The following is a 144,179-nucleotide window of genomic DNA, read 5'->3' on the forward strand; positions in this document are numbered from 1 at the left end:
ACTCCTGATGGGAGGGAGCCCAAAGAGAGGGTTTACATGTCTACGTGATGCTCAACAGTGGCTCAGGGTCTTTATAGCCCCGGGGTTTTTCTTATTTATGGCTTTTTTATGTCAGCTTCAGTTTCACAGGCATTATGAAAATTAATGAAATGAAGCCTCATTTAGAATGGAGTCAGGTAACCAGCAGGGGGAGCTCTCATGCTCCTAGTAGATTGCAGATCCAGCAGGAAGAGACATACCTTGCAAGTCAATACTACTTTATTACCCCAGAAGGAGGGAAAAAGGTTTTTCTCCTCTCTGGGGAAGAGCCCAGCCAATAAAAGATTGTCCACAACTCAGCCAATGAAATTCCACTTTACTTCAAACTCCCAATTTACTCCACTGAGCTTTTTTTTTTTTTACTCCCAGTTTTACTCCACAACCCTCCCAGAACTGCCCCTTTCTTCTACAAAACAGCATTCCTCCCCTTTGTTTATTGTAGTTGCCTATGGGCTTGCTGTAGTTTGCTTGTCCTGAATCACAATTCTGTTATTCCTGCATAAACTCAATTTTGCTGGTAAAATAACTGGCAGTTTTATTTTTAAGGTTAACATTACACAAAGCAGGCAGGTTGTAAATGGCTAAAAATCTGCTTATTTGAACAATCTTTAAAAGAATTCAGTGTGGGGTGTCTGGGTGGCTCAGTCGGTTAAGCGTCTGCCTTTGCTCGGGTTATGATCCCGGAGTCCTGTCGAGTCCTGCATCAGTCTCCCTGCTCAGTGGGGAGTCTGCTTCTCCCTCTATCCCTGCCCCCCGCTCATGATCTCTCTCTCTCTCAGACAAATAAATAAAATCTCTTAAAAAAAAGTTAAAAACAAATAAAGCTTTTCAATGTGTAAAATTGTTGCCAGTGGGCTTTTGGGCTAGTAGGTCCTAGTCTGTCTGAAGGAGTAAACAACATAGGGCTAGTATACAGAAACCATCTTTGGATAAGGGCCCAGCACTGGCACTGCAGATGTGTGTTCCCATTTCTTCTGTGTTGGTCAATCCGGGTTTGTTCTTCCAGGTACATGTGTGTCTCTTCAACCTGTAGTTTGAAGCCTTTTTATATTAAATAAAATAAGATTTTATTTATTTGTCAGAGAGAGAGTACAAGCAAGGGGAGCAGAAGGCAAAGGGAGAAGCAGGCTCCCTACTGAGCAGGGAGCCTGATGAGGGACTTGATCTCAGGACCCTGAGATCATGACCTGAGCCGAAGGCAGACGCTTAACTGACTGAGCCTCCCAGGCGTCCCGAGAAAAATATTATTAAAGTATAGTTTTAGTACATATTCTGTTCCATTGCTTTGGTTTTCCTCTTCAGGAAATCCTATCATACATATGTTAGATCTTCTTTGACTATCTTCTTTTTCTATCACTTTCTCTCAAATCCATTTTTATCTCTTCTGTATTTTAAAAAAGTCCTTCATTGATCTGAAAATATTAGGCATTGTCATTTTCTCTTGGTTCCTTCTCATTTAGTTTTCATTTCAGAAATAACTTTTAGTTTATTCTCTTTCCTGAGTTCTGTAAACTGACTTCTAAAAAATCTTAATTTTTTCCTGTTATCACATTTCTGAAATTTTCTAATTCTTATACTGATTTTTAATAATTTTTTTCATTTTCTTAATGGTTTTCTTCTTTTTTTCTTTCTGGGTAAATCCTTCCTCCATGCTTTCATTGTCAATGGGGACATTATTATATTCTTTTCTTTTTTTATGATGACTATGGGATTCAGCTGAGATCGGTTTCAATTGCTCATGTTTGAGTGCAATGAGCTTTTCTGACTACAAGGGACAATGGGAAGAATAGGTATTTTAGCTTCAAAGCTATAGAGTTTTCTTTATTTTTCCTTAAAGAAATAATGAAAATATGGCCTCTGACTTCTGAGATCTGCATCTTCCCCTGTCCCACCCACTTTTATCAGGGCCTTCTCTGTCTTTTGCCCTTATAGTCCCTGCCCAGCTCTATTTGGATTCTACTCCCATCAGTTTCTTCTCAGTTTGGCTTTGTCCTGGAAGGAAGTTTTGATTTGTTAGTATCAAGATATTATAAGCAGTCAGACCACTTCAACATCTCCAGAAATTACTGCAGATCCTTTGCATTCGCCTGCAAATTGAGTCTGCATGACTTCCTCCTAGTTTTGGAGTGATTCTCAGATTGTACTTACCTTTACTTCCTGTCAGTGATTTGTGGGCTTTCCTATTCTCAAGAATATTATACCTCTCATTGCCTTCCCTTGCTTTTTCCTGCATAGATACTGAATACATGTTGGTTGTATAGGCATGGATTCATCCCCAAATGGTAGTATTTGGGGGGGGTTATAGGGTGATAGCGTGTTTTAAAATAGCTTTATTGGGGTGCCTGGGTGGCTCAATCGGTTAAGCGGCTGCCTTCGGCTCAGGTCATGATCCCAGGGTCCTGGGATCGAGTCCCGCATGGGGCTCCCTGCTTGGCGGGGAGCCTGCTTCTCCCTCTCCCTCCGCCTGCCTCTCTGCCTACTTGTGCTCTCTATCTCTCTGTCAAATAAATAAATAAAATCTTTAAAAAAAATAAAATAAAATAGCTTTATTGAGGTATGATTGAATACAATAAAATGCACATATTTAGAATATATAATTTTTAAAAGATTTTATTTAAGTAATCTCTACACCTAATGTGGAGCTCAAACTTACAACCCTAAGATCAAAAGTCACATGCTCTACTAACTGAGCCAGCCAGGCACCCCTAGAATATATTATTTGATAAATGTTAACATATGAACCTGTGAAATCACCACAAATAAGATAGCAAGCAGATCCATTACATTCAAAGGTTTAGTTGTGCTCCTGTTGTTTCTTCCTTCTGCTCCTTCCTGCCTATCCTATCCTCAAGCAATCACTGATACATTTTTTTGCCAGTATAGATTAATTTGTACTTTCTATAGTTTTATATAAATGGAAACATACAGTATGTACTCCTTTTTTTTTTTTCTGGCTTCTTTACTTAGCAAATTATTTTTAGAATCAACCATGTTGTTGTGAGCATGGATAGTTTACTCCTTTTTATTGCTGAGTACTATTTCATTGTATGTATATACCACTATTTGTTTATCCATTCACCTTTAATGGACATTTGAGTTATTTCCAGTTTTTGGCTATTACAAGCTAAGCTGCTATGAATACTCATGTACAAGTCTCCTTATAGGCATATATTTATTTTTCTCTTAGGTCAATACCAAGGAGTAGAATGGCTGGATCACGTCACAGGTGTATGGTTAACTTTTTAAGAAAATGTCAAACTGTTTTCCAAAGTGGTTGTTACATTTTACATTCTCACAGTGTTATGAGAATTCAAGTTCTTTCACATTCTTGTCAACAGTTTTTATAGTCGGTCTTTTAAATTTTAATCATTCTAATAGGCATGTAGTGATATTTCATTATAGTTTTAATTTCCATTTCCCTAATGATTAATGATGTTGAGAATATTTTCATGCATTTATTTACAATCTACCACAATCTATTACCCAGTAAGAAAAATTGCATTGTTTTCTTCTTGTTACGCTTTGGGAGTTCTTTAGATATTCTTTAATTAGTTCCAATCCTTTGTCAAATTTATGCTTTGCAAAGATTTTTTTCTGCCAGGCTGTGGCTTATATTTTCATTCTCTTAACAGTAACTTTTGAAGAGCAGTTTTCAGCTTTAATTTCTATGATGAACAATTTATCAATTTGTAATTTAATGGATAATGCTTTTGGTGGCACATTTAAGAAATCTTTGCCTAAGCCAAGGACACAAAGATTTTCCATGTTTTCTCCTAGAAGTTTTATAGCATTCAGTCTTACATTTAGTTCTATGCATCATTTTTAGTTAATTTTTGTGTATGGTGTGAGATATGGATTGAGCTAATTAAAAGATATATATATTTTTTTGCATATGGATATCCATTTGTGTTAGCACCATTTGTTGAGAAAGGCTATCCTTTCTCCACTGAATTGCCTTTGTCAAAAATCAATTGTATGAATATGTGTTTGTTTATTTCTGGACGATTTGGCTCCATTGATCTATTTCTTTATCTTTATGCCAATACCACACTGCCTTGACTACTGTAGCTTTACTGTAATCTTTGAAATCAGTGTGAGACCTCCAACCTTGCTCTTTTTCAGAGTTGTTTTGGCTATCCTAGGACCTTTGCATTTCCATATAAATTTTAGAATCAGCTTGCCAATTTCTGCAAAAAAGCCTGCTGAGATTTTGCCTGGAATTGCATTGAATCTACACATCATTATGGGGAAGAATCGACATCTTAACAAAACTGAGACTTCTGCTCGTTGAAGAAAGTATGTCTTTCCATTTGTTTAGGCTTTTCTCTCAAAAGAATATTTTGTAGTTTTCAGTGTATAAGGTTTTTTATATATTTCGCTGAATTTCAATTTTTAAAAAATTTTATTTATCCGTCAGAGAGAGAGCACAAGCGGGGGGAGCGGCAGGCAGAGGGAGAAGCAGGCTCCCTGCTGAGCAAGGAGCCCAATGCGGGACTCGACCCAGGACCCTGGGATCATGACCTGAGCCGAAGGCAGACGCCTAACCGACTGAGCCACCCAGGTGTCCCGAATTTCAAATTTTTAATTGCAAATGGTATCTTTTTTAAAAATAGCAATTTCTAGTAGTTTGTTGCTTGTATATAAAAATGTAATTGATTTCTGTATATTGATCTACATCCTGCAATGTTGCTAAACTCAAATATAAGTTCTAGTGGCTTTTTTATAGATTCAATTGGATATTCTCCATGAACAACCACATCATCTGCAAATAAAGACAGTTTTACTGCTTCCTGTTTAATCTGTATGCCTTTCTTTTTCTTGCCTAATTGCACTAACTAGAACTTCCAATACAATTGTTTTTAAAAGGTGTTTTAATATTTTAGTCGTATTTCAAAATAAATCGTCAAGGAAATAATCACAGAATTATAGGACCCAACAAAGTTTAGCTATATCTAGTCCAATTTCCTCTTTTTATATATATAAAAAATTAGATATTGATGGAATCCAAATCTGTGGTAGGGGAGTTGTTTCTCCTACATGGTGGCATTACTCATAATGATCATACTATGATATATAAACTCTACCTTAGGCACTTTTGTTTTTAGTATATGCTATATTATTATTACATAAATGTCTATAGCACACATCTGCGGTAAGCATTACCAAAATTGAATTCATAAAATTCAGAAAACTGAAACATTTGATTCTCCTCCACTATAATCTTTTTTTTTAAGATTTTATTTATTTGACAGAGAGAGACACAGTGAGAGAGGGAACACAAGCAGGGGGAGTGGGAGAGGGAGAAGCAGGCTTCCCACTGAGCAGGGAGCCTGACGTGGGGCTCGATCCCAGGACCCTGGGATCGTGACCTGAGCCGAAGGCAGGTGCTTAACGATTGAGCCACCCAGGCGCCCCTCTCCTCCACTATAATCTTTAATACAAGAGCGAAGCATGGAAATCCTGGCTTTGTTCCCAATATTAGGGGAAAACATTTATTCTTTCATCATTAAGTATGATGTCAACTGTAGATTTTTTTTTAGATATTCTTTATCAGGTTGTGGAAATTCCTTCCTATTAGTATATTGTTGAGGGCTTTCATTATAACTATGTTTTCTGTTTTGTCCAATGCTTCTTCTGTGACTATTGAGATAAGAATGTGGGTCTTCTATTCTATTAATATGCTGTATTATATTAACTAATGTTGGATGTTCCTTTTTTTTTTTTATTTGTATGTGGTTGTCCAGTTGTTCCAGGACCATTGTTGAATAGAACATGCTTTCTCCATTAAGTTGCTTTTAGTCCTTCACTAAAGATCAATTGATTATATTGTGTTAGTCTTTCTGGGTTCTCTATTCCATTCCATTGATCTATTTGTCTATTCTTTTTTTTAAGATTATTTATTTATTTATTTATTTGACAGAGAGAGACACAGCGAGAGAGGGAACACAAGCAGGGGGAGTGGGAGAAGGAGAAGCAGGCTTCCCGCGGAGCAGGGAGCCCGATGCAGGGCTCGATCCCAGGACCCTGGGATCATGACCCGAGCCGAAGGCAGATGCTTAACGACTGAGCTACCCAGGCGGGGCTCGATCCTAGGACCCTGGGATCATGACCTGAGCCAAAGGCAGATGCTTAATGACTGAGCCACCCAGGCACCCCTATTTGTCTAGACTTCTTTCACCAAATGCCAACTGTCTTGGTTATGTTGACTACAGTAAGTCTTGAAATTAGACATTGTCAGACCTCCCAGCTTTGTTCTCTTTCAATATTGTGTTGGCTGTTCTGGGTCTTTTGCCTTTCCATATAAACTTTGAATCTGTTTGTAAATGTCCATAAAATAATTTGCTGGGATTTTGACTGGGATTACATTTAATCTATGGTTCACACTGGGAAGAACTGATAACAATATTGAATTTTCCTATCCAAGAACATGGAATACCTCTTAAATCTTCTTTGATTTCATCGTAGTTTTGTACTTTTCCTCATATAGATCTTGTACATATTTAATTTTTTGGTGCTAATGTAAATTGTGTTTTAATGTCAAATTCCAATTATTCATTGTTGATATATAGGATAGCAATTGACATTTGTATATTAGTCTTGCATCCTAAAAACCTTACCATAATTCCTTATTAGTTCTAGGAGTTTGTTGATTCTTTTAAATTTCCTTCATAGACAATGTCATCGGCAGTTTTATTCCTTCCTTCCCAATCTGTATATCTATTTCCTTTTCTTGTTCTTACTGCATTAGCAAGGACTTCTAGTACAATGTTGAACAGGAGTGGTGAAAGGCATCATCCTTGCCTTGTTCCTCTTAGGGGGAAAGTATCTAGCTTTTCACAATTAAGTATGATGGTAGCTGTAGGTTTTTTGTAGATGTCCTTTATCAAGTTGAGGAAGTTCCCCTCAATTCCTGATTTACTGAGAGTTTTTATCATGAATGGGTTTGGGATTTTTTCAAATGCTTTTTCTCTATCTGTTGATATGTTCATATAATTTTTCTTCTTTAGCATGTTGCAATGGATTGCATTAATTGATTTTCAAATGTTGAACTAGCTTTGCATCCTGGAGTAAATCTCATTTGGTTATGGTGTATAATTCTTTGTGTACCTTGTTGGATTTGATTTGCTAATATTTTGTTGAGTATTTTGCATCTATGTTTGGGAGAGATATTGTTTGTAGCTTTCCTTTCTTATAGTGTATTTATCTGGTTTTGATATTAGGATAATCCTGCCCTCTACTTTCAAGAAGAGATTGGAGAGAATTGGTGTCAATTTCTTCTTCAAATATATGGTAAAATTCACCAATGAACCCATCTGGGCCTGGTGCTTTCTATTTTGGAACAATATTATTGATTCAATTTCTTTAATACATATAGGCCTATTCAGATTATCTAGTTCCCATTGTGAGAATTCTGGTAGATTGTCTTTCAAGTAACCAGTTCATTTCATCTAGGTTATCAAATTTGTGGGTATAGAATTATCTATAATGTTCCTTTATTATTCTTTTAATATCCATGAAGTCAATAGTGATGGCTCCTCTTTAATTTCTGTTAAGAGTAATGTGTGTCTTTTTTTTTTTTTTCTTGGTTAGATTGGCTGGAGGTTTACTGATTTTATTGATCTTTTGAAAGAAGCAGGTTTTGGTTTTATTGATTTTCTCTACTTCTGTTTTTTCTATTCATTGATTTCTGCCCTAATTCTTATTATTTCTTTTCTTTACTTACTTTGGATTTTTTTTCTAGTTTCCTAAGGTGAAAGCTTATTGATTTTAGATCTTTCTTCTTTTCTAATATGTATTCAGTGTTATAAGTTCTTAAGTACTGCTTTTCCTGCATCTCACAAACTTTGATAAATTGTATTTTCATATTCAGTTTATATATATGTATACATATAAATATTTATATACACATATTTTATATATAATTTATATATATTTAACTATATAAATATATGTATTTTATATAATATATAAAAATATATAATATATAAAAATATATTTAAGTAGGCTCCATGCCCAGCATGGAGCCCAACACCGGGCTTGAAGTCACAACCCTGTGATCAAGGGTCAGGTGCTTAACTGACTGAGCCACCCAGGGACCCCTCATTTAGTTTTAAAATATTTTTAAAATTTCTCTTGACCTGTGTGTTACTTAGAACTATGTTGTTCAAATATTTCAGGACTTTTGGCTATATTTATTATTGGATTCTAATTTAATCCCATTGTGGTCTGAGAGCACACATTGTATGACTTCAACTTTTAAAAACTTGTTAAGGCGTGTTTTATGTCCCAGAATGTGGTCTATCTTGGTGAATGTTCCATGTAAATTCAAGAGGAATGTATAGATCCAGTTGACTGATGATGCTAAATTATGTTAAATGATGTTATGTCACTACTGATTTTCTATGTGCTGAATGTCAGTTACTGAGTCTTCAATTGATAAAGTTGAAGACTCCCAACTGTAATCTGTTCCTCCTTGCAGTTTCATAAATTTTTCCCTCATATACTTTTATGCTTTATTGTTAGGCCACACACATTAAGGATCATGTCTTCTTGGGGAATTGACTCCTTTATCATCATGTAATGCCCCCTTTTTTCCCTGATAATTTTCCTTGCTCTCAAGCTGGCTCTGTCTGAAATTAGTATCACTTTTCCAGCTTTCCTTTCCATTACTGTTAGCCTGGCAGGGCGAGTGGGAGAGGGAGAAGCAGATGTATACAGACAAGATGTAGTTGGGTCTTATTTTTTTTAATCATCTCTGGCAATTTCTGTCTTTTAACTGGTGTATTTATTTAAAAAAAATTTTTCTTTTAACTTTTTTTTTAAAAGATTTTATTTATTTGACAGAGAGAGACACAGCGAGAGAGGGAACACAAGCAGGGGAGTGGGAGAGGGAGAAGCAGGCTTCCCACCGAGCAGGGAGCCCGATGCGGGGCTCAATCCCGGACCCTGGGATCATGACCTGAGCCGAAGGCAGACGCTTAATGACTGAGCCACCCAGGCGCCCCTATTTTTAAATTTTTTTTTATTTTTTATTTAAGTTTTTATTTATTTATTTGAGAGAGAATGAGAGACAGAGAGCATGAGAGGGAGGAGGGTCAGAGGGAGAAGCAGACTCCCTGCCGAGCAGGGAGCCCGATGCGGGACTCGATCCCGGGACTCCAGGATCATGACCCGAGCCGAAGGCAGTTGCTTAACCAACTGAGCCACCCAGGCGCCCTAAATTTTCTTTTTTTTTTCTTTTTTTCTTTTTTCTTAAAGATTTTATTTATTTATTTGACAGAGAGAGAGATAGCGAAAGCAGGAACACAAGCAGGGGGAGTGGGAGAGGGAGAAGCAGGCTTCCCGCCAAGCAGGGAGCCCGATGTGGGACTCGATCCCAGGACCCTGGGATCATGACCTGAGCCGAAGGCAGACGCTTAACGACTGAGCCACCCAGGCGCCCTTTTTAAATTTTTTTAAAAAAGATTTTGAGTGAGCGAGAGAGCACACAAGTTGGGGGAGGGGCAAAGGGAGAGGGAGAAGCAGGCTCCCCGTTGAGCAGGAAGCCTGTTGTGGGGCTCAATCCCAGGACCCTGGGATCATGACCTGAGCCAAAGGCAGACGCTTAACCGACTGAGCCACCCAGGCGCCCTTAACTGGTGTATTTAGACCATTCATACTTAAACTGATTATTGGTAAAGCTAGATTACTATCTAACATATTTGTTACCGTTTTCCATTTGTTGCCCTTCTTCATTGTTTCTATTTTTGGTATTCTATTTTCCTGCCTTTTATGGTTTTAATTGGGCATTTTATGATTATATTTTCTCTCCTTTATTAGCCCATCAGTTATACTTTAACTTTTTAGTGGTTGCCCTAGTTCTTGTGAAATACATTTACAACTAATCCAAACCCACTTTTAAGTAACACCATACTTCTTCACAAGTAGTACAAGAGCCTTATAACAGAGTATTTCCAATTCTTCCCTCCCCATCCGTGATAACATTACTGTCATTTATCTCATTTTATAAGCTATAATAACCAAATATATTATTTTGAACAGTTACCTGTTAGACCAATGTAGCATAAAAACTAAACCTTGGATTTTAGTTTGAATCACATGGAATCTACAGATCATATTTAAATGCTTACAATGTTGAGTCTTCTCACTCATGAACATGTTACCTATTTACATTTGGGTCTTCTTGTGTCTTTCAGAAATTTAATAATTTTCTCTCTATATTTTTTATTAGATTTATTCCTAAGATCATATAATTGTTGACTCCTGTTACATGACGTATGCAATTACATGAGGCAATGTTATGTTTTTTTGCTTAAACCAGTTTGTTTCCTTGCAACTCAAGGAGTCCTAATACAGGTAGAATGTCAGGAAATGATGCAAAGCTCAAGAGACAGCCCATTTTGAAGGGGAAAACTAGCATACCTTAAGTGAATTGGACAAGGGGGCGATTTTGAAAAATTAAAAGCAGAAAACTGACATAATTATGCCTGCTTGTGTGCAGAGAGAAAGGAACCATTCATAAGGAAAAGGTTTGAAGAGCAAGGTGAGAGGAAATGGACTAGAGCCCAGATATAGCTGAGTACTCAGCTCTATCCATGTGCCTGAGCATAGTGTCCAAGAGCAGAAGAGTGCGGTGTGGGGTAGTGGCTAATGGCTGGGTGCAGTGTAAGGTAGCATTAACCAGGTGAGCTTCGATCCATATTGCCTAAGTACAAATCCTGACTCAGCCTAACTGTGTAACCAATTAATCTTTCTGTGTCTGTTTCCTTATCTGTCTGAAGCTAATAAAAAGTAAAATAAAAAGTGAGGATAATATTGATACCTAACTCACTGGTTAGGAAGGGGGTTAAATAAGTTAATATCCAATAAAGTACTTATAACAGTGCCTGACACAGAAAGCACATAAAAATGAAGAAGCACTGTTCCCCTAGATGAATCTTCACAAGCATCTTCAAATTTCTGATTTATGTGAGTCTAAACATCCACATAGTTCTCTCAAAATTCCTATGTTCAACATCTTCTCTTTTATAATAGATTATCCAGATACCTCCAACATGCTTTCTCTTACATTCAGCAGCACCCCAGCACAGCAGAGATGCCCCTCTTCCCAGCCCGTGTCTGCCTGCCGGCTGGTACACACACACACACACACACACACACACACACACACACACACAAACTCTCTCTCTCTCTCTCTCCTCTTTTGGGGGTGCCTTCTAAAATATCCCTAATTTGCTATAAAGTGAGCTATAAAAAAATTATTAACAATGAAGAAAAATCACAGCTAAGTATCAGATACTCCAAAGAAAATGAGATCTAAAATAAATTCTAGAAAGTGGTTATTTTGGGAAGGGACTGGCAAAGGGGACATATATAACATCTCATCTCTTTTAAAAAAATCTGAAGCAAATATAACTACTGAGATGTGGTAAATTTGGGTGGTGGTTATACTGTGTTTATTATTTTATTCTCTACACTTTTCCATTTGCTTGAAACATTTGAAATCATGAAAAAATATAAGTAGTTACTGTGGTAGAGAAGACATAACATGGATGTGGTTAGAGTACAGTAATTATTGTGAAAATAAGCAAGACTCACAGACTTTTTCACTTTAAAAATCTCTGAAAAATGCAGGAAAACACACACACACACGGACTGCTGCAAAAAGGATTTTTTTTTTTTTTGCAAAAAGGATTTTTAAAAACAACCGTGAGGACTGTAAAGATTTATATACAGAGTGAATAGTAATGAAAAAATTCAACAAGTAAACATTTCACTGAAACTGGTTAATATGTATTTATGTATACATTTATTTATTAACAGTTGGAATAAAAGGATACTAATTTTCAAATTTTCAGAGTTTATTTATTTATAAGAAAAAATACAGAATGATTTTAACAGACAAAGTACCCAGTTCCTACTTATTTTCTTTCTTAGTGGGGAAAAAAAAGTATATGAAACACAATTGTCATGGCCTGTATTGATTAATCTTACAAGTGATGTTGACAAAACTATAAAAACCTAAACTTTAGAGAGCAGCAATGCTGCCACCGTGTGTGTATATGTACATCAGTACAAATTCAGTCAGTCTATACCCACAGAACCCCTTTTCACCCTTTGCCATTATCATTCGGCTTTCTGAAGCCCCTGCTGTTCCCGTGCTGTCAGGTCCTCCGCTTTCCCATCCCTATGCTAATGCACTGAGGTGCACCTAGATTCCAAGGGCGTGGGCTAGCTGGCACTTGATCTCAACTCCTACCAAGGAGAGGGGACGCTGCATGTCCTCCCAGCCTCCATTCACTCCTTTACTTGTATCCCCATTAGGCCTGCTTTTACTAAGATCCGTAAGAGAGCAGCGCGGCCTCTGCGCTAAGATAAAGAATCAGGAAATCATCGGGGCCCTTCCTCGCCCCCTGGTGGTGCACAAGGAACATAAGCAGCTGGAGGCGGCCGGCCCGGTGCAGGGTGGGCACTGAATGCACAGCCCAAGTAAAAGGGGAGATGGAGAAGCAGTGGTTCTGGGCACTGGAACAGACTGGGCAGCTGCCTGGCACTGCCTCTGACCCCCCACAGGTTCCAGGTCTGATGAGGATCTTCAGGTCAATGTGCTCGTGATCAGGGGGCCCAAGGGAGCAATGGTGGAGGTTGGGGAACAGCACATCCCACAAGTGAAAGTCTTGACTGGGCCACACGAATTTTTTTTAATTGTAAAAATAGTAACATTACAGAAAATGTTTATAATAGGAATAAGAAATCATAGAAATGTACTGCTGCAACAGTGTTTCATGGCCTCTTCCTTCATTGACTTGACTGAGACAACCTAAGTGTCTGATCTTTTTACTTCACATTATCTCAAAAAGTAACAGTTCTGATCAGGAAGGAAGCAGGGGCAATTAAAGTGAGCAGCATTTCAGGGTCCCAGGTAAGGGGGCTCCTTTGGTAGCGCAGATGGTAGAGGCTTAGCTTGTATCTCTCCAGGCCAGAGCCTTGGGCTGGGCTCACCTGGGCTGTATGGAGACCCTGTCCCCAAGAGGATTCTGCAGACAGAAGATGCCCACCCTGTCCCTGTAAAAACAGCACAAGAAGGCAGGGCTGTGGTATACCTCCAACCAGGTCCCCACGGGAGCGTGATAAAGGGACCGAAAGATGTCGTTTACGGACCAAATTCTACTCAGACCCCTTCTCAGCCTGTCTTCCCCAAGTTTCTGTGTCCACCAGACTAGAAACCTTCTGAAAGAAATGTCTGAGACTTCTCCATTGCCCTTGCAACCCAGGACCAGGTAAAAGGATTAAATCATCATCAAAGAAATCCTCATCTAGAACAGCTGCTGCCTACTGTTGGCCCAGCCTCTGGACTGCATCGTTGCTGCTGCTGCTTTTTTTTTTTTTTAAAGATTTTATTTATTTATTTGACAGAGAGAGACACAGTGAGAGAGGGAACACAAGCAGGGGGAGTGGCAGAGGGAGGAGCAGGCTTCCCGTGGAGCAGGGAGCCCGACGCGGGGCTCGATCCCAGGACCCTGGGATCATGACCTGAGCCCACGGCAGACGCTTAACGACTGAGCCCCCCAGGCACCCCTGCATCATTGGTTCTGAACACGAAACCACCAAGGGGCAGTCTGGCCCAACAGTGAGTCATTTCTTCCTAGGCAAAGCGGGTCACATGTGCAAAGACCCTCTACCAGAGCCACTTGCCCACCTCCCGGCCCTCAGGGGCTGTCCCCTCATGGCTTCGGCTGAGCCATCAAGTCTTTGAGAAGATGCTATTGGGCTGCAAATGGATGGGAGGATGTGGGTGGAAGTTGCTGGCATATTGGGGAGTGGACCAGGGCCTCTTGGGACCAAATCCTTCAAATGCAACACCTAACACAGTGTCAAGACCACAATGTATGTTCAATATTATTAAAACAACGGTTGCACGAAACTGAACTAACAAGAAACCCAAAGCAGAAGAAAAGCTCCAGGGGAAGGAAGTGTGTGAGTATGCATGGGGGAGGGCTGCTCTGTAACTAGGTTGGGTCTGGAGCCCTTGCCACTCCCCAGAACTTCCTGGGGCTACTATAATGCCTTCTTCCATACACAGAAGCCTTGGAGGCCTAAGTGACCTCTGCACTTGGAGGGAAGGGAAGTGAGCAGACTGAGCATGGGGGTATGTGGTTAGACTAAGTGTCGGGGGTGGGAGAGGCGTCACACAGCTCAGAGGCTGCGCAGGGTTTCATTCCCAGCTGTCAACTTTTGAGATTCCTCCAGGGGCCGACACTGATCCCAGCCTGGCTGGGCTGCTGCGCCCTGTCGCTCTCAGGAGCAGAAGGCCAGGGCAGGCAGCTCCCTACCCCAGGGCCAGTCACATTTCTCTTACACAGGTAATCCATATTCATTATGGAAAAATGCCACATCACTCTTTATTGGATGCTAGTGCCAACACTGGCCCCCTTTTCTCCGTGCACAGGGGCACGTGGGCAAGGGGCTCCGTCCCCCGGCCGGGATGCAGTGGAAGCCTGGCCCCACTCCCAATCTCCTAGGGCCAGCACCCTCCTCAGTGCCTGGGGCTGCTTGCTCAGGTTTGTTCAAACTCCTGTTCACAGTAGCCTACACTGAGGGGCTGGGCCTGGACACCTCGCCTGCAAGAGGACATGAAGAAACAGGGCGAGATGAGCCACTGAGACAGGGTCAGTCCAAGGCCCCCGCAACACCTCTACCACAACCAGCAGTCTCCCCTTCCACTCCCCCAGTGCATCTTGAACTGCCACTGTATACCAGAATTACTCAGGGATCTCATTTCCAGAGATTCTTACTTGGCCTGGGCTCACATGTTGGCAAGAATCTGCATTCTGAACAGGCGCCCTACAGGGACATCCGGGAATTTGGGGGGACACCTCTTTCTAACCCGCCTCTGTACCCGAGTCCCAAATAACGCAGCACCTTCAGAAAAGAGCTGATGCCTAGGGGTGCCCAGTGCTCTTGGCCCACCGAGCCCCCCTATAATGGCTCAAATGCTGTAAATGCAGTGGCGGCGGGGGACCAACGTGCTGTCCTGTTCACGCACGGGGTGTGGACATGAAATCCCGTTTAGCCTCACAAGTTCCAGGATGTGACCAGTCTCCATAGGGGACCCCTGGGCATGCCTTCTTTATTATTCAAACGAGCAAGGTGCATAGAGCTGGTAGGGAACTAGCTCAGTCGCCCGGTGAATTACCCACAGTTGAGGCCTAGACCTTGTCACGGCTGGCTCTCAGGCCTGCACTAGGCTGCATCCTCCAGGTCCTCAAGACTTAGTCGATGAATAAATCAGTGAAATGACCACCTTATGCAGGCCCATCCCCAACAGTTGCATGGGTGCCAGGAGAGCCCATAAAAGCATGGCCATGGCTAAGAGCATAGACTTTGAAGTTGGCTTGGATCAAATTCTGGTTCTGAGTGATTTGGGGCTTTACATTAACTTCTCTGTGCCTCAGCTGCCTATCTCTAAAGGGAGGATAAAACTGCCTACCTTCCAGAGTTATGGTTAAGATTCAATGAAATAAGGCCCATAAAGGGCTCAGCACAGTGCTTGCCACAAAGTAAGCCTCTGTCAGCATTCGCTATTGTTTTTCCTGTAAGTCCTCAATCCGCCCACCCACTGTGGGAAGGCCCCAACACGGCCTGCTTGCTTACCTTAGGAGCTCACAGCGGAATTGTGTCAAACGTTTAAAGGCAAAGTCCAGGCTAGTCACCAACTTGTTGCTCCACAGCCTCTCAGCAACAGCCCCTGCCCTGGGCCTAGAGGGAAGGGTCACGCACCAGGTTGGCTCCCTTCAAGGGAGCCGGACACTCACAGGCTGCTGCCTCTTATTTAGGCACCCTGCACTCAGGGCCAAGGTCATTCAGAGCGACAACCTGGCTGGGGGGCTCCTGGGGACTTCTAGGGCTCAGCTCCATCTTCATTAAGAGGTGGATCATGATCCCACTCCCATCCTCTCCCAGAGATATGGAACCAGAGTAAGTTAGTTGTAAAGGGATCATGAACTGTTATTGACAGTAGCAGCAGGTGCTCTCAAAATGTACAGCTCCTTCTTTCTCAGGCCTGGAAGGAGGGCACTTGTCTGGGGGCGACTAGACAGGAGCGAGTCTATAAGGAAGAACCCATGCCCAGAAGCTCAACCACCCACATCCTCAGGAAGCCCTTACCAGAGTCTGGGGGCCAGATTGGTGCTGTCCACGTACTCCCCCCACATACAGGCCTCTCCACCAATCACGAGAGCCTTCTGCTGAGGGCTACCTAAGGGGAAACAAGGACCAAGAGGCCGCTGCTGGTGGTGGTGGGGGGGGGGGGGGGGAGGTAACCCTAGGGTTTCCCCCCAACCACCTTCCTAATGTAGGCCCCTCTCCAGAGAGCTCATATCTCATCTCACCTGAAAGGTCTAGCCCAGACCCTCCTGTCTCCCGCTCTGTGCACCAGCCCAGCCTCCTCTGGTCAGCAAGGAGAGCTCCCTGTTTTCACCTTTAAATTCCAGGGGTTCCACCATGTAGATCTGTCTCCAGTCAGGGCCATAAGTTATATGATTCAGGTACCAGGGGGCAGAGAGCAGGGCGCGGAAGCCAGCTCCGGTGATCAGCTCCATCTCCTTCGTATAACGTACCGGCTCCTCTTCTCGCCATACCTGAATGATTGTATCTGGCCGAACCTGTCAGAAAATTAATGGCACATCGCTGAGATTTCTGGCCCACGTGCTTATACAAACAACCCAGGCCAAGGGATATGTGCCCACTCTGCTCTCAAGCAGCTAAGCATTTCTCTGTGACTCCTAACCCCTGGGCGCCTAGCACAGAACAGAAGCCAAGGACTCTGTAGGCCCTAGGAATCCTCCCTGCTGCCTCCACCCCCAGTCCTTCTGCAGCCTCCTTGTCCGGAATGAGACAGTAATACTGGCTGTGAGCTAAGGGAGACAAGCAGTGGGAGACAAGCAAGGGAGACTCATCAAGAGCTACCATGTCCAAGAATCTCCAGATGTTTCTGATGAGACAAGGTTCCTGCAGAGCCCCTGCATTTGGCAAGAGGCTGGGACCTAACTGATCAACAATGAAGGAGAAAGTAGCCCTGCTCCCAAACCCGGAAGACCCTAGTCTATGACTCAGAAAGGAAAAGCCAACCGAGCACGCCAGTCTCAGGAATTCTAAGTAACCCGGCAGCAGAAATAACTCTTGATCAGTTTGTGGTGAGGGAAGAGAGACACATGTTCTGACACTCACACCCAGGGCTTAGACCTCTGTGACCTTTCTGGAGGGGAAAGGAGAGATGGCCCCTCAGTGCTCTGAATATTAAAGCCTAATCCAAACCCAGGGAGGACCAGTCTGTGCAGAGGCAGAGAAGGGCTGAGAGACCAGAGGGAAGCACTGTAGGTGGCTCCTTCTCTCTCTGCCCCTGGCTCACCTTTACTTTATTATCAAACACCTCCTGCCACACCACATAGCCCTTGCCATAGGCAGAGACGATGTTCAGCAGCCTGGAGAGTAAAGAAAGGGTCTGCTCAGCTCAAATAGGTTCTAGGCTGTTGGTGCCAGTGCTCAAGGGGTTGAGGCTGCCTAGGGACTCGCTCCTGATTGAGCAGTGTCTTCCCCAGTTGGGAACTGACTACTCCAAAGTTGAAAAGATAGGACAAAGTACCCCTCCAAGGGCCTAGAGAGTGGTCAAGCAGGGCCTGGCCCTGGTATGGAAAGGGAGGACTGCACAGGAGGTAACCCCAAGAAACCCCGCCCACCCTCTTTCCTTCCTCACGTCTGTATGTAGAAAGACTCCAGCTCCTTGAAGTCATTACCAAAGCCTTGCTTCTTCATAAAGGCCTGGATATCTGGGTTGGACTTCCTGAATCCCAAGAGAAAATGAAGATTAATTCTTTCAACATCCTCAAAGTCCAAAGCTTGGGGATTAGTCACCTGGCCTCCCACAACTTCTTTTTTCACTTGAAAAACCAATCAACTTCAGATCTCAGAGGCCCCAAATATGGCAGGTGTGGCTGAACAAAGCTGTGTGAAGGGGGCCACTGACATAGGCTGAGCAAGGAGGAGTTTCGACCCCAAGAGCTTTCAACTTAAACTCTCAACAAGAACACATATTAACCTGTCTGGTCTACAGCATGTGGGGTCTTGGTCTGGGGCTCTGGCACACTGGATTCTGGCTTCCCTGTTTAACCCCCCGCACTCAGGCATATTCTGCTCTTCTCATTTATTCTTTATTCCAGCTGGATGTTAAGTGTTGCTGTTACCTGCTGCAGCTCCCTCCCCCAAGAACGTTTACATTTTGTTCACATTTCTTCCTGGAATGTTTTCCCCCTCCTCCACTTCTCAGAAAAGCCTATTTCACCCAGATCCAGCTCTAATGTCCACTTCTCAGAGAAGCCCATCAGCCTCTTTTGAGCAAAGTAGATCTGAAGGTTTGGACCTTACACTTTAATACTGACTAGACACTTTCATACATTAGTGTCAAATTCATCTGTGTCTTGACCCTTCAACCAGACTATTTTACAAAAGCGGGGATTATTTTTCTCTATCCTGGACTTTCCCAAGACAATTCTGTTCCCAGACCTGGTTCTTCCCTAAGTATATCAAGAATATGACAGGAAAAAGGGACAGTTTCACATTCACAGCCTTGCCAAAATCAGGGAAGGCCCTGATGTAGGTGGAGAGAGGAAAGGCCCAAGGCCTGAGCCATCTGGACGGAGACAGATTGTTCTCAGAGGTTAGCCCCTGAGGAGCACCTAAGGTAGGTAGCCTCTTAGGAGCTAACCTCTATTCTGAGTGAGCAATTCATCAGGCAGGGATGGGAAGATCAAAGGGATCATACCAGCAGGTGAAATCAACCTCATCTCCTCCAAGGTGAAGATAAAAATCCGGGAAGACAGAGCTGACCTCCAGAAAAAATGTGCTCATGAATTCATAAGTACTGTTGAGAATGGGATTCACTGGTCCAAAGGTGCCAGAGGGATGAGACCCAGAGTAGCAAGGAGTCAATAATCCAGGGACACCTAAGCCGACAGAGAATCCCACACAAGTGTCACAAATACATAGACCCCCACACTGTCATATACTTAAGGACATCAAGCTGCACAAAGTAAGATAATCATGTTCATAAACATTACATGTACATAGGTAGGGACCATCAGGCACTCACAGACGCTGGTGATCATGAGCTTTTAGTCACAAAGAAATAAGTATATCCACAATCAGAGACAGAGATGGGTTACTGCCAGACGGCTATCAACACACACACTCTAGCCTTGACACACAGCAGGGCTCACCTTTGTTCCCAAAGGCCGCTCTCCTCATACTGCCTTTAGGCAGCAGAGAGAGACTGCCTGATCCAGCCAAACTGGCAAGACCCTTCTTCCCCTCTAGGGCAAAACTTGCAAGAGCATCATTAAGACAAGAACATCTGAGAAGAATCTGCCCATAGTTTAATAGTAAGCAGTGGCCTCCTTTGTCCAAAGTAAGTTCTGCCTACCTCAAGTCCCAGGTGGAAGGAGCTGATGGAAAACATTCTTCCAGGGACCAAGGCCGGGGCATGCCGCATCCAAGAGTCAATGCCCTGAAGCCCCACCGAGGGGGATCAGTAGACTCTTCCTATCTGACTTTATTCTTACCTGGTCCCCAGGACAGAGTGTGGCCAGGAGTGTCAAACTCTACCAACACACGGATACCCCGAAGCCGTGCATATTCAATCACCTCCCTCACATCCTGTGCTGTGTAGATATGGGTGGCAGGATTGTACGACCCCTGAAAGGCACAAGACACCCTTAACAATGTCATTATCTGAAGGCTAGCAGAGTAGAAGATACTCAAAATGCCTCCAGGACTCACTGTATATCAGGAAATCTACCCACAGCTCTTTGGTATCAGGGACTATCTCCAAGGATCTTTATCATAATTTCCCATAAGCTAGCATAATTTCCCATATGACACTCTTTACCTGAGTGTCATAATGCCAGTAAGACAACAAGGTAGGCAGGCAGCAGAATATAAACAAACAAAAAGAAAATGAGACCAGGAGAGATTATCTGTCAGAGAAAATTAATGGCAAAGTTTGGACTCAAACTTAGGTCTCCTGGTCCAAATCCAGTGCCCTTCCCCTAAGTCAGTGTGTCCCTCAAACTGGCTGGTGAGGATGAGAGCCAGTGTCCTTGCCAGCAGGGCCACAGCCCAGGCTCAGACATCAACCCACAAACTTGCTCTTGGAGAAATTAAGATGTACCTTTCTGGTGAGCTCTGGAAAAGTGAAGCTGTCATATGGGAAAGAAGAGTCATCGACCAGATGCCAGTGGAACACATTGAATTTATTGTATGCCATGACGTCCTGTAGATCAGAGCACACACTGTGAACCCATCAGAGCTTCTCCAGTTTCGGCCTCAAACTTGGGAAGGTAGGCAGACTGGTAGGCTGCTCCACATACCCCACCAGGCTCAATCTGCACCAGCTTCCTGATCAATGTTTATAGGGTCTATCTATCAAATCTTCCCATCAGGGAATGCCTTACCACAGAGGGAAGGAAGACCTAGCACATTTCTTCTTCTCCCAGGGCACATCCAAAGATGTCTGACAGAGGCATTATCTCCTCTTTTTTAGCCACATTGAGAGGACAGCCGCAACTATGTGGTACCCTGGTTTTCCAAAAGCACCACCATGCCCTGAAGACTAATAGGTCTTACTGCCATTTGTTCTGGGTTGTCTGACTAACATTTATCCAAACTGTGAAGTCTATGGTTGAATTTAGTAGCACCATAACCCATAAATCTCAGAAGCCAAGACTGATGGATGTGTCCCCTCCTTTGGTTCCAGAAGAGGAGCAAAGGAAAAGGTAGACACATGAGTTGGATCAGCAACTGTAAGATAAGACTGCCCATCAAACTTAAGATAGTTAGGAACAGGGCGCCTGGGTGGCTCAGTTGGTTAAGCGACTGCCTTCGGCTCAGGTCATGATCCTGGAGTCCCTGGATCAAGTCCCGCATCAGGCTCCCTGCTCGGCAGGGAATCTGCTTCGCCCTCTGACCCCATCCCCTCTCATGTGTTCTCTCTCTCTCATTCTCTCTCTCAAATAAATAAATAAAATCTTTAAAAAAAAAAAAAAGATAGTTAGGAACATCCTGAGCTATGGCTTTTGAACATCTCTTTCCTATGATCTTGTCCGTAACTAAGCTAAAATAAGCTTGGCTTGATCAAAGAAGCCAATTCCCCAAACCACCTTCTATATTCCTGGAGATAACCTGGACATTGATCCAGAGCAGCCAGTGGGGTAGATTTAAATCACTCCTTTTTTTTTCTTTTTTGTCTTAGAGCGGGTCATCTTTTCCATTTTCCCTAGGAGCTCATGAAGTTACATACATTCCCTCTGCAACTCTTTAGGAATATGGCAACTGGTCTACCCCTTGCCCCATCACCCCGAACACTAAGGGCAAAGATGGCCTTAAGGCCTGGGTACCAGAGTGTCCAGGATGCTAGTCAGTGGCAGGTAATGGCGAGCCGTATCCAACAACAAGCCCCGGTGAGAGAAGCGGGGAAAGTCTTCAATCTCGGTCTTGTTGATAAAGAACTGTGCGGACCAAACATTGAACATATCAAGATTCAAAGGGAACTCACCATGGGGGTGGAGGGGAATGAGGAAAAATCTCCTGATCCTTCAAAAATCTATGACTGTTCTGCAGAGCAACTATCTCCCCAAATGCCCCACATCTCAACTTAGGCGACCATAAGCAGGCTCCTGTCAGAGGGTAACGGTCCCCTGCTAGCCAGATATAACTGTCCCACACACTGCTCAGCCTACACATTCTGGATTTTCACTGTTAATCTGTTTATTTTCTTCAAAGCAGTGTGGTCTCAAGGTCATTACTAAATAATGACTCAGGGGAACTAAATTACAGTGATTACAAACAGGCCCAATCTACCAAACCGGTTTCCACTCATGTCTCCTTCTAACTCTTGTTGGGGCCATCATGAGCCACCAGGACTCTGTCTAAGACAAAGTAAGTTATTCCCAGGATTCTCAACATTCGGAGCAAATCCCCAGAGGTATAAAAGGAACCCTTTCGGAGGGCCCCCACTCACCGTGCCCTCAGGAGATCTCCAAACAAGCTGGCTAAAAGTCTCCAGACCTATGGGGAAGTAGAGAGAGTAAAGGCTTAGGGATGTGGGAAAAGAGATGCACCCATTTGGAAGGTTCCTAACGTGACAGAGGAGAATGCCTGGGCACATGGTAAAAGTGGATATAGTACAGGCTTGATGAGTCTCAACACGGATGCAAAGGGGATACTAGGAAGCCAACATCTGTTTTTACTCTGCATTTTATTTTGGGAGGTGGCAGTGTAAGGGACTTTAGTGCCTCTCCTAGGAACACACTAACCCTCAAAATCCACATACCTCTTATCCATATTTCCTAAGCCTTGAACTCACAAGAGTATTAAGAGAGGCCAAGATGTCTGCTTATGAGTACAGAGGCAGGGACAAACCAGCTCACACGGATTAAGGCTTTCCAAATTAATACTGATCAGGAGCTAAGGGAGCTGAGAAAAAGGGGTCCTCAATCTACTGCCCCTTCTATTATCCAAGACTGAATTGTGAAAAAGTAGTCATAAGCTGAAGTTTCCAAGGAGCTTGGGTCCACAGCTGGACCGCGAAGACAAAGAATCATCTACCTTTCCTCTTGAGAGGGGAACTAGCTATAGAGACCTGAGATATGGTAGGGAGCAACGGCCCCAGAAGGACTGCCCCAGTCCACTGGACACAAACTCCTAGATTCTAGCAAGGCCCAAGGGCAGGCAGGCTGAGTCCAGAGTGTTATATGTTCTCGACAACTGGAGCCCCTCTTCTGAAAACGCAGCAGAAGGATTTCCAGAGTCCCAAAATTTCAGCATGAAAGAATCTGAGGTCTTAGCGGTCACTTGGCACCTACTTCGAGGCAGACTGCTCTTACATTGTTTTGGCTTCTTTCTATTTTGATTCTGACACCCAGAATTCTGGAGTCCCAGATTTCCCCCTGCCCCAACCTGACTAATCACAGCACCTGCACAAAAGGTATAGAGAGAGCAGAGAAGGGAGTCAGCTCCCTGTTTCTCCCAAACACAGGAGAGGAGGAGAGGAGGGGTAAGGGAACAAAGATGAACCAAAACAAGGTCTGAAATTCTGTGAGAATTTCCCTCCTCATTCACCAGCAGGGGCTTTGCAAAAGTAGTAGAGGTATTTGGCTAAGTCTATATCTAAGGACCAAATACCTTTTCAGTAAACCAAGAGGAAGGGCAGAGGCCCATCACATGTTAGCTAGTAAAGTTCCAATTTTCTCCTGAAATACTATAGTTCTACATGACTTATACTATTTACTTCTTTTTGACATTTATCTATTTCTTGTGATCAAGTTTTCCTTTTTAAAGAACCTTTTCAATTACGTGTGTTTCGTGAGAGCTGAACAGGCAGTGTTTGTGGCAGAGTCCCAAGCAGCCTGTTCCCTGCTGGCACCCGGAACATCAGCCTGCAGGATGTCTCACTGCTTCCCCAGAGCACCTGCCCAGGAGAGCTGCTGCCACCATTGCACGGGCTGACACCTGCCAACTTCTAGAGACAGCTGTAAGGAGAACAAGCCCTTCAGGGAGATGGGGAAACACTCCAATCGGTCTCCATAAAGAAAGCTTCCTACACTGAGGATACGTGCTGGGCCCCCAGTCTTGTCCTCCCAACCCACCAATGCCAACCTTCCCACTTCATCCCTCACTTTCTCTCCCAGCATCAGTCCCCATGTTACCTCGGAGAGCTCCCCAGACAGTCTCAGAGAGGAGGAAACAATGATCATCATTTATGGTCAGGGTGTCTGAAACGACAGGAATGACTCCATTGGTTAAGGACTTCTACTCTCAGATTACAGATCACACGTCCTGTGTAAATCCTTGGATTAAAAAACAACAGTAAGATCACATTTTTTTTTTTCCTTTCAAAGAGGAGACATCCCCAGAGCAGAGCAACTGCAGGTCAGCTAGGCTTGGGTAAGAGTGGGAGGGTGGTCTCCCAGAGGCTCTGTGGGCCCTAGAAGATAATGCACGAGGAGGGTCAGGCTAGAGAAGAAAAGTACCACCTGCCTTGTGGTTCAGTCTACCCCTCCAGAAACATGAGTTCCTGCCAGCCCTTAGCTGAAAGTATGAGGCGGACAGGGATGCTTGGAGGATGTGGCCAGGTTACAGTGTTCCCAAAGCCTTTGTAATCACCCTCCTTTCCCTTTGTCTCCAGGCTTCATTTAGCTACTTCATCCAAGAATGTGAGGAGGAAGCCAAGACTTGAACGTTCATTTTGGAGATTGAGAAGTTCCCCGATACTGCTGCTTAGGGAGGACAGGAGGCATCACAGGGCTCATGACTTGACTTTATTCAGTCATTATGTCCAAAAACATTATGACCAAAAACTCCTTCTCTCCCCAGAGTGGGGTCTCTTAAAGAAAATCAGCAAAGTGTACAAACTCCTAAAACGGCAACAGAATTACACGCAGTCCAGAAGGCAAGTGTCCTCTGGGACTCCGTGAAAAGCCACTGTGACGTTCCACAGCCAACCTTCAGACACTGGTTAGAGTGCGTATGAAAAATTGACCTTCTGTGGCTCTCAGCCCTTGATGACCCGGGGTCTCCACAGTCCTGGAGGGCTGTAGGCCTAGCATCGGGAACTTAGGTCAGACCAACCCGAGTTACAGCCCCAGACAAGTGCTTGCTCTCTACAACAGGGAACAGGGTGGTACTTACAGTTTTCAACCGACTCCAAAGAAGGAAGCTGGTTACATCCAGGAGTGACCACAAGGATAACCAATGAATTCTTCTCCGGTGCATGCTGTTTTCCTGAAAGGACAGGGAAACTCAGTGTGGCTGACCTGCCACCAGAAGCAACAGGCAAAATCAAGGTCCTACAGGAAGGTCCCTAGCTCTAGCCCCTCCCGCTCGCATGCGTGTGGGAAGAGGCACGGGAGGAGAGGGCATCTAGGGAGGAGAGGGCATCTAGGGAGGAGAGGGCATCTAGGGAGGAGAGGGCATCTAGGGAGGAGAGGGCATCTACCCTCGCTCGGCACAGCCACTGCCTCATCACCTGCTCCATCTTCTCGTTTTGGTTGTGTCGCCCTCTCTCCCCAGTAACCTGCCCTGACCCACGTATCAATGATCTGGCAGCAGTTCTTTGTAACCAGGGCTCTATACTTCTAGTTTGGTACAGTAAGCACGATTCCAATACTTTGACAACTGCTTTTAAACTAGAGGCAGCTTGAGGGCATTTCTACTCAAAGCGTGGTCTGCAGATTAGCTGCTGACTTGCAAACTGCAATACTGGTTGAAACGAAAGGTACTGATAGATAGGAAGCTTATACAATGCCAGAATGTAAATCAATTATGTCAGAATAAACACCCTGTTTAGTCCTAACATTTTTCATAACACATTTTTTTGATGAAGGGAATAGTTTCACATTCCGGTGTGTGTACCTCTCCTCTCAGTGCAGACTCTCGCTTGAAGGAGCACTGTTCTGGAGGGCTCCAGGTAAAAGGTTTCCAGCTTTGTAAAAGCCCAGGAGCTGATGCAAGCAGATGAAGCGGATGACCAGAGGAGCTCCTATGCAAAGGGGGCCTGAGATCATCGAGCTGGTGCCCCAGCAAAGGTACATGGTTACCAGCCCATCCTGCTTCCTTCCCTCTTCCCAAACAGGCTCTCTGTCTGAGGCAGTCTTCTGCCCAACAGTGGAAAGCCACCAAGTATGAGCCAACATCTAGCATAGTTCTTCAGATGTACCCCACCCCCCCAAAAACATACAGAGCCAAAGCCAAAATACTAATGCACCATCCCTTCCCATCCACCTAATGGTTCTTCTTTGTGACCTTCAAGGTGGTTCTGATTATACTGCCCCAAGCCTGACCTCAATGAACTCCTTCTTTCTATTCTTTTCTGGAACCACATGCATCCACACTGGCACCACAACCATGACTTCCTATAACCACAAAGTCAGGGATAGGATGGCCTGGGAAAAGGCAGGGAGAGAGAATTCAGAACCAAATTGGATCCCAAATGTTATCCATCTCTAGGGCAGAAGTAACCCAAGAGCCTTGAGCCATTTCCAGAAAGCCTGCTCAAACTTCCTGAGCACTACCACATGGCCGCATCTCAGCTCTCGGGCTCTCCAAGAAGCAAGCCAATAAGGCGCCCTTTTCTATCATCAAGAACAAAATGTATTCTTTCCCCTCCTTGAAAATATCCTGCATCCCACACTAATACCTACCTAAATCCTGCAGGGAGAAGGGAATTTGAGGCTACTCTGGGCCAGGCCAACTCACAACTCCATTCTAAACCCTGAAAACTCATCTCCAACAACAGAGAACAAACAGACTGTCAGGGCAGAGACTACCCTCAAAGCAGAATCTGTAGGGCCCTCCCAAGCTCCCCAAGCAGACAGGCCATCTCTACAAACCCCCAAGACCAAGGAGGACTTAACTGAGAGGTAGGAGCGAAGAAAACTATAAAAGAATATTCTTCCTTAAACTATGCCCTCATCCCTTGCTACCTTGCCCCCACTCCAATCCCATATATCACAAAGCCCTAATATCAATATGTGGAGAGCTCATCTGCATACTACCCAGGTGGCCATCCAAAAGAGGGCAAAGTCCTGAGCTTTAGTGTTAATTCCCTGGACCTCAGCCTACGAAACTGAGGAGAAATCACAACTATCCACGTGCAACTGCCACAGTCACTGTCCTAATGACATTTAGAGGCTGCACAAACACCAGGTTTATCTGAACTATTGCCTGGAACATAAAAAAAAACTCTAACTTCTGTTGTTGCTAATATTTTTTTTCCTAAAACACACCTGCACTCTGTCCTCTAAATCCAGAGTCTTTTCAGGGGTTGGGTTGTAGACTCCTTACAAGATCTGATGAAAATAAAAATGAAAGGACTTTTTCCCCTAGAACAATGGCCCTTACTAAGGGCTCATCCCTCCACCCCCTGCCTCTAATCTTATGGTGAAGAATCTGTGTCCTAAGCGTTCTCAGTGACTCATTTGGGTTTGGGCTGATAAAGGAGGTAGAGTCATGGCTGCTATTTAAACAAGCCATGAGGGGGAAGGTCTGGGGGAGGTGGCAATGTGAGAACTGGCAAAACAGGAGGGGCACTGGGTCATTTAAAAGGATGTAAATAGCGTATCATCATTGTGGTTTTCTGCCTCCAAGCTGCTACCTTGAAGCAAGCAGGAAATAGGCAGGGGACAGGCCAGCTTCCTCCACACGCACCCACATGCTCTGCACTGGGAAGAACTGAGGTGTAGGAAGCATGGCATGGCACACTCACAATGAGCCCGGCTGGCACAACAGGAAATTCTGAAGCCTCAAGTGCTCAGGAAGAAGCATGGCAAACAGAGCACTGAGTTGGGAAATCAGGAAAGATTGGTTCTGGTTCTCCTGCTGCTAAGCTGAGCGAGTCTCGGGACTCCTATTTTCTCCCCTGCAAACAATGGCAAGATAGGACCGCATCCCGGCTACTCCTCCAAAGAGGTAATACTTGGTGACTCCACACACAGATAGTATGCTCCAAGGTCCGAGTCCATGACCATTACTTCCTATCTCTATTGCTTCCCCATTCCCCTGCTTTCATGTACACCTGCTCTTTTCCTCTGCTTCACTGAAAAGTTTGCACCTTCTAAATTTAGGAAGGGGAAAACATTCAGACAGTACAGAAGTGTTTACAACAAAAAAGCTAGTTACCTTTGGCACCCCTCCCCTTTCAGCATCATTTAGCCTACACAGACAGGTCAGCTCTGGACATGGAACTCTTGAGACCCTTTTTCTACCACAGTCCTGCTGTTGAACTTCCTCCAGATGCCAGTGCTATGACCCTTCCATTACTCTTCTGTTCTCAGTTCTCTCCCATCTTCACTTCCCTCCCTGCTGGCCTAGGTGTGCTGATCCATCACCTCAAACACAACCTAGCCAGGGCTCTCAGCAACCTGTCCTTTTCTTCTGCTGCATCCAGTGGATCAATTAACATCTGCCTTCTGTGCACCTACCCTGGCTACTGCATCCTACTGGAAGGAAGAGAGAATGTCATGGAACAGCAGGATTGGGCTGCTGTAAAATCATGGTCTCTCATCTTGGCTGGGCCCTGATGCTGCTGCCCTGAACATCTCCCGTCTCCACCACTGCTTTCTGCTATGCTCCACAAGAGCTATTTCAAATTTGAGCCACTTTCTTCAAGTCTGTAACTCGATCACCACCACCCTTACTCTCAGTAGACAATCAAAAGAGCACTCCCATCCATCTCTACTTCCCCTCTCCTCCCTGACAAAAACACCTGCAACATACGCCTGGTTTTTATCTTTGCCTCCTATCCTGGTGGAAGGGGTTTCCTTTCACCTGTGCTCTGGATCGCTCCTCAGTCTCCTTTTGTATAAATGATTTCCCTTTTCCCCCAAATCTTCCAATTATTTCTTTCTATTGATCCTTTCCCACTAGCATTCAAATATTTGCAAGTCTTCCTGGTTTCAACTCCATGTCATCTCCAACAGATTCTTTCTTTTGTCTTCTGGTCCCAAAGAAACTCCAGAGAAAATGCAGCCTAAGCAGTTAGGTGCTGAACTTCAAAGCCAGACAGACCTGGGTTCAAATCTTAGTTCCAACACTTTCTAGCTGTGGGACCCTGCGCAAGTTATTTTCCCTCTGTGCTGCAATTTCTTAACCCAAAAAATGGGGATCGTGATTGGTAACTACCTTACTGGGCTGTTGGGAAGATTAAATGAGTCAGTGCATGTAAAAGGCTTAGTCAGTGCCCAGACACAGGTGCTCATGGAGTTGGCCAACCTTAGTCCTCTCTTGGTAGCCACTTCTGACATCCTTATCTACTCCTTAGTCCACTATAACATGGCTTCCTTTTCCTCCACTCCTCTGCAAATGCCTTCACCAAGGTCCTCTGGTTCTACAACTACATTCAAGGGACCCTTTTCAATTCATTCTTCATTCATTCATTCAACAGTTATTTACTGAGTGCTTACTATGTGCCAGGCTGTTCTAAGTGCTGGGGACACAGAGTGTCCCAACACGGTGATCAAAACAGACAAAAATCCCTGCTGTCCCAGAGGTAATATTCTGGTGGCCACTCACTTCTTCGGGGACCTCCTGGCAGCATCAGACATCCCTGATGTTCATGAAACTAAACTCCCTTAGCTTAGGGGACACGTCTCTCTCTTGGTTTTCCTTCAAGCTCCTTGAATATGCTTCCTCATTCTCCCCTTCCTTCACCAGCCCCTACATGCTGATGTTCCCCAAAGTCTCTAGGCTTCTCTTTTTCTCTTCACTTACACTCTCCTTGGACAATGTCATCCACCCCACAGTTGGTTGATGATTCACAAATCTACCTTTCCATGCCAACTCTTTTTCTGGGACTCTAGACTCATAGGCCTACACTCAAATAGCTTAAAAGCCCTTCAAATCTTAAATACTAAGTTGAACTAACTCTTCATTCCTCTTCCTGGCTGATCTTCTCTCTCAGTTTGATAATAGTACCATCTATTGATTTATCCAGACCAGAAACCTCTTCCTTCTCTCATCTTTCTGAGTAGATGAAAAATTCACGCCCCCATAATATTTACCGATGGCCTACTATGTGTCAAACACTGTGCTAAGCACTGAGATTACAACACTAAAAAAGAAAGACCCAACCAAGTAAGTCTAGTTATAACAAAATCCTTATCTCAACATCTTTACCACCCTCCCACCCTCACTGAGTCAATGCCTTAATTCAGCCTCTGGTAAATTCTCACCTGAATGACTAAAAAAAATCCCCCAGTTGTTCTGCCTCCATATATACCCCATTTCAATCTACCGTCCTCTGTGAGCTTTTAATATGAAGATCTTTTCTCTGCTCCTGTGCAGGAATTCTCACGGTAACACAATGAACTCTTTACAGGATCCTGAAAATGCCACATTTTCTCCATACTTTCCTTTGCACATATTGCTTCCTCCAAGTGAAGCAAACTTTGCATTGCCTCCACATCTCACCTAATTATGAAATAGCTGATTCTTCCTTTTATAAAACTTTTCTGTCATTCCCCCACCCTTTCCTAAGAGACCTTCCTAGTAGATCATGAAACAACGTATACATACATTTTTTCATAACACTTATCTTAATATATGCTGTTTATTTGTCTATCTCCTCACCGAGGCTGTAAGTTCCTCAACAGCAGGGGCCAATCTCAGGGCCTTTGTATTTCCAGTGCCTGACACACGGTAGTCATTCAATAAATGTTTGCTGAAAAAATGAATGATGCTAGAATTAAAAAATGCACATTTAATGCTATGTATGCATAATGATTGTGCTACATGATAATCAGGCATAAATGGCAAGTAGTTAATGGAGAGATTACTTTTATACGCCCAAACCTAGTATTTGTGAAGTCCTGGGATTAGGGTGGGGAATGGTAAGAAGACCCCCAGGCATACAGAAAGTGCCTTTTCAGGCACTGCTTTGAAGAACCGTGGCTCCATTAATCCAAAGATTCAGGTCTTTCTACTCTCTGGAAGGGAGCGCCCATTCCTGCATCAGGGTACCCAGAAAATATGTCTTTACCTCAGTGCACAATAGCTTCTCCTTGCACCCAACCTGCTCCTCCATGAACCAAAATATTCCCATCATATCAATGTGTTTAATTCACAGGATTTTAGCAGCATGGAGAAAACATTCGTTTTGGTTATAAAGTGGCATTGGTTTGGCTTCTGGAGTGGACACTAGGAAAGTCAACCCAGCCTAGGCACCTTCCTGCTCTTTCAGGTGTATCCTGCCCTGCTGTGTCCTGGTATTCTCCTAGGCTGGTGCCCTGTCGATTCTCCATGTCCACATTGTTCCCCTCCCCCTCCCACCTTTATCTCTGTCATATCCAGGCTTTCTCTCCCCATATTCAGTCTAATGAAAGCCCTAGAAATCATTCATTTACCACTCATTTCTTCATTCCAACCAGGATATACTGAGCATTTACTGTACGTCTGGAACTGTGCTAGGTGCTGGGGCAGTTCAAAATAAAAACAAGCCCAGTCCTTGCCCTTGAGAAGCTCACAGTCTAGTAGGAGAGACAAATACAAACAACAATTACAAAGCAGTGTGATTAGGGTTAAGGGTGGATATTATAGCTACCTCCAGAAAGGAAGGGATGCTTCACCTTGGAGAGGATTTCTGAGCAGAACTTTGAACCCTGAGATGGTGTTTGCCAGGCTACCAACAGGGGAAAAGCAGCCAATGCAAAAGTACATTGTTGTGGCTAGGGGAAGAGGCAAGGCCGCCCCTGTCAAACCTCTTATCCCAGTAAAGTAGGAGTCTGAGAACCCAACTGCCCCTGAGCCTGGAGCCCCGCCACAGTGCTGCTGTATTCAGTCTGGACCACAGTGCCTCCTCCTACGAGCCCCAAGACTTTTCACCCTCTAGAGACTACGAATATCCACTCAGAAGTGCAATCTATTCAGCCCATAAATGAATCCTCAATGTTCTCCCTTCTACCTTCTTTGTAAATGTTGTAGTTAAAAGTTTTCTTGTTTTCCCCTACTTTTAAAACTTAATCTGTTCTCTTCCTCTCTCCCCACCCACAAGAGAGCACCTCCCTGTAATTCTGGATCCCAAAAGATAACAGGTTAACATTTTGCACAGTCTTTCAATTTTTTTTTCTAAATACACAGATTTATTATTTTTAAAGCAAAAATGAGATCCTAATATATAATAGTCTGTAACTTTTTCCCCACTTACCAAATGATTTGCAGATCTTTTAATGTCAATATATATAGATCTGTATCTTTACTTATAAATGCTAAATAGAATTCAATTTTTGAAATATACTTTAAAAAGTGGTAAGTCCTAACTTCTCTTTGTGGACATTATAGAATGCTTCTAAGTTTCTGATATTATAAGCAATGCTCTAGTAAACATTCAGATATATATATATATATATATATATTTTTTTTTTTTTTTAAAGCATTGGTTGAGAGATTTCTGTAGGAAAATTACTAGAGGTAGAAATGCTAGGCCAAAGATATGAAAATTTTTGGTTTTGACACTGCCAAATTACTCTTCCAAACTGTTATATTTGAACAAAAGTATAAAACTGATTTATATCTGAACCAACATACATGAGCCCATCCCTCCACATCCTTCCAAAACTAGACTATCTCAATTCTTTTTCAACTATGCCAGCCTGTTAAAGAAATATACCACTGTTTTAATCTGTTTTTTAAATATAATGACTGAATTTGAAAATCAGTCGCATTTACTGGCCATATATGTGTGTGTGTGTGTGTGTGTGTGTGTGTGTGTGTATTTTTTTTTTTTTTTGAAAGAGAAAGGGAGCAAGCAGGGTGGGGAGGGGCAGAGGGAGAGGGAGAGAGAGAATCTTAAGCAGGCTCAACGCCCAGCGCAGAGCGACTCTGGGCTCAATCTCATGACCATGAGATCCTGATCTGAGCCGAAATCAAGAACCAGACGCTCAACCGACTGAGCCACCCAGGTACCCCTTTACTGGCCATACTCTTTGCACGTTTTAAAAGTTTTTTTCTTGATTTACAGAGCTCTTTTTAGATTTTAACCTGTCTTTTAAGACTGCAAATAGTTTCTCTCTCTCTCTCTCTCCCTCTGCTTGTGCTGTCAAATAAATAAAATCTTTAAAAGAAAAAAAGGGACGCCTGGGTGGCTCAGTTGGTTAAGCGGCTGGCTTCGGCCCGGGTCATGATCCCAGGGTCCTGGGATCGAGTCCCACATCAGGCTCCTTGCTCAGCAGGGAGCCTGCTTCTCTCTCTCTCTCTCCCTCTGCTTGTGCTCTGTCAAATAAATAAAATCTTAAAAAAAAAAAAAAAATACTGCAAATAGTTCCCCCATTGTGTCCTTTTTCTTTTTTTTTTTTAAAGATTTTATTTATTTATTTGACAGAGAGAGAGATAGCGAGAGCAGGAACACAAGCAGGGGGAGTGGGAGAGGGAGAAGCAGGCTTCCTGCCGAGCAGGGAGCCCGATGTGGGACTTGATCCCAGGACCCTGGGCTCATGACCTGAGCCGAAGGCAGATACTTAACGACTGAGCCACCCAGGCACCCTGTGTCCTTATTTTTTAACCTTATGGTTCTCTTGCTTTGGTTTTTATGTAGTCAAATTTGTTCATCTTTTCCTTTATGGTTTCTTTTATCCGCTTGCTTAGAAAGGCCACCTCTGCCTCTGGGACCATATAAACAGTTTCCTATACTTCTAATAGTTTTATGGCATGGCTTTTATCTTTAGATCTTTAACCACCTGGAATTTACTTTTGTGTTTGATATGAGATATAGATTTAATTTTATTTTTTCCCAAATGGATAACCAGTCATCCTTACATATTTATTGACTAAACATCTTTGCACTTTTGATTAGAAATGTTTCCTTGACCATGTATTAAATTCTCCCATGTATATGAACTCTTGTTTGTCTCCGGAGCTTATTTTCATGGCAGTCTTATAGTTGGGAGGACCTACCATGTCATACCGCTATCATCTTTTGTCATGCTGCCCAGTATATAGACGCCTCTGCTCATTTCTGTTCTGGACCCACACTCCCATTCCTATAAATGTTGTTTCTTGTCCTCCACCAAGCCACCTGGACTACATATCACCCACCCCCACAAGCCTCTGGAATCCTGTTATTGAACTACCAACATCCTCAGTCTCTTCTACATCCTCCTTAACTGAAGACTGGCTCTCCCCAGGAATATTATTTCCCCTACAACCTGCTCTGAGAGGCAGCTCCTTTTCAGCTGCTTCCAGGACAACTAGTCTCTACCATCAAGTGAAAAAAGCACCTCTTTTCTGTGGCTCATGATACTCAGTTGTAAAATCTCGAGCCTCCCCTTGTCACCAACACTGCAACATCCTGGTCACCTCTTTACTACCCAAGACTTTGGGTCCTGGTCTCCAGTCTTCCTCTCCATTCCAAGGTTGGCTTTCATCCTAGGTGATTTCAACACTCAAGAGGAAGAACTAACCCACAGTCTAGCTTAGCAGTTCTCCAACAACACCTTAACACCCTCCCATGGTCACCTTTTGGACCTTCTTGTCCCCTGGGGGTATTCCAACTCATTCTCTCAAGCTTCTGTACTGTATAACTAACCTGCTGAACCACCCTAGATCTGTGTGCTTCAACCACAGTGACACTGAGTTTCTTAAATATATGACATGAAGGCTTCTTTCCTGAAGGCTTTTCCCACATGCAGTTCTTTCCATGTGAATTACTACCTATTCCACCAACTCCTACTTTCAAATATGATTGGACAGCTCTTTATGGAAGCCTTCTCAAAAGGTACCCTCTCCTACACCCCAACACACACACGTGGGTCAGATGTTCCCAAAGTACCTTGTACTTACCAGCAAAAATCACTTTACTGATACTTTACTGTATTCCCACTTCCAGAGACTATAAATTCTTTAAGGACAAGGACAGTTCAATTAATATTCTTGGACAAGTGCTAATGACAAATTATAGTTGCTTAGTAAATACTACTTGTACTAAGGATGGAAGGAAAGAAGGAAGCTGGCCAGAAACACTACTGGAATCTGATAATGATGGGCCCGGGATCAAAACATTCATAACTTGAGTGCTAATGATTAAGCAATTAGATGTTAGAAGTTACTATCTGAGGTAATTAACACTAAAGTATGATCAGGGCTTACTCCTACCAAAGGCCAGTAGTTTTCCAAATCACTAATCGGTATAATGCTTGGTGAAAATATTTGTGAGTAGTAGACCGCCCCAAGATTGCAAAATCTTTGTAGACAAACAGACCTGACTGGAATTTCTGCTCCACCACTACTAGCTGTGAAACCCTGCACATGTTACTTAGCCTTTGTGAGTCTCAGTTCTGAAGGATGGGGATAACACCAACCTCACAGAGCTATTAAAAGGATGAAAGGGTGTAATATAAAGCAAGTGCCAGACACTCAATAAATGCTAGTTTCCTTCCACCTTCTACTTCCTTTTTCTTAAGAAGTCAGTTTTGCCACTTGGCTGGAGGAGCCCAGAGTTGGGGTGTCCTGTGGGATAACCACACCATCAGAACAGCTTCTCTGAGGGCTTTTCATGAGCTTCTCATAGGAGCCCGAAAGCTCCACTACTGTGTGATGACACCCTGTATGGCAAACAGGCTGAAACTCCAATAATATAAAAGGGACATGAGCTTAGAACTCTGAATTTACCTCAAACTAGGACTGTGGCTCTAGTCCAAAGACCAAAGCCATTAACGTGGGATCTCAGTACTAGTTACTACCAGGACAAGGTCAAATAAGACAACAGTTAAACTTTTCAGCTAGGATATAGTGTACCTGGTAAGCCATCTCCCTTGCTCCCAAAGCTTTGCAAAAGAAGGGAAGGCTGCTTACTGATACCCAAGGTGATAAGCACCCAAACTTCCTGCATCCGAGCGTACACTTCCAAACGAAAAAGCTCTACACCATACCCAAGCCCAATCACCTTCAAGAAGTGGACATCAATAGCACACCACTATTGTCTAGATTCAGGGCTGAGTGCAACGCTAAGGAAGCTTAAGCAATAACAAAAGCTTAAAACAGAAGCAACGAAATGAAAGAGAGAAGTTGACACAGTAATGGGTCTTCTTCACTATAGCCAGGAATTGAGAAGAAAAGCAAATCCATTTCTCTATGACGATGGATTATATAGATCCATAAACCTTGAGGCAGATCACAGAAAACCCTTCACACATAAAACTACACATAAAACTTTATCACCTCGGGCGCCTGGGTGGCTCAGATGGTTGAGCGTCTGCCTTCGGCTCAGGTCATGATCCCGGGGTCCTGGGATCGAGTCCCGTGTTGGGCTCCCTGCTGGGCGGGGAGCCTGCTTCTCCCTCTGCCTCTGCCTCTTTCTCTCTCTCTCTCTCTCTGACTCTCATGAATAAATAAAAAACATTAAAAAAAAAAAACTTTATCAGCTCCACAGATCCAACTTCCTCTCTTCAGCTGTCCTCATTGTCAGTGACTCCACAAAGGTGGGAGAGAACTCCTAATCCAACTGGCTAACTCTCTTGTTGATACACATTGTCTCACCCCTTATCAATTATTTCAGGGACAGCAGAGGAAATTTAGGAAGATGCAGAAATATAAAAGTTACCTCTTTTATTTCTAAAAGAAGTATTGGTTGGGCAGTAAATGTAATCCACAGGAAAAGGATTGAGGTTTATGCCTTAAAGAGGCAAGAAATTGACAATGTGCCCCAGCAAAAAACTGTGCAGCTATAAGAAAAGATAGCTCACACTTGCTATTAAAAACAAAAACAAATTGAAATAATCATCTTATTTAGTTTTTTTATCTGTCTCTAAATCTTTCATTAGGGAATTTACTAGGACACCATTGTCACATATCATCCCCATTTCTATTTTCTTCCTTATACTCTAGACCTACAGCAATGGAGGTAATAGCTTAATTTAGATGTATATGAATTATCCGAATTTATACCATAGTAGCAAACATTCTAATATCTTTTAAGCATTTTATAATACATTGTGTCCTTTTGCTTCATATTTCCCCAATTGGACTTCAAAGCTTGAGCCTACTTTTTTTTTTTTAAAGATTTTATTTATTTATTTGAGAGAGAGAGAATGAGAGAGAGAGAGCATGAGAGTGGGGAGGGTCAGAGGGAGAAGCAGACTCCCTGCCGAGCAGGGAGCCCGATGCGGGACTCGATCCAGGGACTCCAGGATCATGACCTGAGCCGAAGGCAGTCGCTTAACCAACTGAGCCACCCAGGCGCCCCAAGCCTACTTTTTTTTTTAACACTTATTTGTTTTAGAGAGAAAGAGAGGGAGGGCACAAGCGGGAGGGGCAGGGAGAGGGAAAGAGAATCTCAAGCAGACTTGCCGCTGAAGGTGGAGGCCGATGTAGGGCTCGATCTCAAGACCCTGAGATCACGACCTGAGCTGAAACCAAGGGTCAGATACTTAATCGACTGCACCACCTAGGCGCCCTGAGTCTACTTTTGAGCATGTTTTTCTTGTAACCTCCGCGCTAGAATAGGCACATACCAATTAGATGACAGATCTTTTTTTTTTTTTTTGGACAAGCTAGGCCCTAACTGTTCTATACCAAAATAAACATATTCTGAATGCCAATCTTGTCTAAGGCATTACTTGTCATAAAAGATTCACAGAATTACGTGATCTACCACACACAATAGCTGGCCTTTTATCCTTCCCAGCCTAATCCATCTTACCAGTTAAGAACTACCCTGATACTGAGACTCTATTCCTTTCCCTAGATTATCTAAGTACCATCTGTTTAATGAAATGCCTTTAATTCTATAAATCAAATGAGAACATTTGTGAAAGTAATTTAATCACACTTGAAACACGGTACAAGATGATGTTACCATATGGCCCAATCATAAATATGGCTTCCCCCCATAACTACCTATACATCATAACCAGAGAACCGGATTCCAAAATAGTGTGAAGAAAACTCTAAATTTTAAGCCCAGAAAGCAGAATTTTATTCCTTTGTGTTGCTGACTCTTCTTACCAATTTTCTGTGAAATAATCCACAAATACAATTTTCAGCAACTACCTTAAAGAAAACTGCTCACCCCTGCTGTTTTAGATGAAACTAATATTCAAAGCACTCCTGACTTCACTTCAATCCCACACTTCCCCCCAACCTCATTCTTCCCCACTCCCCAGCCCCACCCTCATCACATACACCCTCAAAGCACTTTGAGCTCAATCATAACCATCTGTGCCTCTGCTCATGCCTTTCTTCCTCCCTGGAAGACTCTTTCAGTCCTGGCCAATTATATCCACCACCCCACTTCAAGTGGTTACTCAAAATTCATTTCCCTATGGAAGTGTTCTCCGATTTCTCTCACAGTTTAAACATTTACTGGACATGCCATGTGTCAAGACACTTTTTATGTAATTCTGCATAGGTCAAGTCATTTCTAATGTCTTATCTTGCCAATCTTTGGTGTCAGCTCTGATGTCCTCTACCCAGCCCCGGTCACAGCCTCACTGGGACCCTAGACACTTGAACACGGTCAGACGGATCACCTTCGATGTCTCCTGGCCCAGTATTTTCAGCAGTTTACATCCTGATTGAACTGCAGTCCCGTAGCAGGCATTCTTGGTGAAACAGAGCCCGGGGGGCAGGATTCCAGAGAAATCCTGGCTCCAGAAGTCAGCTCAGTGAAGCAGAGAATGGAGCTGGGGACTAAACGTTGGGGGGGGGGGTCTGAGATGACAGCTGGAGAAAGGGCGCAGGAGGAAGTGGGGACCAGAGGGTTGTGACTAGACGACAGGGTTGGGCAGAAGCCAAAAGAAGGGCGTCTCGGGAGGTTTGGGGAGGCGCCCCCGGGCAGGCTCTCTCGGAGCCGGAAACGAGGCAGGGCAGGTCCGACTCACTTGTGGGTTCAGGAGGTTGCCAAGAGCGGGAGGTGAAGAGGAGGTCGCGGTAGCGCTGGAAGGCCTCGTCGAGGACGGAGCAGCCCGGCTGCGCGGCCGAACTGACGTGGTACTGGAACTGGAAGTTGTGCGGGAAGATGGCGTAGTGGGACTCGGAGGTTTGGATGTACTGGGGCCAGGGCCAGAGGGCCGCCGCCCGGCCGGCGAGCGCTGCCGCCAGCAGCAGCGGAAACCAGAGCCCCGAGCCCGCCATGGCCCGCCGCTCTCCTCGCTCCCGGCCGCCGGGGCCACGTGAGCCCCCGGTCAGCTGAGCGGCGCCGCAGCCACGTGACTACCGGCGTGCCACGTGACCGGCCGGTTCCTCGGCCGCGACCCCGGACGGCCGGCTCCGGGCCCCTCCAGCCGCCGAGACCGAGAAGCGCACGCAGCGGTGCGAGCGCCAGGCGGCGGGCGGCGGGCGGCGGGCGGCGGGGGCGAGCGGGAACGGACATTTTCCCCCAGCCTGGAGGGCGAACGAGCTAGAGGATGGCCCGGGCTCGGGGGACTTCAGAAGCGGGAAGATGGGAGGATGCAAACCACTGGTGGTTTTAACGGGAAACGCTGTGGGGCGGAAGGGGCTGGAATCGGGTAGTCTGACTGGTTCTGCTAGGGAGAGATCACAAGATCACAAGAATGAGATGTATTTATGGCTGGAAAAAATCTGTACTTTCTGCTAGTTGGAGGCATCCCATTTCCTGTCTCGGGTGTGGGCTCTTTCCTCGATGGTTGATAATCTCTTACTCAGTGTCCCCCGAGTCCCTTACCCCAAAACAAAACTCCACGAACTGGGGTATATACTTACTGCGAGCATTAAAACATTGCTTAGACTTTGGGTGCAAGATGGAGAATACCCGGAAATAAGACAGGCCCCTTCAGGGGCTTACATAGCAAGCCCCAGAGTCAGCACTTTATTCCGTCGGCTGGACAAGTGAAAATCATCCCAAAGGCTTGCATTTTACAAATCTCACGTCGAATAGTTGGATGGATAAACCACTTAGGCGGCCCTTGTTTATTGGGGGTGGAAGATAATGAAAGCGTGAACTAGAGCAGTGGGGAAGGAAGAGGACTGCAGATCCAGGAAATAGTGAGTATCCAGAAGCAGAGGGACTACTACAGGAACAGTAGGTCAAAGTATGATCTCAGGACTGAGCATGTGCCAGGGCACCCCTTTATGTGATATTCAGCGTGTACCAAGGGAGAGGAGTCATTTACTTAAGTTACAAAATAAAGGAGCTGGACTCTGAATACAAAGAGACTGTAAAAATTACTAATGAAAATACAAAGATTTTTGTTGAGAGAATATTTCAAACATATTATTCCAATTATCCTCTCTCACCACTATAGTAGACAATCATAAAAGTAATGAACAACTATTAAAAGTTTTAAAAAAAAAGGCACAAAAAACATAAGGGGCTCCTGGGTGGCTCAGTTGGTTAAGCATCTGCCTTCAGCTCAGGTCATGATCCCAGGGTCCTGGGATCCAGCCCCACCATGGCTCCATGCTCAGCCGGGAGCCTGCTTCTCCCTCTCCTCTCCGCTCATTCTCTCTCTTGCTATCTCTGTCTCTCAAATAAATAAATACGATCTTAAAAAAAAAAACATCGTAATCCATGTAAATATTTAGAGACCAGCATAGAGATAGTAGCAAAAGTAAATTAAACAGTTATTTAACAGTATGGATTCTTTAAATTAGTATATATTCAATTCAACATTGCCATCAATTTTAACAGATGAATAACGAATAATGACACAGATAGTATAGTATATGATGTTTGGTTGTTTTCTTAATTTTTCTTTTTATTAAAGAGCTTGTTAAATGAATAAAACGATTTAATTTCATATCTATGGCTTCTTATAAAATTAGTTTACGTATCAGAAAAAGACATATCAGACAACGTGTCCAGATTTTTAGTTCATTCAGTCATCACCGTAGAAGCAGAGAGGAGGGAATGACTCATTTTGCCTGGGGAAGTCTTTCACAAAGGAGGTGACTGTGAGCTGGCTCCTAAAGCATGAGTTAGCCAAGCAGGGAAGGGGAGCACGGGCAAAGCACAGAGGAGTGAAAAAAGATGGCATATAGGTTTTTGAAAGTTGTCATTAAGCCACTCCCTTTTACAAAAGACCTACATCAGTACCTGTTTTCACTAACCTAACAACATCTGGAGGATTTTTGTTTTTCAAATAAATAAATAATCAATCAATCAATCAATCGAAAATAGTGTTGTTCAGCATTTGTCTTGCAGCCAGCCATTATACAGGCAGTGCGCATCCCAAGCAGCAAGAGTGGCCTCGTCAAGCTCCTTCCCTGGGAACCATCCTCAGCTGCCATAGCTTTAAACTGTGTCTGTGAACCTCTGTGTTTTATCTCAGTTTATTTTGTGCATGCATTAGCAAGATGTGTCCTAAGGTATCAGAGAAGCCTAAGACAGGTTGTTTTTTGGGTCTGGGAATGCTCAAAAATTTTCCATATAAATGAATGGTAATTGCTTCACCTTTGCTTTACACTATTTTGATTTATGAAAGGTGTCATAGGAATGCTCTACTTTTAGATAGTGAGGAATCTGTATTGAGCATAGGGTTTATGGGGATAGCAAAAGGAGATGTGCCATGATTATCTCACTTTTACCATACTCTTCTCCTTGGAATGCCTTTCCTACCTCCCACTCCCAGTCCACCTACTTGAAGGTCTTAACATTTATTTTACCACCCTGTAAATCTCTGACTTCTCAGACCTGGGTAAAGTCCTATAACCCTTTGATTTTACCTCCAGTAGAGCACTTATGTCATAGTATTGTAATTGCTTGCCCATTTGTCTGTCTTCCACACTAGAGTAAAATCTCCTTAAGCACAGGTTCTGTGTTCACTGTTGTATTCCTAGCCCCAGGCACAGTGTAGATGCTCAATAAAGACTTGTTAAATGAACACCTACAGGGCTCTGAATATGTGTTCTCCAATTGAGCATCTACTTATCCTTCAGGCCTTAGCCTAGACCAGACCAACAATTATGCTGTGAATGGGGTTCAAGTGTGCTGAGACAGTGATCCTCTCAGTCCTTAGGTTGGCCAGGCAGAGCCTGGGATGGCTAGACATTCTAGCTGGTCACCTCCAGCCAAGAGCAATCTCCTGTATGTGCTATGAGAAACTTTGAGAAGCACTTAGACATTACCTCCTTTTGGGTACTTCTTTATGGCACCCTCACTTTAGCTTCTTGTTCGTGTCTACCACAGACCACATGCTGAGTGAATGGTGTCTTTTTCACAGTCGAATCCTTACTGCCTGAGCCAGGACTCTGCACACAGTTAAGTGTTCAACCAGAATTTTTCACAAGAATGCATGAATGAGGGAGTATTTGTATTAAAATTTTAAAGACAATATCAGTGTGTAGACAAAAAGCAGTCCATGAAGGAGGACTACAAATTTGAAGGAGAACTTCATCTAACTTGTTTGGTTTAGGATCCAGCAGGCCCTAGAACGGTGTCTGGTGCAGAGATATTTAATGAATAATTTTGAATGAATAGAATGAAATGGCACCGAACCTAGGCAGAGATCTCTGAAGAATCTGGAGTAATATCGGGGAGGTAAGAATTCTGTTGGTCTAGAATCAATAGTGTATGAAGAGGAATACTGATAAAGATGTTAGTTTCCCCTTTACCATCGTTTGATTAAGGCTTTTGCCTACTTTAAGCTTTTATCTCTCATGGGAAAATATCAGCAATCCTATCCAGGGTCCCAAGCAGCAAGAGTGGCCTCATCAAGCCTCTGATGTTGGGATTTTTAGACCAAAAAAGGGCTAGTTTCTAAAGGTAAGACCGTTGTGTGGTGTTCAAGGCCCTTTCAGTGGGAATCTCTTTTGCTTAAACTACATCCTGCTCCAGGCAACCTGATGGCTGCTCTGGATTAGGATTATCTTGGCTCCAGTCTGATCTCTTAAGCCTTCTGCCTAGAGCCTCAGTGGTTATAAATGCTCATGCTAGCCAAACCCACAGATGTAATCTGCAGCTCCCTTCAGGGAGTGGGGCATTGATGAAACCTTAAACTGATTATGTAAGTCCCTTATGGAAAATAATTTACCCCTTTCGCCCACTGGAATTCCCCAATCGATTCTAAAAGATTTATCACTCATTTCCTTGCCTTCTTACCATTCTCCTCCTGCTTGGGTCCTCCGTGTCTTATTTTCCTTCCTTGACTAATAGCCATGATATAGCCTCCAAGAAACCTAGAGCACAGATACCTTCAACATTTCTGTTCTTTGGCCATCTACTAACATTTGACTTCAGAAAACATTACTGGTATATTGCTGTGATTCAGGTTTCCAAAATGTCCAATTTCACCAATTCTACGGGTAGACTTCTTTGTCATAAGAGCACAGTTAAAATGTCTTCTGTTGGGAGTGCCTTTTGGATCTTCTCTTAAATTTCTCTTAGATTTTTTTCTATATCGGGATTGATTATCCTTCTTAGAATTTTTCTGCCGTGTGGATGGCACAGAAAATGCCCTGGGGCTTCCTCCCACTTGAGAGAGAAATGGGGAGATGAGTCAGGAGGTGTCCAGAAGAAAGGGAGGAGCACGATGCATATGCAGGCTAGGCAGGAGTCCCTGTGGCACCCGGGTAGTAATGCCTAGCTTGCCTGTATAGAGTATTCATTCAAGATCTGGATCAAGGCCCCAGCTATAGTGTTCCTTGGCCTGGATTATCCTCAGCATGTCTCTTCCATAGAGACCTGACAGGGTTATTACCACATTAGGCAGTTGGTCAAAATTCAATGGTTTGAATATTCTGCTCCTGGCCTCACACAATCATGAGTAGATCAAACATTCATGAAATTCGTAGAGATAGGTTCAACTTCTAACAAAGATTTAGGGAGAAACAGTACACTACTGAATTCAAATCAATATATGCTATTTGCAGGAAATATATAGGGGTGCCTGGTTGGCTCAGTCAGTTAAGCATCGACTTTGGCTCGGGTCATGATCTCAGGGTCCTGAGATTACGCCCTGCACCAGGCTCCCTGCTCAGCTGGAAGTCAGCTTCTCCCTCTCCCTCTGCCTCTGCCCCCCACTCGTGCTCTCTCTCTTTCTCTCAAATAAAATCTTTTTAAAAATGAAAAAATTATATATATGTTGTTAGTAATGTATGTTTGAGAACTATTTAATCCTCTATTGTAAACTTTTGCTTGAATTAAAACAATAACAAACCAACCTCTTTGCCCCACCCCAAAGGGGTAGAGGTCTAGGAGGAAATCCTGAGAGGCATAGAAGTTTAGACCTAGATAAGATCTTAGAAATTATCTAGTTTACTTCTCATTTGAGCTAAGAGACCTGAGAACTAGAGAGGTGAAGTGCTGTTCCTCAAGAGCAAGAATAGGATATTGTTCATAGTGAAACTTCCAGCACCTAGTGACACATACATGGCAAGTGCTCAGTAAAAGTTTGTCAAATGACTAAATCCATTCCTTGCTACACATAATACAGTGCTTTGCGTGTAGTAGGCACACCAATAAATTTTTCTATTGCAATTATTCAACCAGGTGCAAATATAGTAAGGCTGAAACCAGACCACAGATATGTGGCCTTCCTGACTGGGATTCTCTCTATCCCACTGGATTGTGCCTCTGGAAATGCCTGCAGTCATCTAGTCTCCTTGAGATTGAATGCAGTTTAATCATGGAGTCCACTAAGCCTACATCCTGTTCTTAGCCCCCTGCCTTATTCTAGAAAGGAATGATCACTGGATTTGAATGTGCATGGCAACTTTCAATTAACTTTAGAGCTAGAAAGAAGCAATGATGCAAGTAATATAAAAGTCACTGTGTTTGGCCAGTGCTTCTCTCCTTTGACAGCAGCTAACTTCCTAAAGTTTGCTTAGGAAAATAATAAAGTCCGCTAACCTTCCTTGAGTCCACATTAGCCAGATAGTGGGAGGAGGCCAGTGGAAGGATAAAGAATTGTTCAGAGTCAACAAGTGAGCACCCAGGTAATTACGAGGTAATCAGAGCTCTATACATGGAGATAAAGGTCAAATAAACAGTGATCCTTCTAATTAGTGAGTGATGATATGTAATATAAGAATGCCTCAGAAATCAAAATGATTCTTCATGTTCTTTGTGCAAAAGGTTAAACACTTGATATTCTTGTTGGAGATCTTTTAGAGAAAGAGAACCCCAGATAGCTCAACAGTGGGCAATCATCTTCACAAGCATCTAGACATAAGAAGTTAGTTATAGCCAAGGTCAAATGGGCTGTAATATCTATTAGGAATCAAGGTCTCCCTTTGATCTCTCAGGACCCATCCTACCTGTCATCCCCGCCCCTGCATCTGTTTCATTCTCTTTCTCTTCCTAATTTATTCCCTCAGCATTCCAGTTTTAAGTTCTCCAGAGAGAGAATATGATTGGTCCAGCTAGGAAGAGATGCCATTCTTTTTTTTTTTTTTTTTTTTAAAGATTTTTATTTATTTATTTGAGAGAGACACAGCGAGAGAGGGAACACAAATAGGGGGAGTGGGAGAGGGAGAAGCAGGCTTCCCGCGGAGCAGGGAGCCCGATGTGGGGCTCGATCCCAGGACCCTGGGATCATGACCTGAGCCGAAGGCAGACACTTAATGACTGAACCACCCAGGCGCCCAAGAGATGTCATTCTTGATCAAAACAGCTGTAGCTATACGTTAGACATGACAGAGTCATCTAATCTGTACATGATAAAAGCTCCATCTTTGAGCTGTTGCTAGTGAGGGAATAGATTCACTTAGAAGGGACTATGTAGGGAAGTAATGACTGTCATTTCTTTATTATAAAAGTAATGTATATTTATTTTTAAAAATTCAAAAAGCACAATGTTGTGGGTAGAAGTTATGACTCTCAGTTCACAAACTCTGCAATGTAGGAATTACAATTTTGTTTTCCAGGATAATTTATTGTCTGACTTCATGACCCAAGCACCTGATCTCCTGGGTCTACAAGAAAATGTCACCATAGTCCTTCCTGATGTTTAAACCCTTCCCAGGGCTTACTTCATACTCTTTTTAAGATTTTATTTATTTATTTGACAGAGAGAGACAGCAAGAGAGAGAACACAAGCAGGGGGGAGTTGGAGAGGGAGAAGCAGACTCCCCACCAAGTAAGGAGCCCCATGTGGGACTCGATCCCAGGACTCTGGGATCATGACCTGAGCTGAAGGCAGATGCTTAACTGACTGAGCCACCCAGGCGCCCCTGTACACTTGAGCTCTTTACAGTGCCAAGGGACCACATAGAAGCCAGAAAGAGAAAGACTGCTGGCACTTTATTACATATTTCCATATATATATGTATAATATAGTATGTATGGTCATTTTTGTAGATGACCATCTTCTATATGCACACATCCATAATCTTTAACAGCAGAAAATTAGAGCATGATATCTCTACTATCATGCTCTAATTTTTCAGTTAATAATGTATTATGCCAGGTGAAATAAGTCAGTCAGAGAAAGACAAATGCTATATGATTTCACTCATATGTGGAACTTAAGAAACAACAAATGAGCAAAAAGAAGAGAGAGGCAAACCAAGAAACAGACTCTTTATTTTTATTTTTTTATTTTTTTTAAGATTTTATTTATTTATTTGACAGAGAGAGACGCAGCGAGAGAGGGAACACAAGCAGGGGAGTGGGAGAGGGAGAAGCAGGTCTCCTACCGAGCAGGGAGCCCGATGCAGGGGGCTCGATCCCAGGACCCTGAGATCATGACCTGAGCCGAAGGCAGACGCTTAACGACTGAGCCATCCAGGCGCCCCCAGACTATTTATTTTTAAAGATTTTATTTATTTTCTGACAGAGAGAGAGAGAGACAGTGAGAGAGGGAACACAAACAGGGGGAGTGGGAGAGGGAGAAGCAGGCTTCCCACTGAGCAGGGATCCCGATGCGGGGCTCAATCCCAGGACCCTGGGATCATACCTGAGCCGAAGGCAGCCACTTAATGACTGAGCCACCCAGGTGCCCCGAAGAAACAGACTCTTAATTATAGAGAACAAACCGATGGTTACTAGGGGGAGGTTGGGGGGGATGTAAGGTTAAATGGGTGATAGAGATTAAGGAGGGCACTTTGATGAGCACCAGGTGTTGTATGGAAGTGTTGAATCACTATATTGTACACCTGAAACTAATATTACACTGTATACTAACTGGAATTTAAAACTTTATTTTTTAAAATATTTTATTTATTTATTTGACAGAGAGAGACACAGTGAGAGAGTGAACACAAGCAGGGGGAGTGGGAGAAGGAGAAGCAGGCTTCCCGCCGAGGAGGGAGCCTGATGCGGGGCTCGATCCCAGGACCCCGGGATCATGACCTGAGCCGAAGGCAGACGCCTAACAACTGAGCCACCGAGGCGCCCCTAAATTAAAACTTTAAAAAAAAACTTTACGTATGGGGTGCCTGGGTGGGTCAGTCGTTGAGTGCCTGCCTTCCGCTCAGGTCATGATCCCGGGGTCCTGGGATCGAGCCCCGCATCAGGCTCCCTCCTCGGCGGGAAGCCTGCTTCTCCTTCTCCCACTCCCCCTGCTTGTGTTCACTCTCTCACTGTGTCTCTCTCTGTCAAATAAATACAATCTTTAAAAAAAAAACAACAACTTTTTGGGGCACCTGGGTGGCTCAGTCGGTTAAGCGGCTGCCTTCAGCTCAGGTCATGATCCCAGGGTCCTGGGATCAAGCCCCGTGACTGGCTCCCCGCTCAGCGGGGAGCCTTCTTCTCCCTCTCCCTCTGCCTGCCACTCTGTATACTTGTGCTTTCTCTCTATCTCTCTGTCAAATAAATAAATAAAACCTTAAAAAAAATTATATAAAAAAAACAACTTTATGTATAAGCTAAGACTCAGATTTTCCCTGGTTTTATAGCGATATAATTGACATAGAGCACTCTGTAAGTTTAGGTTGTACAGCATAATGACTTAATTTACATATATCATGCAATGATTACCACAATAAGTTTAGTTAACATGATCATCTCATATGTATATAATTTCTTCCTTGTGATTAGAACTCTTAGGATCTACTCCCTTAATGACTTTCATATATATCATACAGCAGTGTTAGCTATAGTCATCATGTTGTACATTGCATCCCCAGGATTTATCTTAAAACTGGAAGTTTGTGCCTTTTGACCACCTTCATCCAATTTCCCCTCACCCCACTCCCTACAATGTTCTATTTTTAAAATCCGAATAATAATAATAATGGTAGCTACCATATACTATGTACTTATCATGTGCCAGACACCATTTTAAGGGCTCTACATGTTTATTTAAGTCTCATAATAAACTTTATGATTGATATAGATGCTCTTATTATTCCCATTTTATAGATAAGAAAATCAGAATTGAGGGGTTAAATAACTTTCCCAAGATGACAGAGGGGAATAGTGTGAAAGTTCCATAATTAATTAACCAGTTCCCCATTAATGCACATTTAGGTTGCTTCCAAATTTTCTTACTTATAAGCAGTACTACAATGACCATTATAGAGGATATTGTTTGCCATGCCAGCATCTGTTTTTATACTTTCCCACCATTAATACCTTGTTTTTCACTTGGAAATTTCATTTTTCAGTTTTGTGCCTTGGATGAGATTGATCACAGCCCTAGGCCCTTCCTGGATTAAGCCATATAATCAGGGCTACTTTCCCCACCCACTCTCTATAAATACTTGGAAACATGGGATAAAAATTCACATTCTCACCAATAATGTGTGAAAATGCTCATTTCATCACTCCTTTTCAACATTAGTATTATCCTTTCATTGCTACTGTTAATGTGTTGAAATTAATTTTAAATATGTGTAATAGAATTGATGGGTAAGATCTAGCAAGACAGAAACAGCATACATGACTTCCACATCATTATAGAAAAAAATGGGAAACTGGATCATTCTGGCAAAATAAGAGGGAAATAGGAGGAAACAAGAATATGTATTTAACAGAAAATAAAAAGAATAAGAGGATAGGACTAAGCCCAGTCTGTCTAAATTATCACACTGTATGTAAATAGGTTAAATTCCACTAATCAAAGACAAAGACTCTCAGATTAAGCAAAGAACAGTCTAAATGTTGTTAAGAGACATTTAAAATGATACCGGACACCTGGGTGGCTCAGTTGGTTAAGCATCTGCCTTTGGCTCAGGTCATGATCCCAGGATCCTGGGATCAAGTCCCACATCAGGCTCCCTGCTGGGTGGGAAGTCTGCTTCTCCCTCTGCCCCTCCCACCTGCTCATGCTCTCTCTCTCGCTCTCTCTCTCTCACACACACAGACACACACACAAATAAGTAACATCTTTTTTAAAATATTAAAATGATACCAAATTAATCTATGACAAATTAGGCAAAAATATATAATGGTGGAAAAGACTGTCTGCAATAAATGGTGCTGGGAAATCTGGACAGCCACAAGCAAAAGAATGAAACTGGACCACTTTCTAACACCCTACACAAAAATAAGCTCAAAATGGGTTAAAGGCTTAAATGTGAGACTGAAATCATAAAACTCTTAGAAGAGAACATAGGCAGTAATCTCTTTGATGTTGGCCATTGCAACATTTTCCTAGATGTGTCTCCTAAGGCAAGGGATACAAAAGCAAAAAGAAACTATTGGGACTACATCAAAATAAAAAGCTGCATGGTGAAGGAAACCATCAACAAAACAAAAGGCAACCTATTGAATGGGAGAAGATAAAAATGGTTAGAGGACTTGAATAGACATTTTTCTAAAGAAGACATGCAGATTTCCAACAGACACATGAAAAGATGTTCAGCATCACTCATCATCAGGGAAATGCAAATCAAAACCACAGTGAGATATCACCTTACACCTGTCAGAATGGCTAAAATCAAAAAGAAAAGAAATAACAAGTGTTGGCAAGGATCTGAAGAAAAAGGAACCCTCGTGCACAATTGGTGGGAATATAAATTGGTATAGCCACTGTGGAAAACAGTATGGAGGTTCCTAAAAATTTTTAAAATAGAAATACCATATGATCCAATAATTCCACTACTGGGTATTTACCCAAAGAAAATGAGAACACTAATTTGAAAATATATATGCACCCTTATATTTATTGCAGCATTATTTACAATAGCCAAGCCTAAGTGTCTATTGATAGATATATGAATAAAGATGTGGGATGTACATATATACACACACACATATATGTACATATATATCCCATATATATATATATCCCATATGTATGCATATGGAATAGAATATTATGCAACCATAAAAAGGATGAGATATTGCCATTCACAATAACATGGATGGACCTAGAGGGTATTATGCTAAATGAAATAATACAGGGAAAAGCAAATACTGTATGATTTCACCCATATGTGGAATCTAAAAAACAAAACAAATGAATAAACAAAAAGCAGAATTAGATCTCTAAATACAGAGAACAAACTGAAGGTTGCTGGAGGGAAGGGGGTGGGCGATGGGAGAAATGGGTTGAAAGGGAGTGGAAGATACAGGCTTCCAGTTATGGAGTAAGTTATGGGAATAGAAGGTACAGCATAGGGAATATAGTCAATGATATTGTAATAGTGGTGTATGGTGACAGATGGTAGCTACACTGTGGTGAGCCTAGCATAACATATAGAGAAGTTGAATCTCTATGTTGTACACCTGAAACTAATGTAACATTGTGGGTCAACTATACTCAAAGAAATTAAAAAATAAAATGATATCAAAACGATGACAGTAAAAAAATGGTATATCAAAGATATACCAGGAGAATGTAAACAAAAAGAACAAGTTAACATCTGACAGAACCCAAGGCAAAAAAATTAAATAGAACAAAGGTGAATATTTTTAATAATACAAGGTTCAAATCACAAAGAAGATGGAAATCATGAACCATCACACAACTAACAACAAAAAAATATATAAATATAAAGCAAAAATTGGAAAAATTATAAGGGAAAAGAAAAAACTATAATTATAGTAAGATAAATTAAAATTTATCTGGGAATATTTTATCAGTGCAGAAAAAGTAAATAATAGGAACATCTTGAATAATATTAATAGTGTGAATGTAATAGATTTAGAATCATTTTCTACACAAGTAAATTTAAAGCTTTGTATCTTACACATTGTTTTTAAATGTCTATAGGACATTGAGAAAAACTGGCAAAAAACCAAATATTACTAAATTCCAAAAGGTGGAATTATTTTTTTCATTTTTTGAGGTATAATTGACATATAACATTATATTAATTTTAGGTGTACAACTTAATGATTTGATCTTTGTATATATTGAAAAATGATCATTGCAATAGTCCAGTTAACATCCATCAGCATACATAGTTACATTTTTTTCTTGTGATGAGAAGCAAAAAGTAGAATTCTTATAGGGCATGTTCTTTGACCATAATATACTAAAACTGGAAAAAATCTAAACATGTGGATATATTTTTAAAATTCTAAAAAAGGAGCACCTGGGTGGCTCAGTTGGTTAGGTGTCCGACTCTTGATTTTGGCTCAGGTCATGATCTCAGAGTCCTGAGATCGAACCCTGCATTGGGCCCTGTGCTCAGCAATGAGTCTGCTTGTGATTCTTTTCTCTCCCTCCCTCTGCCCCTCCACCCCCTATCGTGTGCTCTTTCTGAAATAAATCTTTAAAAAAATAGAAAAATAAAAGGACAACTAAACATACTAGAAACTTATGCTTTGATTATGATACTGAAATTATTGTAGCTTCCCCTATGTCCCAAGTTCAGATAGGAAAACATATCAATATTATATAAATAATGGCTAATGTATTAATTCAACAATGCTGTATTTTCCTTATAAATGGTGACTAGTAACTGTACATGTTGATATTACTGGTGCAGCCAGTCTGAAAAACAGTATGGAGTTTCCTCAAAAAGTTGAAAATAGAGCTACCCTATGACCCAGCAATAGCACTACTAGGTATTTACCCAAAAGATACAAAAATACTGATTCAAAGGGGCACCTACACCCTGATATTTATAAGAGCATTATCAACAATAGTCAAATAGGGTGCCTGGGTGGCTCAGTTGGTCAAGCGACTGCCTTCGGCTCAGGTCATGATCCTGGAGTCCCTGCATCGAGTCCCGCATCGGGCTCCCTGCTCGGCAGGGAGTCTGCTTCTCCCTCTGACCCTCCTGACCGTCCCCCCTCTCGTGTGCTCTCTCTCTCAGTCTCTCTCTCTCTCTCAAATAAATAAATAAAATCTTAAAAAAAAAAACAAAAAACAATAGCCAAATAATGGAAGGAGCCCAAACGTCCATAAAGAAGTTGTGGATTATATATACAATGGAATATTACTCAGCCATCAAAAAGAATGAAATCTGGCCATTTGCAACAACGTGGGCGGAGCTAGAGAGCATTATGTTAAGCAAAATAAATCAGAGAAAGACAAATACCATATGATTTCACTCATATGTTGAATTTTTAAAAAAGATTTATTTTTTTATTTGGGAGGGTCCAATCAATTCAATAAGGCAAGTTTTGTAAAGGAAGAGCCAGAATTATTACTATTTGATGATGATACAGTGTTTACTTAGAAAACCCTAGAGAATTAGCCAAAGGAGCTATTGGAATTAAAATAACTTAAGTGGCCTGATAAAAGATAAATACATAAACAAAAATAGCTAATTTATATGTTAGCAATAATAATTAGAAGATGAAATGGGAAAAATGTGATTCACAAAAGCAAGTGGGTTAATGTACGTAAAGCACCTAGCACAGTTCCTAGTAGATAAGAGGTTACATTAACAAGCTATAAAAATAATATTGATTTCATAGATTCCTAGAGGTGAAATTACTGAGACAAAAGATAAATTTTTAAGATTCTTGATTTTATACATGCAAATTATTATTTTAACTTTTAAATTATTTAAAATATAGTATACATATAGGACTCTGGTAATCAATGCCCAGATCAAGAAATAGAACATTTCCAGCACCCCATAGTCCCCTTATGTATTCCTCCCAGTCCCTAGTCATCTTCCTCCGAAGGGTATTTCTGACTTGTGAAAACACAGATTAATTTTGCCTGCTTCGTACTTCACATGAATGCAATCATACCTATTCAGTCTTCTGTATCTGACTTCTTTTGCTCAGCATTGTGTTTATGAGATTCATCCATATTGCTCGTGTGCCTGTAGATTATTCGTACTGCTATAGAGTATTTCACTGTATGAATGTACCATGGTTTTCCATTCTTCTGTTGATGGGCAATTGGGTAGTTTCCAATTCGGGACTATTATGACAGGTGCTGCTATGAGCATGGTAATACATGTCTTTTGGTAGACATGTGGACATTCTTCCATTGCCTACCCACCTAGAATGAGAAGGGCATGTGTTTATTCAGCTCCAGCAGATACCACCAAGCAGTTTTTCAGTGATTATACCAATTTATACTCCCAACAGAAGTGTATGAGCGTTCTAGTTGCTCTGCATACTTGCCAGCACTTTTTCATTTGAACCATTCTGGCCGATGTGTAGTGATATTGCATTATGGTTTCTTTTCTTTTTCAAGTGGTTAACCCTTTTGTTATCCAATAGAGGTAATTGACAGCGATCACGTGGTACGTCAGATTTCCCCTTAGAGAGGCTCTGTGAAGTGTAGATTCTCCAGAACACACCCTTAAAAATGTACAAGACACATTAATATCTCCAGAATACTAATCACAATGAAAGAACAGTGATGCTCTCTACATAACTTATTCCTATACAATATCTGTTTCAGTTTTACAGACCGATTCTTAATCTGGAACAGCAGTCGTCAAATTGTTGTGATCCAGCACAAAAAATAATTGCACAGCACCCCCCACAATTTATAAATTATATACACAGATTAGTTGTCATTTAAAGAAGCACATTTAAATACAAAATAGGAGTTTTAAAAGGATGAAATAAAATTTTGTATAAATTAAAGTATATTATTTTCTCTACATACCCATGATCAGAGACTACTTTTACTTAATTTTAGGTGTGACATGATTAAGAAACCTAAATATCATACTATGCATTGAGCACCATTCTAATGCTTTTCAAATATTAATTCATGTAATTCTCATAACTACCCTGGGAGAAAGGTACCATTATTTCCATTTCACATATACGGAAACTGATGTGTAGAAGGTTAGATAACGGGCTCAACATCAGCGAGCTAGGAAGTAGTACTGCCAAAATTTTAATTGAGGCACAATCATAACTGCTACTCTATTCTTTTTTTTTTTTAGATTTTATTTATTTATTTGAGAGAGACAGAGAGAGAGTATAAGCATGGGGAGCAGCAGACAGAGGGAGAGGGAGAAGCAAGCTCCCCGCTGAGCAGGGAGCCCAGTTGGGGCTCGATCCCAAGACCCTGGGATCACGACCTGAGCCGAAGGCAGATGTCTAACCAACTGAGCCACCCAGGTGCCCCTGCTACTCTATTCTTATTAAGAATCATCGATCTCAAAAGTCATTCATTGTTAAATCAATCCAAAATTCCCAGGTGCCCCAGTGCATTATGGTTTTAATTTGCATTTCCCTCATGACTAATAAAGCTGAGCACCTTTTTCTATGTTTATTGGCCATTGCCATATCTGCCAAAATGTCAACTAAGGACTTTGCTCATTTCTCTATTAGGTTGTCTCTCTCATTGATTTGTAAGAGTTCTTTATATATTCTTGCTATGAGTTTTTTGTTAGATACACACATTGAAAAGATCTTACCCCACTCTATGGATTGCCTTTTTACGTCTCAAGGGTATCTTCTGGTGAATAGAAGTCCTCTTTATTTTATTTTATTTCATTTTATTAAGATTCTATTCATTTATTTGAGCGAGTGAGAGAGAGCACAAGCAGGGGGAGCAGCAGAGGGAGAGAGAGAAGCAGGCTCCCCGCTGAGCAGGGAGCCCGATGCGGGGCTCAATCCCAGGACCCTGGGACCACGACCGGAGCCGAAAGCAGATGCCCAACTGACTGAGCCACCCAGGCGCCCTTAGAAGTCCTGTTTTAAAAAAATTCTTGGCCTACTGCAAGGTCACAAACATATTACTCTGTTTTCTTCTAGCCAAACTGCTTTTTTTCCCCAATGCCATGAAATTAAGTTCTTCTTCCTCATGACTGAATATACACAGATAATGGAAGTAACGGGAAGCATCCGTCTGCTGTAAAGATGGGTGGAATATATAAAAATTCATTTGTTGAATTTTCTTTAAGTAGTCCTCCAGAGCAACTTGAAGAAAAGCAGGAAATGCTTTCACAAGAACACTTTTGTGGAAGGACCTAGCATGCTTTAAGTGCCAGCGTCCTGGGCTAGCAATGACACAAATATTTCATCTCTCACATTTATAGCTTCGTTCTTCCATAGAAAATCCTCTTGTGAAACACCGTATGTTGTGTTTGTCAAACACACAAATATCCAAGGAAAGGAACACCCCTCTTCTGCTACCACGATAGGGCGTTGCTCTCAAGCATGTGACAATGCCCTGTGCTTTTCCAGCGTGACTTGTGGCATGAGTTGTATGAAGTTCCTGTTGGGTAAATAGTTCTATTGTTAAATGAAGAGGAGAGTTCTGTGCGTTTTCAGCAGAATTTTTCAGTTCCCGGATGTTATATGCTTTGTCATCCAAATTTTAGTCTCCTTTACCAATGATTGTCATAAGCCATCTTTTAGTCAGAGTATATCTTTTGATAGCAGCTTCCCAGCTGCTTTTTTTTTTTCTCAGTCCCCCGTGGTGGGGGCCTGGCTTTTACCCCTTGGGGCTCTGCAAGGTCAGTCTGGGGGCCCAGGAGAGGGGCTTGCCTCTGCTGGTGCCTCATCTAGTTCACTGGCCACCTGCTGTGGTGGTGAAATGTTAAAGGATACACCATCCACATGTTTTTCCAAAACTGCATTCACATCAGTCCAATTGTTTTCTCAGAGACTGAGTCCTCAACCAGCCTGAGCCAGTTTCACATTGAAGGGCACCAGGGCAAGAGCAGAGCTGCAGGATTCTGCAGGGAGGAGCTGGGAGCATAAAAAGCCCCCATAATCTGGTTTCGGCTGCAGCTCCATGTTGTGTCAGGTTGGTGCTGGAAGCTCAGGGTCCACTGGCCTCAGCCGTGCTCCTCCTGGACCCTGGAGGCTGCAGGGCAGTGGCTGCTAGACAGGCTGGGGACCCCAAATTGCTTTTAAAGTGGGGAAATAGCAGTATACACAGCCACCAGTTACGCACGAATGCTGGTTTTGTCATATGCATGCAGGCCCTAGCAAGTTCCCAGCTGGCCAGAGCATCCTACCTCTCAGTAGGCCTGAGAGTCCAGTGGTGCCTGACCTGTTCCTTCAATAGCTGGAGAGTTGCATCATTTACCAATCAGACACTGGTCACAAAATGACCTGTTACCCCACATTACATCAATATCCTCTCTTTGGTAATGTTCCGGTTTAGTGGAACTAGTGAAGTGGGGAGTGGTGACACATTCTGTTCGTCAACATTAATATTTCCTCTGTTTCAGGGGGGCCTGTGCCAAGGTCATGCTTCAGCAAACTTGGAAAGACAGTTTAAAAAAGAATAATGAGGCTGGCTGGCTCAGTCGGGAGATCATGTGACTCTTAATCTCAGGGTTGTGAGTTCGAGTCCCACGTTGGGTGTAGAGATTACTAAAAAAATAAATAAACTTAAAAAAAATAAAAAACAGGGGCTCCTGGGTGGCTCAGTCGTTAAGTGTCTGCCTTCGGCTCAGGTCATGATCCCAGGGTCCTGGGATCAAGCCCCGTGTAGGGCTCCCTGCTCCGCGGGAAGCCTGCTTCTCCCTCTCCCACTCCCCCTGCTTGTGTTCCCTCTCTCTGTCAAATAAATAAATAAAATCTTTAAAAATAATAAAATAAAATAAAAAACAATAGATAGTATTTACTGAGCACATATTAAGGCATTGTGCTAAGAGCTTTATGCATATTATCTCATTTAATCCTCACAAAATGAAGCAGGAATGATTATTAACCCAGTTTTAGAGATGAAGAAACTGATGTTCAGTGAGGTTAAGGAAATTGCCTCAAAGAACCAAGCCAGTGAGTGTTGGAACTAAGTAAGTGCTAGAACGGGGACTGAAATGCAAGCCTGGGTATTCAATGCCTATGTCTAGCTCCCTAGGCATGCATGTGCATGTCACAGTCATGCTGTGCAAGCCACTTAGCTACAGATGGAAAGTCTTTCCTCCAATCAAGCCAGGAGTGCTAGCGTTTTACATTAATTGAAACATCACAATATAATTGCATAGCATGGGCCTAAAGGACTCTTTGTGATCTAGCTCTGGCCTATATCTGCAACCCTCAACCCTCCCCTTGGAGTCTGTACCTAGTAGAACCATACTGCTTCTAGTGCCCCGAGAACCTCATGCCTTGAGACATACTATTCTCCTCACCTCAAATGCCCTGTCACCTCTATTACCTGGAAAATTCCTTTGAAATCCAGCTAATACATCACCTCTTCCAGTAAAGCTTCCCTAATTTTCCTCTGACAATGTTAACCATTCTGTCCTCTGCACCAACCTCTCTCCTTTACATAAAAATACATTGCAGGGCGCCTGTGTGGCTCAGTTGATTAAATGTCTGCCTTCGGCTCAGGTCATGATCCCAGGGTCCTGGGATCAAGTCCCACATCGGGCTCCCTGCTCAGAGGGGAGTCTGCTTCTCCCTCTACCTTTCCCCCCTGCTTGTGATCTCCCTCTCTCTCTCTCAAATAAAAAAAAAAAATCTTTAAAAAAAAAAATATATGTATTGCTCATTCATTCCTTTAACATTAAATACTGTTCTTTCCAGGCACTAGGCTAAGTGCCAGGAAACAGAGAGTCAAATGACACTTTTGGAGAAAGAGGACATCATGCTAGAGCATGGACATAAGCTAGCTAAGTGCCAGTTGTCCCCCCACCCCCAGCTGACATAAAGTATAGGTTTTGACAGGTCGGGGCAGGTGAGGAAAGGGCATGCTCGGAGAAAAGTGTGATAGGGCATTCTGATTCAGCCCAAATTGTGGACTCAGAGTTTATCTGCTCGTGGAAAACAAGAGCAGGCAATGCAGCTGGCCATTAATTTGAATAAATGTCCAGGATGGGGAACAGGATGGCGTCTGTTCCGCATCTTGGACTGATTTTGAGCCCTCATGGGAGGAGGAGTTAGGACCAACTCTGAGAGAGTCATTTGAAAAGAAGACTTTGAGCTCCTCTGGGCACAAGCTGTGCTGGCTGTGGGAGCAGGGGAAGGCCATCCTCCTCGCTTTCCCAGAGAACCCAACCCTGCCACCCGGCCCGTGAATGGTAGCTTTCAGCACGCTGGCGGGCAGCCCCCCATGCTGGGGAGACTGGCGTTTTCACGGTGGGCCCTGGCAGCCCTGGCAGCGACAGGCAGGGGTGTCACGCCCTTCAGGGGCTTCATGAGGAGAGGGCATTGAAGCGCGGGAACTTGAGCAAGAAAGGAAGAAAAGGCTGGATGCTGCATGCCGAACCATGGCCAACAGACTGGTTCCTGAGCCTGTTGAGACACACCTGGGGCCCCTCCACTTAGCGGTGGGGCAAGAGCGTGAAGGCCATCCCGGCTACTGGTAATCTTGAATTCTAACCACAAGCTGCTAAGTCCTGAAGCCACCTGAGTTAACTTCTTTATTTGCTGTTAGGGAGCTGTGTCTCATTCATCTTTCTCTCCCAGGTCCTAACACAAAGCCTGACACACAGTAACTGCTGACAGAATATTTGTGGATTTCTTTAATGAAGGAGCTGAAAGGAGTCAGACAAAGGAGGGTGGGGAGCATCGTATACACATGCACCTGATTAAAATGTGATGATTTGTTCCTGATCTGATCAGACCCAGAATATGAAACAGACATGGAATCTGGCCCATGGGTTCTGGCCCCTTTTGATTCTGCCAGCACGTGTGGGAGGTGCGGAGACAAATTCCGTGGCAGTTAGAAAGCGAGCTGGCTGCCAAGATGGAGAAGAGGGAACACTTAGTCTTGACCTTCTATAATCCTAAGGCTCCCAAAATTCAGGGGAATCGGAACTACCAAAGGGTGAGGAGGTACCTAATTGTAGGTCAGATGGGAGGAAGAAGACTTACTTAAAGGTGGGCCAAGACAGAGTGCCCTAAAGGTAGAGAAATATCACCCTGGGTAAGGAGAGACATCCACAGATCAAACCCACATGGGGATACTTAAGGGAGTGATGAGTAGGAGACCCTGGGGATCAAGGGTGATCTTTTTGGGTAGGCAATATTTCCCTCATCCTTGTAGCCTACCCTCCCCATCAACAAACATGCGAGTGCCACGATACCACCCCAGAGGCGGCAGCACCATGTGGATCAGACACACATCTACATCCGAATGTTCTGTGGCAGCCTGTGTGGTTTTGGTCTCCTAATGCTGATCTGCACAACCCCACTGAACTGGGTGCAGTTCCTGGTGGTCAAGAATGGCCTTGAACTCTACGCAGGACTCTGGATCTCATGCAACCATGAGCTGTGCTGGAGCCGCACACCCAAACCGCCCTGTGAGTGCCACCAAACCAAACGCCACAGGCCCCACAGTTCCCAGAGCTTTCTGCCACATTGGCTCTTCATCTTTCTTCCTCCAAGATCTCTTTGCCCTCACCGCTCCGAGTCCAAGATGGGTCTCAGGCAAATTGTGGATATAGCCATCCTTTTCTTTGGTGTCTCAGTGTACCCTTTCTCCCTCCTACTCCCGGTTGTTCTCTCTCCCAACTTAGTAGTTGATACTCTCTTTACTCTCTGGGAAGAACTCTTTGGGCCTTTATAAGCTGTCACTGTGAAGCAATGTGATGAGTATTCTAATGTGGCTTGCAGAAATAGAAGTAATTGATCAGAACTGGGAAACAAAGCAAAGTGTCTCAGCCTCCATGAGATTTAACTTTTTTAAAAAATTCCTTTAAGATTTTATTTATTTATTTGAGAGAGAGTGAGAGAGAAAGAGAGCACAAGTAGGGGGGAGAGGGAGAGGGAGAAGCAGACTCCCCACTGAGCAGGGAGCCCGATGCAGGGCTTGCTCCTAGGACCCTGAGATCATGACCTGAGGCAAAGACAGATGCTTAACCGACTGAGCCACCCAGATGCCCCCAGATTTAACTTTTAAGGTCAATTTGTTCTTCCGCCAACAGTAGAAGGGAATAGAAATGCATGTCAGATATGTGGTATAACAAATGCCAGCTATTTAGAATACATTATTAACGTCAAATTTTATGTGAATTTAGGTAAATCTGAAAATGCAATACAAAACATTTAAAAATAAGTTTCTAGGGCTAGAAGATACCATATGCATAAGTTTTTAAATCAGAACCAAGACTTAGAGGAAAGACATAACTACACTAAACAGTTTCCCCATCATCCTCAAAAGATACATTTACATAGAGAAACAGGTATTGTGAAAGAAAACATGCATGAATAAAGCATTTATTTCTCCTTCTCAGATAAGCAGGGGTCCCAGATGCTGGAGGCGGAGTTGGGGGTTGCACCTAGGCTCAACCCTGAACTGGAGCATCTATGGCATGTGGAACTAAGGAGCAGGACCCTAACAAAAGAGCTTGAGAAGAAACTAAAATCAAAGGCAGGCAGACAATTCAATTACATCTCCAGCTTAAAAGAAAAACTAGGGAAAACATTTGCAACAAATATGAAAGATAAAAGACAAGTGGCCTTGATATTTTTTTAAAAAACAAAAAAGGTGAATACCCTAATAAATTCTTGATAAATAGACAATTCATAGAACAAAAGCTAAAAGTATCTAATAAACATCAGAAAAACTATTTTAACCTTAATCATTAAAGAAAGGCAAGTCAAACGGACAATGAGATAAGATTTTTCAAACAGGACATTAGCAGAGATTTTTAAATGATGATGCACAATGCTGGACACTCTCACATACACTGGGGACCATAAATGGGTACAACCAAAGCAATATGATTATGTGTATCTGGAGATTTACACTCACGAATTCCATTTCTAGGGAAATGGAGTAAAAGATATAGGCATAAAAATTGAGCTGCCATCATATTTATGTAAGTGTGCCCAGGCCAAAATTCAGGACTTGAGATTATTATTTGAATGTTTAATGAGTCAGAATCTTGGAATTTTGTCACTTACAGTAGCAAATAGTTTATTTCTTGCAGCCTGGAATTCACCTGAGGCCAACTGTTAATGATTTAGAGAAGGTCAACTGAGTCCTTTAAGTACACAATTATAAGTCAAGTATCTACCCTATTTCCAATGTTAACTAGTCCTAATTCTAAGATCAGTAAGTAGTCTGCAATACAGAGCTCATAATGAATTCCCCAAATGTAATGAATATGTCCAGGCCTCATGAACCTGTTACAATATGTTATTATTGACCCAAACATTATTATCCAAATTCGAGAACTTTGAATTTTCACCTACTGATTGCAAGAATTCAGCCCCCTTTCCTATGGTACCCCCTGTCATTTCTGAGAGTTTCATGGGGACTCTCTCTGGTGGGCTCAAGAATATGTGTGCTCATGATCTTGTGTCCTGGACTCACATGAGGCCATTGTGGCTCTGGCTCTGACTTTTCCTGGTTCTAGATGACTGATAGCCTCTCTGCTGCAGCTGTTGCTAATAGAATGGAGAAGGGGTGGGAGGTAGTAGGCACCATCCTTCACTTTTATTGCTAGGTTTAAGTTGCCACAGAGGGTAACTTAAACCATCTGGAAGACTGTGGGAAAGAAGGGTAGGTCTTTTAGTCCGAGCACTGGAGCCTCCAGAGCCAGGGCCCTGGGAACCACTGCACAAGAAACACAGCCAAGCTGTGTGGGGATGCTTAATTCTGGCACTCCAACCAGGTTACCAGGGAACCTAAATCCTCAGCCAATTTCACAGCCTCCTCTCCAGGATGCTAGGTCTCCATCCACGATCTTTTCCATTCCCAAACCACCTTCTTTTCCTTGAGCCTGGGGAGGTTTTGTCTCAGCCTTCTGTTGTTGGAACAAAGGTGCAATGTCAACAGTGTGGAGGTTTAGATTTGGCTAAATAAGTGGGCCGATCCCTCAGCAGCACCTTTTTCATCCATATCCACATCCCACCTCTATTCACTCAGTCTAGCTCCTTCATAACTAAAAGGATCCTGATCCTTTTGGAGCACTGCCTCCCTATCCTGGCTTTGATTTTTGCTGAAGGACCTAGGGTACGGCAAGAGGAATTCCAGGAGATCCTGCCCACCAGTTACAAACCACCAAATGGTGAGTGTTCTCAGTTCGCTGAGAAATCATTACTGCTTTCCGGTAGGGTTGTATTCCTTCCAGTCTTGGTAGCTTTTATGTCCTACCCGATGGTGCTCTGAAGTACAGAATCACTGACTGGGACAACCCTGAGGACCCTACCAAGGATCTTACCAAGCTTTTCAAATGATTCGGACTTCTTCCTCTCCAAATTGAAAGTGACATCCCCTCTCTTCCCAGGGCATTAGCTTCATTGCGTTCAGTAAACTGGGGTGTTGGCCTTGCTTTTCCTGCAACCCAAGGCCACATCAAAGAATATTACTAAGGAAATCTTCAGAAATGTTTGGATACAGATGACCTACCCGTGGGTGTTCCTTATATCTAGGGCACTTCTCTTTTCCTGGACCAAAACTTCTTACTGACAAGAAATAACTTAGGTCCTGAGATCTTTGAAACTTTGACAAGTAAGCTGCTGTAAAAACTGATGTTTAAAAGCTGATATAGCTTTTGGTCTTATAGGAGATGGGGGCTCAAACTCAGGTTTAGGATGTTTCTTTTGTTTTGCTCAGTAAATTAGAAAAAAACCCATAAAGTTAACCAAATGCAGCCATTTTATATTATGGAGCTAAGTGTTTAGTTTGGTCAGATAATTAGTTGTGTATCACTAGTAGGCTTGCTTCCTGTGGAGGTGAGATTATCCTATGCTGCAAATCTTTAGCTGTTCCTTTGGAGGTGTGAGTGATCTTGTTTATGTAGTTTCAGGAGATGAGGATCTAAGACAGAGAAGATTGGAAGCACATGAAGGCAAGTTTTCCCCTCATTGGTGGAAGAAAGACTAGACCATAACATATATTAGACAGGACTTGGACTGGATATCTCAGTATACTTTTGTGTTTTATTTCATTTGAACTAGCATAAGTTGAAGAGTGAACCTAGGGGTGCCTGGGTGACTCAGATGGTTAAGCGTCTGCCTTCAGCTTGGGTCATGATCCCAGGGTCCTGGGATGGAGCCCCACGTCCAGCTCCTGGCTCAGCAGGGAGCCTGCTTCTCCCTCTGCTTCTCCCCCTGCTCATGCTCTCTCTCTATCTCTGTCTTGAATGAATAAATAAAATCTTTAAAAAAAAATAAAGAGTGAACCTACTCATGAAGATTCAGAAGAATCTCACAGATTCCCAAAGGCAGGAAGTTTGTTGTACCTTAGGAGATTCCAGAAGAGACTGGGATCTCAGACGAAGAAAATCAAGCCCACCACTTAGTCTCTCTAGAGTTGCTTTGTCGTTCATCTTTGTTTATACTTTGCTTTATCACTACAGCTCAATTTTTCCTGTTTATTAGTGTGCCAGTGCCCAAAAAGTGATATCTCAGTCTGGCTATGTATCTTCTTGGTTCAAGCAAGCAAAAAAGGAAATTAGCATCAATCAGTCTCAAATCCAAATTTCTAAGCATAAGAATCAAATTGGTCCAACTTAGGTCAGATCTCCTTACTTTTTCCAATTAGCTATGGTCAGGGGACTATAGGCAAAGGGCCAGGGCTATAGGCAAGGGCTGCTAGGTCTTGTGGGGGATTGTGGGCTAAATACCATGAACGATGCCTATCACACTGGGCTTCCTGCAGCTCAAAGCAGGCTGATGGTTCTGACTGGCTACATATCCTGCAATTCTGAATGACCCAGATTTCAGGAAATGCATTGCTCTTGGGTTATCATGTTTTAATGTGGCTAACTTGTTTTGGCCACAGAACAACTCACCTCTATGTGTAGGCGTGTGGTTTCTCTTCATGGACTTTACTATTATCGATGATGTTAGTAAGTGGTGAGTTCTAGAGAACAAAATAAGACTTAAAAGGCAGATCTTAAACTGGGATAAGCTTTGATATAGTTTCTTCTCTCTGGGTTACTTGGAAGCTGGACTAGGATTCTCAGGCATAGAAGTGCTTAGAGAACTTTCAGTGGTAGAGACGAGCTGGCCCCTGTTACCTTGAGACAGGAAAAAAGCTAGACAAGGAAGCACCCTCTAAAGGATATTAAAGAGATTGCAGGATCTGTAGCATCTCAGGAGAGCTATATTTACTTGCAATTGTGTGTTATCCTTTATTTCCTTTTTAAAAGGTTTTTATTTAAATTACAGTTAGTTAACGTACAGTGTTATATTAGTTTCAGGTGTACAATACAGTGATTCAACACTTCCATACAACATCGGGTGCTCATCACAACAAGTGCATTCCTTAATCTCCATCCCCTATTTCACCCATTCCCCCATCCACCTCCGTGCTGGTAACCATCAGTTTGTTCTCTAGAGATAAGAGTCTGTTTCTTGGTTTACCTCTCTCTCTCTCCCACTTTTTTTCTCTTTGCTTGTTTGTTTTGTTTCTTCAGTTCCACATATGAGTGAAATCATATGGTATTTGTCTTTTCTCTGACTTATTTCGCTTAGCCTAATGCTCTCTAGCTCCCTCCTTGTCATTGCAGATGGCAAGATCTCATTGTTTTTTATGGCTGAGTAATATCCAAGTATAGCTATAGATATATTTATAGATATATGTGTAGATATAGATATATAGATATATCTATTTATCTGTATCACATCTTCTTTATCCATTCATCAATCAATGGACTTGGGCTGTTGATTATGTTTCCATAATTTGGCTATTGTAGATAATGCTGCTATAAACATTGGGGTGCATGTATCTTAAAAAATTGCTCTCGAAGTCAAGGGAAGCATCTGTTTCATATTAGGGAGGTGGTAGCAAAAAGTAATGTTTATCATGCCCTTTCTTCTCTCTTACCAACATCCAGTCTGCAGAGAGCAGAGATCTTGAGCCAGGAGATGAGAAAGGAAGCAGTGTTATGGTACTTGGGTAAGGGCTTTGGAGATAAAGAACTCTAGCAGACCTCTCCCTGAGCAAACATGAGGCAGGGCCTTGAGGGACTCTCAAGAAAAAAAAAAACAAAAAAACAAATAGGAGATATTTTTAGGGTGTTAAATTCCTGCAATCCAGTAAATTCAGGCTTGAAATCATTACAGTATGGGAGTTTAAGTAAATGGGACTTCATTTTGTAGTCATAGGCTGACAAGGCTTATGCAAGCCAGATAGATTTAAAAGAGAAAAAACAAATAGAAACAAACTACAAGGCCAACAATGGTTAAATCATTAGGCGAAATATGTTAATATGATAAATTGTTCAGTAGTCATTAAAAATGATGTTTACAACAGGTGACTGGGGAAAAAATATCTTACCATATAATCTTAAGAAAAAAATCACTTGATATTCAGTATCATACCCACTATGTACAGAGGATAGAAAAATACTGGAAAGAAATAATATAAAATGCTAACAATAGCTGCCCTGGGTAGTGGGATTGTGGCTGATTTTTTTCCTGCTTCTTGGCACTTTTGTAGCCTTTCCAATGCTTATATTGAACAACGTATTACTTTTAGAATTAGAATTAGGAATAAGAAACTGTTTTAATACGTGTCGTGATGTTTAGAGTCACACTTCTTAGAAGCTAGTTTACATCTAAGTTAAATGGGTTAATGCATCCAGAACTATTTGTATATTATCTTCAGTTTTACAATGAAGGCTTTGCCTTCACAGTAAATAAATTCTGAGTATCAATGGAAAAACTGGGAAGTAAGATCCTTATTTGTGCCCTGGATGCCACATGGCAAGCTCTGCTTCATCTCCTTAGTTCTCACGCCCTTCTCTAAGACTCTGTCTGGTTTTAAGAGAGGTTCCCCCGCTGGACTAACCAAGCCTTCCCTTTCTCCTTCCCCTTGGCAGATTACCTTCAGTTTTCCAGGGCTTTCTTCCTCATCTCTCTCTTCTCCACACTCGTTGCCCTTGGCTGGCTCATCAGCTCTTGCCTGCCTAGAAGAGGAAGCTTAACCACCAACTTGGATCTGAAGGTATCCATACTCAGCTTCATCTCAGGTACAGACCTAGATTGGCAGGGTAATACCAGGGTGAAACTGTCAAGGGAACCAAGTTTCTCCGTGGGCCTTTCATTCTCTTTTTCTTGTCCCTTTCCTCTTCTTCAGTATCACATCAAGTTGCCAGCCACCTGCCCTCTCCTACTGTATAAAACACACTTCAGCTGACTTAGCCCGGGGGAGAGGTAGAAGCTCCTTTCTTTTTCCCATCTTGGTAAATCCCTAAGTTTTAATTCTGCCATACATATGGCATCTGGAAGCAGAAGGAAAGTTGGAGGGGGTGGTCAAGGCAGACTGAAGACACTGATGGGTCGTGACATCTTTTCTTCTGGTCCTAGCCATCTCCCTGCTCCTCTGCCTCGTCCTATTTCTGGCACAGGTTCACTGGCATGCTAAGGATGCCTTGGAGCCAGATCTCCTATGGGTCTATCATATTAATTGGTGGAGTGACTTCTTATACACGTTTTCTGGTGAGTCAGTCCCCTTATGCAAGAAGGATGGAAGAGGAAGTCACTTCTTGAAAGGGAGGTAGAAGTCTAGGAGAAATAGAAGCACTGACTGTTCCTATTTAGACTATTCATACCTGGAGAGGCAGCATGGTATGGTGAGGAAAGCATGGATTTTGGAGTCTGGAAACCTAAATTTAGCAACCTGTTCTACCATTAACTGAGGCATGCACAGGTTGAGTGACTTGCCTAAGACTACACAGAAAGTCGTAGAACCATCATTTGAATCTAGGAGGTTCAAGCTTTGTCTTCACCATGTGAGAAATACTATAATGCAATGAGAGCACAGGAGGATAAAGTAACTGTGCTGGGGGAGAGGAGGGTTGGCTTTTAGAACTGAGGAAAGCATGAGTAAGAATTTTAAAAGTCTAAAGACTATCTATCTATTGAAACTCACCTCAAATTCTTCTCCTCTAGGGATCATCTCCTTCCTCAACTACATAACTTTCAGATTTCCTTCCCTTGATCGAAATGTCAGTGCAATTCCCATAGAGCAGTCAAGGCTGGGGGTTGGTCCAGTGACTACAGTAGTACCTGATGAAGATGAAAGGTTAAGGTCTGATAAGGAATCTCCAGTTGAGGAAGAGAAAACAGCCCCAGAAGCAGAACCGTGATGGTGATAGGAAAACCCAACTACTGCTTGTCTTAAAAACGGAGGAGAGGCTGAATTGGAAATGATGGTGCAGATTTTAGGAAACTCTCCTAATATCATGTCCATGTTACTGAAAGAGAAAGCATTAAAGCTGCTGAAATGTGTTTTGTGTGCACTGGATCTAAAATATGTATTATAGTCATAAAGAAAATAATAAAATTTTACTTAAGAGAAAATTTCTAAGAGAAAACATCAGTGGTTATGGTCATGAATGAAAGAAACTAACAACAGCTGCATGGTGTAGATCAGAGATCTCTTTGGGCATCAGGGATCTTACAGACCTGAATGATTCATGGAGAAAGATGCCACCTAATTCTACTTGAAATTTTCTTTTTATGTGTGGCCTTGGGCACACTCAGGGTGGAAGGCATTTGATCAATATTGTTGAATTGGAATTGCAGATCATTACCAGCAATGGAATGAATATGAGTGGCGATAATATCTACCATCCAAAGAAGCTGAAGGGTGTTGGGGGAGGAGGAAGGTTCTGGGGAATCCGTGAGGTCCCATTTCTTGTGAGGTTTGGTAATTTGGAACACTTACAGTCTTATTACATGAGCCCACTGCTTCTCCCTAGGTGGGGAAATATCTTAACCAGGCCCCCACAAGCTCTCTGAAATTCTACACAAAATTTATGTATGCACTTTTTTTGTGAAGAGAGCCACAGATTCCATCAGATTCTTGATAGGCCTGTGACTCTTTCGACTCCTTAGGCATCAATTTTGTTTTAATGAGCCAAATGAGGCTAAAGGACTTTCTTCAGCCTAAGTATCTATGTGAACCAAATTGAAAGATTAGTCCGTTTTATATACCCTGTAAAACTAAGTAAGGGGGGGTGTGTGATGATTTCAGGCCATCATATAAGTCTTTTGATGGCTAGAGATCCCTTTCAAACCCAAACCAGGTTCCATGCAGAAAGTCCCTGACATCCATTTTGCCCTTTATTCCTTTAGAAGCTACCAAGACTACTCTATTGGTTGAGGTCCATACTTCTCCCCAAATCTGGCAATGGAATGGACTAAAATGCCCAACATCGCCCCTTGCTTCTCTTAAAGATAAGCTTTTGGGTCCTTTTGGTTTAATTTAGAGATTTATTGGTAACCTTTGTAGAAAACAGACATAGCAGACATGGAGCAATTAAGTAGTTCTTTTTTTTGAGTGGTTCTTACAATTTATGTAGTTTTTATAATCCTGGTCCCTGATCAGGAATACCCAAACATTTCCAGATGGTAACAGAAAGACCATTAGATTAATATTTTTAAAGATTTTATTTATTTATTTGAGGGAGAGAGAGCATGAGTGGGAGGGGGAGGGGCAGAGGGAGAGGGAGAAGCAGGCTCCCCGCTGAGCAGGGAGCCTGACACGGGACTCAATCCCAGGACCCTGGGTCATGACCTGACCCGAAGGCAGACGCTTAACTGACTGAGCCACCCAGGCGCCCTAGATTAATATTTTAGCTTTTATTCCTTTTTTTTTAAAGATTTTATTTATTTATTTGAGAGAGAGAATGAGAGAGAGAGAGAGAGAGAGCATGAGAAGGGGGAGGGTCAGAGGGAGAAGCAGACTCCCCGCTGAGCAGGGAGCCCGATGCGGGACTTGATCCTGGGACTCCAGGATCATGACCTGAGCCGAAGGCAGTGGCTTAACCAACTGAGCCACCCAGGCGCCCTTAGCTTTTATTCCTAAGGATAAGAGTTTAGCAGTACAAGCACGTGTGCGCCCACCCATAGAGACACACATACAAACACACATATATACACACACTTCATTTTGACCCTATCTTAGAAAACTCTCCATGTTGGCGCCTCTTCTTAGCAGGTGACCTTAGTTATAGCAAAATGACTGGTGCCTCGTTACTTCAAGGGGCCTCATTTCAGAGGCTCCTCAGGCTGTTCCTGAGCCTTTGCAAGAACAGGTATGTATTGAAGTCCAGCTCCCCTTCCTCCCACACCCCTCATACACTAAGTATACCCCACACATTGACGAATGAAGAGTTCATTAAGGTCACAAGCTTTACTTATAATTCAGTTGGAATACTTTAGTTGTAGGATTAAACTGACAGAGAGTTAAGTATTCATGACTCTTTAGGAAATGGAAGTCTTAAATGGGATGAGAAGAAGGAAGTAGGTCTGAGTGAGAGTGGAAAATGCTAGATTATAAGAAAGTAACCATAAAGGCCCTGGCTATTAGGAGAGAATGGGTAGTAATTATAACTTAGTTTTCTACTTTGCAAGCAGGAAATGATCTTAAAAGAAAGAGACAACCTTTCATTGCTCTTTTAGAAGCTGAATGCTCTATTTTCTTCTTTCTTGCTTTCTTTTCTTGTAGAGATTCCTTTAAAACCTTAAGTGAATTTCCAATAAGATAGCTCAGTAAATCACCCTTCAATACCTTCCCTCTACTTCAAATACATTGCATGATAGATGAAGTGGAAGGGGAGGGAGAGGGAGAAGGAGGCAGAAGGTAGAAGAGGGAGAGAGGGAGAGAGATGCGAGGATGAGGAATATAGCCAGTTTAAAACAAGACAAGCATTTTCACAGACCAGAAAAATGACCCAAACACAAGGCTTGATTTGATTTAAGCCATGGATTTAATGGGCTCTAAGTCCAAAAGTAAGTGGAAGTGAACAGGAAGTCAGCTGCCATAAAGTGAAAAGAGTTAAAGTACTTCTCCAGACATGGACTAGCGGTGGGTTCATGGCTCTAGCTCAAACTAGGGACTTATGGAAAGTCACCAAGGCGTGATTGGGGCTATAGCTTACTTGGAACCAATCCTTGAAGAGGTAAAAAGACACAAATACAACCGGGCTTAACCAAGCAGCCCATTGGTTCATTAACCAGGTCTGTGATATTCCCTGACAACATAGCAGAACAGGAAATCTGAAATACCATATTATGAGAACTGACGCTGGACTGGGGCACTTGGCCAAAGTAAGGAAACCCCCAAACCATTCGATGGTATGAGCACAAAGGGAGAGAAAGAAAAGAAAAAGGCAACAAAAAAATTTGTGTGCCTGCAAATAGGAATTCCAAGCATGTAAAGAAATGTTCAGAAAAAAACTCAAAGTCAACAATCAGAACATGAATTAATTTCAGGTTAATTTGCAGTATAGTATGATAGAGGCTTTAAGTAGTCTTAGGATACATACAGAAATATATGACAGAATAGATACATTTTATCTATGACAGAATCACTGATTACAAAAAAAGACCCCAAACTATGAAACAAAAATACAGGGAAATAAAACAAGAACAGGTTCAAATGAAAAAGAACCCAATAGAAATCATAGAAATGAAAAATATAGTAGTCATTAAAATAAAAAAGTCAGGGCGCCTGGGTGGCTCCGTTGGTTAAGCGACTGCCTTCGGCTCAGGTCATGATCCTGGAGTCCCTGGATCGAGTCCCACATCGGGCTCCCTGCTCAGCAGGGAGTCTGCTTCTCCCTCTGACCCTCCCCCCTCTCATGCTCTCTCTATCTCATTCTCTCTCTCAAATAAATAAATAAAATCTTTAAAAAAAATAAAATAAAATAAAAAAGTCAATAAAAAGACGCTTACCTGACTGAGCCACCCAGGTGCCCTGAGTTTCAACAATTTTAAAAGGCTATTAATCAGTCTGTGTTTCCTGACCACAATGACATTAAGTTAGAATTCAATAAAAATAATAATTTTTAAAACATTCTCTATATGTTAATCTAAAAAATGCTCCTTAAAAAAATGATGAGTAGGGGCGCCTGGGTGGCTCAGTTGTTAAGCGTCTGCCTTCGGCTCAGGTCCTGATCCCAGGGTCCTGGGATCGAGCCCCGCATCAGGCTCCCTGCTCAGCGTGGAGCCTGCTTCTCCCTCTCCCACTCCCCCTGCTTGTGTTCCCTCTCTCGCTGTGTCTCTCTGTCAAATAAGTAAATAAAATCTTTAAAAAAAAAATGAGTAAAGAGGAAATCACAATGGAAATGACAAAATATCTAGAACAGCAATAAAAGAATTGCTACCATAAAAACCCACAGGTGCATTTATTTAAAACAAAATAAACAACAAAAAATAGTTTAAAATAAATTATTATACAGTCAACTTATGAACTTGAAAAAGAATAACTAGATAAACCAACAGGGGAAGAAAGAAAAAATTTAAAGTAAACAGTAAAATACAAAAAAGTTTTCAGTTTCAAACAACCTAAAACCTAATTCTTCGGAAGCCAATAAAATAACAGACAAACTACAAGCAAATCTAATTAAGAGAAAAAAGAGGGGCACCTGGGTGGCTCAGTCGGTTAAGCGTCTGCCTTCGGCTCAGGTCATGATCTCAGGGTCCTGGGATTGAGCCCCGCGTCGGGCTCCCTGCTCCATGGGGAGTCTGTTTCTCCCTCTCCCTCTGCCTGCCACTCTGCCTACTTGTGCTCTCTATCTCTCTGTCAAATAAATAAATAAAATCTTTAAAAAAAGGAGAGAAAAAAGAAAAAACATAAATAAATAATGTCAGGAATGATATTGTACACATTTTTATATATTTATATATATAACATTAAATATATGTTACTCAAGCATATTTTATTGTTTAAAATTTCTATTTCTTGTGTGTTGGTTGTTATTTCTCCTCTCTCACTTCTGATTTTATTTATTTGGGTCCTTTCTCTTTTCTTTCTGATAAGTCTGACTAGAGGTTTATCAATTTGATTAATTTTTTCAAAGAACAAGATCCTGGTTTCATTGATTTGTTCTATTGTTTTTTTAGTTTCTATATCATTTATTTCTTCTCTAATCTTTATTATGTCCTTCCTCCTTCTGGCTTTAGGCTTCATTTGTTGTTCTTTTTCTAGCTCCTTTAGTTGTGAGGTTAGGTTGCATATTTGAGATTTTTCTTGCTTTTTGAGGTAGGCCAGTATTGCTACACATTGCCATCTTACGACTGCTTTTGCTGCATCCCAAAGGTTTTGGCCTGTTGTGTTTTCATTTTCATTTGTGCCCATATGTTGTTTTTTTTTAATTTCTTCTTTGATTTCCCGTTTGACATATTCATTGTTTAGCAGCATGTTGTTTAAACTCCAAGTATCTGTGGTCTTTCCAGATCTTTTCTTGTGGTTGACTTCTAGTTTCACAGTGTTGTGGTCAGACAAAGTGCATGGTATGACTTCACTCTTTCTGTATTTGTTAAGGCCTGTTTTGTGACATAATGTGTGATTTGTTCTGGAGAATGTTCCATGTGTACTTGAAAAGAATGTGTATTCTGCTGTTTTAGGATGAAATGCTCTGAATATATCTGTGAAGCCCATCTAGTCCAGTGTGTCATTCAAAGCACTTGTTTCCTTGTTGATTTTCTGCTTAGATGATCTGTCCATTGATGTAAGTGGGGTTTTAAAGTGGGATTTATTCCTGGGTTGCAAGGTGGTTCAGTATTCACAAATCAATAACATGATACATCACATTAATAAAAGAAAGGATAAGAACCATATGATCATTTCAATAGATGCAGAAAAAGCATCCAACAAATTACAACATCCATTCATGATGAAAAACCCTCAACAAAGTAGATTTAGAGGAAACATATCTCAACATAATAAAAGCCATATGTGAAAAACCCACAGCTAATATCATCCTAAGTGGGAAAAAATTGAGAGCCTTTCCCTAAGATCAGGAACAAGACAAGAATGTCCACTTCTACTACTGTTATTTAACATAGTACTGTAAGGCCTAGCCTCAGCAATCAGACAACAAAAAGAAATAAAAGGCATCCAAATCGGCAAGGAAGAAGTCAAACTTTCGCTATTTGCAGATGACATGATACTAAATATAGAAAACCCTAAAGACTCCCCCAAAAAACTGCTAGAACTAATAAACAAATCAGTGAAGTCACAGGATACAAAATCAATGTACAGAAATCTGTTGTATTTCTATAAACCAATAATGGAGCAGAAAGAGAAACTAAGAAAACAATCCCACTTACAATTGTACCAAAAATAGTAAAATACCTAAGAATAAACCTAACCAAAGTTGTAGAGTTGTAAAAGATCTTGTACTATGAAAATTATAAAACACTGATGAAAGAAATGGAAGATGACACAAAGAAATGGAAAGATATTCCATGTTCATGGATTGGAAGAACAAATATTGTTAAAATGTCTATATTATTTTGTGTAGACAAAATAATCTTCACATTTAATGCAATCCTTATCAAAATACCAATAGCATTTTTCATAGAACTAGAACAAACAATCCTAAAATTTGTATGGAACTACAAAAGACCCCAAATAGCCAAAGCAATTGTGAAAAAGAAAAGCAAAGCTTGGGACACCTGGGTGGTTGTGTCAGTTAAGCATCTGCCTTCGGCTCAGGTCATGATCCCACGGTCCTGGGGTCGAGTCCCACATTGGGCTCCCTGCTCAGCGGGGAGCTTGCTCTTCCCTTCGCCTGCCTCTCCACCTGTTTGTGCTCTCTAGCTTTCTGACAAATAAATAAATAAAACCTTTAAAAAATAAAAAAAAGAAAAGAAAAGATGGAAGTATCACAATTCCAGACTTCAAGTTATATTATAAAACGGTAGTAATCAAAACAGTATGATACTGGCACAAAAATAGACACATAGACCAATGGAACAGAATACAAAATCAAGAAATGAGTCCATAAATGCATGGTCTTAGACAAAACAGGAAGAAATATTCAATGGGAAAAAGACAGTCTCTTCAACAAATGGATTGGGGAAAACTGAACAGCGACATTCAAAAGAATGAAATTGGACCACTTTCTTACATCATATACAAAAATAAATTCAAATAAATAAAAAATCTTTAAAAAAAAACAAAACAAAACAAAAATAAATTCAAAATGGATTAGAGAGCCTGGATGGCTCATTCAGCTAAGCATCTGACTCTTGATTTCAGCTCAGGTCATGATCTCAGGGTCATGAGATCAAGCCCCATGTCAGGATCTGTGTTCAGTGGGGAGTCTGCTTGAGATTCTTTCTCTCCCTCTCTCCCTGCCCCCCCACTCTTGCTCTCTCTCTAAAATAAAAATAAATAAATCTTAAAAAAAAAGGCTTCAAAATGGATTAAAGACCTGAATATGAGACAGAAACCCATAAAAATCCTAGAGGACGACACAGGCAGTAACTTCTTTGACAATGGCCATAGCAACTTCTTTCTAGATATGTCTCCTGAGCAAGGGAAACAAAAGCAAAAATAAACTATTGAGACTTCAAGATAAAAAGCTTCTGCACAGTGCAGGAAACCATCAACAATACTAAAAGGCATGGGGCGCCTGGGTGGCTCAGTCATTAAGCGTCTGCCTTCGGCTCAAGTCCTGATCCCAGGGTCCTGGGATGGAGCCCCGCATCAGGCTCCCTGCTCAGCGGGAAGCCTGCTTCTCCCTCTCCCACTCTCCCTGCTTGTGTTCCCTCTCTCGCTGTTTCTCTCTCTGTCAAATAAATAAATAAAATCTTTTAAAAAATACTAAAAGGCAACTTAGAGAGTATGAGAAGATATTTGCAAATGTCGTATCTGATAAAGGGTTAGTATCCAAAATATGTAAAAAACTTACAAAATTCAATACTCAAAAAATGAATAATCCAATTTAGAAACGGGCAGAAGACATGAACAAACATTTTGCCAAAGAAGACATACAGATGGCCAACAGACACATGAAGATGCTCAACATCACAGATCATCAGGGAAAGGCAAATCAAAACTACAATGAGCTATCACCTCACACCTATCAGAATGGCTAAAATCAACAACACAAGAAACAACAGGTGTTGGAGAGGATGTAGAGCAAGGGGAACCCTCTTGCACTGTTGGTGGGAATGCAAATTGTTGCAGCCACTGTGGAAAGCAGTATGGAATTTCCTCAAAAAGTTAAAAATGGAACGACCTTATGATCCACCAATTGCACTATAGCTATTTACCCAAAGGATACAAAAATACTAATTCAAAGGGATACATGCACCCCAATGTTTATAGTAGCATTATCCACAATAGCAAAATTATGGAAACAGCCCAAGTGTCCATCGACTGATGAATGGATAAAAAAGATGTGGTATATACATATATACAGTGGGATATTATGTGGCCATAAAAAAGGAATGTAACCTTGCCATTTGCAATGACATGGATGGAGCTAGAGAGTATAATGCTAAGCGAAATAAGTTGGAGAAAGACAAATACCATATGATTTCACTCATATGTGGAATTTAAGAAACAAAACAAATGAGCAAAAGGGAAAAAAGAGAGGCAAACCAAAAAACAGACGCTTAACTACTATAGAGAACAAACTGATAGTTAGCAGAGGGGAAGTGGGTGGGGGGATAGATGAAATAGGTGATGGGGATGAAGGAGTGCACTTGTGATGAGCACCAGGCGATGTATGGAAGTGTTGAATCACTATATTGTACATCTGAAACTAGTGTTGCACTGTATGTTAATAGCTGGAATTTTAATAAAAACTTTAAAAATGTTTCTGTTTCGGGATGCCTGGGTGGATCAGTCGGTTAAGTGTCTGCCTTTGGCTCAGGTCATGATCCCAGGGTCCTGGGATGGAGCCTCACATCGGGCTCCCTGTTCAGTGGGGAGTCTGCTTCTCCCTCTGCCTGCCGTTCCCCCTGCTTGTGCTCTCTCTCTCTCTGACAAATAAATAAATAAAATCTTTAAAAATATATGAAAATGTTTCTGTTTCTTTACTACTCTTTATTTGTGTGTTTCTCTATGTTAAAATCTCCCATGATAGCTTTAGATTTTCCCGTTTTTTTCCTTGTAATCCTATCAGTGTCTACTGAACATTTTGAACCATTAAGATATCAAATCTCTAAATTAATCTGTGGATTCAATGCAATTCCAAACAATGTCTGACAGTTTTGTTTTGTTTTTGTTTTTTGTGGAGAATGTCAAGCAGGTCCTAAGATATAGGGCAGTTATTCTCTTCTCCTTGCAAAGAACCAAAAAGAGGCAAGGTAGTTTTGAAAAATAAGAAGATGGAGATATTTATCCTAACTGATACGGAGATAACTTAGTAATCTATTGTAATCAAGACAGTGTGTTATTAGCACAGATATAAACAAACAAATGGAACAGAATAGGAAACCTAAAAATAGACACAAGTGGAAATGTAACATATGATAGTGGTAGTATTAAAAAAATTAAGAAACTGTGAACTATTCATAAATGAGGAAACTATGAACTGTTCAACTAGTAGGGCTGGAGCAACTGGTTAAATAAGGAAAAAAAACATAAGACTAGATCTTTGGTCTATGGCCATATTTAAAAAAAAAAAGAAGTCTAGATAGAGTAAGGATCTAAATGTGAAACGCAAAACTTTAGAAACCTCCACTGGCCCATCTCGAGGAAATGTGAGCATCAAAAAATAATAATGACAGTAATTGATTACAACACTTGAATTTAAAAAAAAATCCATTAGTTTGTAGTGACACTCAACAAAAGAGGGAAACGGTGGAAGGAGAAAGAAAAGAAGAGGCAGATTTTCTTTATAGAAAAATGCCAGCCAATAAATATAGAAGGAACGATAGATATTGAAAATCATTATTTTATAATCCCCAGTATCATTCAGCAAGGATCACCAGTATAACATCATTGAGTGAAAAGTTATTGGGGAACAGGATGTCAAATTATCCCTTCACTGAATACTTACTAATTTCAAAGGGGGAAATGTACAATAGAAAGATTTGGCAATCACAATCGTAACTAAATAGTCAAGCTTGGCATCATCAATAGAAGGATAGCTTAATATCACATGCTTCATGATGTAAAACAGTGGGAGGTGTATACCATCATCTGTGTGGAGTTTTTGCTAGAAATATTTGACTTGAGTTTAATGATAGTCACACAAATCAGGAATGCGGGGCATTCTACAAGACAACTGACCCAAACTATTCAAGGATTTAATATCATGAAGAACAGAGGAAGGTTATAGGATTGTTATAGCTGAAGGAGACTACAGACATAAAACAGATGAAATTCATTGATTCTGAATTTTTTCTAATTTTTAAATTTTTTTAAAAAGATTTTACTTATTTATTTGAGAGAGTAAAAGAGGATGAGATAGAGAGACGGAGAGAGAGAATGAGTTGGGGGAAGGGCAGAGGGAGAAGCAGACTACCTGCTGAGCAGGGAGCCTGATGGGGGACTTGATCCCAAGACCCTGAGATCATAAACTGAGCCGAAGGCAGCTGCTTAGCCGTCTGAGCCATCCAGGTGCCTGATTCTGAATTTTTTTTCAGGTGTATAAACATTTTTTGACAAGTGGGGAAATTTGAGCATAGAGAGTATGTTGGGAGTTGTATTGAAATCACGTGGTTTTTCTCAGAGGTATTAATGATCCTGTGGATATGTATGAAATGCACTTGTTTCTAAGGAGATATGCTGAAATATTTTGAGGGGACGTGTCATGATTTCTATACTCTCAGATGATTCAGCAAAAAGAAAAAATAGAAAGATAGAAAGATAAAGCAAATGTGTCAAGATGTTAATAGTTGGTAAATATAGGTGAGGGGTGGGGCGCCTGGGTGCCTCAGTCAATCAAGGGTCCAACTCTTGGTTTCAGCTCGGGTCATGACCTCAGGGGTTGTGAGATTAAGCCGGGCATCAGGCTCTGTGCTCAGTGCGGAGTCCGCTTGAGATTCTTTCCCCTCCCTCTACCACCCCCCTGCTCCTCCCCCTACTCCCACTCTCTCTCTCTCTCTTTTTTTTAAAAGATTTTATTTATTTATTTGACAGAGAGAGAGATAGCGAGAGCAGGAACACAAGCAGGGGGAATGGGAGAGGGAGAAGCAGGCTTCTTGCCGAGCAGGGAGCCCGATGTGGGACTCGATCCCAGGGTCCTGGGACCGAGCCCCACATTGGGCTCCCTGCTCCACGGGAAACCTGCTTCTCCCTCTCCTACTCCCCCTGCTTGTGTTCCCTCTCTCGCTGCCTCTCTCTCTGTCAAATAAATACATAAAATCTTTTAAAAAATTTAAAAAAAAAGTTAGGTAGAATTCCTTTGGGAAGCCAAACCCTGGACTGTTGTTTGTTGGCAGTTTTTTGAGTACTGCTTCAATTTCCTCACTGGTTATGGGTCTGTTCAGGTTTTCTATTTCTTCCTGTTTCAGTTTTAGTAGTTTATAGGCTTCTAGGAATGCATCCATTTCTTCCAGATTGCCTAATTTATTGGCATACAATTGCTCATAATATGTTCTTATAGTTGTTCATATTTCTTCCATGTTGGTTGTGATCTCTCTTCTTTCATTTGTGATTTTATTTATTTTGGCCCTTTCTTTTTTCTTTTTGATTAGTCTGGCTAGGGGTTTATTGATCATCTAAGCAGAAGATCAATAAGGAAACAAGGACTTTGAATGACACACTGGACTAGATGGATTTCACAGATATATTCAGAGCATTCCAGCCTAAAGCAACAGAATCCACATTCTTCTCAAATGCACATGGAACATTCTCCAGAATAGATCATATACTGGGTCACAAATCAGGTCTCAACCAGTACCAAAAGATTGGGATTATTCCCTGCATATTTCAGACCATAATGCTTTGAAACTGGAACTCAATCACAAGAGGAAATTTGGAAGGAACTCAAATACTTCGAGGTTAAAGAACATCTTACTAAAGAATGAATGGGTCAACCAGGAAATTAAAGAAGAATTAATAAATTCACGGAAGCAAGTGAAAATGAAAATACAACAGTTCATAACGTTTGTAATGCAGCAAAGGCAGTCCTAAGAGGGAAGTATATAACAATACAGGCCTTTCTCAAGAAAGAAGAAAAGTCTCAAGTACACAAACTAACCTTACACCTAAAGGAGCTGGAAAAAGAAGAGCAAATAAAGCCTAACCCCAGCAGGAGAAGAGAAATAATAAAGATTAGAGCAGAAATCAACAAAATAGAAACCAAAAGAACAATAGAACAGATCAACAAAATTAGGAGCTGGTTCTTTGAAAGAACTGATAAGATCAATAAACCCCTTACCATTCATTTAATTCTTTGTTTTCTTTTATCAGAGTTTTGTATTTTTCCTTATATAGGTCTTGTATATATTTTGTTAGCTGTAAGCCCAAGTGTTTCATTGTGGAGAAATGATATTATGTTTTAATTTCAAATTTTACTTGCTCATTACTGGTATATGGGAAAATGATTGACTTTTTTTAAGGTAATCTCTACACCCAATGTGGGGCTCAAACTCACAACCCCAAGATCAAGAGTCACATGCTCTACCAACTGAGCCAGCCAGGCACCCCAGAAAATGATTAACTTGTGTATATTAACTTTATATCCTGCAACTTTGCTAAAATCACTTATTGTTTCCAGAATTTTTGTTGTTGTTGTCAATTCACTTGGAGTTTCTACACAGTCATGTCATTTGTAAACACAGTTTTATTTCTTCCTTCCCAATATTTATACATTTTCTTTTCTTGTCTTATTGCATTCCAGTATGATGTTGAAAATGAGTGGTGGGAGGGGACATCCTTTCCTTGTTCCTGATCTTTGTGGGAAAGTTTCTGTGAAATTCACAAGTGCTTCTCGGTTCCCCCTCCTTGGGAGAGACAGGATGGCAGAGTGGGCTGGGGTTAGGCATTTTCCTTCCCCCACATGAAAGTTTAGAGCAGGCTGGAATTGAGTATTTTCTTTTCCCCAGATTGGTTAAGCTCTGATAAAACTCCAATAGTTTAGGTGTTGGTAAGATAGTTTCTCTTCATTCTTCTGCATGTGGCTGTCCAATTTTCCCAGCACCATTTATTGAAGAGACTGTCTTTTTCCATTGCATGTTTTTTCCTGCTTTGTCGAAGATTATTTGACCATAGAGTTGAGGGTCCATATCTGGGTTCTCTATTCTGTTCCATTGGTCTCTATGTCTGTTTTTGTGCCAGTACCATGCTGTCTTGGTGATCACAGCTTTGTAATATAGCTTGAAATCCGGCAACATGATGCCCCCAGCTTTGTTTTTCCTTTTCAACATTGCCTTGGCGATTCAGGGTCTTTTCTGATTCCATACAAATTTTAGGATTGTTTGTTCCAGCACTTTGAAAAATGTCATTGGAATTTTGATCAGGATGGCATTGAAGGTATAGATTGCTCTGGGTAGCATAGACATTTTAATAATGTTTATTCTTCCAATCCATGAGCATGGAATATTTTTCCATCTTGTGTTTTCTTCAATTTCTTTCATGAGTGTTCTGTAGTTCCTAGAGTATAGATCCTTTACCTCTTTGGTTAGGTTTATTCCGAGGTATCTTATGGTTTTTGGTGCTATTGTAAATGGAATCGTTTCTCTAATTTCTCTTTCTACAGTTGTGTTGTTAGTATATAAGAAAGCAACTGATTTCTGTGCATTGATTTTGTATCCTGCCACATTACTGAATTGCTGTATGAGTTCTAGGCCATTCTCTAACACCATTCACAAAGATAAACTCAAAGTGGATGAAAGACCTCAATGTGAGACAGGAACCCATCAAAACCCTAGAGGAGAACATAGGCAGTAACCTCTTTGACATCACCCACAGCAACTTCTTTCAAGATACATCTCCAAAAGCTAGTGAAACAAAAGCAAAAATGAATTTTTGGGACTTCATCAAGATAAAAAGCTTCTGCACAGCAAAGGAAACAGTCAACAAAACAAAGAGGCAACCCACAGAATGGGAGAAGATATTTGCAAATGACACTACAGATAAAGGGCTGGTATCTAAGATCTATAAAGAACTTCTCAAACTCAACACCCAAAAAACGAATAACCAAGTCAAAAAGTGGGCAGAAGATATGAAAAGACACTTCTCTGAAGAAGACATACAAATGGCTAACAGACACATGAAAAAATGTTCATCATCATTAGCCATCAGGGAAATCCAAATCAAAACCACATTGAGATACCACCTTACACCAGTTAGAATGGCCAAAATGGATAGGGAAAGAAACAACAAATGTTGGAGAGGTTGTGGAGAAAGGGGAACCCTCTTACAGTGTTGGTGGGAATGCAAGCTGGTACAGCCACTTTGGAAAACAGTGTGGAGGTTCTTCAAAAATTTAAAAATAGAGCTACCCTATGACCCAGCAATTGCACTACTGGGTATTTACCCCAAAGACACAGATGTAGTGAAAAGAAGGGCCATATGTGCCCCAATGTTCATAGCAGCAATGTCTGCAATAGCCAAACTGTGGAAAGAGCCGAGATGCCCTTCAACAGATGAATGGATAAAGAAGATGTGGTCCATATATACAATGGAATATTATTCAGCCATCAGAAAGGATGAATACCCAACTTTTACATCAACATGGATGGGACTGGAGGAGATTATGCTAAGTGAAATAAGTCAAGCAGAGGAAGTCAATTATCATATGGTTTCACTTATTTGTGGAACATAAGGAATAGCATGGAGGACATTAGGAGAAGGAAGGGAAAAATGAAGGGGGGGAATTGGAGGGAGAGGTGAACCATGAGAGACTATGGACTCTGAGAAACAAACAGGGTTTTAGAGAGGAGGGGGGAGGGGGGATTGGTTAGCCCGGTGATAGGTATAAAGGAGGGCGCATACTGCATGGAGCACTGGGTGTTATACGAAAACAATGGATCGTGGATCACCACATCAAAAACCAATGATGTATTGTATGGTGACCAACATAACATAATAAAATAAAATAAAATAAAAAGATAGTTTCTCTTCAGGAAAGGCCTTGTTAAGAAGAACAGAATGCTCTAGCATGTTTCCAAATGGTTCCTTTTCTCCTCCAGCCAGAAGTGTAAGGGGACTTTTCTCTGATATTCACTGTGAAAACCTGGTCAAGCTGCTGGAGGTAAAATTCACTAAAGTGTATGGACCTCTCTAAGACTGGATACAGAGTTTGTAATCTTCTGAACCTCCAGCAATTCCTCAATTACAATTCAGATTTACCTATCCTTGTACTGGTTCCTGCAGGAATTTGTGCTCTAGTAGTTGTGATTGTCTGTATTTATCTTTCCATCTCTCCAATTTTGGGAGCCACAGTTTGCCTTGTGATCTTCTTTCTCTGATGAGCCTAAAAGAATTGTTGATTTTTCAGTTTGTTTAGCTTTCTACTTATTTTATAATGGAGTGACCACCTCCAAGCTCCTTGCATGCCAGACTAGAAATTAGAAGTCCACTCTTTCTTTTTTTTTACCTTTTTAATTTTCAATCAATAAGCATTTCCTGAATCATTATTATGTTCCAAGCACTGTGCTAGATATCGAGTATTATATGGCAGAATAAGATAAGTCCTTGCTGCTGAAGTTCACAGACAAATTACAAAAGGAAATATAGACAGACAAATTACAATACTATGTATAAAGTTTATGAAAGAAGCAAGCACAAGGTACTGAGGGAGCACAAAGTCTGGGACTGAGGGTTGAATTCAGAGAAGACTTCCCCAAAAGGGTTAGATTAAAATGAATCTTGACTAATGTTAACTCAGACAAAGATAAAGTGGGAAGTGTGATAGATACCATATGCAAGTGGATAGCATTTGCACCATGTGCAAAGGAAGGACCAAGGTAGTTTTAAGCAACTGCAAGAAAAATAAATTTGTTTGGAGCACAAGAGAACATGGAGAGAGAGAATGAGCCTAAATGTCACTAGGCTTTCTACTTCATGAAAATAAGGACCATGTTCAGCATGAAACAGATGGCTTGCTCAAACAAGTTAATCTGGGGGAGTTAAGGGACTATTTATAAAGTCCTCTTTGAACTGAAAAGGATTTGGGGAAACCATCAGTGAAAAATTATTACCACTCCTAAGCCTGATCACATAAGTGAAAGGAGCAGAATGGAAAAAGGTGGCTCTATGGAGAAGGCTGCCTTCGAGGAACTCTGCTTTTAGTAAGAGAACACAGACAACCCTCAGTAATCTGGTAAGGAAAGACCTAGTGAATAAACACACAGACCTCTGGACCTCTGATCTTCTGCCCATGACTGCTATTGGCTAAACCTAATCAGAAACTGGACAGCAAGGGCACCCATTGATATAGTCCATATCAGTCAGCCTCTTTGAATAAGAATGGAGAATGGATCCAAAGGGACATATGAAAGATACCCAACACATCACTACACCCTCAGTACCTAACACCACACCTGGCACAGAAGAGGTATTGAATGATTGAATGAAGTTGGATAGCAAGCAGAAACCTGATCTTGCTGGGTTTAACTGATTCATGCTAACAAGTTAGGACCTTACCTCATAGCAGTGGGGTGCAATCAGAGCATTTTAAACACAGGAGAGACACATCAGATTTGCATTTTAGAGGCAAATTTGTCGCGAATAAATTGAAGACTTGTAGCAGAGGTACCAGGTAAAAAGCTGTTTATAGCAATCTAGGACAGAGATGACAAGATGTTCTAAGGAAGAGGAAACAGAAATCCAAGATGGGCTTGAGAACATTAAAGAGTTGGAATTGTCAGGACATGTTGTGATTGATTGGCAGGAGATAAGTAAAGGGCACAAGAAGGGGGTGTAGGATGAAGAGAAAAGATGCCTCCATTTCTCAATGACCTCTTGGGTGTGGTGTGTCGTTGAGAAACCTGGGTTTGGCAGGCAGTTTGGTATAGGTTTCTGGAGCTCAACAGACACCAGGATGGGAGAAAGGGATTGAACCACATCTGGCAAATGAGACAGAGACACTAGACACTTCCTGTTAGTTCTGTTTCCTGGGGTGGGGGAGGGACAGGAAAGTGGGTTAGGTTCTATGGCAGTTGAGAAGAGCAGTGGGCCAGAGACTAGGATGGAAAGAAGGGAAGGACATACCGTGGCCTTCCACAGTATTTACAATTCCAGCATCCTGGGTTACCCAACATACAGGGTGAGGAAACCTTTTGTAGGCTAGGTAGTGGTGGGGTCCTTTTGCAGGAAGCAGCTTGTGTATGGCATGGGGGAAATGTCAAGTTAGGAGAGGCAAAGGTCACTCCATCTTTTTTTTTTTAACTGGGGACAAGTTAAAAAGGAATATATTTTAAAAGTTGTGGGAGCCATAGGAGAAAAAGACCCTGAAGTGTGGAGGGAGGAGGAGTTCCTGCCCAGTAGAGGACCCAGGGCTTGTCTTTTCTGTGAGTGGAGATGGAGATGCCTGAGATGACATTCCTTTCATGATGTCCTCCTCCCTTCCCCACCACAGCCAATTCTCCCCTACTGCATGCACCGCTTCTCTTCTCTGTCACCATACCAGCTACAGCTTCTGGAGAAGACCCGAAGCTACATTCGCATGTTCTGTGCTGGCCTCTTGGGCTTCATCTTTGTCCTGATGCTGTGCTTGTCCCCTTTACATTGGGTGAAGTTCATGGTATTGAAAGAGAAGAAGATGCTCTTTTCAGGGCTCTGGACTGTGTGTCACCATGATCTCTGCTGGAGCCATGTGCCAAGGGCACCATGTGAGTGCCTTCCATATCCTAGAGCCCCCTCCTTTGGTACATTTGCTCGGATCCTCCACATCCCCTCTCTTCCTTTCTCCTTCCCACAGCCCTGCCCCTTCTTTTTTCTGCTGATTCACAAGCATGTAAGGACAACTCCTCTGAACAGGGTAAATTTACCCAGGTTTGTTGGGACTAGACTTCCCCAATGACTTAAAAGCCACAACTCCTTAATTATTGGAAGCTAATGCCTAGTGACCTTGTGTTTTTATTACCTTTGCACTCACAACTTCCTAGGAGAAAGAAATATTAATATGAAAATTACCTCATAATGTACCTCTCAAGGTTATAGTTATAATCTCAACTTGTCACTCATTGTGGAATAAATTTCTTTCCTTGTTAAAGGAATTCCACATGTCAATGAGGAGATGGAAAGAGCGTCCTTACTGGTGCCTCTGAAGCCACCCACTTGGTGGCTCCTTACTCTGACTCCATTACATGTAAGACATGCCCTAATTCTGTCCTCCATTGACCTTCAGTCCCTTCCCTAGACCCTGTCTATCTTTATTTAAGGGCAGGTCACCTCTGCTCCAGCCAAACATCTCCTTTTCCACTTTTCCTGGCAGACTACCTCCAATTCTCCAGGGCCTTCTTCCTCATCTCTGCCCTCATCATCCTCATTATTATTATATGGCTCAGCATTTCTCTCATCAAAGGACCAGGAGACAAAACCTACATAGATCTGGGCATATCCATCTTCTCTTTCATCTCAGGTACATGGTGATGTTGGAAAAATTTGTCCCTGGAGTCCTTGTATTTCTTCCCCTTCTGTGCCATTTTCCCTTATTTTACCAAGTTGTTCCCTCCCTCACATGAACACTGCTATCATAGGACAGTGTCTCTTCCCAAAGGGAAGAAAACTTTTGATAAGCTTTTACTCTTCATGGGGTTATTACCTCTTAAGGAGGGAACCCTGAAGAGATTATGCTTAACCCAATGGAAACATCTCTGGGAGTTATCTGATGGACTAGCAGAGGAGATATCATAGGCTGGGGGCCCTTCTGGAACCCAGAAAATTACTATGTGGCTAGCTTGCTACCTGTTCTATTGGTCTTATCTCTAGGCTCCACCTTGACAACCTTATTCCAGTTAAAGCAGAAGCCTTTTGCTCTCCCATCTTGGTTAATTGCCAAGTGGGTCTTCCCATGACCACTCATAGGTAATAGGCTGCCATGACATAATTGAGATGGTTTGGGTGACAAGGAAGTGCAAAGAGAGGGTGGATGGGAGGGATGGCAGAAGGAGGGTTATGATGGGTAGTGATAGCTTTCCTTCTGATCCCAGGCACCTGCCTACTCCTCTGCCTCATTTTCTTCCTGATGCAAGTGAAATTGTACAGTAGGAACGTCTTGGAGCCCCATTTCCTATTAGTCTACCGCCTCAATTGGTGGAGTAGTATCTTCTACATGATAGCTGGTGAGTTAATGCTCCTGTAAACAGTGAACGCACAGAAAAGACATTTCTACATGGTTGGTCCCATCTCTCTCTCTTTTGTTTTCTTTTGGTTTGACATCTCATAATTTGGAAGGGCTCTACAAGAGTTATTTCCATGTCAGTGAACAATTCTTAAGAGCAAGTCCTTCCAATTTATCTAAAACATTATTTTTCTATAATGATACCTGTCCCTACACAGATAGGAGCAAGATTCAGGAAGTAGAGGAAGAAGGCACAGACATTAACTGAGCTATTCATAGTTCTTCTGTCCTTCCAGAAGACAGTTCTTAAGTCCTCCTCTCCTTTTATCATATCAAATAACCTCTCCACTTTTATGAATCTCCACAATAAAGCTTCAACATATGACGTATGTTCCTCTGTCATATTACCAATGTAAAACAAAATGGTAACATAGGAGTTTTGCCTTTATAACACTTCTCCTTTCATCCTTCTAAGCCATATACTTATTTTTATTCATTAATTAACAGTGGTCTCCAAACCATTGCATCATACACCCTATTAGTAAAACACTTCTCAGCAAGCATTCCAAAAAGACATATGGTTATTTATAAAATACGTACATGTATTATATCATGAATATATTCATTACATTGTAAAATATACTCAAAAATGAACTGAAAACAAAATTTGCTAAAAATACAGAAAGAAACTACTATTTTCTTCCCATGCCCCAGTGAGTTGACTTGCATACCCCTTGGGAAACACTGTATTACAGAAAAGCTGGGATCAATGCTTTGAATCCCAGGTCCCTAAAGATAATGAACAGGATATTCAGAAATGTATTGTAAATCAAATTCTGTTATAATTAAGCCAGTGTATCAGGGATGTTTGATGACTTAAGATTTTATCTATTACTAATTCACAACGCTGATTGACCTTTTCTTTTTCTCTAGGGTTCCTCTCTGGACTCAATCACATAAGTTCTCGGGTTAACCTTCCAGATCAAAATCTCCTTGTGATCCCTATAACAAGAACTAGGATAGGAAGTATGGCCACAGTACAACTGGGGCGAACTGAAACGAATGTAGGTGCTTCTACATGGATGAGCCACGTACTAGAAAGGCAGTCAGGTTCAGTGGCACAATCAAGGGTCCATAGAGCAGGGACTCAAACAGAGGTAGGGACCCAGACAGAGCCAGTGACCCAGACAAAGATAGTAGCCCAAAAAGTGCTAGGAACTCAGACCGGATCAGAGGTCCAGGCTAAGTCAAGGACCCAGACAGAGCCAGAGATAGGAAATGAATCAGTGATAAGAGAGGCGTTGAAAATTACAAGGTTCACTCCTGAGATGGAACCAATTGACGCAGTGGAGCCAAGGCCTGAGGCAGAGATAACTGGGGGTGTGACCGGTGATACGTCAAGTAATTGCCTTGAGGGTAATGAAATCAGAATGCCCAAAGTCAAGGATTATGAGGACAGAGAGTCAGCTGAGAAAAATAAGGATGACAAGACAAAAAATTAATCTTAGATACAAGGTAGTGAGAGCAGAGATATTAAAAAAAAAAAAAAAAAAAGGCTGGCAGAAAAGTTTCCCTTCAGGCTTAACGATGTTTCGTTGGGTCTGTGAGAAGCGTGGTAGGAGCATCTGAAGTAATTCTGAGGTAACAGTAGAATGGCTCTGTGGAACCCTCCCCCCCGGATTACACCTCCTTCACTGAGCAAGTTGATATTATGGGTGAACCATACAGGTGATTAGGATGGCTTAGGGCAAAGCCACCAATAATTTAAGGACCATGAGGAAAACAAAGCAAAGCTTATTGAAGGAAGTTTCCGTGTTAGTGTTATGCGCTGTGACTGGGAGAGGCTGTCAAGAGATGACATGCCCAGGCCAACAAGACTTTCCCGCTTTCCACGACCCCACGGTGGAACCTCTCAGCAGGTTTGAAAGAGCTTCTGGCTTGGAAATTCAAGCTCTCATTTTTGGTCCTTAGTTCCCTAACTCGTTAGGCTGACTTTTAGCAAACATTTAACTTTCTTGGGCCCAACAGCCTTCATTGACCAGATAGGCTTTGAGATCTCCTCTAGTGTTATCTATGGCTATGAATGATAAGCAATGCAGAAGTACAACCCTGGGTTGTTTTGGCTCAGACAACCCTGGGTTATTTTAGCAGGTAACCCAGTGTAGCCAGAGCCACCAAGTTCAGTTATCTACTTCCAAGGCTACTTTTGGCAACTCACTTCTTATTTTTTATTTAGTCATCTCATTTAAAAATATAGGTGAATCTCACTGTTTCCAACTGTTTAGAAGAAGTGGAAAGGAAGGGAAAAAATAAAGGCAAAAGGGCCCAGACTCTCTAACAGAGAGTGTACCATACAGAGTGAGGGAATTTCATTGGGACGTTAAGCAGTTTCACAGAAGGGACTGTGACCTTTGAAACAGGAAGCTAGTTTTTTGATTGGAAATATTAGTTGTTCACCATGAGAACCCACTCTTAACTCCTTAAACCATTCACTATTTTACTATTGCTGGCTGCCTGGGCCTCTAGCTAATCAAATATTCTGACTCTTAATTTTGTCATCTTTAAAAGAGACTTCAATAAATGATATCATCTCCGTTCCACGTATTTGACTTTCTGGAATATTAGATAAGGAACCAGGAGAGAGAAGAAGATGGACAGGGCAGGAAGCATTAAAAGATATTTCTCCCAGCAAATACGAATTAACAGATGTCTGCCTTAAAGTACAGATTCTCTAAGGGGATAGTTAAGATTTTGGTTGTACTTCCATTTGTGTTACTTGCATTAATCAGATAATTACATAGCTAAATACAACTAAGCAGATGCTTTGACAGGTGAGAGAAGAGAAAGAAGAAACTTTGCAAAGTGAAGGTCTAACAGGAGGGAGAGTTTTGCGAGCTTTTGGTCGGGATGAAGGGGCTGACTACCTGGGGCGGGGGCAAGCATACTGAAAGAGTAAGAAGAAATGTGGGAGATTGATAAAGACAAACTTCACCTCCATTACAATTTTGTCTAAAACCATGAAAGTATCCAAAGTTTGGCTGCTTTGGAAACCTGTACCCACCATTTTCTTGTATTCATACTTGTCTTCCCATGCATCATCCATCCATCAAAAAATTGTGAAATTTTTATTGAACATTAACAAGTAGTTCACTGCATAGAGGGGGATAGAGACAATATGAGTAAAGGGTAAAAAACAGGTTTCAGGAATTCTAATAGTACACGAAAGACACAGCCCAATTCAGTCTAGGGGCTTAATGGAAAGCTACTTGAATTGGTAAAACATGAATGAGCTCGGTCTTGAAAAAGAAAAATGATAACATAGGATTTCATCTAGAAGAAGAATCACTGAACAAGTCTTTAGTGTGAAGCTGACTTTCTCAAAGATTCTGGAAACGATAACATTACAGCAACACAACTTAAAATTATATTTCAGTTTTAAAGGTAAAAAGCAAAAACAAAATTTACTCGGCCATTTTTGCTCCTTAGACTCTAGCTTTTTGTCATAAATCCTTCGCTTTCCTTTCTCCTTTCTTTCCCTTGTCCTCTTTTACTTTTTGCTGTCCTACTCTTTTTTGGAGCAATATTCATTTCTTCCCCCCCCATTTTCTTTTCTTTCTTTTTTTTTTTTTAAAGATTTTATTTATTTATTTGACAGAGAGAGACACAGCGAGAGAGGGAACACAAGCAGGGGGAGTGGGAGAGGGAGAAGCAGGCGTCCCCTGGAGCAGGGAGCCCGACGCAGGGCTCGATCCCAGGACCCTGAGATCATGACCTGAGCCAGAGGCAGACGCTTAACGACTGAGCCACCCAGGTGCCGCCCCCCCCATTTTCTTACACAGAAATTTCACCTCTTTTCAAACCTTATACCCAATATCACCTCTGGGTCTCTTTATGGAGACCCAAGGACTCAGCTAATTACTTGAAAATATTGTGTTTAAAACTGTCCATCCCCTTGTATTAGAGGAAGGGTTTATTTCCTCAGTTACACTTGCTCTTTGCAGTATTTTGAAAAGCTGTTCTATGAGTTCCCCTTCTAAGAGTAGATGAAAAGATAAAACACAGTATTAAATTGCGATGCTTTCCTTTCTCGTCCTTCTGTTGTGGGCAATTGCTATAGCTCTTCCACTCTTAGAGGATGTGTTTGCTCCACCGCTCTCCTCTTCAAGGCCCCCAGGCCTCCCTGGGTGGGTAAGCTAGCCCAAAGGTCCTCTCTTTGCAGTAGGGTCTAAGGAAGAGCAGTCCTGATGCCTCATTCCAGAGTGTCAGAGGTTCCATCCTCCTCCTCCACCTCACCATCCCAACTTACTATCAGAGCTAATACAGGGCGCCTGGGTGGCTCAGTTGGTTAAGCGACTGCCTTTGACTCAGGTCATGATCCTGGAGTCCCAGGATTGAGTCCCGCATCGGGCTCCCTGCTTGGTGGGGAGTCTGCTTCTCCCTCTGGCCCTCCCCTTCTCTTTCTCTCAAATAAATAAAATCTTTAAAAAAAAATACAAAAAATTTTAGTTTTATGGATGAATAAAAAAATCAGTATAATCAACGTTCAAACATCAACAGCTAATTTAAAAATTAGCACTATCACCAGTAGAAAAGGTAACAAAGTTTGTAATAGTAGGGAATAAGAAAATACATAAGGATAAACACAAATGTGAAAGATCTTTGTGAAGAAAACTAGAACTTTCTTGTAAGACAGAAGAGAAAACCTATTTAAATAGTAATATACCACCTAATTAGTCACTTAGTCAATTAGTCTGCTTTGCTTCCAGCCTCCTTTATAGCTAGCGATGATCATGTTACATACGCGTGGCCGATGAGACATCAGAGGAAGTATGTTGTGGAGTTACAGAGATTATGTATTTGCTTTACAGACACTCAGGGTGCTGCTCCTAGGTTTTTCATTTTGCCTTAAGTGCTAGTGTGATGCCTGGAGCTGCAGCAGTCATCTTAGAAACACAAAGCAACGAGCATGAAGTCAAGAGCCAACATCTGAGGATGGCAGAGCAGAAATGTAGAAAAAAGCTCAAGTCCTTAATGACTTTGTTGAGCAGGTGAAACAATGCTGAGAATGACCTCCTTCCAGAATTCTTGTTCGGTGAGAAACATAAAGCTTTACTTTTAAAGACAGTGTTTACCGTAATTGTTTCTTATCCACTTTATAATAAAGTTTTAAGTAAATTAAAAAAAAACAATAAAGACAGTGTTACTTGAGTTTTCTATTCCAGGCAGCGACATACTTTTCTAGCAAATACAAAGTGTGAATACTACAAAACGAAAATATAAAATCAGATGGTGGAAGAGAAGGAAAATACTACTACTGATTTAATCATTCTCCGAATAGGAAGTCTTTAGACCCATCTACAGAAAATGAGAATTAAAGGTTTATATAAAGTTATCATTATAATTGTGTTCAATAAAAAAAATGCAAACTTTCCAACTTGCCAGAAGAAATATAAACACAAAGTGAAGGAAGCACAGACCACATTTTGAAGAAAACTAAAGCTATAACAGAAGCATATCTGAAAACGATATGCTCAAAAACCAAATGTAACTCATTAATGAATGTGGACACTTAATATTTAACTAATAAAAGAACATGTTTCAGATCGGACCACAAAACAAAATCTGAGTGTTATATACAAAATGTATCTCCCAAACAAAGGAATTCAGAGGATTTTAAAATAGGAGGATTGAACAATGAACATGTAGAAACCAGAATTCAGAAAATAACACCATTTACAATTGCTCAAAGAAAAATGAAATACTTAGGTATAAACCTAACGAAACAGGATCTGTATGCTGAAAATTATAAGACACTGATAAAAAGAAATCAGTGAAAGTCTAAATAAATGAGGAGACATACCACTTTTGTAGATTAGGAGACAACATAGTAACAATGTTCATTCTCCCCATATAGGTTTAAGGTAATTCCTATCAGAACCCCAGCAAGGATTTTTGGTGACATAGATAAGCTTATTCTAAAATTTATGTGGAAAGACACAGTCCTTAGAAAACCTAAAACCAGTAAGAAGAAAAAGTAGGAGGAGTCACTGTTTAAGGCTTGCTTAAAGAACTCTGTAATAAAGACAATGTAGTACCGGTGGAGGAATAGATACATAGATCAATGAAACAGACTAGAGATCACACAAATATATCCAACTGAAGCACAATGACAATTTAGTGGACTAAGGATAGCCTTTTCAAGAAATGGTGCTAGAGTAATTAGACATCCCATAGCTAAAAATATGAATGTCAACCTAAACCACATGTACCTTATCCAAAAATGAACTCAAAATAGGTCATGGACTTAAATGCAAACTGTAGAGTTCTTAGATAGGACACCAAAAGCATCAATAAAAGGGAAAAGTTGATAAATTGGATCCCATGAAAATTAAAAACTTTGGTTCTGTGAAACACCCCATTAAGAAGAAGAAAAACAGGGCGCCTGGGTGGCTCAGTTGGTTAAGCGACTGCCTTCAGGTCATGGTCCCGGAGTCCTGGGATCGAGTCCCACATCGGGCTCCCAGCTCGGCGGGGAGCCTGCTTCTCCCTCTGACCCTCTCCCCTCTCATGCTGTTTCTCTCTCTCTCTCTCTCAAATAAATAAATAAATAAAATCTTTAAAAAAAAAAAAAAGAAGAAGAAAAACATGCTACAGAGGACTGGGAGAACATAGTTGCAAGCCATGTATCTGACAAAGGACCAGTATCTAGAATATAGAACTCTCAAAACTCAACAACTAAAAAAAAAACAGACAAATGGAGCAATGCAATTAATTAATGTGCAAGATGCATGAGCAGCCATTTTACCATACAGGAGGATATACAGGCAACAAATAAGCACATGAAAAGATATTCAGCATCATTAGACATTAGAAAAAAGTAAGTTAAAAACCACAGTGATGTATCACTGCACACCTGTGTAGAATGGCTAAAATAAAACATAATAATACCCCCAAATGCTACTGAGAATGCAGAGAAACCAGATCACACATATATTGCTAGTGAGAAGGTAAAGTGGGTCCCCCATTCTGGAAAATAGTTTGGTAGTTTCTTGTAAAACTAAACATACAGTTACCGTATGATCCAGCAATTGAGCTCTAGGGCAATTATCCTAAAGAAATGAAAACTTATATTCACACAAAAAACACGCACATGAATGGTTGTAGCAGCTTGCTTCGTAGTAGCCCCAAACTGGAAGAAATGTAAATGTTAACAGATAAGTTGTGGTCTATAAATACCATGGAATATTACTCAGCAGAAAAAAAGGGGAAAATATTGATAGAACAATTTGGATGGATCTCAAGGGAATTATGAGAAAAAGAAAAACCCTCAGAGGTAGCATACTGAATGATTCCATTTATATAACATTCTTGAAATGACAACATTTTAGAGATGGGAAAAAAATTGGTGGTTGCCACAGGTTAGGGATGATGGGGGGAGCAGGGTGAAAGGGTGTTGTGGTTGTTAAAAGACACAGAAGGGATCCTTGTGTTGATGGAACTATTTTGTATCTTGACTGTGGTAGTGAATACATGAACCTAACTCCATGATAAAATTGAATAGAACTAAATACGATAAAGTTTCTGGAAGGAAGCATAAAAGAACATCTTCATGACATCAGAATAGGCAAAGATTTCTTAAACAGGAAATACACACACACACACAAACACTAATGTAAAAGAAAAATAGATACACTGGATTTCATTAAAATTAAGAACTCCTGTTCATCAAAAAATATCACTAAGAAGGTAAAAAGCCAAGGCAATTCAGGAATCATTTAGATTTCATTTTCTGTGAGTCATTTGTAATCACTTGGATTGTCTTTTCATTTTCTTGATGGTACTGTTTGCGGCAAAAAAGTTGTTACTCTTGATTAATCCAATTTATTTTTCTTTTTTTAAAGATTTATTTATGGGGTGCCTGAGTGGCTCAGTCATTAAGCATCTGCCTTCGGCTCAGGTCACAATCCCAGAATCCTGGGATCGAGCCCCGCATCGGGCTCTCTGCTCAGCAGGAAGCCTGTTTCTCCCTCTCACACTCCCCCTGCTTGTGTTCCCTCTCTCGCTGTATCTCTCTGTCAAATAAATAAATAAAATCAAAGATTTATTTATTTATTTGAGAGAGAGAGAGAGAGCATGCACGTGAGTGGGGGGAGAGGCAGAGAGAGAGAGAGAGAATCCCAAGCAGACTCCACACCGAGCGTGAAGCCCTATGGGGGGCTCAATCCCACAACCCATGAGATCATGACCTGAGCCAAAATCAAGAGTCTGATGCCCAACTGACTGAGCCACCCAGGCACCCCCCAATTTATTTTCTCTTATGTCACTTGTGGTTTGGGTGTCATATTGAAGAAACAATTACCTAACTCAAGGTCTCAAAGAATTACTCCTATGTTTTCTTCTAAGTGGTTTATATTTTTACCTCTTACATTTAGGTCTATGATCCATTTTGAGTTAATTTTTTTGTATGTCTATCCTTCTGCCAGTGTCACACTGTCTTGATTACTGACTGTAGCTTTGGAGTAAGATTTGAAATTAGGAACTGTGGGGCATCCAATCTTGTTCTTCTTTTTCAAGATGGTGTTGGCTGTTCTAGGTACCCTATATATTTCTATATGAATTTTCGAATCAATTTGTACATTTCTGCAAAAAAAAAAGCAAGCTGGGTTTTTGTTGTTGTTGTTGTTGTTAAAGATTGTGTTGAATCTGTAGATCAATTTGGCAAAAATTGCTGTCTAAACAATATTAAGGTTTTTGACTCATGAACCTAGGATGTCTTTCCATTTACTTAGATCTTCTTAATTTCTTTCTTTTTGTAGTTTTCAGCTTACAAGCATTGCACTTCTTTTGTTAAATTTATACCTAAGTATTTTATTCTTTTTGGTGCTATTGTAAATGGAATTGTGTTCATTAATTTCATTTTGGAGCCCAAGATATGCATTGCTAAGAAGAACTAGTAATAATTTGTTGCAGCCAATCTAGCACCAGTTCCTGGATGCATATTTAGTTATCTCTGGATCAGATTTTGTTTTTATAGATCAGTTTAAAAATACAAGTTAATAATCCATTACAGTGAAAAGGGCATTGCCCGAGAGGTTAGGCAATTGCAATTCTAGTGCCAACTCTGCTGTTGGTCACTTAGAGAACAGGCAAGTAAGTTTACTCTGTGGAACTTCAGTTTCTCCTTTTATAATATGAGGGACTGGGGCGCCTGGGTGACTCAGTCCGTTAAACGTCTGCCTTCAGCTCCGGTCTTGTTCCCAGGGTCCACCAGGCTCCCTGATCAGCGGGTAGTCGGCTTGTTCCTCGTCCTCTGCCCCTCCCCCTGCTCATGCCCGATCTCACTCGCACTCTCTAAAATAAATACAACTTTTTAAAAAAAGATTTTATTTATTTATTTGACAGAGAGAGAGACAGCGAGAGAGGGAACACAAGCAGGGGGAGTGGGAGAGGGAGAAGCAGGCTTCCCGCCGAGCAGGGAGCCCAATGCGGGGCTCGATCCCAGAACCTTGGGATCATGACCTGAGCCGAAGCCAGACACTTAACCACTGAGCCCCCCAGGCGCCCCAGTAAATAAAATCTTTAAAAATCACTAAAATGAGGGACTTCTTAAGTCCCTGCAGCTCTAAACCTAGGCGATTCTACTTGTCTGAACATTCAGAGGAGCCAAGCACGTATTTTAAAGATTCTAATTCCCAATTCTCTCTGCTGTTTTAGAGAGATTATGCATGTTGAGCCCTGTCATCTCACAAGAAAAGTTCTAGATAGGGTCCATAGAACTGGTGGGAGTGGTATCACTGTGATGGTAACTTTGAACAAATCTCTCTGGAAAAAGCGGTGACAAAAGCCATAAACATACGGACAAAAGCCTCTTTGTTTACCAAAAGTAAATGGGTGTGCCATCAGCTACCCCCGGAAACTTTGGGCTCTGACTCTAGGTTTGGTAGGATATTGCAAACCACATCACCCTTAGGCCAGCTTTTTAAGAGTATAAGGAATTACCTTTTTATAACTAACGGTTGTGGACGATTTGGTTATGGGCGATTGTTTCTTAGTTCTGTGCATTTACTGTCCAACATCTTGACCTCCTTCCTTCCATGCAACTGTCAATCCCTCCTGTGCCTTGGTTTCCCAAAAGAAGCCTGATACATCTTCCTAATCCCTTGCTATTTCTACCCAATTCCGCTCACCTCCTTCCTTCAGTTGCTCTGGGCGGACAAGCATCTAACACTGGCTTTTTCTCTCGCTTGGCTCAGGGAACATGGTCTTGGAAGCCTATTCCTACTAACACTCGAAGGCTCACAATTCCACCACAGCCCAGATTTCCACAGAGATTTTGGTCCATTATTGATTTAAAATTCTCATACGATCCAGTTTTCTTCTGGTTATCTTTCTCTAATTAACTCAATCCTAGTGTATTTCCTAATCCATAGTTTCTCTCTCACCCCATTCCCTTTTCTCTCTCCCCCATCTCCACACATAAGTTCATTTTTTTGATCCCCTGTTTAGCAATGTTTTAGTCACATTCCTGCCTGTCATGTTACCATATAAAAACTTTACATTGAATAATAAATAGCTACTCTTTATCAAGCACTTACTATATGCCATTTTATAATAATAGATGTTATTAAGCATTTTACATATAATATCTCAATCTTAACACACTCTTGTGAAGTTCTATTAGTTCCTCTACTTTCTTTTTTCTTTTTCTTTTTTTAAATTAAATTCAATTAGCCAACATATAGTACATCATTAGTTTTTGGTATAGTGTTCAATGTTTCATTAGTTGTGTGTAATACCCATTGCTCATCACATCTCGTGCCCTCCTTAATGTCCATCATCCAGTTACCCCATCCCCCCACCCACATCCCTTTCCACAACCCTCAGTTTGTTTCCCAGAGTCCAGAATGTCTCATGGTTTGTCTCCCTCTCTGATTTCTTCCCATTCAGTTCTCCCGCCCTTCCCTTGTGGTCCCTGTGTTGTTTCCTATATTCCACATATGAGTGAAACCATATGATAATTGTCTTTCTCTGATTATTTCACTTAGCATAATCCCCTCCAGTTCCATCCATGTCGATGCAAATGGTGGGTATTCATCCTTTCTTGTGGCTGAGTAATATTCCATTGTATATATGAACCACATCTTCTTTATCCATTCATCTGTTGAAGGGCATCTCGGCTCCTTCCACAGTTTGGCTGTTGTGGACATTACTGCTATAAGATGAGAATCAAAAAGATTAAGTGACCTACCAAAGATTACATAGCTAGTTAGGTGGTGACCCAGGATTTGAAACCACTTAAAAAAATTTTTTTTAATTCCATATAATTAACATACAGTGTTACATTAGTTTCAGGTGTACAATATAGTAACTCAACACTTCCATACAACACCCGGTGCTCATCACAAGTGCCCTCCTTAATCCCCATCACCTATTTCACCCATCCCCCCACCCACCTCCCCTCTGGTAACCATCAGTTTATTCTCTATAGTTAAGAGCCTGTTTTTGTCTATTTTTTTCTTTGTGCAACCAAACACTTCGATTCCAGAGCCTCCACTATATTGCTTCCCATAAAAACATGGCTTAAAATAAAAAGCAGTAGATTAAGAAGAAAGAGATGAGGATTTTAAGTTGACACGAAGCTAATAATATCACTGAGGACAGATCATGATCTTTATGATTTTCTCATTCATAAAATAAAGCGATTGAAGTAGAGATAACTAGTACGTCATTTCATAATATTCTGTGATCCTGTTGTGTGAAAAATGTATTTTTGAATTTTATTTTTTCCTGATGTTGCATGGAAAGGTTTTGGAATTTCACCCTGCTCTCCCATATTTTCATATTTATTCTAGAACTAATTTACATACTAACAGTGAAACACAGGTATGTGTTCTATTTCTATAAAACAAAATATCTTCGGGTAGGATAAAACTTCAGAAAATTTCAAATCTCATCCCTATATATCTGGCATTTTAAGATCTGATCTCTCCATGGTGGCATTAGATGTTTAAAGGTGGAAAATTATTGTGGTTTTGAAATCAGTGTTTCTTTGGCATATATCATACAGTTTCCACAGTTATAACAATTGGTTATTACATGCTGATCCTTGAAACATCAATCTATTCTGTTATTTTTTTTGATTCCATGTTCTTCCATGTTCCTATTTATTTCTTGAATTCATTTTCCCTTATGTTTATCAATTCTAAGTCCAATTTAATTTTAAGAACTAAGATTGAATTAGGGGCGCCTGGCTAGCTCAGTCAGTAGAGCATGTGACTCTTGATATCCAAGTTGTGAGTTCAAGCCCCATGTAGGGTGTAGAGCTTACTTAAAAAAAAAAAAAAAATCAGAAGAATTAAGATTGAATTAGAAATTTGAATGACTCCAAAACTAAAACTCCTTATTCCTTTAAGCTGAAATACGTAGAGAGGATCAGCAAGGTCAAGGAGAGAGGGCAGGTGGGGATAAAAGAGTAAAGCCCTTTTGCAAATAGTCACACTTCCACAAACTGAAAGCAGGTCTTTCAATCTCTGTGTGTCTTCAATCCCTCTATAAGAATTAAAGTGTGTTCGCTTGTTTCCTTTTTCATTCTTTGGAAAACATTTTAACTACCATTATAGTTATTTTGACATTTTGTATTTTGCCTCCTCTTTGTTTGGAGAAGTCAGTAGTAAAGGAGGAATTTAACTTTTAAAGTGACCAGTTATATACACTTATTGCAGAAGTATTAAAAAAAAAAACAGGTAAATAAGAAAAATTCCTTTAAAAAAAAAAAAAGAAAAGAAAAATTCCTTTAACTGAAATGTGATGGTTGCAAAACTCTGTAAACCTATAAAAATAATAAAGTCATACACTTAAAATGGGTGAATTTTATGATATGTGAGTAAAATTTTATGATATGTAAATTAAAAATCCTCTTGCTTGCTTTCTGCCCATACAAATGTACATACACCATACGACCATCCTCTAATACTGGTTTTAACTTCCTTTCCCCGCCCCCCTTATTTATCCAGACATCACTATCTTTACAGATCAAATATTTTTCTACAGTGTCATTTTAAATGGTACCATAGTTTTTTGTTTTTTTTAAATGATGGCTGCCTTTCTTGCAAGTTTTTTTTTTTTTTTTAAGATTTTATTTATTTGACAGAGAGAGACACAGCAAGAGAGGGAACACAAGCAGGGGGAGTGGGGGAGGGAGAAGCAGGCTTCCCGCCGGGAAAGGAGCCCGATGGGGGGCTCCATCCCAAGACGCTGGGATCATGACCTGAGCTGAAGGCAGACGCCTAACGACTGAGCCACCCAGGCGCCCCTAAATGGTACCATAGTTTTTGATTTTATAATTTGTTTAACCAATTCATTCTCTGAACATTTTTGCAGCTAGATTTTGGTACAAATTTCCTTAGGTTAAGTTACTAGAAAAAATGTTACTAGATCAAAGGATATGATCATTTTAAGGTTTTTCTTGCTTATAAACTGCCCTCTAGAAAAGCTGTACTAATTTGTATTCTTACAAGTCATCATTCTGTTCCTGTTTCTCTCCCATCCAAACTCAGTATTCGAATTTTATAAAACTTATACAGGTGAAAATTTTGACAGGTGAAATTGTATATTGTTATTTCCATTTCATTTACTAATAAAATTGACCTTTTTTAGTTACTTATTGGATATTTGTATTTTAGTTTATGTCTCTGTCCAACCCCCCAAACACACTAAGTCTGTGTATATATGTCTTAATTCATGAGATTTTCATACATTAAAGTTAAATAACCCTTTGTCATACACACTGTGAAGATTTTCCCTATTTTGTCTGTCTTTTATTTATGATTTTGTTTTTACAGAAGGAAGCATCAAATTATGTAGTCATATCTATTAATATTTTGCTTTGTGGATTTGTCATTGGTACTATCATTGAGAAGGCTTTTCCTCCCAGATGATTAAATATTCACCAATATTTCTTGTGCTGATTTTATATTTTCTTTCCCTGTACTTAAACGTTTATCTGGATTTTATTTTGATATATGACATAGGATTAGGATCTAACTTGGTAGAAGGAATACAAGGGAAAACAAGTTAGGTCTTCGCCTTATTTGTTGTATGTCTTCTAAGTACGGAAATCTGTGTTGTATATGTATGTAGTCCATAGTCATAAACATGACAGGAATAGTCTCTGCCCTTACGTAACTAACCAACTTGGAGAAGACATTATACAAGTTTGGTGAGTGCTACGAAGAAGTGCTAAATTCTATGGGTCGTGTACAGTAGGTGGAATCTAACTGGTTATTCTGACACCTATTGAACGATTAAAAGGAGATCTTTTGGAATTGAAGGAGAATTCAATGAAAAAAACACAGTAACAACAAATGCTTATTATCTCAGAGTATCTGTGGGTCGGAATCTGGGTGTGGTTTAGCTGTCCTCTGTCTCAGGATCTCTCACAAGGATGAAACAAGGTGTTGGCCAGGCCTCCAGCTGGAATGCTTGACTGCAGGAAGAATCATGTCCAAGTGTGCTTACGTGGTTGTTGGCAGGACTTAGCTCCTCACGGTACTTTCGAACCAAGGCTTTCAGTTCCTTGCTGAGGATTCAGTTCCTCACAGGCTGTTGGCTGGAGACCTCCCCTCAGTTCCTTGACATTTAAGGCCAGGAGAATTCAGTTTTGTCCCAGGGTGGGCACTTCAGTTTCAATAAAATGATTTGTAAAGAGGTATCTAGGTGCTGTAAAAATTATGTGCATAGCATTTGTATTCCTAGTTCGGGACTGAGGACTAAAGTCAGTGTGTGCACACTGTGAATTTTCTGGTTGGTGTGTATTTCTGGTCTGTATATAAATTAATATGTGAGTAAATGAAGCATTCACAAAGAATGAATTACATATTGAAGGGGACAAACACGTAATTCTGTATAGGATAGGAATGTCAGGAAAAGTTTAAGATGATTAGAGTGGGCAGAAGTTGAAATGATTTATGAACTTGAGTTTCTCTTTCGACCACTTCATGGTTATAGCTTCAAATTATTTTTCATTCTCTCCCTCCATTCCTATCACACAGAATGTACTGTGAATCTACTCCCCTGGAGTTGCAGGGTGGCAGCCCCACACTCAGCCACACAGGCATGAATATATCCAATAATTTTATTTTTTGATCTAATGCTGTGGGTTTTATTTTTTTAAAAGATTTTGTTTATTTATTTAAGAGAGAGAGAACAGAGGGAGAGTGGGAGAGAAAAGCAGACTCCCCGCTGAGCAGAGAGCCCGATGCAGGGCTCGATCCCAGGACCCCGAGATCATGACCTGAGCTAAAGACAACTGACTGAGCCACCCAGGCCCCCCCATGGGTTTTATTTTAAACTCAGGAAATTTAATTTTTAAATTATATTTAATCTTAATAGGTATCTACAGAAATTCTGAAACTAGAATTTGACAGCCAATCTTAGACTTTGAAAGTGATAGTGTTAGCTGAGTGCATACATCCTCAACACAGCCAATATTGACCCTAAGGGGGCAAAAATTGGTTCTGGGTGTGTGTGTGAAAAAAAGTAATCTTTTTACGTATAAAGCACTGATATACATACAGTACATAGATATACAGTCTATCTGTGGTAGTAAAATTTCATTGGGGGTAAGTGACTAAGATGGAAAGGTTTAAAAAGGTTCCTTAGAGGCTGATAATAAAAAAAAAGTTGAGAAATACTGCTCTCGTGCTAAGCTTAAAAGACAGCTGGTAGATGAGCTGTCTTGCAATAGATTATTTCCTGTATCACTTCCTATATTAGATTGTAAGTTTCTTAAGGATAGGAAGTGTAACCTGTTTTGTATTTTCAATAACACCTACTAAAATGGTTTATGTTCAATTGCATTCACTAAATGTATACTTAATTGAATTAACATGGAACATATCTTACCCTCCTTGTACCCAATCTACTGCCCCATAAAACCTAAATGCAATGATCACAATTAAGCAAACAACCTGACATAGTCTCCCTCACAAAAATCCTCGGAAAATAATGACAAACTTTATTAAAAGAGTGAAAAATCTTAGTATAGTAGGAGAAGTACAGACTCTGGAAACAAAGACGGATCAGGGCTTGATTTCTAGCTCTACCATTTGGAAGTTGTGAAATCTTTAGCCAAGTTACCTGAGGAGGAAGGAGGAAGGAGAAAGGAGGAAGGAGAAAGAGGACCAAAAAGAATGAGAGAAGGGAAAGATATATAGAAAGAATATAGAGAAGAGACAAGGGCATTGCTAAAAGTCTTATATACACCCTAAGTTTCAGGTATGTTGACCTACTGGCAATTCCCCAAACAGGTCATGGCTCCAATATGCCATATTCTTTCATTCTGATATATACTCCCTTCCAGAACATTATTTTTCCACCAATATTCAGCTCAAGCCACATCCTCCCTAAGAGGCCCTCCATGACACCCTTGTCTGCCTCCCACACTGAGATGCCTATCTTCTTGCTCCCCTAACATTCAGATCATACTTTATTATAGTGCTTATCATATTGTAACGTAATTAATGGGTTTACATGTCTGTTTCCCTCACTAATGTGAGCATCTTGGGAACTGAAATGGTTTTATCTTCTTATTCTCAACATCTAGCAGTGCCTAACACACTTGGCGAATGAACAATGGGCTTGTTGAATCAACTAGTAAAAATACAGGCATGTGAGAGGAGCATAGCCACATTTTTCAACAATTTGATAGATAAGAGCCATTGCTTTAGAACTGACTGAATAAATTCTACTTCGGAAACCAATATTGCACCGTATGTTCACTAACTAAAATTTAAATAAAAAAAATAAAATTGGATGAATAATCATCTTTGGGTTTTTTTTGTTTGTTTGTTTTTTAAAGATTTTATTTATTTGACAGAGAGAGACACAGCGAGAGAGGGAACACAAGCAGGGGGGAGTGGGAGAGGGAGAAGCAGGCTCCCCTTGGAGCAGGAAGCCTGATGCGGGGCTCGATCCCAGGACCCTGGGATCATGACCTGAGCGGAAGGCAGACACTTAACAACTGAGCCACTCAGGTGCCCCTGAATAATCATCTTTGTATACATTCTCAGGTCTAAAACAAAACATTTGTACATTTTCTCTGTCCAATAATGATAAGCGTAATGAGTCTTTCACATTGTCAGTTGCTACAATCCAGTGAGGAAAATCCTATTGTTATTCCTATTTTTTTAGATGGGAGCACAGGCTCTTAAGTGGTTATGTAACTTGCCTAAGGTCATATGCTTAATAAGTGAGGCTTCTTGTTCTGGAGCCGATGGTGCTGTCACCCTACAGCGCCTCTCAAGGTTAGCTGGGTGAGAATATTCACTTGAGTACAATATTCCTCTGTCTGACCCTCTCCACCTGCAACCTCCTACACACACTCACCTAGAAGAAAACAAAGGCTCAACATCATACTTGCAGTTTGTTATTGTTCAGCTTTGCTTTATGTAAAAAAATACCAATCAATAATTATTAAATAATCTTTTGGGACTATTCCATTTTATAACATTTAGATAGAATGTAACAATTTTCATTATTTTATTGACCTTCCAAAATCTTTGAAATGAGAACTCTGTTCAGTGCTTCAGCATTCGAGTGTGTTAAACCACACATGTGACGTGTGAAATTATCTTTTCATGAAAGCAAAATGTGGAGCAGCTTATAAAGACTTCTGGATGAGAAGTCATGTACCACAAGCCCTCCATTACTACCTTACTGATGCTGTCTGTGAGGGTATAGTTGGAAGGACAGAATTGAAAAACCGGTTCCTGCCACATTGCAAAATAACCATAAGGAGTGGCGTCTGGTTCTTGGAGCTAGAAGAGGCGACTATGGCTTTTAAATCAAGGTTATTGTCTCAAACACAACAGATGAAAAAAAAAAAAAAACCCAAACCAAGAGAGAACCCCCCAAAAAAGGAAGACTTTTAAAAACGAAAAGCTTTTTCATTTCTGAAATCTTTGGGGCCAGGTGGGCCTGTCAGGTGCCGCTGTTCCAGGGTCCCCTTGGTCACTCTGATCTTCAGGTCCTTGAGGCATTTCCCTCTGGCTCCCTGCTGTAGTCCTTTACCCATTCATAACCTGGCTGTGTTGTATCAGTTGTGTCCAATCTGCTGAATGCCAACATCAAGCCTCTCTTGCCATGAAGTGTGAGAAGCTGAGGTACCTCTGGGGATGGTATTTGCCCTATAGAAACCCTAGATCAGGAGAGCTGTGAAGGACATGCACAACGGGCCCCCTCCTCCTCCTCCACACAACCTTCATGTTTTCATAAAGACCTAGAATTAAGAGGTAAGAATACCAACGATGATATAATGTTGACAAGATTCAACACATTTGCGGTAAGAAGGCAATAAATGTCTATTGGCCTACAGCTTTTGGTTTATATTAATGCATTCCAACAGTATCAAAAACTTGGAAGTTTGTTAGGAATGGGAGATACATAGACTATTCATGTTCTAGGCATCAAGTGCCAGGTTTGGAATGGCTTGGAGAAACAGCCGTCTCTAAGCATGTGGATTAGGTGCTGGTAAAGAGTGGCTGGGAAGGATGTCAGGCAGAGGGAATAGCAGATGCAAAGGCATAAAGGTATGAGAAAGTCCGGCATACAATGCTTTCTTAGAACACCCCAGTCTAGTGACGTCTGTCTTCTTTAAGCTCCTTTAGCATTTACCACCTGTAACATTCTTCTTGGTTTGTGATCTCTCGTTGATGCACGGTTACCATTTTTATAGGTAACCTGTTCATTTAAGTCTCTTCCCCTTAAGTAATTTGATTTTTTAGGTGGCAGCCTTCTTTTTTTTAATCTCTCCAGAATGCCACTGAAAGGTACTTTGCACTTGGTAAACACTAATAAGTAATTATTGATTCACTGACCAAAAAAAATCATGACTTACATATTTTAAGTTTTCATTAAAAATGCTAAGATTGTATCTACAAGAATAAAGCAGGACTATGTAAATAGAGGATAACACATCTACTTATTCACTATTCTATTTTAATGACATATTTCTAAGTAGGAACAAACATTGCATACAGTCAGTTTATGCTGCCAATCTGGACAGCTGTAGGTTTGATAGCAATTACTCCATTATAACAAATACAAAGGCACGTTTTAGAACAGGAATAAGATCTTATTACAATTACTGAGAATTGCATGGTAAAAACAGTGGACTTGAACTCTAAAAACCTGGATATGAATCAAAGCTCTGTATCCATTGTGAACTTTATTTTTATTATTTTTCATCTTTGAGCCTTTTTCCTTATCTATTAAACAAAATTAAGAATCCCAACTTCACAAGATCGTAAGGACCAAATTAAAACATACACACACCTACTGTGGCATAAGAGACTCAATAATACATTTGTTCACTTTCTGCCTATTTTTCATCCATTCATTCAAATACATTCATAAGGCAACACAACAAACTAGAAATACTGCAAACCACAGAGAAGCATTTCTTTTGAAAACTTTTGTTATAAACCCACTTTTTTGGGGTGCCTGGGTGGCTCAGTTGGTTAAATGTCTGCCTTCGGCTCAGGTCATGATCCCAGGGTCCTGGGATTGAGTCCTGCTCGGGCTCCCTGCTCCACAGGGAGTCTGCTTCTCCCTCTGCCCCTCCTCCCACTCATTCTCTCAATCTCCCCCTCTCTCTCAAATAATAAATAAATAAAATCTTAAAAAAAAATAAACCCACTCTTTTCTTCAAGTGGTTAAGTCATTAGGACAAACATGTTTCCTTTTGGGGGGATGATCATTTGCTATTTTTTGCTGGAGTATAAGCACACATTAAGGCCAAATTAACGTGTCTTGCATTTACAGGGAACACAGACACTATGGTACATTTTGTACATTTGTCTAATTGCACGAGGGCATGTACTCTCCTTCTAGTTTCAGCATATCCTACCACCTGTTGTAGATAATTACTTTCATAAAATCTTAAGTTCAGTAATAGAGTCCTTAGACCCTGTACTCTGCAAGAAAGATAGTTAGAGAAAGGGCTGCAGTCAGGAATCTCGGGTTCTATCTCAGTTATTAATATCTCTACCAGACTTCTAATGAGGCATATAACCTCAGTTTCTCTAAGCCTTATTTTTACCACACTGAACTGGTATAATAAGGGGCGCCTGGGTGGCTCAGTTGGTTGAGTGTCTGTCTGCCTTTGACTCAAGTCATGATCCCAGGGTCCTGCAACTCAACCTTGTGTCGGGCTCCCTGCCGAGCAGGGAGTCTGCGTCTCCCTCTCCTTCTGCCCCACTCCCTGCTTGCGCTTTCTTAAATAAATAAATAAATAAATAAAATCTTAAAAAAAAAAAAAAAAAAAGAACTGGTATGATAAGATCTACTTCTCAACAATGATGTAACGTTTAATTGTGTACTTACTTAATTTGTAAATACACAGACAGATGTTTTTAAAGAAATTCAAAGTACTCAATTAGTTTATTAGGATCTCTCTACATTTGTACTAAAATTTAATCTTAAATTTATATTAAAATTTAATTTTTTTTACCTCCTGCCTGGTAAAGCACAAGAACAACTAAAACATTTTTTAAAAGGGCAAAAAATGCTGCATTGAAACAAAGTTTATAAACAACATGATAAAAAGTAATTTCTTTCCACTTACTTTTGGAAATAGTGTTTTTTTTTTTTTTTTTTAAGATTTTATTTATTTATCTGACAGAGAGAGAGAGACAGGAGAGAGGGAACACAAGTAGGGGGAGTGGGAGAGGGAGAAGCAGGCTTCCCGCCGAGCAGGGAGCCTGATGCGGGGCTTGATCCCAGGACCCTGGGATCAGGACCTGAGCCGAAGGCAGCCGCTTAACCGACTGAGCCACCCAGGCGCCCCTGGAAATAGTGTTTTAATTACATTATGGAAAAATTTTTGGTGAGGTGCCAGGTTAGGTGACCAACCATCCCAGTTTGCCTTATGTTTCCCAGTTTTAGCACTGAAAATTCCACATCCCAGCAAACCTCTGTTCTGTACCAGCTAGGGCTGGTTCACCCTAGTGCCCTGCCATTACCGGAGGCCATAGCTTACAGCTCTGTATATCTGCCCTTAGAAAAATTCCAGGACTATTTTAATCTCTATATATCTGAAAAGCATTTGCATATTCTTCCTATTGGAATTTCATTAAATACCATTTGGTGAGCATATCAATATTTATGGAGTTTTGCTCTGTGAGTAGATATTTAATAGATGTATACTAATATCTTTTGACCTTATTAGGACATGGGGGTAATGGGAGTACCTAATTACCAATAGCGATTCTTTGGGCATCAAGAAAATATTAACTTGTCTGTTTTTTTTCCAAGGACCTTGTCCTGTTGTTTACAGATTACTGTACTTCTACCCAGTAATCACCACAACTGAGAAAGCAGTATACCGACAATACCTTTAAGCTCAAGTCACTTAAAAAAAACATTGTATGTGGGTCATCCCTTGGACAATTTGGGGCCAGAGAGAAGTTGTTATACTGGTTTCCTTAAATAGCACTATAACCTAACCTGATTGCAAGATAATTTCCAAAATATCAATGGAATGAGTGTTGCTAAAAATCTGGTTAGGAACGTTTATCCACGAATAAGAGGCCCCAAGATTCAGAAGCCCTATGATGTTGTCCATGATATTGACCAAAAAAGAAGTTATGAGACTATGGAAAAGATTTCTGAGAAAAAAGGCAGACCAATATTCTTCCTCAGAAAATGAGGATGATTGAGGCCATGTGCATACTTGCATAATTAAAAAATCAATTAAAAGGTTATAAATCCAACTGGCTATAGTTTTTCCCACAAGATGCAAGGTGACTTATGACACTTTTTTAAAGTTCAAATTTTGTGAGCACTTAACTATGTGTCAGGCACTATGTCAAGTGCTTTAAATACATTATTCATTTGATATTCACAAATAATCTTATGAGAATAGGAATTATAATCCTCCAAAGTCAAGCTCAGAGAGGTTCAGTAATTTGGTCAAGGTTATAGACAGCAACTGGAGAAGCACAGGCAAATTCAGGTCTGTTTGCCCCAAAGCCTAAGCTCTTAACCTTTAGCCTATGCTGCTTATCAACATTGTTGACATAACCTCGGAAATTTCTATCTTCAGCCCTACCTCCCCTGACCTTCTGTCTTATACACTAGTAGATATAACTGCCTATTCAGTATCTCTACTTGGATGTCTAACAAGCACTTCAAATTTAACACGTTTCAGTAAATGGTACCTCCGTTCACCCAGTTCCTCAAGTCCCAAATCTAGTAGGCATCCTTGATTCCTCTATCAACCCCACAGTCAAGCCATCAGCAAAGCTATTGGCTTTACTTTCAAATTATACCTGAAACTACTTCTCATCATCTCTACTGTCACAACTCTGGCCCAAGCCATTATCATTATTCACCCAGACTACTGAGATAGCCTCATAATTGGTCTCTGCTTTCATAGTCCATTCTCCACAAAGCAGCCATAGTTCTCATCTTCTTTTAGCCATAGTTATTTTTTTAAATGCATATTATATTGTTTCATTCTTCTGCTTAAAACCTGCTAATGCTTCCCTTTGCAATAATGTAAACTTCTTAAGATAGCCTACAAGCCCGGCTGGCCCCCCCGCCTTGATAGGCCTTTTCTGACTTTATCCCTTAACACTCTCTTCTTTGCTCAGCAAGCTTGTCACATGGGTCCTTATGATTTCAAATTTCTCTGTGATGTGAAGTTATTGAGAGGATTTGAAAAGACAGCCGTGGGGGTTTGAGAAAACTGGTGAAGGTTTGCAAAAGTTGTTAGAGAGGGAGGACAATTCAGAAAAATTTAACAGGATTGCTGAATGGTGTTGATGGTTCAGTTGTGCTTGATAATTGGAATTTAATGATAGAATGCATGTGATTATGCAAATTTCTCCAGTAGTGGGCAGCAGCTCCAGTACCAAAGGGGACATAAAGGATGGTAGGATTTATTCAAGGTAGGGGTAGGATGAAAAGAAAAATGGGGCAAAGGAGTTGAGGGTACTCACAAGTGTTACTGAACTTTCCCCCCACATACGTAACAATGGAGATGGGGTAGAGAGAAGGGTTTGCTAGTGTCGTCAGCTTACCCCAGCTGTGGCAACAACCTAAAATTGCTAAGTAGAAACAGAATCAAAGGACCAAGACATACCAGCATTCATGTTAAAAGCTTTATTTATTTATTTTTTTTTAAAGATTTTATTTATTTATTTATTTGAGAGAGAGAGACAGAGAGAAACAACATGAGAGGGGAGAGGGTCAGAGGGAGAAGCAGGCTCCCCACTGAGCCGGGAGCCCAATGTGGGACTCGATCCCAGGACTCCGGGATCATGACCTGAGCCGAAGGCAGTCGCTTAACCAACTGAGCCACCCAGGCGCCCTTTGTTAAAAGCTTTAAATTACAAATCCTGATTATTTTAGGAAATCTGATTAAACATTTACAAAATTGACAAATTGGTAGAAGCTTATTTACATTATAAAGGAATTTTTCAATTTAAAAAATCAATTTCCGAAGGGAATCTGTCATTTTAACAGTAAGATTTATCAGTAAATTAGGGATTCAGATTTTTTAAAATGTCTAATCTGGCCAATCCTTCAGGGTATCCCAAGAGGGTGCTTTCTTAGGCCTCTTCCTCCTTCAGGACACTTCTCTGGTTCTCCGGTCTTACTTAGAAAGATTTAAGTCCACTCTTAGAATGGCATAAAATACTCTTACTGTCCTGACCCCTAACTTGCCTATTTTCCCATTTACCCTCCTTGCACTATAAGCTGCTGAAACAAAACTACTTTACACCTACTGTGCTTTTGCTTCTGTTATTCTCTCAGGCTAGATCATCTTCCCTACCTTCTCTGTTAAACTCCTAGCCATCAGTCAACACGCAGCTCACACAGTACATTTCTAGATAAGAGACAAGCACTGTCTCTCTGCTATATTTGGTCCTTGTAGATATTTCTATTACTGCTTGTCTTGGATTATATTACAATGCATTTTACATACTCTGTAGTACCTAATCCATATTATACATTATAAAGTATTTTTATGATTGATGTTTTAGGTGACCCAGCCGCTGAAACAGGGCGTGTTCTGTGATCTTGGTCAAGTCCCTTTCCCTTCGAGCCTCAGATATACAATGGGTACTGTGGCTCCGTGAAGAAGAGAAAACATACGTAGAGCCCTTACATGGTGCTCCATTAAGGAAAGCCATGACTGTTTACATTGTTTAGGGCTCTGAATAGGTAGGTTCCTGCTGAGCTCAGTTCAGGAAACGCTTCTCTAAAATGACGTCACTATCAGCGACTTAAAAACCACTGCACGTTTGTACCGGAGTACAGAAGCAGAACTACTACGAGGTTCACCTGTCACACAGTTCACGGGTTCCGCATGAAACAGGTTTCCATTTAGTAGCTCAGGCAACAGGAATTTTAGCTCAACAGCCAAGGACTTCCCCGAATTACTCCAGGGCGGGCGGGAAGTGTCTCTACCGCCCGGTGGGAAGGCCACCTTCGCTGGATTCAGTGAGGGGGCTGCATCCCTATGGCCTGCGGCAAAAACCACCACCGGGTCCAGGGGCCTTTCTCTCGGTGACGAGGAGGCCGCACCCTTCTCAGGAACAAGATTCACTGGTGTCGGTCCACAGGGCGACCGCAGCCGGAACCGAGAAGGCGATTCCCGCGGTGCCGCGCTCCCAGGGCCAGGCCGGGCCGTGGGGTCTCCCCGCTCTCCACGCAGGGGCGGCGGGGCGGGGCGCGGTGACGCCAAGAGGAGTGACGCGACGACGCAGCGCGACGCGGTGACGCACGCCCCTTTGTTGGCTCAGTAGCGGTAGCAGCGGCCGTGGAGGTGGCGCTGGGGACTGTTTTCTCTCGGAGGCCGGAGCGGAGCCGCGTCTGACTGAGGCGGGCGGCAAGCGGCCCCCTCGCTCCCTCCCTCCCTCCTCCGCGCCCTCCCCGCCGCCGCCGCCAGCCGCCAACCGCCAACCGCCGCGCCCGGGGAGGAGCCGCGGCCCGCGGGGCCGGAGCCAGGCCTGCGTCCGGACATCAGCCGGAGCCGGAGCGAGAGCTGGGGCCTCGGCGTCCCCGCCCTCTCCCCGCCTCAGGGCCAGCGTCCGCCGGGCCCTCGCGTGTCGCGCCATGGACTCGGACGAGGGCTACAACTACGAGTTCGACGAGGACGAAGAGTGCAGCGAAGAGGACAGCGGCGCCGAGGAGGAGGAAGACGAGGACGACGATGAGCCGGACGATGATAACCTGGATCTGGGCGAGGTGGAGCTGGTGGAGCCCGGGCTGGGCGTCGGCGGGGAGCGGGACGGACTGCTGTGCGGGGAGACGGGCGGCGGCGGCGGCAGCGCTCTGGGGCCCGGCGGTGGCGGCGGCGGCGGCGGCGGCGGCGGCGGGCCAGGGCACGAGCAGGAGGAGGATTACCGCTACGAGGTGCTCACGGCCGAGCAGATTCTGCAACACATGGTGGAATGTATCCGGGAGGTCAACGAGGTCATCCAGGTGAGGGTGGCCGCCGCGCTGGCTTGACCTGGCCGGACAGGGGAGCAGATTCGGCGGCCCGAGGGGCAGGCCCCGGCCTGGTGCGCAGCCCAGCCCGGTGCCTCCGGGCCCTGTCTCCTCCGCTGCCTCTGCTGGGGATAGGGGGTGTTGAAAGCAGACATTCGCCGGTTAGCCGGGTGTGGGGAGGTGCGCTGGGGGCGGTGCTTTCCAGGTCCTGCTATGGCGGAGGCCTCCGGCCGCCTAAGACTTCTCTTGCGGGCCATTCCTGCCCGTCCCTGGGCCCGGTGTCCTTCTGGCCGGAGGAGCGCCTACAGGGGCGGGGGGGGGCGGAGGGGGGGCGGGTGGAGAAGAGCAGGAAGAACGCGGCCCCAGAGAGGGTTATCCCGGCCTTCAGTCTTGCTTGAGCCCTTTTGGAAGGGGTTGGAGTAGGCCTAAGAGCAGCTTGGTGTACGGTTGCCCCAAGTGGGCACCAGTTAATAAAGAAATGGATCTGCTTGGCAGTCTTAAATGCCTACTTAAGGGTGGGGGAAGGGAACTGTTTCTCGGAAGAGGTGCTGATGGGCCTTCTTTTCCGATGGTGAGGTTTCTGCTCTCATCTTTTTATGTCTTTGCTGTTTGTTTGAGACCTAATGCTACTTTTTCATTGGTAGCCTATGACTTACTTGAAGCTGTTGGAATAGTTACTGTAGATTGCATACCCAGCCTTGCAGCTAAAACAACAAAATGCAGTGTTACTATTATTAGACAAGACTCTATTGTGAGTTAGAAAGTAAGGGCTTTCTGCTTCTGGACTAATTTTCTCTGATAATTTTTATTTCTTGGTGAGTTAGGCTTGGTTTAAGTTGATAACCACAACTCATTTAACCGCGTAGGTCAGATTTTGCATTTTTAGCTTTAGGAATTCCAAACTTTACATTTGTTTGGGGGAAAAAACAGCTATGATGGGTGAGGGATATGATTCAAGAATAAAAATGAAGTCTTGATTCAGGGCAACTTTTAGAAAACACTAGTTATATATGAAGAAACTATATACAGGAGCAAGTTACTATTGCCTTCTTGTATGTCAGTCATTACTCTTTTTTTTTCTACCTTAAAATTAATTGGCTAATATTCACTGGGAAAGTGGCAGTAGTATGTCACTGCCTGCTTGTTCAGTTTCCATGATTAACAGATTTTTACAATATTGTCTAGTAAGCAACACTTCCACTTGAGCCCTCTATTTTGGCTCATTTGGAGACCCTGTTTTGAATAATAGTAAAAAAGTATCTGTGATATATAGTGGTACTACTAAACAGTGGACATCTCAAACTTTCATAGGGATACTGCAATCTAAGGAGGAAATTGAAGGAATATAGAAGGAAGATAAGTTTTATTGCTCTTTTTCTGATTCTAAAAATAAGACAGTTCTTAGGCCACTAAGTGGAGACTTTTTTCTTTTTTTGAGGAAACTTTATTAAAAGAATTTAGAGTAAAACCTTGAATTCTCTTTTCGTTTATTTACCACTACAGCATATAAAATCCGATGTTTTCAAACTTACCTAGTTTATTGACATGTTAATTAGGTTTTTAAAAACTCATGGATAGTGGATATTCTTCAACTTGTTTGTTTTCATGTAGTAAATCTCATCCAACTTTCTCAGCTCTTAGGTGTGTCTTAAGCACTGAGGCCAAACCTTACAAGTTCTTTATGTCACTTCTGGAACAGGAATGTAGCTAATGCATATGACATCATTCTTTCTTTGTTAGTTTAGAGGAGAGAGAATAAACACAGATGAACTGAGCTAATAAGGACCACAAAATACTAGGGTTTTTTTTTTTTTTTTTAGGTGTCCATGCCTGATTTTTGAAAACTGTCATGTTAAGGATGCTCTTAAGTGGAATTCCTGAATATATAAATATCAATTCCTTGTTAAGTTTCTGTTTCGAACTCCCAGTAAATCAAAGGATAGGATTTATCCCAGGTCATCTTTTCTCCAAATGGCGTGCTTCCTAGATCTAAACTAGGCTTTGGTTATGGTAGGGTTTTTTTATGTTAGTAGATTTAAACTTAAAAAGTTAAACTGGTCATACATGCACACTCTAAGAAAAAACTAGGCAAGGAAAACCATACTATAAAATCATACAGAATCATACTATATATTTTATGTTTTCAGTAGAAAAAAGGCTACAAAAACAGAAGGAATCTCAACAACTTTCTCTTGTTAATAACTCTTTCCATTTCCAGTGTTATATCTGATTATAAATCTAAACTAATTTATTTAATCAGTCCATTATTATTGGCCTTCCTTTTTATTTTCTGGTTTCTGGCTTTTATTAACTTCACTGGGGATATCCTCATAGGTAAATCTTTGAATGTTTTATTTTCTTAGGATAAATTGAATTGCTGAGTCAAATGGTGTGCTTATTTTCAAGGCATTTGATACATACTGCCTACCACGTTGCTTTCAGAAAGGTTATTAGTTTTCCCCCCACCAGTCAGTGCTTGATTAGGATAAAATAGTCATTTTAAAACTTTGCTTCTTTAAAAAAAAAAAAGATGAAGCTGAACTTTTAACATGTTTCTTGGACATTGTTATTTCTTTTGTAAATTGCCCTTTGCTTTTGCTCATTTTGCTCCCTTTTTGGGATTTTTATCTTTTATTGATTTATAAGACCTTTTTATATTCATTGAGGTTTTAAATACCAGTTGTCTAGCGTTTTCTTTTTCTTTTCTTTTTTCTTAAGATTTTATTTATTTATTTGACAGAGAGAGACAACCAGAGAGGGAACACAAGCAGGGGGGGCGTAGGAGAGGGAAAAGCAGGCTTCTTGCTGAGCAGGGAACCCAACTCTGGGTTCGATCCCAGGACCCTGGGATCATGACCTGAGCCAAAAGGAGACGCTTCTCGACTGACCCACCCAGGCGCCCCTGTCTAGGTTTTTCAATTAAAAAAATTAATGTTTGTTTAGTGTGGCAATAAGTTTTAAGTTTATCAAGTTAAAAATCCTTGTTTTACTTCACATTAGAGAGCTTATTGTTAATTCTAAAAAATTTAAATCCCCTGCTTCCAGTGCTACTTTTCAATATGAAATCAGGTATGTTATTAGTGAATTTGAAAATAAATTTGCAGGAGAAAAAGATTGAAATGTGAAAAGATTGCCAGATTAATTTTTCCTTGGGAATTTGATTACTACTTTGGGGAGATTAGTTCTGGGCAACAGTAGATTAATATTGTAATTGTAGATATCTTCAGGTTAGTTTTAGCTTTCAAATGAGTAAACACTTCTTGTTTCAGAAGACTCTTGGTTTTCTAGCTTTCTGTAATGCTCTTGTTACAGTTTGTTTGATTTGGCTTTGTTATATTTAAATCTTTATGGCTACCTAGAATATCTTGTGAACTTTCAAGAAAAGATCAGGGGTTTTCTTTAACCTATACCAATGTTAGAGAAGTACTAAAAGCCCTTCACTTACCCAACTGTATTTACTTAACTAGTATTATTAAACAGTGGCTTTCTAATGTAATTGCCTTAGTAGCTTGGTAATTTATTAAACACCACACAATTCTGCAATTGAGGGGCATTTAAACTTGCTGTTTTGTGTTTCCACAACATTATTCAGCAAATCTTGGTTGTGCTTGTGTATGTATGCCAGTCACTGTGTTAAGTAGATTATAGGGCATGGTTCTTGCCTAAGGAGCATATAAAGGTGGGGAACATAGAGGTCCTTGGGCTTCATTCCCAGAGATTGTTGTTCATTAGTTAAGTCTGAGTTGGAGCCTGAGCTTTTTATATATTTTTAGCCACTCCAATGATAGTTCTCAACCACTGGAATAGTCATAGTTCATCTACCGTCATGATTTTGACTCAGAATGAGTAGAGTGAGAAGGGCAGTAATCCCTAGGAATACCACTTTATTTTATTTTATTTTTTTTAAGATTTTATTTATTTATTTGAGAGAGAGAGTGAGCACAAGCAGGGGAAGCTGCAGAGGGAGAGGGAGAAGCAGGCTCCACGCTAAGCAGGAAGCCCGATGAGGGGCTCGATCCCAGGACCCTGAGATCATGACCTGAGCTGACAGCAGATGCTTAACCTACTGAGCCACCCAGGCGCCCCGGGAATACCACTTTTAAAGGATGTGCTGCAGAAGAGGAGCATGGGCTGATGGATGTGAGTGGTCACAGAGGAGGTATAAAGAAGTGGGTGGCTGTCTTGCTATTTTAAGATTTATTATGCTAAATAACCTGTTTTAAAGACAACAGGGGAAATTTTCTGGTGGCTGTTGAAATTCTTAATTTTATTTCACCTATTTATTTAATTAAAAGATTTAAGGGGTGCCTGGGTGGCTCAGATGGTTGAGCGTCTGCCTTCGGCTCAGGTCATGATCCCAGAGTCCTGGGATCGAGTCCCGCATCGGGCTCCTTGCTGGGCGGGGACCCTGCTTCTCCCTCTGCCTCTGCCTCTCTCTCTCTCTCTCTCTCATGAATAAATAAATAAAACATTAAAAAAAAAAAAGACTTAACTTCTGAAGTGAGGTTTCAAGCATAAATTGAGAGGCAGTATATACCAGCATATTGGCTCAGAGTCAGTTCTAGCCCTGGCTTTTCCTCCAAATGGCAAGTTTTGTTTATATCTCAGAACCTTCAGTTTTTGTTTTTATTTTTTTAATCTGGAGAGTAGTTAAGATAGTTGAACTACTAGATTGGCCTTTTTTTTTACATTGATGTTTTGTTTATCTAACATCCTTTTAAAACCTTAGTTAATTGGAGATGCTCATTGTTTCCAAGAAATGAATTCAAGTGTGCAAATCAAGATGAACTCAAATTGGTTAACTTATTTGGGTAGGGGGTGGAAGAGTGAGAGGAAGGGGAGAGAGTTGTGTATCTTGAAGCTGTTAAAAGTGTTCGGGATGATTTATTCCTCTTGAACTTCTATCTTTTCCCACCTGATCTCCTTGAGCTTACTTGAGCTGTAAGTTTCAAATTATATTAATTCTTGTTAAATCGCTTATGGCAGTAGTCCTGTGAATCAAACTCTGGGGGTGGGGTCCGGCAGTCTGTTTAAATGAGCATTCCAGGTGATGCTGATGCAAGCTCAAGTTTGAGAACCACTGATCTAGTTGAAATTTAACTGTTTCTCCGTGTGTTATCACCCACAGTGATAAATTAAAAGAGAGGTGGGTTAATGGTGGAAAGCAAGTTGTTTAAGAACTAATAAAAGAGGGGCGCCTGGGTGGCTCAGTCGTTAAGCGTCTGCCTTCGGCTCAGGTCATGATCCCAGGGTCCTGGGATCGAGTCCCACATCGGGCTCCTTGCTCAGCGGGGAGCCTGCTTCTCCCTCTGCTGCTCCGTGCCACTCTGCCTACTTGTGATTCCTCTCTCTCTCTCTGTGTCAAATAAATAAATAAAATCTTAAAAAAAAAAAAAAAGAACTAATAAAAGGAAAATTTCAAGAGCTTGGACAGGACTTGCTGAGCTAATAGAGTTGGAGGGGATTTGTCATTACTGCTATCCTTCAGATAAAGTGGTCTTTACTCAGTTATTTCAAACATGCAAACCAAACTAGTGGCATCTTACATTCTAGGTTGGAGCACTTGGTTTTCCTTCCACTTCCTTCTTTTTTTTTTTGAAACAAAAATATTTGAGTTTCTTTACTTAATATATTGGAAAAAATATAAGGTTTTGGATACTGTAAATGCTCCCACAGTACTGTAGTAAATAGTGAAGAGAATATGAGAAGACATTCTCAAGGAGTTGATGATTTCTTTGAATTTAGACCCTCAAAGCTGTATTAGGTCAGAAAGTCGTTTCATCAAGCGCTAAGTGGATAGGAATAGGTATTTATGGACGAGAAATCTGTGGGTGTTATCTGGAAGATGGCTAGGATTTGGATAGATAGGAAAGAGGGATAGAGAGCCATTTTAAGAAATTGAATGAAGGGAGAACAAGGAAGGTGACTGGATAATGGTGACAGAGTTTGTAAATTGTGAGTGATAATGTTGCAGAAGCTGGGAGGTTTGATACTCTAAAGAAAGGTAGGCAGAAGCCATCAGATTAGATTCCTTTATTTTGGGTTTGACCTGTGGTAGCTATATGTATTAGTTATCTTTAACGCTGCATTTCCCCCAAAACTTGGTGGCTTAAAAGCAACACTTACTATCGTACAGTTTCTATGGGTCATGTTTCTGGGTGCAGCTGAGCTAGGTCCCTCTGGCTCAGGGTCTCTTGTTAACTCTGTTAAGGCTGCAACCAGGGTATCAGCTAAATTGCAGTTCTCAAGGCTTGAGGAGGGGAGGATCCCGATCTATTGTCAGGCCTCAGATTTTCACTGGCTGGTTGTTGGCCAGAGACACAAGTTCCTTGCCATGTGGGCTTCTCCAGAAAGTGGCTTATAACACAGTTTCTTTCCCTTAGAATGAGGAGTCCGAGAGCCCCTAAGATAGAAGCCAGTCTTTATAAAAATTTCATCTTAATTGACGTCCCATCACTTTGTCCTGTTCTACTTGTTAAAAGTGATTAACTGTATCCACACACTCAAGAGGAGGAGGTTACACAAATGTGAAGACCAAGAGATGAGGGGATCCTTGGGGCCATCTTAGAGGTTCTGCCATCATATATATATCATTTGGCTTCATCAAGAGGTGAATGACAACCATTGTATAATGCTTATCTATCCATTTAATTTATATACAAATGAGAGGCATAGTAGTTTGGATTTTTTATGTTGGATTAACTATGAATTATTTGTATTTGGTTTTGCAGAGCATTATAACTTTAAATGATAAGTATTCCTAATTACTTTTCAATGGCTAAGATTAAAAGAATAATTTGCAGTCTCTTAGAATTGGCAGGAATTTTTCTTCAGTCCACTAATTTTTTTTTTTTTTTAACTTTAGCTACGTAGTGGAATCACCTGAGGATTTTTTCACACTTTAAATTGCAGTTGCAAGAAATAATGTATAGCATAGCGATCCCACATACCCTTTGCTGATTTTTCTGCAATGATACCATCTTGCAAAACTATAGCATAATGTCACAACCAGTATATTGACATTGATTCAGTCTTATTCAGATTTCTTTCCCTGAGATTTTTTTTAAATGCAGGCACTCAGGCCCCACACCAGACTAAGCAGTGGGTCTCTGGGAGTTTGGACCAGGCATTTTCATTAAACAGAAATTTTCCCTGGATTATTTTAATGCATACCCAGGGTTGAGAGCCCCTGTTCTTGTTCATTGTCTCTAAGAATCTTCTCAGTAACATTCCAATCTCTGCTTAACTACAAATAAATGACAGTGAACTATTTTGTGATGTAGCTCATTTCAAATTTAACTCTTGATTTTTTTTTAATGTAATTAAAATCTGCTATTGTAACTTTCACCCATTGTTCCTAGGGTCACCCTTTGGATAAAGTTGTTTGTTTTTTAACATAATTATTGTTTTGGAAGCTTTTCTTCCTGAAGTTAATCAGACCCTCCTTCGTACAACAACGAACTCGTATTTTTGATAAAATGATTATTGCCTGCTTTTCTATTTTCTATTAGACGCTTTCTCTTAATAGGCATAGTATCACAGGCCGTATCTTGGCTAAGACCTCAACAATATACAGGTCATCCTTTGTATGTTATCATACTATTACTATGTATTTTTGTTAAATAGCTTAATTATTCCTATTAAATGATGGGATAAATATAAAAGAATTTATTTGGACCGACATTTAATGATCACTTGTGAGAGGATGATCTATAACCAGAGGCTTCTAACCTGGCTTGGCTGTATCCTTTGGGGCCTGTGGAGATAGGAGTGGCAGTTTTTGTCCTTTTTTCCCCCCCAGTGTTAAAAAAAACCTGATATATTTAAAACAGAGCAAAACAGAACTGCCCAAGTGAATTAAATGTGGGCCATTGTTGGGTCTTCAATTCTAAAAGAATGGCACATTTTATAGAGTCATTGGATTTCTACAATCATATGTAAGAATCTAAAGTTTTGCTTTATTCCTCAATTTTCATTTAATCAGTGATTGGGGTCATCTGGCTTTATCTTGAATAATGTCTCATTTCTTGATGTATCTGGGTGAATAGTAAATGCCCAGTTGGTATTTGAGTTAAACTGATGGGTAGTTTGTATCTCAGAAGGCAGTTTAAGAAGCTCTTACTGGGGGCGCCTGGGTGGCTCAGTCGTTAAGGTCTGCCTTCGGCTCAGGTCATGATCCCAGCGTCCTGGGATCAGGCCCCTTGTAGGGCTCCCTGCCCAGCAGAAAGCCTGCTTCTCTCCCACTCCCCCTGCTTGTGTTCCCTCTCTCGCTGTTTCTCTCTCTCTCTCTCTCTGTCAAATAAATAAATAAATAAAATCTTAAAAAAAAAAAAGAAGCTCTTACTGAAATAGCAGCTGCTCTGGCGATTAACTTTTCAGAGCTCTTTTTTTTTCTTTTTTTTTTTCATTTTTAAAAATGATAAGGAAACTAAGGGAGCAAGCATTTACTCCCTTTTTTTTTATTTTTAAAAATGAGAATGCTAGTATTGAGGTCAAAAGGTTGTGAGGATTTGATTGAGAAATCCAAATATTGTACTGGAAGTTTTTCCATGTGTTTTTCTTTTTTAAAGATTTTATTTATTTATTAGAGAGATCACAAGCGGGGGGGGGGGGTTGCAGAGGGAGAAGTGGACTCCCTGCTGAGCAGGGAGCCGATGTGGGCTTGATCCCAGGACTCCAGGACCATGACCTGAGCCGAAGGCAGACGCTTAACTGACTGAGCCACCCAGGCGCCCCCCAGGTGATTTTTTTCTTAATGTAAACATCATTCAATAACATTTTTTAATTTTTGCTATGTTCCATTTAAAGAAGTGTCAGAAGTGACCTGACACTTAATACATTTGGCAAAAAGTACAGCAGATAATGAAGTATTAGGTAACATTTCCTTATTACTAAGACATTTGTTTAGACAAAGCTAATAATAGCTATAAATCCCAGACACTTCTCCCCAGGCTTACTTTGCAATCTCCTTTGAAACTGTCATACTTCTAATTCAAATATTAACAGACTCCAATTACTTGGTAATATATCCTTTCTCTTAATCACAGTTGTACATTTTTTAAGGGATTAAGTATAAGCTAGAGACTGAGAAGTATTTTCTGATTCTTAGCAAGTATTTACAAGTCAAAACCTGTAAAGTGTGACATTTTGGACAGGTATTTCTCTGAAACCCATTTGAAACCCAAATTTACTGCATTGTCTCCTCAAGGCTCTTTTTTCTTTGACTAACTTCCCAGTTAATTGTTCTTGGAATTTGAGAGTCATCCTTAATTTTTTCCCCCTGCATTTCCCATATCCAGTTAGCCCTGATCAAGTTACCTCTGAAATTTGTTGTTCCTTTTCTTTTTACTAACTAATCCTAATCTAGGGCCTCTTTTTATTTTGCCTCATTGTCTCCAGGCTTCCAGTCTATGTCATACTACCAAATACAAATGTAGTAGTCATTTTCCTGCTAAAAAAAATTTCATTGTCCACCCCTCCCCCTACCCCTTACTATTATAAGTCTAGTCCAGATTCCTTTATATGGCATTCATGGCTTCCTCATCTTGGTGTCAGCTGATTTTTTTTTTCAGTGTCAGCTGCTGCTTTTCTGATTCTCACATCTCCCCCAACTGCACCACTTATAATTTCTTTCTTTTTATTGCTTTGTGTTGGGGTTATAATTTCCTAATATACAAAACACATTTGTGTTTTCTTAAATTTGCTCATGCTCCTCCCTCTTGTGATATTCTTTCTCCTCTCAACTGCCTGATGTACTTCTCTTCAGACCCTGCTCAGATATTACCGTATTTCTTGCCAGGTCCCTCTTCTCTACCCTTCTGGTGCTTCCTTATCTTTGTTTGCATGGCACTTCATGTGGATATTGGTATAACCTGCATGAGGTTGTGTAGTATAGCCATTCCAATACCTAAGTGTCTCCAGCTAGCTAGATGTGAGGGTTTTGAGTATGAGAGCTGAATCTTTTGCATCCATAGCATATGGCATACTAACAGTCTTTGCCATAGTAGAAACTCAGTAAATACTTGAAGTTTGTCCTTGCTAGTAAATGCTTGCTCCCTTAGTTTCCTTATCATAAACCAAAGGGAGCCAGATAAGATTTTCTTCTGTTGCTAATAAGTTATTTTATGATTTGTAGGTAATGCCACAGTGATAGTGTAAGAAGCAAGAAAAAAGTGTTTAAATTCCAAGAGGACAAGCTTTTTAAGCGCTCTGAGTATGTAGTGACACTCTTAAAAAGTTTTTTGTTTGCATGCAGTTCCCTGGCACTTTATATGAACTGACAGTGATTTAAAACCAGTTGAGTCACTAATGCTGTGGTTCTCAAAGTATGGTCCATGAAAGCAAAACTACTGTATGATAATACTAAGACTTCTGCCTTTTTTAATGTGCTGACCTTTTGTTCTGATGGTGCAGAAAGCAGTAGGTAGGTAAAACCATGGGAATCCTAGCACAAATCAAATCAGTGGCACTCAACTATATAAGTAGTCATTGTATTCTTCATCTCTACACACAGTAAAAAATACCATTTTCACTTGTTCTGGATGAAGTACTAAAAGTCACTAGTTTTATTATATCTTATCACTTAAGTACACATCTTTTTCATAGCTTTGGTGGCAAAATAGGCTTAGGTGGAGATAAGCATGAAGCACTTGGGCATACTAAAGTTACAGAGGTTGTCTAGAAGATAAACATCTGTGCAGTTTGATTTGTGGGTGGAACAAGCTGCTTGTTTGATGGAACACCATATTTTCTTGAAAGAATGACTAACTGGTTTTTTAGACAAATGGCAAACATATGGTGAATGTTTCTCCAAATGAATGAAATACACCTGTTATTTCAAGGAAACCTGCTTACAGTGTATTGTTAATGATAACATTTTTTTAAGTTTTTAAGTGAAAATTAGAATTTTGGAAAACTTCTATTTGCCACTGTGAGACTGCTTCCTAATATTTAAAAATTCTGATGAAATATTGTGTAATAAAATACATCAATATTTGGTAGATCAGTTTAACTTAACCAGTATTTTCCAAATGACCAATTTTCCAGTGACCAATTATGATACTTCACGATCATGCATTGGTAAATGATCCATTCAGAATACAAGATAGACCACCAGATTTTAATATAGGAGTATGAAAAGTTCTTTGACATGGTTTCAAATTCTACCTTGCAAACAGCCTTTAAGAAACAACCACTTTTTGAATTTTGGTGTAATATCAAAAAGAATATCCATAATTAACTAAAAAGCCAATGAAAGTGCTCCTCTTTTTAAAAAAAATTTTTTTAAGTAATCTCTACACCCAGTGTGGGGCTTGAACTTAAAACCCCGAAATCAAGAGTTGCAGGTTCTGTCCACTGAACCAGCTGGGAGCCCCAAGTGCTCCTCTTTTTTCAAACTACTTATTTTTATGAAGCCACATTTCCTTTATTCTTCAAATAAAACAACATATTGAAGAGGGGTGCCTGGGTGGTACAGTGAGTTGACTCTTGATTTTGGCTCAGATTGTGAACTCCAGGATCATAAGATCCGGCCCTGCCTTGGGCTCAGCATTCAGGACAGAGTCTGCTTGGGATTCTCTCTCCCTCCCTCTGCCCCTCCCACTCGTGCTTTCTCTCTAAAATTTAAAAAAGAAAAATTTTTTAAAAGAAACAACACATCCAAGAGACTGAATGCAGAAGCAGATAGGAGAATCCAGCTATTTTCTATTTAGCCAGGTATTAAAGAGACTTTGAAACATGTGAAATAGTGCACTCTTCTCACCATCTTTTTTGTGTTAGAACATATAATTTATTTTCATTGAAGTGTTTTTTGTATTAATCTATAATGGGATCTATTACTGTTATCTTAATGAGTTAATATTTTAAAAATTCTGTTTTAGTAGCTAACATGATAAATATTGATAGTTCTAACTCACATAAACAAAGCTCTTTGGTGTCTTAATTTTTAAGGTGAAAAGGGAGTTCTGAGATCAAACAGGTTAAGAATTGCTGCTCTGATATTTTGAAATATTTCTGAATCATTAAGAAAATGTCATGTAGGCTTGCAAACAGGAGATAGGACTAACCACACTATTTGAATTTAGTATAAATTAGCAATAGTTTATAAATTATAAATTATTACTGATTAATCAGAAACTTTTTTTATTTATAAGTTATGTTAGATGCTCTGGGGGGGGTATTAACAGAAATATTAGCCTCTGTTCTTATATAAAATCTAGGAAATGTGAATCATAAGATATGAATAGTAGGGGAAAGATGGTGGAAATGGGATGGGAGGCTTAATTTTTTCAAGGAGGAGCTAGTAGAGATACCACTCAACATACTCCATTTGTTAATTTGTCTGTATTTTCATTTCTTACATTAGAATGAAAGCTGTGTGAGAGCAGGACTTTGTTTTATTCATTGCTGCAGTCCCAGTGCCCAGAACAGTACCTGGCACATATTGGGTACTTAGTAAATATTTCTTATGTACTTTTATTTCAGTTCCATTTTTGAAGAATATTTTGCTATGTATATAATTTTAGGTTGTAGTTATTTTCTTTCAGTACCTTAAAGATTCTGCTGTTGTCTGGCTTCTGTTGTTTGTGGTGGGAGGAAGCTTCTTTACTCTGGGTGTTTGTGAGATTTTTTACTTTGTGTCTAGTGGTTTTCTTTGTGTTTATCTCTCTTTGGGTTTTCAGATCCTTTTGAATCTGGGGGTGATATCTTTTTATCAATTTTGGAAATTCTCAGCTCTGCCTTCATCCCCTTTCCTTCTGTGACTCCAGTTACCCATGTACTAGAGCTTTTTGTTAGTGCCAGATGTGTTCAGTGCTCTTTTGTATATCTTCTCTTTTTTCTGCTTCAGATAGGATGATTTCTATTGATTTATCTTCTGGGTCTCTAACTCTGTCTTTTCCTTTGTCTGATCTGCTATTAAACATCTAATTAGTTCTTAATTTCCAATATTGTATTTTTTATTTATTTTTAAGATTTTATTTATTTGACAGAGAGAGACACAGCGAGAGAAAGAACACAAGCAGAGGGAGTGGGAGAGGGAGAAGCAGGCCTCCTGCTAAGCAGGGAGCCCGATGTGGGGCTCGATTCCCAGGACCCTGGGATCATGACCTGAGCTGAAGGCAGACGCTTAACGACTGAGCCACCCAGGCGCCCCCCAATATTGTATTTTTTAATTCTAGAGTTTCCATTTGATTCTTTTTTGTAGGTGCTGATTTTCTGGTGACTTCTTTTTCATCTGTTTTCTCCAGCATAATAATCATTTATTCTTAAAAGGTTTGTCACCTAATTCCATTAACTGTTAGTCTCTTCATATATTTTTTTCCCTCCCAGTTTTCAGTCATGTGTTCCTGTCATTGACATACTTTTGGTTGCATGCCGTATGTTGGGTATAAAGTATTTTAGAGATTCTGGATGACGATAGATTTCTCCAGAGAGGATTTTCATTCTTCCTTCTGTGTGGTTAGAGAGTGAATGATGATCTCAATCCAGCCAGGCTGAGTTCTAGCCCTGTTTAGTTTCAGCCTCTGATCTGCCTCTGGCCCTTTAGAATCTTCAACTAGGAACTTGCTTTATTCTCAGCAGTCCCTTGCCTAGGGATCTCAGACTTTAATCATTGACTCCCGAGACTGCTGGAAGCACCACTCTGATTTCATAGACTTTACCTTTAGATTTTTAGTCTTGGCTCTATTTTTAGTCCAGGGATTCAGAAGATGTCCCGAGGGAAAGACCAACCATTCCTCCATTTCTTGAGACACCCCTCAAGTCTCAGTGTTAGTTTCCCTTTTTGGCTGTATTAAGTTCCCACAAACTTAGTGACTTAAAACACTAGTTCATTATTTAACAGTTCCGAAAGTCAGAAATCCGAAGTGAATCTCACTGGGCTGTCTTACCCACTTGTCCACTTCTGGAGGCTACCTGCATTCCTTAGCTTGTAGCCCCTTAAGCCAGCAGCATAGCATCTTTAAATCTCTCTCTGATTCTTTTACTTTTGTCCCATTCTTCCACTTTAAAAAAATCTCACATGCGCTTCTTTCACTTTATTTTTTTTACTTTATTTTTAAATTTTTATTTATTTTTAAGTAAGCTCCACTCCCAGCATGGGGCTTGAACTCATGACCCTGAGATCAGGAGTCGCATGCTCTACCAACTGAGCTAATCAGATGCCCTGTACTTCTTTCACTTTGAATGTGACTCTTTGATTATACTGCGTTGACCTGGATAACCTAGGATAATCTCTTTAAGGTCAGCAGATTACCAATTTTAGTTCCCATCTGCAACATTAATTTCCTTTCACCATGTAATTTAACATTCACAGGTTGCAGGTGATAGGATGTGAACATCTTAGGGAGAACCGCTATTCTGCTTGCTTCCAGAATTTATAAGTGCTCCCAGGTAAAAGCTCTCTACTGCCTTCAGACAAATAATATCTGGACATTATCTGGCTTTTCCAGTTCTGGATGGGAATGCTGGTTTACCTCTTAGCTACTCTATCCTACCTGGAAAGGGAACAATAAATATTTAAAAACTCAATGAATGGGGCACCTGGGTGGCTCAGTAGTTAAGCATCTGCCTTCGACTCAGGTCATGGTCCTGGGGTCCTGGGATGGAGCCCCACATCGGGCTCCCTGCTCAGCGGGAAGCCTACTTCTCCCTCTCCCGCTCCCCCTGCCCCTGCTTGTGTTCCCTCTCTCGCTGTGTGTCTCTGTCAAAATAAATAAATAAAATCCTAAAAAAAATAAAAACTCAGTGAATATATTTTTAGTCTATGAGATTTGTCTTGGGGATTTTTGAAGCCTGCATTCCATGGGAGCAAGCAACTACTTTGTGGACTGTTGAATGCACTTTTGAACTTGGATTCCAGCCAGAAAGTATGACATTTTTAATTTTTTAGTTACATATATATATATACACACACATATTTTTTTCCCCCAGAAAATATGACATTTTAAAGATTGGAGTAAGGAATCTGAGATGTGGGAAATAACAGTATGGAGGGGAAAAAGATCTGACTCACTAATTTTTATGTAAGGGGAGACTCACATAGACAAAAGTGGTAATAGCTGACATTTGTGGAATGTGTTAGGTGTTTTCACATGTATTAATTTGTTATAAATCCCAGGGAAATATCATTATTTCCATTATACAGATGAGTAATTTGAAGTTAGAGAAGCTGAGAAATGGATTTCTCTGTCAGAGACTGGTGGAGGTCCTTGAAACTGGGTCTTCTTGACTTTTAAGCTCTTTCTTTCTTTTTTTAAAATTTTTTTTAAAGATTCTACTCATTTGAGAGAGAGAGAGTGCAAGCGAGCACAATTGGGAAGGGTAGAGGGAGAGGAGAGAATCCCAAACAGACTGTGCTGAGCACAGAGCCCAGTGCAGGGCCAGCATGGGGCTCTGAGATCATGACCTGAGTGGAAACCAAGAGTTGGTTGCTCCACGGACTGCACCAATCAGGTGTCCCGCCTTTTAAGCTCTTTCTGCTACACTGAACTTTCCAGATTTTAGTTGGACTATTTGAACCAAATTCTTGTACTGTTTTCTTTGTATTTGTGTAGAGAAACTTTACAATACTAAAATGATTTTTCATGGTAGCTCGTTGACTAGCTAGTTGACTATTGCTACATAACAAATTACCCCAATGCTTAGTGGCTTAAAACAACAAACATTATCTCAGTTTTGAGTGGCTTAGCTGGGTGGTTGTGGCTCAGGGTCTCTAAGGAGGTTGTGATTATCTTGTCAGCTGAGGCTGCATGCTTGGTTTGTGCTGGAAGTGCTTTCAAGATGGCTCACTCACTGGCTTTTGGTAACATGGGCCTCTCCATAGGGCTATTTTAGTGTCCTCCCTCCTCCAGAACAAGTAATCAAAGGAAGCAAGACAGATGCTGTAATGTCTTCTATGACCTAGCCTTTGAACCTACTGTGGGAGGGGTCTAAACAAATACCGGGAGGGAAGGATCATTTGTGGCATCTAGGAGGCTAGTTACTACAGATAGTATGTGGAAAGGAAGGGTAAAATATAGGGATATGGCTATAAGACTAGATTTTAGTTCTGGGATTATGAGATTTATTTTTTGTTTTTAAAGATTTTATTTATTAATTTGACAGAGACATAGCGAGAGAGGGAACACAAGCAGCGGGAGTGGGAGAGGGAGAAGCAGGCTCCACTTGGAGCAGGAAGGAAGCCTGATGCGGGGCTTGATCCCAGGACCCTGGGATCATGACCAGAGCCAAAGGCAGACGCTTAACGACTGAGCCACTCAGGCGCCCCGGGTTATGAGATTTAAAAAAATTGATGCTACTTTTTTTTTTTGATGGCTACATTTAATAAGTAATAAAACGTGAACTTGAAAGCCCTCTAAACCTGGGTATAGAGCAGCCAGCCTCCTTTTGTGTAATACAGTAGATTTACCAAAATCAGTATCTAAAAACTTCTTCCATATGTGAGAGAACAAGTATTTCTAAAATTTTAAGTACATAACAATCATTTTATCTATTTAATTCACATTTTGTAAAACTCTTGTACCTTATAGTCTAGACTAGAGTCTAGTCCTCTTATCTACGTTACTGTGTGACCTTAGACTAAATCAGGCTCTGGTCTGAATCTGCCCTTACAGAAGAAGAGTTTTGGATTTGATGATTTCTGAAGTTCTTATCCAGTTATGAAATTCAAGTACAAGTGGCAAAAGATAATTAGTGTGGATGCTTTCAAGATAGGAAGCTAAAAGACCAAACCTCCTTTCCATCTGCTCTAATGCCACGGTCTATCTTAAACTTGTTTCTATTAGATTTTACTATTCCTGAGACTACTATGCATCTCCCTGTCACCATGTTCTGCCAAATCAGTACTTAACTTTTACATCTATATGCGTCCCCTCAGTTCATATGCTTGGCACGTGTATAAAGATGAGCAGAGAACATTTCTTCCCAGGGCTCCTGATCTAGGAAGGGCAGACACGTAAATAAGTACTTGATTATAAAGGCAGTAACTCAGGACCCTTCATGCTCACTTTTAACCATCTGTAGCCTGATCTCAATTATTTTCTGTTTCTGGTCTTGCCCTGGCCTGGTTTTCAAAGTTGAAGTTCTTAGTGTATTGCCATTACCCAGAAATCCCACAACTTACCAGTTTGTGTTTTGAAGTATTATTTTTATACTGGTGAACCCTGTTGTGTTTCACTGTGTTGTGTGTTGACCCACCTTTGCTACTTGGTTAAGGAAAGCCCTGCCTTCCAAAGAGATTTGTTGGTTTTTGGGAAAGAAGCAAATTAATTGACTTTTGTGTGGACAAGTAGAGTCTTGTTATAACTATTAGAGGTTATTAGAAAGCGTCTCTCATTGGCAAAATTAGAAAAATCCAAAGAACCTGAAAAGGATGATATTGATAGAAAGTGGGGCCTTGTGACAATATTATGGTCACCACAGATTTCTTAGAAAATGCTGCATGTTTCCTTTTTTTTTTACAGGGTGGTCATCCTTTTCAGTTTATGACAATGTAAAAAATGTTCATATTTGGCCTTAGTTTATAGTCTGAGACCAAAGTATACCAAATCTTTTTCATTTATGATAAGCAGTGGGGTGGAAATGGGATAGGAAATCATGCTTATGAGAAACCTTCTTAAGCTGAGGGATTGCAATGACTAGGTTACAAGAGGACACATATTACGGTGAAAGATTCCTCAGCATGATAGATCAGGCTTTTCCTAATTCGACCCTTGTGTGCTTTATCTGACATTTCTTCTTACTCATACTGGCATAGCAAAGTAATGTGAAGTTTTTTCTTTTTGCCTTTGTAAGTCTTTACCTTTGCTTTTGATGCTTTCCCCTGATAAACTCTTTCATACTTTAAGACCCACCTTAAACATCATTTCTTCTTTGAATCCTTACCTGTGAGTGAGTCTCAAAATTTTGTACATACTTTTATTGTTTAAAAATCTCTTATCTCTATTCTTTTTTTTTTTTAAAGATTTTATTTATTTATTTGACAGAGAGACACAGCGAGAGAGGGAACACAAGCAGCAGGAGAGGGAGAGGGAGAAGCAGGCCCCGCGTGGAGCAGGGAGCCCGAAGCGGGGCTCGATCCCAGGACCCTGGGATCATGACCTGAGCCGAAGGCAGACGCTTAACGACTGAGCCACCCAGGCGCCCCTCTTATCTCTATTCTTTATTCTTCCACAAAACAGATTCTGCAATCCTTGAGGGTAGGATTAGTGTATTAATTTTGGCATTCCCATTGACCAGCACAGTTCCAGGAACATAGCTGTTAAACAAACATTGATTGAATAGTCCAAATTAAATATGAATGAGTTTTCTTATTGATTTTATTATTGATAAAAATTAGTCTTGATACTATTCTTTTTTTTTTTGTCAGTTGTTCACATTCCTATAGGCTTTACTGAATTAACTCTTCTCTCATTCTCTAATATGCTTTCCATTTTTTGTTCTTAACCAGTTATTTAAGAGAATGTTAGTCATCACAACTGTTCTCTGAAGTAGATGGTATTTTTACTATTTTATGGATAAGGAAATCGAGACTTTAGAGGAATTGAATAACTTGCCAAGGTTTTCATAGCTGGGGTTGGAACTCAGTATTTTATATGATTAAATATAAAACGTGTAAATGTAAAACGTGAATGTTATTGTCTTACGTGCTGGGTATTTTCTGTTTATCTCTCTAGATCCACTATACTTTTTTCCATCCAGCTCTATGCCCCAGGAGACTGACTTGTACAGACTGAGTCCAATGGGCTCTGACTTGTGACTTCATTGCTATGACCTGTGAATCCAAATAAGTAATAAACAAGAATGGAATAGAGTCAGAAGTCTACCACATGCCCCATTTAAACTTTACAACCTATGTATGTACCTCAAAATTTCAAGCCAGAATTGCTGTTAACATTTACTTTTTGGAGTCCAGTGTAAGCATTTAAAAACACAAAGTTTTAACATTAAATAATTCCGCTGCTTGACCTACATTACGAATGCATTTATACTATGCAAAATGTATTCATGATTTACATATGAAATTACAAACTGAGACCAGTGGTCTGCAAAGTCGAACAACATTCTTGTTGTGATAGAAGCACCAAGAAATTTTGGAAGAATAACATTGTGAAATTGTTACAGATAAACAAGATAACAAGTGCTTGATGTGTTTAAAGGGAGAGTAGCTGACTTGACTCATTTTGCTCAATAATAAGATAGTTCTTTTGTGAAGTTCTCAGAGGAGCTTATTACTGATACCATTTAAAATCATGTAAGGAAATCTCTACCTTTCAGCCTCGAAGTGAAAACTTGAGTGGGCCTCAGATTGTTATTTAATGTGGAAAGGAAAGTATGTATATAATTTTATTCACCAGTTTAACTGACTTTTTTTTAAAGTTTATTTATTTATTTTAGTAATCTCTACACCCAGTGTGGGGCTCAATCCCACAAGCCCGAGATCAAGAGTCGTATGCTCTTCCAACTGAGCTAACCAGGTGCCCCTTAACTGATTTTTTAAATGTAATAATTTCATTTCACTGGACCTAAATGTTTTATCTGTTTTTTGTTGTAATCATCTCAATGTATATTGCATTACTATAGTTAATAGCTGGGTCCTTGGAACATATGGCAGTGTCTGAAGATTGATTTATAATGTTGCATTCTGCTCTACTATAAAGCCTAAAGGGTGAAAGTAGGACTTTAAAATTCACAAAGATTTTCTAGTCATCCTTAGGAATGAAAGCATAACAAATAAACAATAGCTAAAGAATTAAGGGGGTGCCTGGGTGGCTCAGTTGGTTAAGCATCCCAACTCTTGTTCTCAGCTCAGGTCTTGATCTCAGGGTCCTGAATTCAAGCTCTGCGTTGGGCTTCACGCGTGGAGCCTACTTAAAACAAACAAACAAACAAACAAAAGAATTAAGGATGGCAGTAAATTTAATATAATATATTAAATTATACAGTAAATTAAGCCTGCTTCTCCCTCTCTCTCCCTCTGCTTGTGCTCTCTGTCAAATAAATAAAATCTTAAAAAAAAAAAAAAAAAAAGGTTGTTCTGACCAACCACTTACTAAGCACTAGCTCCCTGTTAAGTGGTCCCTCAGCCTATTCTTAGTGACTTAAACCCTCACAGCCACTTCTAGAAGTGAGTGCATTTCATATTTAAACAGCTGTGATTTCGATTTTCTCCATATGTTAATAGTCTCTCTGTAGCTTTTTTTTGCTTGAACCTACCTGGTTCTAACCCTTCCTCCTGATATCTTTTCTTTCTTTTTTTTTTTTAATATTTATTTATTTGACAGAGACAGCGAGAGAGGGAACACAAGCCGGGGGGGTGGGAGAGGGAGAAGCAGGCTTCCCGCTGAGCAGGGAGCCCGATGCGGGGCTCGATCCCAGGACCCTGGGATCACAACCTGAGCCGAAGGCAGACGCTTAACGACTGAGCCACCCAGGTGCCCCAGCTTTTCTATTATTTTATTTATTTATTTTTTTTTTATTTTAAAGATTTATTTGACATATTGGAGACTACCGATGCATTAAACTATATCCAGACTAACATTTTTTTGTGTGTGGAATCTGGTATAAAGCTTCTGCTTTACTTCTTATGGACTGTTGATTAGGAAGATTATTATGCGCTGGTATTTTGGATTCAGAGTTGTGCATGTCTGCTCAAGAAAGTTACCTAAGGTGAAATGCTACAGCAGCACATGTACCCTGTTCAGTTAAATAAATGCCAGAGAAGGCAGAGGCAGCAGATCTGTTTATTCATACCCTCATTGTAGACATTGGAAGGTTTTGTAGTAGCAAGTGAATATACCTATTCATCCTAATGTTACCATATTATTAATCGTGTTCTATACATTTATTCTGACTCTGCTTTATAAAAATAAAGGCAGTTGCTAGATGGTGTTAACTAGTTAGCTCTGAATAAAATGTTTTCTACTCCCTTTTTTAAGCTTCTGGGTCAGTTTAAGTGAAGAATATCCTGAAATTGCAATGCAAACTTATCTTTATAATTATAATCAGGATTTTCTTCATTCTGTGTTACCAACACAAAATACAGAAGTGAGTTACAGGCTGAGTTCGATATGACTGAACTCTCCTCCATAACCTTTGATTTAAAAAAATTTTTTTAAACAACCTCAGTATCCTAAGACTGTTGGTAAGACTTTCTTTAGGATTTAAAAAAATTATTGTTTGACTATGCGTGTATTTTCTTGGCTCAAAATTCAAAAAGTGCAAAAGATAAAGAATCTCCTACCTTAATATCTTCACCACCTGGTCTACGCCCACAGAGGCAATCACTATTATTAATATCTTCATTCTTAATACTTTTCTCTTAAAAGTAGAACCTCCACCCTTCTAACTTGATTTTTATCCTCCTTTTGAGACCCTAAGTATCATATAGGATTATTTTATGAATTTCTGAGGCTGATCGGTTTTTTTTTCTGTCTACAAAGTTGTTCTATTAATTTAGGAACAGAAAAGCACTGTGTATTCTATGGCATCTCTTGTAATAATCACTTTGGAGTATTTAGATCTGCAAAAGCCTGTGAAAACTGAAACAGTGGTCAGGGTAAAAGCTCATCTCCTACCTGTCTTTTCCTGGTAGGAAAAAGAACTAGGAGGATATGATGCTTTCTCCCTGAATATTCACTTTCTCCATCCCCAGCTATTGGAACAGGTCCACATTGTTTTATTTTTTTTGAAGGTGTGTGTGTGTGTGCATGTGTGTGCTTGTGTGTTCTGTGTAGCTACCCAGGTAGCCAGGGCGTCTTGTGTTCCACTTCTTTGCATTCTAATTCAACTATACTTTTGAGGAAAATTGTAATGTATAAAGATGAGTCACACATATAAAATGTTCGACTTCCTACATTGTAGAATATTTTTTATTCTAATTGTATAGTCATTTAGTGAATGAATCTAATCAGTTTTTATTAAAATGAAGTGTCAAAGATTAGACACCTTTTCCCCTAGCTCACTTGTTTGTGTGTCAAAGCTAGACAATTCCAGCGTATACTAACAAATCTTTGAAGAGAGATTTAAAAAATAGTCTCTCTGGGTCTGACTGACTTCCTAGGGAGGCTTCCAGTGCTCTAGCTACCCCATGCTTCCTGATTGGAAGAGGGCTGTCTACAATTGTTTTAAGAAGGGATTAGTACAGGGGCGCCTGGGTGGCTCAGTTGGTTAAGTGTCGTACTCTTGATTTTGACTCAGGTCGTGATCTCAGGGTTGTGAGATGGAGCCCAGCGCTGAGCGTGTAGCTTGCTTAGGATTCTCTCTCTCCTTCTCCCTCTGCCCTTGCCCCCTAAGTCTCCTAAAAAAAAAAAAAAAAAAAAAAAGATTAGCACTACCAGAACTACTCATTTCTATAGTGTGACATAAGCCATGTAGATGAAATTGTTTTTCCAAATTACTATATTATGATAAAAGTTGAAGAACCACAGTTAGAGTTATGGTAAGGATATGCACGCAGCCATAAGCTAAGGAAAAAGTTCATCCAGTCTGGGAATGGACCTTCAGATTCTTGCTACTGTGCCTTTAAAGTCATTTGCTCAATTAAAATGCCTTCAGAACCCTAGGATATTTGGGAGTGGGGGCAGTTGTTTTTCTAAATTATGGGATTATAGTGGGTGGGAAGGAATGCTGGGTGCTGAGAACGGATTTTTCAGGAATCCCTAGGTGTTTCTTGACTGCTAAAGGCCTCACATGTACTTTTTTTTTTTTAAGATTTTATTTATTTGAGAGAGAGAGGGAGAACATAGAGGGAGAGTGAGTGGGAGAGGCAGAGTCCCTGCTGAGCAGAGAGCCTGATGTGGGACTCAATCCCAGGACCCTGGGATCATGACCTGAGCTGAAGGCAGATGCTTAACCAACTGAGCCACCCAGGCGCCCTCCTCACATGTACTTTAAAAAAAAATTTTTTTTTTGTTAAGTTTATTTTAATTTCGGTATAGTTAACATACAGTGTTATGTTAGTTTTAGGTATACAATATAGTGATTCAACAATTCTATACAGTACTCATTGCTCATCATGATAAGTGTACTCTTTAATCCCCTTCACCTATTTTATCCAATCCTCCACCCACCTCCTTTCTGGAACCATCAGTTTGCTCTCTAGTTAAGAGTCTGTTTTTTTTTTTTTCTTTGCTTTTCCTTTTTTGTTTTGTTTCTTAAATTCTACACATGAGTGAAATCATATGGTATCTGTCTTTCTCTGACTGGCTATTTCACTTAGCATAATACACTTTAGCTCCATCCATGTTGCAAATGGCAAGATTTCGTTCTTTTTTTATGGCTGAATAATATTCCCGTGTGTGTGTGTGTGTGTGTGTGTGTGTGTGTGTATCACATCTTCTTTATCCTTTCACCTATCAGTGGACACTTCGGCTGTTTCCATAACTTGGCTATTGTAAATAATGCTGCAATAAACATAGGGGTGCATCTATCCCTTTGAATGAGTGTTTTTGTATTTTGGGCTATTTATCCAGTTGTGTGATTACTGGATCATAAGATAGTTCTATTTTTTTTTTTTTAAAGATTTTATTTATTTGTTTGACAGGGACACAGCGAGAGAGGGAACACAAGCAGGGGGAGTGGGAGAGGGAGAAGCAGGCTTCCCACGGAGCAGGGAGCCTGATACAGGGTTCGATCCCAGGACACTGGGATCATGACCTGAGCCGAAGGCAGATGCTTAACGACTGAGCCACCCAGGCGCCCCAAGATAGTTCTATTTTTAACTTTTTGAGGAAATTCCATACTGTTTTCCAGAGTAGCTGCACTAGTTTGCATTCCACCAATGGTGCCCTAGGGTTCCTATTTGTCCACATCCTCTCCAACATCTGTTGTTTCTTGTGTTTTTGATTTTAGCCATTCTGATAGGTGCAAGGTGATATCTCATTGTGTTTTGATTTGTATTTCCCTGATGATGAGTGATGTTGAGCATCTTTTCATGTCTTTTGGCCATCTGTATTTCTTCTTTGGAGAAATGTCTGTTCATGTCTTCTGCCCATTTTTAATTGGATTATTTAGTTTTTGGGTGTTGAGTTATGTAAGTTTTTTTATATATTTTGGATATTAATCCTTCATAGGATATGTCATTTGCTGATACCTTCTCCCATTCTGTAGTTTATCTTTTAGTTTTGTTGATTGTTTCCTTTGCTGTGCAGAAGCTTTCTGTTTTGATGTAGTCCTAATAGTTCAGTTTTACTTTTGTTTCTCTTGCCTTAGGAGACCTATCTAGAAAAAAGTCGCTACATGCAATGTCAGAAATTACTGCCTGTGTTTCTCTTCTAAGATTTTTATGGTTTCAGGTCTCACATTTAGGTCTTTAATCCATTTTAAATGTATCTTTGTTGTGTATGGTGTAAGCCAGTGGTCATTATTTTGCATGTAGCCATCCAGTCTCCTAAACCCCATTTGTTGAAGAGGCTGTCTTTTTCTCATTGCATATTCTCTGAGGCCAATGAGATCTTAAACATAATACTTCACTTTAACTGGGGACATTAAATACGTTGAATACTTGATTTTTTTTACCAACTAATATTTCTTTAGCTGCTACGCTATGCTGGGGGAATATAAATACTGGACAACTCTTTAAAGAGGCATGTATAAATAAGTTATAATATAGTGATATGTGCAACATATCACTGACATATCTGACATACAGGGTCAGAGAAGGAATGTTTAATGCTGTTTTCTGGGAAGGACTGATAATTCCTGGTGGAAATGGGTCTGAAGCTAGGTTTTGAAAAATGAATAATCATAGCTCATTAGGCAGGTGGGATAGGAGAAGGCATCCAGCCAGAGGAAGAGAGGAATAGAATGTACAAAGGCAGAAGCTGTTAATGGTCTGGTATGGGAAGTAGTGTGGTAGGAGGTGAGGCTAGACAGGCAGTTTATGAAAGGTTTTAACGTAGTACTAAGTGAGATGTATTTATCCCCTAGGACCTAGTGAAACAAATTAATGTGGAATTAGTGTTTAGAAAGACCACTTTGATGGCAGTATAGGGAATAAATGAGAATAGGATGAGATTAGGAAGCAAGGAGAGTAGCGAGAAGTCTATTACAATAATTTGAGCAAGAAATATTTGATGAGGTTAGTGAGGCTGGACTAGAGAGAAGGGAGAGGCATTCAAGCAATTAGGAGGTAGAATCAGTGAGAATTGGTGAATTTTATTAAGAGACAAAATAGCTGAGTAGTTAAGTCTTTGGCATCATATATAGAACTAAATTCAGGTCCAGCTTTGCTTTTTATCAATTTTATGACTTTGTGTCAGTTATTTAATTCTCTTTCCTCATCTGTAAAATGAGTACTTGAAAAATAGTTTAGGGGCGCCTGGGTGGCTCAGTCGGTTAAGCGGCTGCCTTCGGCTCAGGTCATGATCCCGGGCTCCTGGGATCGAGCCCCGCATCGGGCTCCCTGCTCAGCAGAGAGCCTGCTTCTCCCTTTCCCTCTGCCTGCTGCTCTGCCTACTTGTGCTATCTCTCTGTCAAATAAATAAATTTAAAAAAAAAGAAAAAAGAAAAATAGTTTAGTTGAAACTTTAAGAAGCCTTCATTTAACTGACTTTCAGATTAATTGTTCCTCTCCGTTCCCTCAGTAAAACAGATTTATTTGATGTCCATGGCAAGCCTTCAGCTTGTTGATCTTCCAAAATAAGCAAAAGTAAATAACAAAAGTAACCAGTCACAATAGGCCTCGTACTTTGATTCCCCCCCTCTTTTTAAGATTTGATTTATTTAGAGTGCGCTTGCGCAAGCAGGGGGAGAGGCAGAGGGAGAGAGAGAAATCTCCAGCAGACTCTGCCCTAGTGCAGAGCTCAACATGGGGCTCAACTACACCACCCTGAGATCATGACCTGAGCTGAAATCAAGAGTTGGATGCTTAACTGACTGAGCCACCCACGTGTCCCGATGTCACTTTTATGAAATGTCCCAAATAGGCAAATCCACAGAGACAAAAAGATGAGTGTTTGTCAGAGGCTGAGTGGGGAAAGGGAGAATGGAGAGTGGCTGCTAATGGGTATAAGGTTTCTTTTTGGGCTGATGAAATGTTCTAAAATTAATGGTTGACAGAACTGTTTGTCACAACTCTGAATATAATCAAAACTACTGAATTATATACTTTGAAAGTGAATTTTATGGTATGTGATTATATTTGAATAACATTATCATAGAAAATACTAATATACATACCACATTCACATTTCTGCAGTTGTCCAATAGGTCATTTTATAGTTTTTCTTCTTCCAGTCTAGAATTCCATCCAGGATCATGCATTACATTTGATTATCATGTCTAATTACCTGCTCATGTTTTTGAGAGGTTACAGTAAGAAATGAATAAATGGTTAGATCCCTTGGAAGTGAAAGGGGAAATGTTTTTCCTCGGTCTTTCTTAAACATGGAGAAAGAATCTACATTATCTTAGATGCATGCAAAATAAAATGTTTGATTAAAATTTTGGGACTTTTACATGGATCTAAGCTTTTAATGAAGCTTAAGCGAGCTAGCATTTTGAGATATTAAGGTGTGTTTTTAAAATAATTCAGGGGGCGCCTGTGTGGCTCAGTCGTTGGGCGTCTGCCTTCAGCTCAGGTCATGATCCCAGAGTCCAGGGATCGAGTCCCATGTCCGCATGGGGGAGGCCTGCTTCTCCCTCTCTCCCTCCCCCTGCTTGTGTTCCCTCTCTTGCTGTGTCTCTCTCTGTCAAATAAATAAAATCTTTACAAAAAAAATAACTCAGAAATTTCTTGAAGTGTGAATACTTGTTTGAATGGATTTGAAGTAATAGAAGGACTCTAAATAGATTTTAAAGATACTGTTGGTAGTTTTGTATATGTTTTACTGTATCTTGGTAATTGGCCTAAATGACGCTAATATATTTTTTTAAGCCCCTAAAGTTATCTAGATGTGGTGCTAGCAACCATTTTTACATAGGAAGACAGGGAAATGTAGAATGGTAAAATGCTGAAATACTACTTTTACTTTGTGATTCCAAGTATACTTGAATCACATAGACCCTGGTATGACAGAAGTTTTCTGCGTGTAATAATTGCCTTATTAATTTTGGCATAGAAAGTCTTTGGATGTGAAAAATAATTTTGTATTAAAAAGTAACTACCTCTGAAGAAATTGTGTGGCATGGTTACAGAAATGCCTGCTCTGTAACTGTTGATGGTATTAAAAATACTGATTATTTTACCCATTGCGGTGGTACTGTTTCTGCTTGAAAGAAGGGAATGATACGGAAATCAGAAATAGTTTATTTGGGTATGTGTATGGGAGGATTGTAGGCCTGAAGTTCAGGTATTTTGCTTAATAGAATATAGGTAGATATGTTCTCTTCTGGTTTCCCCCTTCCCTTTATATACCTTGATTTTAATTTTTATCAAGTCTGTCTATCTGGCCTTTGCCGCTGTGGCCCATTGATCTGTCCATCTGTCTGTTACAGTGCATATTGGGTACTTCCAGAAGTATGAATTCAGTGATGCAAAGGACAGGCGGGCTGCAGCAGCAAAGGTAGGACAGAATCATTCCAAAGACAAGTCATTAAAGGACCATTAAACACACATATGTGCAAGCACATTTTGGCAGCAAGTACCTCATTATTTAAGGGCATACCGTTTATCCTGTAAATCTTGATGACAAGCCTGTTCTGACATGACAAACTTGATATATCCACTTATAAAGGGCACAGTTTTATTAATTTTATTACTTAGGCAACAAAGTAAATTGGTGTTTGCCACTATCTTTTAAAAAAAAATGCTGAATAGTAGAAGAAATGGTTAAATGGAGGATATTAATGTTATTTGCTTGATTCATGGACCTGGTTGATTTTCAGAAACTATGATGACAGAGGACCCATTTGTAAAACTGTGGGAGAAAAAGGAGGAAGAAAGCTAGATTGATCTGGCCATGTGTGTATATTTTATTATGTCCGAATCTGGAATATTTTGATGGAAATAATCTAAATTTTCCAGGTTGTTTAACTTCTATGAGGAAGTTTAAGGATTTCTATTTAAATATTTGTACCATTTACTTAGATATTTATATCCATTTGCTTGCAAAATGATAGCAATTGCAATACCAATACCTGGCTTCTTTCCTTTTTTTAAATGCTGTGTTAGAATGAGAGAGCAACAGCATTTTTTATACTGAATTCTAAGACTAAATCAGAGGCAAGCTTTAAGAACTCAGGCAATATAATGCAAATGTTTGAAGAAAAAGAAATGGAAAGCTTACATATAAGGTAAAGTATGAGGTTGCTTATTTATATTATTCTAGTATTGGCTGACAAAGTGAGATTCTAGGGATAGCTGAATGATACAGATTATTTGCATCATTTTCTTTGTTGATGTGCTTCTAAAAGGAGGAGGCTATGTTTTTCTAAATAGGTTAATACAGTGCTTTTCAAGCTTCCCAAATGAAAAGGCAGATACAGGTTTGTATTTGGTTTTCAGTGAAGATTGCTGGATTTTCAAAATGACTATAAAACCTAAGATCTCAAGTAGCCACTGCTTAAATTCTGGGCCAAAAGGCTGGGGTTAGTAGTTCATACTATAATAAACTGTATACTGCATTGAGAAGAACTAGTCTGCAATCTCTTTGAAGTTTCATGGTATACCGTAGAGGTTTTTTGAATCAATTGTGTTGAAACAAGGTATTTTGGTGTTTGAGCCCTTTTTTGGGGGTCTTGGAAACCTTTTTGGTTAACTTTTTTACTTTCCTATTTTCATATTTAGCCCCTTCTTCCAAATGTATTTGAAGGATTTCATGGTCTAAATAGATTGTAAATCATTGTTTACCTTGTATTAAAATGAGTATTTGTCACAAGTCTATAATTTCTTTAATATTGCCCAATCTAGATCAATATAAACAAACTAATTCTGAATTTTAGAGACCTAGGTTCCTTCTAATCCTGACTGCCACGATTGACATTTCAGAAATAACTTCTACTTTTCAGTTTTTTTCCCTTTTAAAATGGATGTTGGTGGTACCTTTACAAAATTTGGTTGTCTTTTTGAAAAGGGATTCTTAGTAAGGGTGTGAAGATGGGAACTGTTAACTGGATCTGTCATTGCTCAGATTTGATTTTTATTTATTTATTTTTTATAAAGATTTTATTCATTTATCTGACAGAGAGAGACACAGCGAGAGAGGGAACACAAGCAGGGGGAGTGGGAGAGGGAGAAGCAAGCTTCCCGCTGAGCCAGGAGCCCGATGCAGGGCTTGATCCCAGGACCCTGGGATCATGACCTGAGCCGAAGGCATATGCTTAACAACTGAGCCACCGAGGCACCCCTCAGATTTGATTTTTTAAAAAAATAGTGTTCTTATGTCAATGTCAGTCTACAATTGAAATATTTTAGAAGAAAAATAAGTGGGTTATATTGGTGCTCTTTCTCACTTCCTGCTCTGGTTCCACTTTATTCTGTAAGTTGCTATTTTTTTCCTTCAATATTACTGTGGGGTTAAAAATTGTTTGTACAGTATTTTCTGATATGAACATACCAGTTTGGCATTTTTTCCTCTCCCTATTGTGTGTCTCCTTCCTATTGTTCGCTTCCTTTTCCTTTCTTGACCTAACCTAACCTTGGAAGTGGGCTTGCTGGACTTTGGTTATAGACATTTATGGTTTTTATAAATTAAATAAGATGGAATGTTTTCAAAGGTTACTGAGTTTATCTTTACACCAGTAGTGTGTGAACTGTCATTTTCTTTGCACCTTTGCTGACACTATTAAGAATCTTAAAATTTTCATTAGCCTGATAAAATATTGCTTGGTTTAATTGAACATTTCTCTAAACTGTCTTTTCATATCCTTTGCACCTTTTCTTAATGAGTTCTTTATGATTGTTACTGTAGCTCTTTTCTCCAACTTGTTATTTGTTTTAAACATGTATGTGGTAACAAATGAGAAAGTTGTTATCATCTCCAAATGATTACATTTATAACTTTATTTTTTTTTTACATTTATAACTTTAATATACCTCTTTTCCATTACCTTTTGACATTTTCCTCTTCCTTCCTTCTCTCACCTTTGATAACCCACTCTGTACCACCTATATTTTTGTTATCAAAGTCCTTTTGGTTTGTGATCATAGCCAAGTATTAATTTGCTCATAGCTTGATTTTTTTTTTAAGTGACACTATTGAACAATGTTTGCTTTTATGACAGTCCAAGTAGTATATTGGGATTATTACTTTTTTTTTTTAAAACAGGCTTAATGCCAAATGCTCTGGACCTTCCTGAGAACAATGCTTCTGGTATCAAGGTCATTTGGATTGTATTTACACTCTTCCTGGAACCCTCCATCCTGCTCTTCTAATCAGGATGCCCTTCCCACTAAGCCTCTTATTGTACTCTTGAGTTGGAGCCTCTGTTTCTTAGATCTGTGTCTTTTTCTTGATTTAATCTCATTTGGTGGGCTACATCCTTAATTTATATTTTTATAATTTAAATTAATTTTTAAAAAGTATATATTAATTTATATATTTTTCTTATGCTATTTTTTGTTGTGGCTCTGATGGTGTCTTTAATTTGCCTTCAACTTTGGTTGCTGGATGGGCTAGCTGAGAAAGTCTAGATTGGAATGTTTATTAAAGATAACTGCCTTCTGCACTTACTGTTGCTAATAAATCCAGGACCAGTCTGGTTCTCGTTTCTTTTTTTTTTTTTTTTTTAAAGATTTTATTTATTTATTTGAGACAGAGAGAATGAGAGAGAGAGAGCACATGAGAGGGGAGAGGGTCAGAGGGAGAAGCAGACTCCCTGCCGAGCAGGGAGCCCGATGCGGGACTCGATCCAGGGACTCCAGGATCATGACCTGAGCCGAAGGCAGTCGCTTAACCAACTGAGCCACCCAGGCGCCCGGTTCTCGTTTCTTGATGACTTTTTTTTTTTTAAGTTTCAGCCTTTTCTCTTTATCTCTTGGTTGTCTGAAGAGATGTGTTAAGTGTGAATCTTCTCATTGTGTTGGGCCTTGGTAGACACTTTCAACTGGAAGACTTGTGTCCTTCTAACGCTTTGGGAAATGAATTTATAATACTGCTTTCGTAATTTTCTTCTCTCTCCTCTGGAATTCCTGTTATGATTGTTAAAAACAATGGATAGTGGCTTAAATAAAAATGATGATAAAATTATATAAGAAAGATAGGAGGGAAGGTGAATGTTAAGAGCGCTGAATCTTCATCATTTGCAAGGATGGTAATAGATAATATCTAAAATAGAAAGATAGTAACTATCTGAGCAGAAGCATATTATTTAGGATAAAAGTAGTAAATACCGGAAGAAACAGGGAAAAGAATTTAAAATGCTTGCCTCAGAGGATTGGAAATCAGTAGTGACTGAGATGTGGCAGAGAGGATTGTTAAACCTTGAGGTTATAATTAACTTCTAAAACTGTGCACATACACTAAATTAAAAAAATGTTTAAGCAGGGGCGCCTGGGTGGCTCAGTCAGTTAAGCATCTACCTTTGGCTCAGATCATGATCTTAGGGTCCTGGGATCGAGTCCCATGTCTGGCTTCCTGCTCAGTGGGGGATCAGCTTATCCCTCCCCCTCGGACCCTCCCCTTGTTCATGCACACGTGTGCTCTCAAATAAATAAATAAAATCTTTAAAAAAAGGTTTAAATGTTTAAACAGTCATTTTTCATCAACCAGGGAAATTTTTCCTTAATTGATGTTCTCTAAACTCTTTGACACAAAAATAAGGAACACTTCCTGAATTTGCATGTCATACTTGCACAGGGTTCTGTATTGTTTCAGTTTTTGTATATGTGTTGCTGAAGTGAGCACTGCTATCTTCATTCTTTAAAATCCTCTCAGCAAATATATGTAGAAGTGTTCTCAGTCCAGGTATTCATTATAAACATCACGAAGGGAGGAAGGTTCCAGTTGTATATGCCACATGTTCCTTTTTCATGATTCTTAGCCATTGAGCCTGTGTATTTTGAGAAGAATTGGCAGGAAAACATATTGGAGACATACATTGCCTATTACAGCTAGGTTATAAAACTTTATTTAAATGATACAGCAGTATATTTGTGTCTATTTCAAGATCATTTGGATTTATGACTACTTTTTGAGCTTGAAAGAAATTTACAGTGGCTTTATTTTTAATAGGGTCTTTTTGAGATACAGATTAAAACTTCTATACTCCTTTAAATAAGCACTGTGATTTTTAAAGAATCTCACTTATGTTTCTGTTTTACAAATTTTTGTGTACCATATACACATATATAGAGTGTAAGTAAGAAATAGTGAATTGCTAATCAGAATCCTACCACTTACAATAGGTATTTTGATTTGCTGTGATGAGAAGGGAGGAAGTACTAGTTCAAATACTGTACTGTTAAAATTTGTTATTAAGAAGTAGTTGGGAATGTGTATGTATCTCTTTTTTTTTTTTTTTTTTAAAGATTTTATTTATTTATTTGAGAGAGAGAGAGAGCACAAGAGGGGGGAGCGGGAGAGGGAGAAGCAGACTCCCTGCTGAGCAGGGAGCCCGATGCGGGACTCGATCCCGGGACTCCAGGACCATGACCTGAGCCGAAGGCAGTCGCCTAACCAACTGAGCCACCCAGGCACCCTATCTCTTTTTTTGAAGTGCTTCCAGAAGAAGAGATAACTGTTACACAACACTTAATATTCATTTCACTTTGCACAACTAATTCAATTTGTATGCCATCTTTAGGTAGTTTGGAGATGGCTAGTGGTTGTGTTAAGTGAAGTGCAGTACCTTGAAGTCACTCAAATGTTTTGGTTGTGTGTTTGTGGAACATTTTCAGTGTGTGCCACAATAGCTATGTATAGAATGCTAATACTTCGGGCTTGACAATTGGAACCCAGAGGTGAGCTTATGAACAGATAACTAAGAAGATTCTTAAATAATTCTCTAACAGTTCTGAATTACTGCAAAAATAGTAAAGTAATATAAGGTGGTCTATATAGAATCTTCATTTATAGTTTAAATTAGCTCCGTTATACCAAAGTAATGTGGAATTGGTAGTTACCTGGTTTTTGGCCTTTCCTTTTGGTTCTGTAGGATTATTTTTTCCCCTTGATAGAGTATGCAGGACTTTTTCCTCCTCAGGAGACTGAGACCCA

The 144,179-nt window shown here is 40.7% G+C and overlaps 3 protein-coding genes and 2 pseudogenes across 4 annotated transcripts in view; 2 read left to right on the forward strand and 3 right to left on the reverse strand.

Moving 5' to 3' along the window:
• Positions 1 to 11,463: 11,463 nt before the first annotated feature.
• Positions 11,464 to 38,747, reverse strand: HEXA (hexosaminidase subunit alpha). Of its 2 annotated transcripts, none has more exons than XM_032417325.1 (14): positions 38,457 to 38,747; positions 24,781 to 24,873; positions 23,799 to 23,864; positions 22,112 to 22,158; positions 21,489 to 21,599; positions 20,264 to 20,365; positions 19,656 to 19,788; positions 18,860 to 19,040; positions 17,795 to 17,881; positions 17,450 to 17,522; positions 16,520 to 16,703; positions 16,207 to 16,297; positions 15,694 to 15,798; positions 11,464 to 13,104 (listed from the first exon to the last, which is right to left on the reverse strand). In XM_032417325.1, exons 1-14 carry the CDS (start codon positions 38,707 to 38,709, stop codon positions 13,038 to 13,040), a joined length of 1,593 nt encoding a protein of 530 aa, XP_032273216.1. In that variant the 5' UTR covers positions 38,710 to 38,747; the 3' UTR covers positions 11,464 to 13,037. The 2 variants fall into 2 exon arrangements, with proteins under 2 accessions (XP_032273216.1, XP_032273217.1); XM_032417326.1 differs by lacking the exon at positions 11,464 to 13,104 and adding an exon at positions 13,566 to 14,660.
• Positions 38,748 to 54,597: 15,850 nt separating this feature from the next.
• On the reverse strand, positions 54,598 to 55,537 carry LOC116640556 (annotated as a pseudogene).
• A 2,897-nt stretch (positions 55,538 to 58,434) lies between these two features.
• TMEM202 (transmembrane protein 202) lies at positions 58,435 to 66,879 on the forward strand. The gene is made up of 5 exons (XM_032417117.1): positions 58,435 to 58,523; positions 58,743 to 58,998; positions 65,476 to 65,625; positions 65,963 to 66,094; positions 66,548 to 66,879. Exons 1-5 carry the CDS (start codon positions 58,443 to 58,445, stop codon positions 66,742 to 66,744), a joined length of 816 nt encoding a protein of 271 aa, XP_032273008.1. The 5' UTR covers positions 58,435 to 58,442; the 3' UTR covers positions 66,745 to 66,879.
• A 43,313-nt stretch (positions 66,880 to 110,192) lies between these two features.
• ARIH1 (ariadne RBR E3 ubiquitin protein ligase 1) overlaps positions 110,193 to 144,179 on the forward strand; it is a 120,262-nt gene continuing 86,275 nt past the window's right edge. Inside the window, exon 1 of the mRNA XM_032417626.1 lies at positions 110,193 to 111,078. Coding sequence (XP_032273517.1) covers positions 110,710 to 111,078 — 369 coding nt within the window. The 5' untranslated portion in view covers positions 110,193 to 110,709. The remainder of the gene's footprint in view (positions 111,079 to 144,179) is intronic.
• Positions 142,776 to 142,868, reverse strand: LOC116640898 (annotated as a pseudogene).

This window comes from Phoca vitulina, unplaced genomic scaffold (assembly GCF_004348235.1).
Source record: "Phoca vitulina isolate PV1807 unplaced genomic scaffold, GSC_HSeal_1.0 scaffold20, whole genome shotgun sequence".
NCBI classification, from domain to species: Eukaryota; Metazoa; Chordata; class Mammalia; order Carnivora; family Phocidae; genus Phoca; species Phoca vitulina.

Excerpts from the sequence above, each read along its gene's own strand:
- HEXA (XM_032417325.1), bottom strand. The coding sequence starts at position 38,709 with ATGGCGGGCTCGGGGCTCTGGTTTCCGCTGCTGCTGGCGGCAGCGCTC. Across the intron at positions 23,865-24,780 it reads TTTGGAGTCGGTTGAAAACT|ACACCCTGACCATAAATGAT; the intron begins GTAAGTACCACC and ends CTGTCGTTTCAG. Across the intron at positions 20,366-21,488 it reads CTAGCATCCTGGACACTCTG|GACGTCATGGCATACAATAA; the intron begins GTACCCAGGCCT and ends TCTGATCTACAG.
- TMEM202 (XM_032417117.1), top strand. The coding sequence starts at position 58,443 with ATGGAGAAGAGGGAACACTTAGTCTTGACCTTCTATAATCCTAAGGCT. Across the intron at positions 58,999-65,475 it reads CCGCACACCCAAACCGCCCT|ATTACCTTCAGTTTTCCAGG; the intron begins GTGAGTGCCACC and ends TCCCCTTGGCAG. Across the intron at positions 65,626-65,962 it reads CATACTCAGCTTCATCTCAG|CCATCTCCCTGCTCCTCTGC; the intron begins GTACAGACCTAG and ends TTCTGGTCCTAG.